This window comes from Musa acuminata, chromosome BXJ3-10 (assembly GCF_036884655.1).
Source record: "Musa acuminata AAA Group cultivar baxijiao chromosome BXJ3-10, Cavendish_Baxijiao_AAA, whole genome shotgun sequence".
Lineage (NCBI taxonomy): Eukaryota > Viridiplantae > Streptophyta > Magnoliopsida > Zingiberales > Musaceae > Musa > Musa acuminata.
The window spans coordinates 24,426,402-24,542,408 of NC_088358.1; the positions used below are offsets into that span (position 1 = coordinate 24,426,402).

Sequence of the window (116,007 nt, forward strand, 5' to 3'; positions counted from 1 at the left end):
GAGGAGAACTTCTCGGATTGTTGTGGAATCAAAGTGTAGGTAACTAAGCTATTCAAATTATCTCCGAGTAAATAGGAGGTATAGATGATGCTCACAAATATATTAAAAAATAATTCGTATTCATTTTTCAAAATTTAAATTATAAAAAATAATTTCGATAAACTTTTAAATTATTATTGTTAGTACTAATTCAGGAAAATTCATTCCAAAATATGTTTAAAAGCATCTTAAATGTTTTATATGAATGAATTACCAACAAAAGAAAAATCTCGAATGGTGCCAATTATTTTACTTGCAAAAGACACTACGAAGTATTGCCCGTCTCTAATATGACCAATTCCATAGTCCATTATATTACGACTGAACTAATAGAATATTTTAGGGGTCTTTCTACCTGCCAAAACCATATTAGGCTCTTAATTAAAGAACGAAATAAACATTGCATTTATGTCTTTTAAATTACTAATCTAACCCATCTACAAAATCAATATTTTATAGGCATTTGAGGGAGAAAATATAGTCCCCAAAGGACTTGATTGAATTGATTGGCAAAGACCAGTTCTTGCATGATTGGAACTCAGACCTGACCTTCATTTTTTTTTTTGAGAAAAAAATCATTCAATAGAGCTGCAAAGGAAAGCTAATTAGGATTTTTATTCAATCAATCTTCAAACATATTTCATGAAATTTCTTATCAATGCGCGCAACTATTCGTCTCTCTTACGATATGAATCATTTACAAAATAATGTCTTTTTAGTGCAGGATTTCTAAAGTAAGTAAACTTTAGAAATTATTTCTAAAGTTGAGCTAATTACATATTATTTTTTATACTTAGATTTTATTAATATTATAATCTTTATACTTAAAAAAATTATATTGAGATCTTTATTATTCTGAAAGTGAAACCGAAAATATAACTCATTACACCACATGTTAGATGGACGCAAAAGTGACAAACAAAAAGATAATTTCAACATCTCTTATATTTTCAACATGTGAGATGTTAAAATTATTTTTTTATCAATAAACTTATTAGAAATAAATAAAAAATATTAAAATTATATTTTTATCATCATTTTCACGTCGATCAAATACGTGTTATATTTTTCATTACCGGAGCTAATTGTGTTAGGAATTAAGATTATTTATTTTATTTTTAAAATTATAGAGATATCAATATAAAATTTTAAAATGATATAAGTATGAAAAAATATAAGTACAAAATGATAAAAAATATATATATATATAAGTACAAAATGATTTTAATATGATATAAGTATAATATATATATATATATATAATCCTAGTCAGTCTTCCCTCCCTCGTAGTTGTTGGGGATGTTAACAATATGAAAAGCATCGGACGTCAAGAAACCCTTAGCAATAATGAGGATTTATTATACCCTCATGAATAGCGATGAGTTTATTATACCAGAATAGGTCTTGTCTCTCCTTCGTTGCCGTAGTCAATGGGGTGGGGTGATGCTGAGTTCGGCCGTAGTGAAGAGGTCACGCAACAACGTCGTATTTGACTGATGGATTCACTTGTTGAATTCAGCAACACTATTTCAATTATGTAGAGCTCATGTTTTATTATTGCAATCAAACGAGGAAAGGTTCTTCAACCTCGCTGTTTAATACGATTAATTAGTATAAATAACATTATATGGATATTATTGTGTAATATACGATATCCAATTATTTAATATTCGATAAAGTGAAATTAGCAGAAAAAAATTAAAGAAGGGAGAGAGAGAGAGAGAGAGAGAGAGAGAGAGAGACGTGAGAACTGAGTCGAGGAGCTTTCGTCGTTCGACCGGTCGACATACCGCCCTCGAGTCTAAGTCTTCTCTTCCACTCTTCTCGACGACGCCAACGATGACCGTTCCGTCCATTTAAACGCCATCCTCACCCTCGCTCTCCTCGTCCCCCCACATTGCCTTCCTCTCGCCCTCGATTCTCGCTCTCCCTTGATTCATTGCCGGATTGGTAGCCGAACACCCGCCGCGAAACGATGGTGAGGTTGCCGTACCTGACCGCGCTCACCACGCTCTTCAGCTATGGTCTCCTCTTCGCCTTCGGGCAGATGAGGGATTTCTTTCGGAGGCTCATCGATTGGTCCAAATCCAAGTCCAAGGACCTCAAGGTCCATCCCCAACCTATTTCTTTGGGCATACGTTGAATTATTTGGGTTCTGATCGAGGATTCAATTTCGTATTTTATTTTCGACAGGGCTATGCGCCTATCTGCTTGGGGCTAGAAGATTTCTACACCCGCCGGCTTTATCTCAGGATTCAGGTTTGTCCTTTCCTTCATTCTGTACCCGGCTTTCCTTTCAAATTTCTGTATCGTCTTGATCTGATTGGTCTTGCCTCTCTGAATCACTGATATGAGACATTCCGACGCTAAATGATTCGTTGGATGTCCCGATAAAATAGATTTGTTCACTTGATTTCATCATAATATAAAACTGGGAGAGGGAAACATTCACAGTATGAATATCTCAACACAAGTGTTTTCCATTCAAGAAATGCTGATAGAAAGGGTCTGCACTTGTAAAAATATTGCAATGAGCTGCACTCGTAATGAAATTGGCGTTGTAAACTTAATGCTAATGATTGTTTCACTATTGATTTTTTAATTTAATTATAGGACAGAAAGAGAACACCTGATGTAGTTTACTTGTTTTCTAAACTAGATTTAATACGATAAGATATATGTTTAACTTAATTACGTTGTTTGTGAAGGAAATAACTCTATGTAGTTGGCTACAATAAAGCCTATCTTGTCTAACAACTTTTAAAATGTTGATTTATTGTATCTAATCTTTTAAAGTAACTATTGTTTTCATCAATCGATCTCATTACAAATTTTCAAGACCAAGGTGCGAGTATTATCCTGCACCAACTGCTTGGTGCAGGATAATACTCTCACCAAGTAGGTCTGCTGCAGATGAAATGGTCATGCACATCCTTTAATCAGTAGGTCTTACCAATGGATTCTGTTGTTAAGCTGCTCGTTTTGAACAATGTATTGATAGCATTCTAATTTGGCAGGACTGTTTTAGCCGACCAATTGCGAGTGCACCAGATGCTTGGTTTGATGTAGTTGACCGTTACTCTAATGACAATAACAAGACACTGCAGTAAGTATTTTTAATAGGGACTTTCTGTCAGAATATGAGTTTTTGTTATATAGAAAGTAAAGGTGTACAAGGCATCTTATCTGAAATATGTGGCATTTATTCTCTCCCAAGGATTTGGGAACTGTAAATCCTTCTCGAGAAAAATATAGATGAGCAAACTTTCAAATCATTCCTATTTTATAGTCTCTGGAATATATTTTGTGATTGCAATTGGAATGTGTTGAGGTTTATTTGTTCCTGTTACTTAATGCAGCCGGACCTCAAATACTACAAAGTGCCTGAATCTGGGATCATACAACTACCTTGGATTTGCAGCAGCTGATGAATACTGTACACCTCATGTTATTGATTCTCTGAAGAAATATTCACCCAGTACATGCAGTGTTCGTGTTGATGGTGGTATGAATCTTTTGCATGCCATGTCAATTAGAAAAGTAGATATTGATGAGTTTGGATTAATGTGATTATGCTTTGTCTTGTATCAGGGACTACAAACCTGCACACTGAGCTGGAGGAACTGGTTGCAAGGTTTGTCGGAAAACCAGCTGCTCTACTTTTTGGCATGGGTTATGTGACAAACTCTGCAATTATCCCTGCTCTAATTGGGAAGGTATGTTTAAGTTCTTAAAGGCACTAGACCTTAAAAGCTTTGCGCTTGCAATCATGAGATTCATGCAGCTTTTGTTGATGGACTAACGCTAATCATGGTCATTTTCAGGGAGGATTGATCATTAGTGATTCTTTGAACCATAACTCTATTGTCAATGGTGCCCGAGGATCTGGTGCAGCAGTACGTGTTTTCCAGCACAACAGTAAGTTTTAAGCTGTCAGATGCTGTATTGTCCACATTCTTCCTTGCTTTTAACTTACATTTTGATGTTGTCTAGGCCCCTCGCATTTGGAAGAGGTTCTGAGAGAGCAGATAGCTGAGGGACAACCTCGGACGCATAGACCTTGGAAAAAGATAATTGTCATTGTTGAGGGTATCTACAGCATGGAAGGAGAACTTTGCAAGCTTCCTGAAATCATAGCAGTCTGCAAAAAGTATAAGGTTTGATGAGTTACATTTCAAATCTTAATTTCTGATCTTTAATTCACATGCATCCGGGAGAATCAGATATGAGAAAGATGCTTCTTGATGGATAATAATTAAAATAATAATAATCTGCACTTCTTTTTATATGAAAACAGGCCTACACATATTTGGATGAAGCCCACAGCATCGGCGCTGTTGGAAAATCAGGCAGAGGGGTCTGTGAGCTCCTAGGAGTAGATACAGCTGATGTGGACATCATGATGGGAACATTTACAAAATCATTTGGATCTTGTGGAGGCTACATTGCAGCATCAAAGGTCCTATTCTTGTTGTACCAAATTTCACAAAATCACTTATGAAGTAGGGCCAATTTAGGATATACTTCCTAAACCTTCTTATGTCTTATTCAGGAAATCATCCAATTTCTTAAGTACACTTGTCCTGCACATCTGTATGCCACATCCATGTCACCACCTGCTGTGCAACAAGTTATCTCTGCAATTAAGGTTATCCTTGGGGAAGATGGTTCGAATAGAGGTACTTAATGGAACATTTGTGATGCAACTAACAATTTTTAGTTAGTTAAAGATGTCTTCTTTGATGTATATCGAAGTACAGAAGTTTTTATTTGTGATTGGTATGGTTGTACCAGGGGCTCAGAAACTTGCACGCATCCGTGAAAATAGCAACTTCTTCAGGTCAGAACTTCAGAAAATGGGATTTGAGGTTCTTGGTGATAATGATTCTCCAGTTATGCCAATAATGCTCTACAACCCAGCAAAAATCCCAGCCTTCTCAAGGGAATGTCTTAGACAGAATGTAAGTGTCATGCCATTTGTCGACAATTTTACTATTATGATTGATATTATATATACAACTTTTTGAAGTCCAGGATATGCTTTTGTCTTCATCGAGTTGTAGACGTGTTGTGCTTGTATTCTTGCATTATTTTTCATGCTATATTTTCAGCAATGATATGAGAACACATGGAGTTCTTCAGAGTAGATACATCGGTTGATTACACAAATAGATGTTCATATGAACACCTAGGTGGTTTTGTTAGAAAAAACTGCAATTTTAATGTTTAGTGCCCATTATTTTCTACGAGGAATTATCCTATAGACACTTGTGTGTTCTTTACAAATGAGATAGCACTTTGATGTGTGTACACATTTGTCTTCAATTTTCTTTTGGACCATGTTCATCCATATTCTGACTTTGTTGCCCGTTCTCATGGCATCAGTTATAAGAAGCCTTTCTTTTCCTTTCAACTGGTGAATACCAAAAAATGACAATTATTGCTGCCAACACTGTAGGTTGCGGTTGTGACTGTTGCATTTCCTGCAACACCACTGCTTCTTGCAAGAGCTCGCATCTGCATATCTGCTTCACACTCCAGAGAAGACCTGGTAAAAGGTTTGGAGGTAAGTTAATTCCATACATTCTGTTTTGCTTCAGATGATCCAATTTCTTTGATCTTCTCTCATTCCTTATTATACAACTCCAGGTAATCAGCAAAGTTGGTGACCTTGTGGGCATCAAGTACTTCCCTGCAGAATCACCTAAACTTGCAGAACGGAAGAAAAACCTGTAGTAAAAGGCTCAGTTGTTGATTCACCGGAAATCATGATACGAGGGACATCATGGGCTGCATCAACCTTATCTTGTCCTATGTATGCTCTTTGAAGTGGATCTACTTAGGCTGTTATTGGGAAAAAAATATTTCTCAACGATTTGATTCTCTAATATGTCGTGTACAGTGAGTGTAGCAAGTTCCAAGCATTGCTTTTGTTTGATGCAGTCACTATCATGTTAATTCTTTATGTGATGTTGTAGTAATATTAGCTATAGATTCGCTTCAATGTACTGTAAGGAAGTTGGTGGAATTCAAAGATGGATTACAGTCGACAGATCTCCAAAACTCTTATGTACAAGAAATGCCACTGGATTTTGCCTTCATGTGCTTTCATTCATTGAAGACACAAGAAAACTTTTAGTCGAAGGCTCAGTCTGTCTGATTCTGGGCATCATGATAAATGAGTTAATTATGTTTGAGAAAAATTTGATGTTGCTTGTCACATCAGTGGTATTTGATATATCAGAGTTGATTTTTTGCCCTCCATGATGTGCAGCAGATTAGCATATCCAGTCTCATAAAAGAATCCAAATATCTATAGATCCTTCCTATTAAAGTATCTGTATTTGGATAACTGGGGAATTCTAGCAACGCAAAAACAAGTGGTGATTGAATACATGAAGGAAGCTTAGGTAAGTGTTGTGTCAGCATGCAACTATAGAGCATATTTGATCTAGCTAAGCACTTTCATTTGCAAGTATAAGACACTGTTTTGGACATTGTTTTTTATGAATAGCTCAGATTAATATTTAGCATTACATATCAAATTAGCACATTATTTGTCTTCCATTATGTAGGAATTCAGATTGAAAATAAAACACCTACAAGACAAGTCAAGTAAGAGTTTTGGTCACAATCCAGCCAAGCCAAGGGTCAACAGTTATCAACTTGGTCTTAGAAAATTGCCTGTCATGGGCATCAGTCTCTCTCGAGTGTCAATAATGGGCCATCCTCCTCCCTCCACCCACCACCCGTTTGCCTTTATAAGGACTCAATGCTCACATCTCTCTCTCTCTCTCTCTCTCTCTCTCTCTCTCTCTCGCATAGATCCACCTTGCTTCATTCTGTTTCCTTCTTCTTCTTCTTCTTCTTCTTCTTCTTCTAATCCATATATTGATATCATTCCACAGCTCTACCAAACTAATGGCATTCTCATACTTTGAGCATCACCCATCCCTTATCGATTGTGCCTATCTTCCATGCATGCCCACTGAGAACTCCTTCCTCCCACAGCAAGTGGGAGACGTGACCGATGCTTCCTCTTGCTTCCTCCACTGCTACTCATCTGACGACAACCCACAGCTCCCAGGAGCTGACGCTAGAAACTTGGATAGCAGCGACTCTGTTGACATTGCTGTCTTACCGCCCCCTTCTGTTGTCGACCAAATTAGCCACACGCCAATGGTGGCCGAACCCAATGATGAGAAAGCCCCAAAACAACAAGTCTCTGGTGAAAAGAAGAGAAAGATTGCTAAAGATCAGACTAGCTTCATCGCTGGTCGACCCAAGGTAGTACCATCATCAAATCATCCATTATAAGCTTCCATTAATGGGCTTTTGCTCCCACAAATTGTGTCCTGAGCTGGGTTTTCTTTGTATTTTGACGTACAAAGGAAGGCAACATCAGCAAACACAGGCGTCCTCACGGTGGACTGAGGGAATCAAACGACAAGAATCTTAAACCCGACGACGACATGAAGACTCCTCCAAAGCCCCGTGAGGAGATTCCTGAAGGGTGTATTCATGTCAGAGCAAGGAGAGGTGAAGCGACAGATAGCCACAGTCTTGCGGAAAGAGTACGCACGCAACTCCAAAAGCATCCTTTCTTCCTCTTGCAATCGTCATGATCTCTTCACCTGTGGCGTGTGGTTTTCAGGTCAGAAGGGAGAAGATCAGTGAGAGGATGAAGGTGCTGCAGAGCCTCGTTCCTGGCTGTGAGAAGGTGTGAATTATGAAGCTCCATCTCTCTTTTCTCCCATTTCATGGAACCACACTGTTCTCTGATCTGCTGATGGTTCTACCGAGTAGGTTACCGGAAAGGCACTGATGCTGGATGAGATAATTAACTATGTTCAATCCTTGCAAAACCAAGTTGAGGTACGCAAAAGGCAATGAGTTGATATCTTCTTTGTACAACGCGCTCTGACCCAGTCTGATCACCTGTCTCCAGTTTCTCTCCATGAAGCTTGCTTCTCTCAGCCCCATGCTATATTTTGATGCTAACTCCGATGATTACATGAACGAAGCAGAGGTAGGCTAAGGATCAACTCTGTCTATACACTCATTATCTATACACTCTATCTATACACTCGAATTTTCAGAGAGTAATGAGAAGCACCCCACTGCAAGTGTCATATGTTGGCCAAACCAATCACCTTCGATCCGTAGCTTTGGAGGATGGTACGAGTAATTACCATATGATGGGGCACTCTGCTCATCTCTTCCTGCAGGGCCAAGGGACCACTTCCTTTCCTGAGGTTTGATCTTTCCATCACAAAGCTCATTCATGGTTTCCAACAACAGATGAAAACAGAACTCTTGTCCCCGTTTACTAACTCAAGAACATCCTTTTCAGAATGGTAACAGTTTTATGATGCATGTGGGCGAGCAAAGGCGAGGGTTCCTCAGCCAAGCAGAGGATGTCAACACTTGTTCCTCCTTCCAGTAGAGGAAGAAGAAACCCGTGATACTATTTGCAAAACCAGTACACCTCTGTCATAATTCTGATATGTTATGTCGATCGGGTTGTAATCCACCTCTAAGCGCGTTCATGTATTACCTCAGCATGTACATAGATGAGGCTGAAATGTTATGTCCATAGCGTTCTTGTCTTCTCACTTCTGTCGCGCATTACCAGTGGGTGCACAGATGATAGATAGAGACTGCATGCTGTGGCCAATGGCTGCTTCTTCGTTGCTGCATCGGAAGAAAGGGTTAAGGTAGGGAGACAAAGAAGGAGCGACAAAAATAAAGACCATATCTCCAATGAATCCTTACTGCTGGCCTTTCATGTTGGTAGCAAAATAGTAGGAACTGTGTTTTGCAGCAGTCTGCAATTTGACAGTGTCGCGCAGGGCGAGAGAGGGAGAGAGAGAGAGAGAGATGACTAGCTGCATGAATCTTTCACCATTGTAAATATGCTCCTTTTACTCGAATTAGTAGCTTTTGCGGCAATCTTGGTTGGACTGTCAATATCCATGTGAATTCTCTCACCAAACAACTAAAAGCATCTTCAGGTGAAATCTTTGGAAACAGAAAAGATAGCATCATAAACACTACTCAGACTGACTTGAGATTTATACGCCACAAATTAGTGCTTTATATCCCGACAGAATCTGTGTTGTAATTTCCTGCGACTGATTTGAGGGTACGACATGTATTTTTTGAAGGAAAAGAAGAAATCTTTCTACTGTTCTAAGGTCTGAGCCAACTGCACGCTCTACAAAGATGGAGCAGTTTGAGATCAATGGAACTATGCGGTGGCCTCTCTTACGCTGCACATGACCTGCTTTCGTGGTCGGAGCCATCAATGGAGGGACTTTTCGTCCTTTGTGTCATGCTGCAGAGTGAAGCCTGCGAAGGAGGCTATACTAGAGAAAAATCCAAATCATCGCCGAAGAAATTTTCTTTCCCATCTCCAGCTGAAAGACTACTTTAATGGAACGCTGCAAGGATCCTTTGACCAATCAAACAGTAGTACAGGGCTTACTACTTGGCCCGAAGAACCAACCTCAATGACCATGGAACTTTGTCGCGGCATGGTTATCTCCTGCTGCTGGAGCATGATTTGTTTCACTGTCAGAGAACTTTGTATGATTCATCCATCAAAATCAAAGATCTCAGAATAGGAAGTGCCTCTTTCTTTCGAATCCATCAACTTATCCGCATTGCCTGCACTAATAACTCCGTGAGTAATAATTCTCCCATCTCTCTGGGGTGTAGAACACTTGACGAATTCAATGGTTCTGCTGTTCCTGGAGACCGACGGATAAGCCAGTGGGAGTTGGTCATCTCCGCGGCTTGGGCCCGGCCGAAACGGGGCGGTGCCTGACCGGGGTTCGGCAGCGCTCGATGGGTCCGGAAAACCAAACGGCCGAGGTGGAGCAAAGCGGCATGGTGGGGAGTGTGGCGCTGTCTGGAGGAGGAAGATGACAATTGCATTAAATGTTCGATGATGTCTTCGCGCGGGCATGTGTGGTCCAGTGGACCGCATGGGCCACCCATCCCCCACATGTCCATGTTCTTGATTTGTCCTTCCATCTGTGCGCTGTGTGTGCTTGTGAGTCCAATATTTGCCTGCGATGCAGAGTTGGGACTTCTGCCATCATATGAAATGACGGTGAATCCATAGGTTGACGATGTACAATCACAGTGACGCTAAATAATGCATATAGAAGAAGACGTGTTCTAACCATGGAATAATGCACTCGTGCATGTCGTCTGCTGGCCGAGAGTCTGGCAATTGCCCATCCCCACTGCTGAAAGCTTCTGTGACCAAAAGAGACAGGCCTTAAATGCCTTCACACTCCGGAACAGTACCAGGAGCCGAAGACCACTCAGCAGAGAGGTTAAGATGTCAAATCGTACGTCCGTCTGAGGATGGGTTTGGAGTGATGAGGAGTCGGGACTGCTCATGAGACATTGAACGATTCCACTATTTAGATTCGAGCGTTGAATGGTCGGCAAAGTGCATTATAGATGAACAATCCGCAGTTTGTCTGTCCCAAACTGATTGAATTCTGCAGGTCACTTCAAGTCTTCAACTGCCGACCTATAGTTGGATGTGACGAAGGGAAGGCTGTCGCTGTACATGGTCTCTCTGCGGAACATAGCTGCACCGGCCACCTGCACAGCAGCGCTGCCAGTGGTCCAAACTCTGATCGCTGCTGTTGCTGTCGACAAGGAAGGAAGGAACGACCGAATCCGTGAACAGGATATCAGAAATGTGCGTTCATGGAGGAGCAAGTAAGCCGGAGCACCATCCTTGTTCTTATACGCATTGAGACAAGCAGTTCATGTGCGTTGATGGTAACATCTTGAGATTGCTCGAGTGAGAAGTCGATCGTACATGACACGGCACTCCAAATAGGAGAAGACATGAGAAGCTAAAATCCCCTGACGACTTGCATGGCCCGAAAGGGTTTGATCCGAACTGGAACGGGACCTGTAAACCGATGGGCCTGTGGATTGGGCTTCCGGGTTATGCCACCGGGCTTGGAGCAGGCCACCGTGCGTCGCCGCAAGACCACGGCCGATCCATCACGGTACCTCGGAAACCCATGTACGTGGCTGTATCACTCACAGCCACGATAAAATCACATCGATCAGCTGCTGGTCATCGTTAACGCATTGCAAACTCGTCACGTTAGCTGTAAGTTTATATGGAATATGCTAGGAAGAAATATGTGGGGATCGAGAAGAAATGATTAATTAAATTTTTATTGATAATTAAGTATGAATTTATATATACAAAAAATAATAATATTATTATTATTAAATATAAAGTATCCTTTAAATTATTTTATAGCATAGAAAATTATGTTGAGATCATGATTAATCATGATAATTTATTATTATAATTTTTATGATTTAAAATCATGATGATATATAATTAAAATACTAATAGAATCATTATAATCTTATTATAATTTATTTTTAATAATATATTTTCTAATATGCTCTCGTAAGATGGTGCTTCCATCGAAGATATCGATCTTAGACCGAAGTAGAAGGAATTGTTGGCGAGACGAAGATTTGGTAAGAGCATCAGAAGATAAGACATGAGAGATATGTAGCTCACCATTTTAAACTTTGCCATGAACAAAATGAAATTTGATAGCTATGTGCTTTATTTGAGAGTGAAATACAGGATTAGCACATTGATATATTGTCCCGATATTATCATAATATATAGATAGAGGATCATATATTCTGACAAATAGTTCATATAGCAATAATTGAATCCAACAACATCTAGTAGTTGTAGAAACATTCACTCGATATTCAGTCTCCTTAAAAAATCTTACAACAAAGTATTGTTTCTTGGAACTCCAAAAGATTGCATTGTGATCCAGAAATATAATATAAGTACTAGTAGATATCCCGTCATCCTTATTGCATGCCTAATCGATATTTAAAAATACATGAATCAATAGAGAAGTATACTTTCGGAGAAATAAGTCATGATCTGCCCTTTAAATCCTAAAGAAGATATTTAACAATTGTTCAATGATTGAAAATAGACTTGTACATAAATTGAGATAATTTATTCATAGCATATGCAATGTTCAAACGAGTAAATGTCAAAACAATAGACCGCCAACAATTAGACGATAATCAGTAGCTTCGTTGAGTTAAGCATTATCAAATAGGATAAGAGAAACACCGGTAAAGATTGGCTTAGCAAAAAGTATTGACTTTAAGCATTTTGGTGCTATCAAGAAAGTCATAAATATACTTATGTTGAGAATGAAATAGATCATTTGTCATATGGATTACTTGAACGCCAACAAAAATAATTGAGTGACCTAAAATCTTCGATAGAAAACTTATTTTCAAGCTATTGAATAAACTAATTATTTATTATTGGTTTATTATAGTAATAATTAAGTCATCCACATAAACTAGAAAAAAATGATTATGTCTAATTGAGAATAAATGAATAACGAATTATCAAATTAAGAATTATGAAATCTAACTTAGATTAAATGTATTCGAAGTTGATGATACCAAGATTACTTGAGACCATAAAGAGCTATACATAACTTATAAATATATTGAGGAATATTATAATCAATAAGACCTAGAGATGGCCACATAAATATATTATAAAAAATATGACTATAAAAAAATGTATTATTCACTATTAACTTTCGAAGTATCTCCTTGTTAGACAAAGCAAGACATAAAATAATATGAATTGTTGTTGGTATCATAACTAGACTAAATATATCATGGTACTTAAAGTTTAGACGTTGATGGAATCCCTTTATAATAATTTACTTTATACTTATTAATGGATCCATCATGATTTTGTTTGATGCGAAAAACCCAGTTGCACCCTATAAGGTTTTAACGCGGATGGGATGAGACTTAATCCCATGTACCATTCCATAATAAATTATTATATTATTCATATATTGTTGCTCATTATTCGAAAATTTTTAAAGCTTGGTTAATAGTAGAAGGCTCAAAAATAAAATTTTAAGATTATTTTATAAAAATAATAAATATTTATTTAGTTTAAATGCTAGTCATAGGTACTCTGCAAGCCAATCACATGAGTGATGACACATATGACACGTTATGTAATTTTTTTACTTATTATTATTGGTATTTTCTCATTTTATGTCACATGTTGTATATTTTATGATGTCTATAGATTTATACAATATGAATCAGATCGTGAGATCATAATAATAAGACTAATTCACTTTTAAACATAAATTCTAAATAATTTTAATTGTATATTACTTGAGATGGATATTGAAATAACCGAATAGATTTGTATGTTATATACCCTTGTGGGCATAGGTTCCAGATAGGCTATCTACGATAGTGGGTTTCAAAACATTAATGCAGCGTAATAGTTCATATATTACTAGCTATTGGTTATCTCCGTGCTGCTCATAATTCACTGAGCATCTTAAAACTCTTCTATTTTATGGTTATTAAAATTTTCTACTGTGCTCTGATACCACTAACTAAAATTTTATTGATAATGAGTATGAATATATATATATATATATATATATATATATATATATATATATATATATATATATGTTAAGATTATGATCTTCATTATCGATAGAATTATGATAATATATTATCATAATTTTTATGATTTAGAATCATGATAACATAGTATCAAAATATTGAAAAGATCATACTAATCTTATCCTAATTTATTTTTTTCAATAATATTTTTTTAATATGATTCTTTTTTTATTCTTGTAGTGCATTAATCACAACTATCTTGACATATGAAGGCTCTTTTTCAGCCAAAAAAGAACACTTCGTTCTTTTTCTTATATCTCATAAAGATATTTAACTTTTTCATTCTTCCACGATTGAGGTTATTATCTTTTAAACTACAAAAATAATAATGCATGCCAAAGAGGGTTTTCATCTCGTCCTCCTTCAATAAAAAAAAAACTTCTTCTCTCTTAAAATGACAGTAACTATCATTAAAGAGAATAAACATGAAAAATTTTTATCTATATTTTATTATTTATCTTATAGGTAAAATTCTAAACCCGATTATGAGAGCGAGACGAGGCAATAGGGCGTGATCAAATTCATTCATTCATTTGACATTCTATAGTCGGATTGTTCGAGTGTCGAGATGAATCTAATTGATTCTATCCATTACCACATGGATACATGATAAATTGTAATAGTTGTCATTAGTAGATGATTTCTAGTAATAATCCTATACCCTAAAGTTATGTTTAAGATCTCTGTTTTTCATAAGTTAGCATGTGAACTATAATATTTCTAATTTTATATTTAAAATTAGTTATGAGAAAAAAAATAAAAAGTAAGTAGAAAAAAAAGATAAAAACAACTGTCCAGTTTACACAAGCACTAAAAGAAAGATTGTTTGGTAAGACAAATTTAGAGCATATTTTATCTATAAATATAAACCATAATTTATTTGATTAGATTTGATATAAATGCATAGTGTTTCTTAATTATTATTTTGCTCTTAGTACTTGATAAAGGACTAGAAGATTATGATGAAACATCAATTTAGTTTTTCTTCCTTATGGATGAGTGATGGGTTTTCTTTTATAATATGACTCCATAATTCTCAGATATGCAGATTTGTTATAGATTAATCGATAATCTTCATATTAACATCTCATTTCTTTATTGTTATCTTAAAAAAAATATCATTTTATCAAGAGCTCCAATCTTGTGTTCCTAGTTAAAATCAATAAACATGTGTTTTATCTATTTATAATTGTAACACTTCTTATTTTTTAAAAATTCTGTAAGGATCTATTTATAATGTAGGGACCTAAATATAAATATTAAAAATATGATATGATTTGTGAAAGGTTCATATTAGATTTTAACAAAAAAAAAAAAAAAAAAGACATGTATCACTAGGTTTCTAAGGAGGGTGTTACTTTGTATATTAGTTGTCACATTGAAATTCTTATATTAGTTGAATCAAATGCTTTTAAATGAGAAACTTAATACTACAATATAAGTTTGAGAAGAGAAAGAAAAATTAAAGTAGCGGAAGAAAAAACTTTGTCATAACTAATATTATAGATTGGGGGAGAAAATTTTGATAGTCACTTTGTATAATAAAACATAAATGATATATATTTTTTTTCCGATAGTATAATTTTCTATTTTATTTTTCATCAGCCACGCCGCCACTGGCCGTTGAGTGCGTAAGCAATAAAATCCATCTCTGATCTCAAACAGAATTCGTCTTCAAATAAAATAAAATTTAATTTTAAAAATATTTTTTCTTCGGAGAACGTGTCTTCGGTTAGCCGCCTGTCGGACCCACCGAGCGGGCCAGTCTTCCTGACGAGGTAAGTAGACGGGTGACGCACTGGCGGGTGGAAAAACAATCTCGTTAATAATAGTCAAAGAGAAGGAGAGGTCCACGAGGAAACCAACGCGGCGTGGAGAGGTGTGGTGAGCCGTGACGTGTACGGTTCAGATTGAAATATGTCGGTTTTAAAATTAGATCGCCTCCGCTCGCGTCCTTTCGTCGTTTCCCTAATCTTCCCTTTCCGCCGACGGGTCGCAGCTCCCGCTTCTCTGCCTCCCCTCGCGAGCTCTATCGCCGCGGTCTTCTCGCGGATCTCACCCGAAGGGCCGAAATATCCGTGGATCGATCGCCCTCTTGATCGATTATCCTCTCCGAGCGCTTCAGAACGAGCTCGGATCCGCCTGAAACGGCGGCCTCGCACCGCGGAATCGAAACCTAGAAAACATCGGTCGAGAATTTTAACCCTAGGAGCAGTGCGATCGACGGATCCGTAGTCCAGAGGAACTCCCGTGACGCCGTGGGAGTCCAGGGCCGCCTGCCTTATGCGCGTCTCCGGTACCAATCGATTCTTCTTGAACCCAAGCGAGAAGGAAACCCTAGCGCGAATGGCGACGGATTGCCCCCGCGGAGGTCGTGCCGCGGATGGGGAGACGTCCGACGGCGACTCGTCGCAGTCGCTGGAGGAGATCTCGGCCGAGGATTTCAAGCAGGAAGCCAGGGCCGGAAGATCCAGTGTCTTCATGGGTTACCCCATGTCCAAGAACTATGGCCCCAGTCTCTATAGCTTTGCGTGGGCTCAGGCCGTGCGGAACAAGCCTCTGGGTCTGGATTTAACGCTGACGAGAGCCGGTGATCTCGCCGTGAAGAATGACTCCGGAGTTAAGCCAGAAAAGGAGGAAGCTTGTGATGTGATTATAGAGGATAGCAGTCAGGAAGATGACAGTGCAATGGAGAAGGAGGAAGGGGAATTGGAGGAAGGGGAGGTCGACTTTGGGTCAGAACCGATGATGGTTGATGAAGCGACTGATGTTTCTTCAGATAAACATGAGAACGAGCCAGAAAAGAAGGAATCAGATGGGGAAGAGTCCCAAGGCTTCGATGATTTTGATCGGCGTGTGAGCTTAATTCTGGAAGAGCTAGAGATGATAACCATGGAAGAGGCTGAGGCGTAAGTTCGAGAATTTGAAGAACCTTCAAGAAGAAAGAACTATAATGTGACACCAGTGAAATAAATTTTGCAGTAAAAAGCATCAGAAATTAAAAACAAAACTTAAAATTTGCATCTAAAAGATGGATGCAACATTGTGTTGCATACGTATCAGTGAATCTTTTAAGCTTTTGGGTGATGGGAAAACCCATTTTGATGTTAATTTTGTCTCATGTAGATCCTTTGAAGGTGTATGTGCACGTCTGCGTAAATCTTTTGAAGACTTGAAGCCGATGTTTACAGGGATAGAGAGTTCAGATACCGTGCTGCATGCTGTTGTTCAACAGGCTGTCATGGGGATCCAAACAACTTATTCTGTAAGAAAAACAAAAAAAACTTTGTTTTCAATTCTTGAGTAGTTGTTATAATTCTAGTTGTTGAAATATAACCTGATACTGGTATTTCTGTGGCAGGCGCTTGATTCTTTTGCAATACAGAAGGAGCAGAATAAGCAATTGCTGTTGAGGTTAGATCTCTTATAAGTTCTCCTGTCAATTGTGACCACTGGATGTCATTAACTAAATTTAACTCTGTCGAATCTGGTGTAGGTTGCTGATTCACATAAAGAACCAGTATTATACCCTGTTAACTCCTGAACAAGTGAGAGAGGTCTGTAAATAATTCCATATATTTTAGTTAAAGTCATTGTTGATGGAGTTCAGTTAAATCTTGAGTCATTCTTCTGCTTCAACAGATCGACACCCTGGTGAACTCATTAGTGTTTCAGGAGGATCATGATAAAGAGAAAGAACAGCATGGTGATGGTTTGGTTTGTTTGGAGATGCCATGTAGGGCTTCAAAAACAGTTAATTTGCCCAATTTGGAGTTCCCCACACCCTCTAGAAATAGAGTGGAGTTTAGTCCATTGTTGGATCTTCATGCTGATTATGATGCAGACAGTCTTCCTTCACCTACTCGAGAGAACTTGCCACAATTTTCTATCCCAAAGCCCATTGGTCTTGGAATGCTGCCAGTTGTATCTTCTCAGCCAAGAACTGCCAAAAATGAAGAAGCTGAAGAGGCCACATTACATCCATATGTAACTGATGCCCTCAAGGCTGTCTCATGCTACCAACAGAGATATGGCAGTACTTCCTTTCTGTCAATTAATCGACTTCCAAGCCCAACTCCCTCAGAGGAGGGTGACAAAGATGATGATTCCCATGAAGAAGCATCCAGTTCTTCTGTTGTTAGTAATGCCGAAACTGCTTGCACGATTCAAAATCAGGCCGTAAAGTCTAGTAGCACTGCAGCCTGTTCAAATAGCTCGGCTGGAGATCAACCATATCCTGTCAAGCTGGTTGGACAGGTTGGCTCTGGATCAAAATCATCTGCAAAACCTGCATTGAAGCGCAGAGATCCAAGGCTTAAGCTCATGAATAATGAAGTCAGAGGCCCTTCAGTGGGAGATAAGGGTATCGACTCTAATGCCCTTGATAACCGGCTTGTGGGAGGATCTATGAATACAAGGAAGCACAAATCAGTCGATGAGCCTGTAACTGGGGACCATAAAATGAAAAGGCAGAAAAATGGTTTTACGGGCTCCAGAGATATGCAGATGACATCAGGGAGAGGTGGGTGGCTAGAAGACAGCAGTATCCCCCAACCAAGTGACAGGAATCAAATAAATGAAAATTTTCAGGTCGAGGTTAGAAAACCGGGAAGTGGAGAAGTTGGTTCTGGTAAAAAATCTGATTCTAATATGAATTTCAGCATGTTGAATGGACTTATACCGAATCCTTCGGGTAATCTTCCAAATACTCTTTCTTTGCCTCCCTTGCTGAAGGCTGTAAATCCAACAATATTTGTGCAGCTACTTCAAATGGAACAACACAGATTAGCAGCAGAGAATCATCAGATAGTTACTGCTTCAACAAGTGATGTGACAAATGTTTCAAAAGTTAATGGATTACCTGGAGCAGTTTCTTCAGTAAATTCTACTCCACTTAAGTCCCAAGAAGTTGGACAGAATCATCTAGGAATGTCTCAGATTCCTTCTCAGTCAGCTTCCGTGGTGAGGCTTAGGATTTAATCATCTGTTCTGTCACATGCTCCAGACTTTTGTTAATAGTTGCTATATTTGATCGACCTTTTCCCTTTTACTGTCTTTTAATCTGTTCCTACTGATAGCCACTCTGAAGTCTTGACATGCTGCATGCAGTAGTTTCCCAAGGACTCTCATTATACAACTTAATTGATCTAAGGACTGAGAATCTTGATTTCTGCCATGTGATAGAATATTTTGGATACCTTGGTAGTCTATTGAATATTGATAATGTCTAAAGCTTCATGCCTTCTTAGATTTTGCTTGCTTTGTCTTTTTCATGCAATTGTGGTTTCATCCTTTGATTTTGCTTTCTGAATAACCATCCATGATTACTTTTTTGTATATGTTTACAGAGCTCTCAAAACGATGTTGGAAGGATTCGCATGAAACCTCGTGATCCTCGCCGTGCTCTCCATAACAATATGGTTCAGATGAAAAACGTCATTGTATCTGAACAGAACAAAATAAATGAGGCTATCCCTGGTCCTCAGAGCAGCATGGGACATTCAACTGCCAGAGAACCAGGAGAGCAGGCACAGGCCAGTGTTTTGGCTACTCAATTTGTTCCCCAACCCAATATGTCTCGGCAGTTAACCAAGAATCTTGGTAATATTGTGTCTAGTTCCCAATTGGCTGCCACTTCCCAAGCAGTTCCTCAATATATTCCAAGTAAAGCTAATCAGGTGAATGTAAGGCCTGCGTCAGCAGAGTTGAATGATTCAAAGACTCTGGTTTCTGAAGCAACTGCAAAAGGTGTTTCTCAATCAGTTAACGCTTGGGGAGATGTAGATCATTTCCTTGATGGGTATAATGACGAACAAAGAGCAGCTATCCAAAAAGAGAGAGCGAGAAGGATTGCAGAACAGAATAAAATGTTTGCCGCTAGGAAGCTTTGTCTTGTTCTTGATTTGGACCACACTCTGCTTAATTCAGCTAAGGTAAAATATAAAATTTCAAATCTTGGTTTCTGCACAAACTGACTAGGTGCATATACATAGTGGCTTGCTGAAATGGACACCATCTCTTTAGTTTGTAGAAGTAGATCCAGTTCATGAAGAGATTTTGAGAAGAAAAGAAGAGCAAGACATGGAGAAGCCACAACGACATCTTTTCTGCTTCCATCACATGGGAATGTGGACAAAATTGAGGCCAGGCATCTGGAATTTTTTGGATAAGGTTTACTTTTAATGAAAAGAAATTTGCTACTAATGTTCCCTAGATTTTAGCAGTGGTTTCAACTGTTTATATTTTGAAGTAAATTCATTGGATTCTTGTAGGCTAGCAAGCTCTACGAACTACATCTATATACCATGGGAAACAAGTTGTATGCTACTGAGATGGCAAAAGTTCTTGATCCAACTGGGACTTTGTTTTCTGGGCGTGTCATCTCAAGGGGTGATGATGCTGATACTGTTGATGGCGATGAAAGGGTTCCCAAAAGCAAGGATCTAGATGGGGTTCTGGGTATGGAATCTGCTGTGGTGATTATTGATGACTCTCTGAGGGTCTGGCCGCTTAACAAACTCAACTTGATTGTCGTCGAGAGGTATTGACAGTCCTCTTTATTAACTTATTAGCATGTTAAGGTTAAAAATTGAACCTGATGTTAATGTCGTAATTTCATATTTTCATTGCAGATATACTTACTTCCCCAGTAGTAGACGCCAATTTGGACTTCTTGGGCCTTCACTTCTCGAAATTGATCACGATGAGAGGCCAGAGGATGGGACTCTGGCTTCTTCATTGGCAGTAAGCATTTCCCAGCATTTGAGTGTTGAAAGATTTAGTTCTCTCGGTTTCCTCATTATAATACCTTGCTTTCTTTTTTGACCAGGTCATCGAACGAATTCACCAAAATTTCTTCTCACATCACTCCCTAAAAGATGTTGATGTTAGAAATATACTTGCAGCCGAGCAACGGAAGATTCTTGCTGGCTGTCGTATAGTTTTCAGCCGGGTCTTCCCAGTTGGGGAAGCAAATCCACATCTGCACCCACTGTGGCAGACAGCTGAGCAGTTTGGTGCAATCTGCACTAACCAGATTGATGAACAGGTTACTCATGTCGTTGCCAATTCTCTTGGAACCGACAAGGTATCTAATTTCTCTAACCTCTTTCCCGCGCTCAGGAACTTTGCCTGTCTAACCCAAGATATAATGACATGAGAAAGAGATTGTGTTTTAGATGTTACATCCAGTTTCTCATTGGTTTATGGATCTCAGGTGAATTGGGCTCTATCCACCGGAAGATTTGTTGTTCATCCTGGCTGGTGAGAAATGCCTCTTTCAGAAATTTCATTTTAACACATGCTTCCGGTAACCTGGCAACATTGAGCAACCAGAGTTGACTTGTGCCCTATTGCAAGCTCTCGTAGCTATTATGATCGTTTTCTTCTCAAAGTAGTTTGTGGACTAATACAAATGTCTGTTGAACAGGGTAGAAGCCTCAGCTCTTCTCTATCGGCGGGCGAACGAGCACGACTTCGCGGTTAAAACCATGACATGATCCACTCATCATACCAACTCAGAAACCCCACCCTTGACCCATGTTAACCGGCAACTTCTGAATTGAGGCAGTTAACTAATGACGAAGAAAGTCATCGCAAAGCACACATCTAATTAACCTTGGCCCCCAATGATGATGCAGGAACACCATGAATCCATCAGACGAAACTTTGGTAGGGAATGTGAGGCAGAATGAGAAAGGTGTGTCCGAAGCTGGTTAGGTTGTTAATTCATGTCTGGAAGAAGGGTTAAGATGGTTCTTATAATCGGCAACTCATCACACGATAAGTGGTTAAATCCCCAGACCAGCTTTACCGTCAGTCTGTGAAGTCAAATCTCATATGGAAACCAAACATTCTTAGTTGGAAGGAGCAGTTTTGGAAGGCACGGAGACTCTGTGATTGCTTAACTGGGCCCGGTGTCGTTAATTTTTGGGTAGGCTTTAAGCACCGGAAAACCCTAAATTTACCCCTCTGAGGACCATCCGATAAGGTTACGGATCCATACCCGCATAAACAAGAAGTAAGCATATGCCTTGTTGACTGTTCCACTTGACGTCGATGTTAAAACAAATATCTAGATTTTGTTCGGAAAGCAAAGATGTTTGACCGTATGACCTTTGTTTCCCTTACAGAAATTAAATTCCAATTGGGTTTTTATGAATGTTTTACATACAGTAAATTATAGATTACGATACACCCACTTGTGAATTGATACGACCTCCCCTTGTTTCTGGTTCAAACAAAACATAATATGGTTAATTGTGATAAATAAATAAAGAAAAAAACCCCTTCACTGTTCGAATTTTAATGAATAATGGTTAATTTTCGCATTAATAGCAATATTTATAACTCAGGTCCTACATTTCCCATGTAGGCGTTAGGTAACTCTATTTATGTCGCATGGCACTGGACTGTGGATGCACGTGGCCTAAACGTGCCCTATGTGCTAAGTTGGCGTATGCTAACGCGGCGTTGGTGTCACGTTAGTATTATGGGAAGGGAAGAGTTGACCCATGTTGGTCAAAACGCTCCTTAAAGTAATTAAGGTTGATATAGTTGTAACATAATCTGGTTGAGAATTACAACTAACTATTTAGATGAATTTTGTCATATAGATGCATGGAATCGTGACCAAAGTTATAAAGCCATTAGGTTGGCTATTCAAGGACTATAATGACATATATATATGATATGATGATCAAAATCATAAACCTTTTAGATGGAAACGTTCTTTTTCTCGAATACTACAAACCGTCATTTCTTTTCTTCCTTATGTATAGCAAACTTGAGTGACTGGCTTATAAGTCAAAGGTTGATCCTTTTGTCATTCCCCTTCGAATCTCTATGAACTTAAATTATGGTTGAAAAGGTAAATATCTTATCTACTTTAGAAAGAATAACATTACTTGAAATAAGAGGGGTTTAGCTTAATTGATAAAAAGTCTTGGCCTTCGATGTGCATCGAATCCCATCTTTATATTATATATTGCCTAAATTGTATTAACTTGTCACAAAATAAAGGTGCATTCATTTTCCTCAATGCACCATAACAAAATGGTCTTGGAGTCGTTTATTGGCAATTACACAGCAAGAAACCACTCTGCTTTCAATAATCTTTCCATGTACTTTTGTGTTCTCTCGTTTCATGTATCGTTAGAGACATTGATGAAGCTAGACAATGCATCTTCCATCACATCATTCTTTAATTACTCATATAAACCTCGAACTGTGTGCAATGATTGATGCTAATTCTGTTCCATGTGTAACCAAAAGCTTGTTTTGTGCATGAAAGCACGCTAGGTATTGGGTCGTCTCAGCAGATGAAGGCACAAAAGAACGAGACATGAACAAGCTTCCTTGTCAGCGAAAGAACCTAAGACAAGCCAACGTCAAACATGGCGCTGACAGTGTCTCCGACAAAAGGCATTCTAGTTTATCGAGGACCGTCGGATCGCGATCGTGCGGCTCGACCAGGCTGTAATCATGCATGGCAAAAGTAATGATCGATGGCAACGCGCACTAGTTAACAAAGCCACCATTACGTCTAAAACAACAAGTGACGCCAGCTGGGAGAAGCCAAAGCTGTCCCGGTGTTGTCTCCCCACCCTGACGAAGAAGGCAACCTGGGAACTGCATCCATGATTTCATGGTGCACCACACAAACCTACATGAGGGGATAAAAGAAAGATGAAGTTGATGGGGGCTGTTCTTTGGATATATGTGGCGGCATAACTCTGGCGATGCTCTGCTTCATCCACTGCAGGGGTCAAAAGCACAGCCTCCTCATCCACTGCCAACAAATACAGTGGGTTGTTTGAGCCCTTTGAGACATACATATTTCCTGCATTTAGCTGACGCCAAACCAAACCCAATGCAGCTTTTCTCTTGCTCCTTTGAAGAAGGTAAGCCACCTGTGGCTATCATGCCAGCTTCCTGCCTGTATCATGTTCTCTGTGTACTCTTATGACTTTGATTAAGCAAACGAAGGTGACTCGTAACTAGAATGTTGTCACGCTTGTTGTCTTTTAGTAGCCCAAGATGTGATGCTTCACCTGATTTCGGACTTACTTTTCTACGTCTGCTGCAAATAATTCACCCAATGCTCTGCTAATAAAATGATGCCCTCGTATTGTTTGGTGCGATAACTATTACACCATTAGACAGAAAGGATATGATGCTGAGAACCTTTCTTTTGTTTAGAGAATTTACATGTAAAGACATCATCTCTAACCTACGTATATGTATCCCAAAAGAATTCCAATCCTACATATTTGACAGAATGTTTGATGAAATGTATACGAACGCTTCTTTCATGTGGATGACTCACACTGCAACCTTCGCAGGCAGGCTGGAGGAAGAAGAAGATAAACTCCGCGACGGGCGCCAACACGGATATCAAAGCAAGCCGTGAGCTGCTGCCGACACGCGGTCCACCATACAGCCACACGCAGCTCCAACGTACGGCCAGACACCTGAGGTGGGACACGCGTCAAGGAAGCAGTGGTTGACTGTACTCTCTCTCACAGGGTGCGTCGCAGGCTTCGCCTGTTCTCCCGTGCGATGTTAGTGTGGGGAGTCACAGGCTTCGCTTCCTTTTTTTCCTTGTTTGTGTCACGCTTTCCCCTTCAAATTCCACCAACTTTGTCCATACTATATCGGCCTTTTCTGATCCAAACAGAGATATACTAGTAATACAGATTTATATGGGAAAACGGGTTGCATGGGAAGCGAGCGCGTCGTCGTTATATAGTCGTGGAAGAAAGAGAGCAGCCCCAACGGACAAGAGAAGGCCATCGAGATATTGAGAGACCATCCGCTCTTCTTCTCCGCGCCCAGGATGCTCCGCCTTGTCTCCCGGTACGTCCTCCGCCTTTGTCCTCTCAAACTTGTGGAGACTGAGTCTTTAAGCTGACGATGGTGTCTATTCTTCTCGATTTGTGATTACACTGGCTAGGAAATTAAGCAGGAGAGTGGCCGTGGCCGGAACGAAGGAGAGTTCATGGCGAAAACAGGTCAAGTTCTCGTCGGCGAGGCAGAGCGGCAGGTGAGTCTGCTATGCGTTGAGCTGGCAAACTCGTTCCTGTCGTCTACAGTTAACTGATATGGCAATGATTGATAGGTTAACTTATTGCATCTAAAGTATGAGCTTCTTGATGTCTCGTCGGTAAATCTCTATGGATGAGCGTCTGTTTCCCTCTGCGAAATGCATGGTTGCAGGTTGGAGGGGAAGGTGGCTCTGATCACCGGAGGAGCAGGTGGGCTGGGCAAGGCCGCGGCACGTGAGTTCATCGAAGAGGGCGCCACCGTCGTCCTCGCTGACGTCGACGCGTTACTGGGCGAGCAAGCCGCCCAACAGCTCGGCCCGCACGCCCAGTTCGTGGAGTGCGACGTGACCGTCGAGCAACAAGTGGCCGAAGCTGTCGACTTCGCCGTGGCCCGCCACGGCCGCCTGCACATCATGCACAACAGCGCCGGCATCGCTGGCCCGCCGATGGCCCCCGACGTCGCCCGCCTCGACCTGGCTGACTTCGACCACGTCATGGGCGTCAACGTCCGCGGAACCCTGGCCGGAATCAAGCACGCGGCCCGCGTCATGGCCCCAACCGGCTCGGGCTCCATCATCTGTATCTCAAGCGTCAGCGGGCTCATGGGAGGGCTCGGCACGCACCCATACACCATCTCCAAGTTTGCGGTGACCGGGATCGTGAAGTCGGTCGCCGGCGAACTGTGCCGCCGCGGGGTCCGAGTCAACTGCATATCGCCATTCGTGATCCCGACGCGGCTGGTGGTGGATCAGTTGGCTCAGATATACGGCGACGTGGGAAGGCAAAAGATAATGGACATAGTGGATGGTTTGAGCGAGTTGAACGGAGCGAAGTGTGAGGAGATCGACGTCGCCAAGGCAGCCGTTTACCTGGCGTCGGACGATTCCAAGTACATCGCAGGTCATAACCTGGTGCTCGACGGGGGATTCACAAGCTACAAGCAGCTAAATCTGCCGACGCCCGACAGGCTCGAGCTATAGTTGTCTTTGTTTCCTGCTCCTTTGGCGCAAAGTACATGTCAGGATATAGTTTGCTGCAACCTGTGTTTTGCTTGTTTTCTGTGCATCCTAACTACAGCGGACAGTTCAACTCTAGAAGATCATGCCGAGGCCGGAAGAGGAAGAGAGCAACCATTTCCTCCATGACTAACATAAGCTTCATCTACCTGGCTTGGATAGGAACTGCGCAACCGGCGGTCTGCCTGCATTGCCATCAGTGGCATCTGGAATTAGTGCTTATTGATGACAGCCATGTGAGATGTTGGTCCTCGAATCACAATGTTTCTACCTTTGCCCACCATGCTTCCATCAATAGAACTGGATCACATTACCAACACATTTTTGCAATTAATCCAGTGAGTGTGTATATATATATATATGTATATATATATATATATATATATATATATATATATATATATATATATATATATATATATATATATATATATATAAAGGAAAATAAGCATAAAACCACTACCTAATGAATAGACCAAGTTATTAGAGCCCAAGAGCCCAGAATTGGGTTAAGTAGATGGCTATAAGAATGAATAGGCCCAAGATGAAGTGGCCCAAGACAAATCTGGGCTCTGATAACTTGGTCCAATGATGGGGTTGGGTGGTTTTATGCTTATTTTTCTTAAAATCAAAATTTAAATATATATATATATATATATATATATAATATTATATTTTATCGGATAATTAATTTTTAATTGAAAGAGATATATATGCTAATTGTGTAGATAACATTTTGAGAAGCTCTTCTTCTCTTGTTGGTTTTAGATTTTGAGATTATTAGAGTCGCACATCTTTAATTCAGCAGGTGATGCATCATAAATCCTTCTTCTCACTCTCCGTCTTGTCTCTCTGTCTTTTGCTGCAGTGGTGCTAATTTTCTTGGTCAAAGAACACACGCGATGAACTGTTTGGGTTGCAGTCTGTGGACAACGACAAACCAGGTTTGGCAGTAACCATCAGTGCGAGATGCATGAAAGCTGAGGAAACCCATCCGAGTTGAATAGAAGCAATCACGAGATACTTGGCTTCCCCTCCCATCCTCTTCTCTCTCCACTTTATTCCCACCTTGCATCTCTCTCTCTCGTATCCCTGTTTGTCTCCTCTACCATAAATAACGCTGTGCTTGGGACCTCTTCCGGCCGTTAAAGCACAGCCCCACCTCTCCGTCTACCTCAGTTGGTGATTGCCCAATTTACCAGGGAATACTGCAGACCTGCATCTCTTTCTCGAGTTATTACCACTTCCCTTGGAAGAATAACAGATGTGGTCCTTAGAGATGCATTCATCATGACATTACTGTCCTTCAATACCTTAAAAGAAAGCCTCTCCTTCTCCCTACTCATTTTTTTTACCTTCCTTTTCTACAGCTGCAATCAGCATCATGTTCTGCTGTAGTTTGGACAATGATGCATGAGATAAGATATGGAATGCATGGTGTTTCTACATGAGGTTGCAGGCTACAATATCCCTTACCTGCTGTATCATTCTACCTCACAACAAAAGAGCATCTGTTCTGCTTCTCGAAGTGTTGGCATCAAGAGGTTACTGGACTAAGCTCCCTCGGCACTGTCGAAAAGGACTTCCCCATGTCTGTGTTCCCTTCTCGCTCCATCATCCAACACAAAACAAAGCTTTATGTCCTTCACATGGATATGGCTGGCCTCATTTGTTGACTACCGATACCACTTGGACCACTCATCGATCTGTAGATGAGTAATGTTTTGTTCCACACACAACTAAAGTTACTGCAGCAAATGACAAGGTTTGTAGTAGATGAAAAGTTAGCAGATCACAGCAGCTTCCAACAGCAAACAATGCTGGAATTCTTGGCCAAACTGATGTGAATTGTACTGTGAGACCTACAGAGATTAATTGTATGAAGACATTAGCATTGTTCACCGCCTGTCAATGGTCTGTGGACTCTGCAAGTGATGATGAGCAGAGCCTTTGCTCGTGGGCATATTGGGGATTCCGACATGGCAATAATAGGAAGTGACCGGAAAGGAACGGAAGGCCACCACGCCATACGTCTGCTGCTCTCCCTTCGTTAAACGCAATGGCTTGAATGCATCCCCTCGCAGGCGGAGTGCTGCGAGCTCTGAAACGGTAGAGAAAAGGTTAAAAGGCCTTAATACCCAACCCCACACCGTCTTCTGTCTTCTTCTGTAACGCGGAGAGAGGACAGGAGCGGCCATGCTCTCGGGGATCAATGGCGGGGTGTGGACGGAAGGAGGAGGCGACGAGGACGACGCCCCGTCGTGGACGAGAGCGAACGCGTCCAACGCCAGTAGCGGGGTGATGGGAGGGCGCAGGGACGAGCTCGGCCTCCTCAGCTTCAAGTCCATGCTGGACGACGACGACGACAACGACTGGTACCTGGGCAGCGCCGCCGCCTCCAACCCCGTGCCGCCTGCCGCCTCCCACCATTCCTTTCAGGCGTTCCAGACACATCAGGAGCTCACGGACGTGGCCTTTCCCTCGAATGTTTCGCCGCACGAGGCCCTGATGCTCCCACCCGTCGTCAACCTCGATCAAAACCCGCCATTTTTCACTGCAAAATCAGCCCTTTCCTCTCTCTTCGTCTCGGTTAGCTCCAACCCCTTCGACACCGGGTTTGGTGTCGGCTGCGACGCCCCGGGGTTTCTCCAGGCTTCCCAAGTGTCCAATTTCCCGGTCATGATGAACAGAGGTTGTGGCGGGGGAGGAGTCCTTGGTTTTGCAGGAATGGGGGCGGGCGAGCAGCTTGGTTGTCCCGATCTGAGCTCCGGAGCCGAATTCTCTGGTGACCATCTGCTGCCCTCGTCCGGGCACTGTTCTGGTTCCAGCTCCGGTGCCGCCTTCGGCCCCATGGGCTTCGACGGCTTCGAGAGTTCTCCGTTTCTCAACCGGCCCAAGGTGTTGAGGCCTCTGGAGATCTTCCCGCCCGTGGGTGCGCAGCCCACTCTGTTCCAGAAGCGGGCGGCCGCCGCTCTTCGGCAGAATTCATCAGTTTCCGGCGAAAAAGGTGGTCTCTTGGGGCTTTGGGAGTGGGAAGGGGTGGTGCCGGGGAACCGTGGGAAGACTGAGTTGGAAGAAGAGAGCAACAAGAGGAGGAAGGGGAATGAGGAGGATGAGATGGACGACGGGAGCATCGACGCATCGGGATTGAATTATGACACGGATGATGCTGCAGCGGAGAATGTCATAGGTGAGGAGAACGCAAATGGCGGCGGCGGTTGTGGAGGTAGCAACTCTTATGCCAACAGCACGGTGACCGGAGGTGGAGACCAGAAAGGGAAGAAGAAGGGCCTGCCTGCGAAGAACTTGATGGCCGAGAGGAGGAGAAGGAAGAAGCTCAATGACCGGCTTTACATGCTTAGGTCTGTTGTTCCCAAGATCAGCAAGGTAAAGACTTGTATCCTCCACTTCTTCTTTACAGTGTAAAATTGTAGGATTCAACATAGATTGTAATCTGCACACGTAAAATTTATACAACAACGCATAGATTCCATTTGGTTTTTAGCTGCAAGATTTCTAGTGACTTACTATCTCTAGCTATTGGAGAGTTCTGCATTGCTATGATTAAATGGACTCGAGTCCTTTGCAAATAACAACTTATCAGTAATCCTATTTACGCATTGTTTAGTAATAATTTATTGATAGTGCTCCTATGCTGCATCGAACGAAACATACAACTTGTTTTATCTACTATTTGAATGTGAATTTGGATATCCTCACACACACATTGTTATCTGCACATTTTAGATCTTCATTGAACACAAATCATTACATTTTCATAGGACATATTCCAGGAAGATCTTATCATTTTATTTGTGTTCTTTCTGAGCTCAGCATCAAAGGTGATTTTGGATATCCTCACTCACACACACATTGTTGTCTGCACATGTTAGATATTTATTATACAGAAATCGTTACATTTTTTACGGGGACATTTTCCTGATTCAGTCAATGAAGATCCTATCTTTTTATTTGTGTTTTTTCCGAGTTCGGTACAACTAATCATTATGGTCTTGTTAGATGGACAGAGCATCCATTCTTGGCGATGCAATTGAGTACCTGAAAGAGCTTTTGCGAAGGATCAACGACCTTCACAATGAACTCGAATCGACACCTTCCAGTTCTTCGGTGCCTGTTACAAGTGCAACAAGCTTTCACCCGTTGACGCCAACACTACCCACTCTATCATGCCGTGTGAAGGAGGAGCTCTGCCCAAGTTCTGTACCAAGCCCAAATGGTCAGCCAGCAAGAGTGAGTATCTATGCATGAGCCTCATGTTTTTTTCATTTACTGCCAATATAAAATATTGCCATCTCTTATGCTAATTTCCAGGAGTAGCAACTTAACTGAATGAACTCTTCCTTTTCTAAAATGTAGTGAGCACTGAAAGATGCAGCTTTTGTTGATCAAGTAGACTTCGTTATGTTTTTTGTAAATTTGATAACTGGTCAATCTGATGTAATCCTCACAAACTACAATTGCTAATCGATGCAAATGTATGCTAGCCATTTGTCGCAAGACATAAAGGCCCAAATGCCATATACAAATATTTACCTTATTACTTGAACCTCACAACCGCGGAACAATCTTTTGATTTTTCATATATTCATCTAAATTATTGTCCTCAGAAAATTAGATGGCTGCTTGCATTCACTTTGTTTGATCTTAAACTTCTTGACAAACAATCCTTGTCATCCCAGGAACGTAAGCTCAGAATAGACTATAAAAAGCATGGTTGCCAATTTTACTGGACTGGGTCTTCAAGGTTTGTACTTTTTTGCTGCTATGTGACAAACTGATCTACACTGCTTATTTTATAGGTTGAGGTCAGGGTAAGAGAAGGCCGAGCAGTTAACATTCATATGTTTTGTGCCCGAAGACCTGGCCTATTGCTCTCCACTATGAGGGCGCTCGATGGCCTTGGAATTGACATCCAGCAGGCTGTCATCAGCTGTTTCAATGGGTTTGCCATGGATGTTTTCCGAGCTGAGGTAAGCTTTGGTCTCATCGTATCCTTATATTAACAAAATTCATTACATCCTCTTATCTTTTAGCTGGGTTTGCCTCATTGTTTATTTGCCAAGGATGGTAATCTTTTTTCTTGTTCCCTTATCAGCAATCCAAGGAAGGTCCTGGTGTTCTGCCAGAAGATATCAAGGCGGTGCTCTTAAACTCTGCCGGCTTCGATAATACAGTGTCATGAGAAATCAAGGAGAATCAGAAATTGCATTGATTTTAATGGTGCTCAGAGGGTGCTTCTAAGTTCGAGCCATTTTATATATCGTTTTAAAAGCAGTAATGAAGAGGTCATGTGAGCATTTCAGCAATTTCTTAGCATTTTGTGTTTCATATCTTAAGGAAGGTGTCGATGTCACACATCACTAAGCTAGTTCTGTAGCCAATGAACAGTTTGTCACTCTTTCATCATGGAATAAGAGTTTACCGTGGAATATTTGTATCATCCGACATGACTAATTTGTTCGACTTCAGTTTCGCATGGTATCATGGTGAATTGGATTAGTGGAAGCCTGTCTTGCTCTTCTACGACCTCTTTCGGATGTAATTTCATGTTGAATGTGTGCTAGCGCTCAGTAACTTTTCCCTTCTCCCTTGTAGTTAAACTTCCCTTTGAGAAACTAATTAAACCCAAGTATTTGCTTTTTGTTTACTAACAATGGCATGCAATTGACATGAACAACAAGCTTTATCTGATGAGGTTGAAATCTGATCTGTCCAGTTATTCTGAAACCAATGGAAAGGACTGCTGAGTAATTGCATGGAACAAGGTTGAAGTGCTGAAAGAGTTGCAAGTCTCTGCGGCTGATCTGTTCTTTCATGTTCTTTAATTGCTACCCGTCATGGCTTCTCATCCGTGTTCTGAAGAGAGATGCCATCGGATGATGTGGATTGAATCTGTGTGGCCTGACAGGTCTGGACCTCATCTCCCTTATCTTTGTTCCAGCAAATGGATGCACCCTCATTAAATTCATTCATTTATATCGTGTTGGTGCCATCGTCCTCTCAGCTTCCACTGCACATCACCAGCTCACTGGCCAGTGTCATCACTGACAAGATCCTCGACCGTCACCAGCTCACTGACCTCTTTGTTGTTACTGTTGTTTCTGTCACATTCTCGGGTCATTCATCCCCCATACTGCCATCAAGACAAACCATAGCTGGAGCCATTACCCTGGAGATAAAAGAGTGGCAACCTTGTTCAGAAATGAACTGTTTTCTGGGTCTGCACAGTATCGATTTCTCAGTCATTTTGTGTCATCAGGTTGCGGCGCATCTTCGCATTGCTATCAAATCTCTGGTGTGATCCCCATGACTCGAACTGCAAGCAGATGATGACACTGTCAAGTTTCTGCTGCCACATGGATGTTCCCAAAAGCTTTCAGAAGTCCTCAGAGGCAACAGTGACAACTAAAAGGCTGCTTGATTGGCTTCTTCTGCTTGGAAGTATTCAAACCAGAAGCTAGACCGGTGAACAGTGAAACGAGCTTTATCATGGGTTGGTTCCTCCAAAGCAGCAGCATCGAGATACTTTGACAGGTACTAGGAACCGAGATCCATGGTATTTATCCATCATGAAGAAGAATGGCATCTAGATCAGCCGGTACACATGCATCAGTCCTTCACACAGTATTTGGTCATCTAAAATGCTCACAATGATAAATGTAGGACTCTCTTTGTTGGAACTTTTTCGGGGCCTTGTCTCTCTCGAAGAATTGCGTGTGTACTTGTTTGAATGGATGATGACACTTGATAAGGGGTGTCTCATTTGAACTGGCAACAGCCCCTCGGTGGGATCTGAAAAGCTGAAGCTAATTCCTATTTTGTTATTCTGCCTTTAGCAAATCGTATGCTTTAGAGTTTCGATAGGCAACAGCTAAAAGTTTGGGTGAATATGGTGAAGAGGTTTGTATGGCAAAGCTGACAAACATAATCGAAGAGATTAAGCGAAGGGAACGTTTCTATGTCTCAGGATCTCAGCCAGCGGTTGCATATCGATGATGAAGTGGATATAGATAGTCAACGTACGTCGGTGCCCGAAAACACTAGCCGACTCGCATGGCTTGTCGTATGAGCCAGTTGTGGATTAACATAGCCCTGTTTTTGCAGTGTCCTCTAAGGTATATTTGGATAAGATGTCGATTCATAGTGGGCTTCAAAGATGAGAGAGAGAGAGAGAGAGAGAGAGAGAGAGAGAGAGAGAGAATGGACCGCGAATCTGTGTTCCATCTGGCCATTCTCTACATTATATAGCCAATCCCAAGTGGTTGCAATGTTTCCTGGAAGTCACCAGCATTAACGGCAATAGTAGCGTATTACGCCCACAAAATGGTGGCAGCAGCATCCGTAGGCTTGCAGAATCCTGTCGAGCAAAGCACAAGGAAAAGGAGCGATCACAATCACCATGTCCGCGTTTTCTCTGCCCGTCGTTATAGCATGGCCTTGAAACAGAGATGCTCTGCTTCTTGGTGCAGTTCCTTTTGGAGGAGTTATTGCTATCTTCCTCCCTTCAGACCATGCAAGTCCCATGGTCTAGAGAAGCCGTTTTGTGCTGTCTCTGTAGGATGCGATCACCAACCACCTATGCCAACTATGGGGAAAAGGTGAACACATGTCCGATCGCTAGCATTTCTCCGAAAAAGGCTCCTCAAATAAAACTCAAGAATAATATGCGTTGGTTACAGACTGGATTCCAGACGAAACAAAGCTGATAACCACGGGCTCATCACGCTAACAAAATTTGAATGTGATCCAAAATTTGAATGTCGACAAGCGTGCGCCATGTTTGAGCTGTAGGGGGCAGTCGACTTCACAGCTACCACCACAAGTTCGAGATGATACAGAGGCCAGCCAGCCAGCCAGCCCTGTGGCGATGCTACCTGCCCACTAACCAAATGTCTCTTTCGTGGAACCAAATTCTGGAAATTAGATGTGCTCAACAAACCCATGTCCCTTTCACAGAGCCAGAAAGAAGCAGAAAAGATGGGATCATGATTCCGCTCTAACGTTATCCACAACACAAACACATTTGAGCTGCATCCAAGGTTGGTTCAACTTGTTACAGGGAAAGCCTGTATATTGTCAGCTGGTGTCGGATCAAGCATCAACCAAGTAGCTCCAAAGACACTGTCGATATTAGGCTTTTTTAACTTCTTGCGGAACCAGTGGGGCAATAAGCACACAGAATTTAGAGTTCACACAGAGAAAGAAGTGAAGATAAAATCTACAATAGCTATTTCATTAGACGTATAATTTGATCAAACCAAAGCCTATAAACAAGCTCTAAGGTTCATTCCAAGAAAATGTATCATGACACACGAGTGACAAAAACGATAGGGAATGTGAGTTATAAATATATAATAGACGGATAAGCTATTTACATGGTAGGTGCAAAGGATTAAGACCTACCTTACCTATCCGGTATATATATACCAAAAGGGGCCTTGTAAGCAAAATTACAATACCACCAAAACTGCAGGAAATAAGAAAGGTTCCATGCCCCAGCCTAGGGCCAGCAGCAGGCATACGGAGGACAAGATGGGGCTTACCAGCAAGCACAAAGTATCTCAAAAGTTAGACCCACCACAAAAAAGCTACTTTCCACATTGTTTTTTTCTTTTCTCGACATCTTTAAAAAGCCTGCACAAGGCAACAGACAGACAAGAAAGATGAGTCCTTTTCAGTTTTGATCATCTGAAAACAAAAAAGGATGCTCCAAATTGGAGCACAAGTTTTTCTACGAGTATATTTTGATAATTGGTCTATGGGCCGGTCATTTTGGTATAAAAATAAAAGCTCAAGGGGCATAAAAAACTCCTCTGCACCTTTGATGTAACTGTGTAAATATTTAATGGCACTAAATTAATAGCATGAACAAACAAAAGGTAGGCATAGACATATGGTTTGCACAAAAGACACATTCATTAAGTAACATGCTTTTCCATAACACTAAGCTCAGCAAAATCTGCATACCGCGTCAACACCTGGACAGCCCTCGGAATTGTCAGGGTCAGGAGTAGGCACAGGGCCATTTGTTTCTTTGCCAGCTATTTTTTCATCTGAAGCAGCTGGACTCTCTTCAACTCTAGAATTTAGAGTTCCTGGGTTCATCCGGTGGACCTCCTCTCGAGTGTAGATGTATATCTTATGAACCATGTTACAGAATTCACTGCAATCAGCAGCAGGTCAGCCTAAATAGTAACTACCAAAATGATGGAGTAGAAAAAAGGACCTAAAGCAAGCACTTACTTCCAGGGATCATCTCCAACAAGCATCATATCACCTTCATTGTCAGTGTACACAACCAACCAATTTTTGTTGGGAGCCACCAGCGCACCCTCAAATTCAAACATTTGATCTAGTTCAGCAATCAGTTCATCATAACCATTGAACTTGGTAAGGTCAACAGATCTACCAAGAGCAATACCTTGCTTATGCACCTGAAATGTGTACACTCAGGTCAGAGGCTAAATCAAAGTAATGGATAATGATCGCTCCATATACTCTACCATATTCTCACAATATAAATGGCTAGCCACAAATCTGCAAATTACTCTATAGCAAGAAGCAATTGAGCTTTCAATATTTACAAATAGAAACTTTTTTATGTAAGTTTGGTCACAGTTGGCATTCATCCAGCTATGGACCTTCTCATTAAAGCATGAATTCAACAGGACTCCTACTGTGGATTTTCACAAGCAACCCCAGAGAAGTTTTGTATGTTATATAAGAAACCAAATTATTTTGGCTGTTTATTACTTAAACCAAATTTATAAGTTCTCCTTCAAGCTTCTCTATTGTACATCGAATGGGGAAAACCTAAATTGACATCTATGATTAACTGATACCTGCATAAAACATGACATAGAAAACATATTTCAGAACCCAGCCACTTAAATCTGTAATCTAGTAAATAATTACATTGCAAGACAGAACTCACCTTAGCAATTGTACCATATGATGCCAAACTCAGATTTGTTAGAAGCATGTCCAACAACGATACAAGAAGTAAAAATTGAAACAGAGGTTACCTTTGTGCAACTCCTAATTGGACCACCTTGCAGCTTGCTCTGGCCTTCTTTAGGTGCCTGTGGACAAGCCTGAATAAGTTTTTCTGCATCACCATTTGTTGGTGTTGTACCAACTAATTTTGCAACTATGGACGACTCAGAATGTTTGTCAGCCTCCAAGCCATGTGGTTGAGGCAATGTTGAAGTTTGACAGCTATGTGATATCAAAATATCCGCTGAGTTGCTCTGCGGCACAGCTGATTCAGAGATCATCGGGCTGCTATTTATATGAAACCCAAATAGCTTATAACCACTACTTGCTTTTGGCTTTGCCACATCAATTTGGGATGGCACCAGCGGCTGGGGTTTGATGACCTTTGGTTGTGGCTGGTTATCTTTTCGAGACTCTGGCATCATATGCTCTAACCAATTCAGTGAAGTTTGATCACCTCCTAAACCCTGAAACTCAGAAAGACCACCCTGCATGCCACATCTATATCTTTCAGCTTTTAGATGAGAAATCTCACCAACTTGCGAGGATGTCTTCAAGTTGCATTCACCCATGCTAAAATCTGAATGTGGAGGCATCAGCGACCATGAGCCAGGAGAATAGTTATGTCTGAACTCTTGATCTTGGAGGTGAGGCTTTGAAAGGCTTTTGTCACCTGAATTATGCTCAAGGAGTGGTGAGCGAAACCCACTAGAATCAGGAGCCCGGAATCCTGACAATATCTCAGCACAGGTTTGCTCATGCCTCTTTGTGTGCATCCAGCTATCTGATCCAAATCGTCTCTGAGAAGAAACATCATTTTTCTCTTCAGCATTTGTCGACCACATGATCGATTTTTTAGCAGCACCTGACTCATTACTATCAGCAAAAGCACTTCTCAAGGTCATGATTTCTTGACCTTGCAAGACCCTAGGGCTTCCATGTGATTGGGAAGGGTCTGCAATGACTTTCGGAGCAGCTGAGTAGCATGTCACAATGGTCAATTTTATCTTTAAAATGCATCACGACAAGTGCAATATTAGGGCCGTGCAAATGATACTTTACCTTCTTTTCTTAGAATAGATGAGTCGGGGGAATAAGAAAATGCAGCTGTTCGAGGCTTTTTTGGCCTAGGCATCAAAAGGGGATTGAGAGGAGGAGGTGTCAGAGCAGGCTCAATTTTCCATGGTGAAACCCTGTCCGGACGAGGAATTGAAGATGTCTCATCCCACCGTACCTAAAAGTCAAAACATAGTGCTACTCAATTTAATTCAAGGAATATTATCAACAAATCAGGATAAGTTACCTTGAGACATTTCCATTTTGATCCAGGCCACCTGCTAGAGTCAGAATCTCCTATGCCAACAATGGTTCCGGTGAACCTTTAAGCATAAATAGTTTTGTAGTCAGAAAAGATTCTACCGAACTTGAAGTGCTGCTAAAGTGACCTGATGCATAGAGTGAAGTGAAATAAAAAAAGCTTGTACCTCTGTTCTGGGGCCTCTTCGCCTTCAAATCTCATTTTGAACCTCATCCCTACAGAATGGTTCCTCTTGATAGACTCCACATACTGATCAAAAGGCACAATGAACTCTGATGGGCTAGTCCTGTCGGAACAACCAAACAGACAAAGGTAGATGAATGATGTGTAAGATCGGTTTGTATAACAACCACCAGCAGTGGCTTGGAAAGTAATGAGAACATTCTAGTCTTTGTAAAATTTCTCTTGACCATTAATTAAAATCAATGACGAAATACCATTTGCCTTATTAGGTGTGTTATGATGCATGGAATTCAAAGCAAAGCCCGCATACCGTGGTTTGTAGTAAACTGTAAACATGGTTCCAGTGTTGACAGCATGCCATGCTGTGGCAAGGACACCCAGGTGCATACTATGACTGGATATAACCGAAGATGGAACATTATTCTGCTGTCTCATTGCACGTCTCACTCCAACACGGAGTTCGCCATTCTCCCCTCTGCCAGCCGTGTAGCAACCACTTAGAATATAATACTAAAACTTATGTATGTCAGGTGAGCATGGACATTAACAGACCTTAGAAATATAAAGGCATCGCCGGCAACCAGCCTCTTAGAACTAACAAAGACACTCCAACCGCTTTGAAGTAGGTGTCTTCGTGGTTGACCTAGTTTAAAGACAACAGAGCAAATAATAAGGCCCACAACTACAATAGCTTTAGATCAGGTGGACAAAGTCAAAAGCACAGTACATATCTAACTAGATTTCAGTTTAAGCATATGAAGGTTAACAATAGAATTATGTCATTATGATCACAACTTTAACCTGCAAAGTACAATAGTCAGAGATACTAAACTACTTGTCTACAAAAGATGAATGAAAAAGAAAACAATGTATTATGACAAGCCAACTTCGAGATGCCAACTTTATAGTCTGCACATTATCAAAGATATGGGCATATGTTTCTCACATAAAGACCACGATCATTTGGTAAAAAAGAGACAGGTAGTGCCATTCTTATGACTATTTACCAAATCTTAGAGGATCCAAAGCCCACAATCAGACCACACCTAGGACAAATGGTATAGGCAATAAACTTATAATACCCCGAAAGATGTGGCGGAAGCGCCATTCTACTCCGTGCAAATCCTTAGCCACCAGTTCTTGACTTGGCGGCTGCCTGCTCATATCCTGATCACCAACCAAATAATCAACAAAAAGCAAAATCTTACACAGAGAATCCACCAGGCGAGAGAAAAACAGATTTGAATTCTATACCAGCGGAGGAAGGCACTCATCAGCGTGCCGTCTTAGCACCGAGAATCCACCATGTGTGCTTGTATCAGATGCAGTCAGTGTCTTGCAGAAAGAATACACATGAGGCCGTGGTGGTGGAGGCGGAAGCATCTCCTTCTCCACTGTGTTCTCATCTTGCTGGACTAACAGCAACTTCGTTAAAATCCAAAAGAAAACTCTTTTAACTTCTCTTCATAGCTCAACAAAAAGTTCATAGTAAACAACCCAAAAGTATACAAAATGATTAGGTTTTGAAGAGATACCTTCGAATCAGGGATCAAAGTCACCTGGGCAAATACCTCATCAGTGTCCGGCTCAGCCTATCAACAAACGAATCATTTTTTAATGATAAAACCGAAAAAATGAGGAGAATTCCTTATTTCTAGGGGTTTCATGACAGCACCTTCAGTCGGACATCCATAACGCGACAAGGGATCTTCCATGGAATGTTGTAAACCGGCATCTGCTGGTCCGCCACCTGATTAGTGGACGCTTCAACCTAAAACAACCAGCAATAGTTGGGAGGTAAGGAGAAGGCGAACAAACATAGAGAAGTCCTAAGAATGGTAAGTGAAACCCCATGAATCCGAAACTTTGGAGGTAATTCAAGCGAAAATTGGATTTTATGAGAATTCCCATGTCGCACCTGCTCTATATGCCCCTGTGGGAAGTAGAAGACCCTCTCCCCAAATCTGGGAATTGTCACCAGAGGACCAGCGCAAGCCAGCCAGAGCTCCGTGTACAACGCATCCTCGGAATCTGAAACAAAAGCCACGCCAAAAATCAAAATCAAAACCTTGCATCGACAGCAACAGCTACACACACCACCACCACCGGAGATCGGGGATGAAACCCACCTTTCCCGCTGACAGCGCCGCCGGAGTACTCCATGCTTCCCTCGGCATCGCCCCCCCTCACCGGCGCGCCCTCGTGCGGCTCGCTGCACCCCGACGACAAGCTCTGCCCTCGCCCTACGCTGCTCCCCTTCACCGACACCTCCGATGACGCCATCAACTTCCTTTCCAAGGCCACCAAAATCCACCTCGAAACCTCAATTTCCACATCCACCACCGATTCAACCAAAAGAACCCATCATAAACCCTAAATTGAAGCTCCCAAACACCTCCCGGTACCTCAAAGCGATCGAGATCCAACGCAGGAGTCGAAATCAACAAGCAAGAAAAGGCCTCTGCATATGCCCAGTAGACCCTACACAATCGCCCGTCTCCGCTACCCCCTCCTCCTATCGCTTCTCCCCAATCTAGTCGGCTCTGTCTCTCTACATCTTCCCTTCTTTTCTTTTCAGCAAAGAGAAGAAAGAGCACAGAAGAAAGGAGAGAGACTTCGTACTGTCCTCGACCATGGCATACCCGGATCCTATCCAAAACATACAGTACAATCAACGGTCCTTCTCAGTTTGACGAACGCACTTAGGGTGAGACCTACGAGAACGAAGGGCCACGAGCAGAATTGGAAAATGTTCAAAGGAAGGTAAGCTCCGTGCGGGATCATCAAGGGACGCTTAACTCGGGTCAAAATCCCGGGACAATCATTTCAACCACGGTCGATCCCCCAACCAGGCCCGGGGTCAACCGAACTCCGTCAAGGTGCCGTTACATGACCCCTCCAAGGCAACGGAAACGACTTGACGGCGTCCGCGCCTGCCCGTTTCGTCCCCGGAGAGCGCCCATGTCGTGCTATTAACGGACAGTCTCCCGATATTAATAAAATATATCACCTTTCCCTCCCTTGCTGGTTATGTATATATACATGTATATTAAATTTGATATATTTACGTCTCTTTTTAGTCGCTGGATGTGCTCCCGTGGTCCCCGCATCGGAGGAGGACACGTTTCGAGAAACTACCGGGCGATGGTGGAGCCGCGAAGGGTCTCATAATTGAGGGGTGTCGGCACCGGGGAGGTGACCGTAACACCTCCAGCGACCTCATGATGTGCCGTAACGCCTCCTCCGCCACGTTTCAATGCCTTACTCGTCCGAGGTATCCCCCCTCCCTCCCCCGGGCCGGGGCTTTGGCTGTCTCGAACCGGCGAGCAACCGACCAAACTAATCACATGTCGCGTTTTGGTTGCCCACAACCAAGCGTAACAGCTCGTTGCGATCGCTGATTGCTGCTATGTTGATGCAGCTGATCGATAATTAGCTCCGAGGGCGGATGCGTGGAGGAGTAGGTCGCGGCGACGGGCTACACGGGCTGTAGCATGTGACGCGTGGCTTACGACACGTCACGAGGACTGGTCGCGTGGGAATACTTTTGGCGAGGGAAGAAAAAACGGGTGGGTTGGCGTGGGTGCGGGGCCCAAAGGGATCCGTGGCGGGAGGAACATCAGACCAAGGAGGGTGGGTCCCGACCGTGCCCGTGCCTGAGCCGACAAGCTCTTGCGCGCTTGGCCTGGCAAAGCGGGACCCGCTGCCCTTACCTCAACCGTCCAATTGGAGTAGGCGGTGTGATGAAGTATACATTCTTTGTTCGCAAGCCAATGTAGATTTATTTTCTTTGGGTGTGTCGCGAGGTGTACAAAAAGAAAAAATCTCGGAGAGGTTGATTCATGTGGCCACATCAGCGTCATGTATCTTGGGCGGATTATTTTAATGGTGTGTGTAAGACACGAGTGCATGATTTGACCGACTTATTATAAATAAACACACGTCCTTAAAACGACGCGATGGTCGTACGACTGGTCAAACCGTAATAATTGTGATTGCGCGATTATGAGTCCGGCTTTTGGTTGGATGGGCTGGAGAAAAAGGACGACGGTGTCACGTGCACGCGAATGGCGCACAGAGAAGCCACATCGAGGACGGGCACGCATCACGATGATGCGGCAGCTTCTCGGGGCCACGCGCTGAACCAACGTGGATCCGGTTTCGGCCGTTTGCTACGTGCCGTATGCGTACATGGCAGCCTTCTTGTGCGAATCTAGTAGTACTATTTGGCATGATCAATCGATACATCGTGTGTCTGTCGTCATAGTGCTGTACCACGACAACTAGTGTTGCATACACCCGTCGATACGTACATACGAAGAAAACCTGTGCATGAGAGTAGATGATTAGTCAAAATAGATGGATGAGAAAATTAGTCAACAAGGCCGGCTGGTCGAAGTCTAGAGCGGGTGAGAGTAGACCGGTGAGCAGGCCTTCTTTCCCGGTTGGTAGCTGGAAATATTCGCACGGATATGCCCGGACCGTGGTTGACCCCCTTGGTTCGGGTAATTCACACTTATCCCAGCGGGACATGATTTGACCAATGTGGTGGCGAGGGGGGGGGGATTTGGTGGTTGTGAGACAACCACGTCCCCGGGGGAGGAGGAAGTGACTGAGGGTTGCTTGGTGGCGAGACAAGACAGTGGGTGATGGCGAGGAGGACGGAGGTGAGCTTGGGCGGGTACGCCAAGAGGACGATAAGGATGAGGAAGACCCAAGTGGGGGTTGCTGGCGTGAGTGGAGGACCACCAACAGCCGCACCTGGTTGGATTCAAGTGCCGGGCCCCGCTGGCCACACCGGACGCTGCTCCTCCTCATCCTCTTCCCTCTTCCACCTCCTGCTGCCGCTGCCGCCTCTGCTGCTGTGGGTGACGAGCCCACGTTGCGGGGGGCAGACGCCGCAGGTGCCCCTGCGATGGCGCTGCTTCCCCGTACATGGATCATTCAACCCTCTGCCGAGACCACCATTGTGAGCTCCTCAGAGCACTGATGAAACCACCGGCCCCTCGCTCTCTCTCTCTCTCTCTCTCTCTCTCTCTCTATATGTATATAATGTTGTTTCTTCCTCCAACATCTATGGTTCCTCTGAAAAGGAAATTAGACGAACAGGTCAAGCATGAGCTGATGCCTGAGTTCTTGTCAGCCAGTGGATCATCGCCTTCAAGGAGGATAAGGAAACGATGCCTTGCTTCTCTTTCCCAAAACAAAAGTATGCAATCCTGATGGCATATGGTGCCGTTGATGGATGATGCATGATGGAGACATAAAAGATCTGGAGATGGTAGTTGGCACACAGATCGTGATCAAACATCCATAGGAAGTCGGACACACATGCAGTGCATTCGCATCTAATCGGCTCCAACAAAAACAAAGGAACGATGGAAACGGCTGAGTGGGTCCGAGGAGCACGAGAAATCCAGCACTACCCGCTTTACGATTCGGGCAAGTCACTAGATTCGTGCTCGCCCACGATGACCGAGGCGCCGTGACAACGGGACAGGTGGAGCAGCTGTTACGGATCTCGTGACTTGCTTCGGTGTGGAGCACAAGGTTGATACAGACAAATCGACTTTGGAATTCGTGCGAGCCGCCGACGAGGCTGGTGGTCGAACTCGATTACGGCTCCAAGATACGCTCCTAATGATCGATCCAGCTAAGGTTACCGTACGACGCGTCAAATCGCAGTCCGTGCCTAAGTCGTGCTGTAGGTACTTGACAAGATAGGGGGCCCATGAAATAGCCCAACCAGAGCTCGACAAGATCCACAGCGGATTCCTGGTTCCACGTGGAACCCAAGATCTATATCTCATGTTAGATCTCATCGTCAAAAGATTAAAAATCATTTTTTTTTTTACTGACCCTTATTAAAATCATATTTCTATTAATGAGTTGACATCTTTCTATGTATTAATTAGGAAATGAAAACATGAGAAAAACTAGAAAAGATTAATAATGCCGAATTGCGTATGTGAAATATCTTCCTATATATTAGGAATGATAATAAAATACGGTCTCCACAGCATGAGGGGTGCCTATTCTTGTGGAATCAAATCCTTCCTCTTCGTAGTGGACATAAAGCAAGTCATCAAGGAAAGCAACAAGACACGGAGAAACTATTATGGCTATCATCCTACCTTTTGGAGTTCAACTATTATCGATTGGCTCATGAAAGGAACACATGAGAATGGTGTCTGTATCCTCTGCGTTGTTCCATCAACGCATGTATGATCGATGACGCATCTAATGTTCATTGAACCAAGCAAACGATTGTGGAGACGTGCATGCGAGTGGTGGTGGCCGAGCACGATGCATGCATGTAAGCCAATTTGCTTTGGGTGAGTTGATGGTAAGATCATGATCTTGTTTCTTCGAGGAAGCTTCGGTTCAATGCATGTTTCCAAGAGATAATAAGAATCGGCTCGGAGTGAATGATTCCGAGAGACTTACTTTGTCTTCTACCAAAAACATGTTATCATGCTTTGGCTTTCTATCTCGTGGAAAGAGACTGCTTGGAGTTTGCAGAGAATCCCCGAACGGTACATTGAATTTAGTGGAATATGAATTCAAATGTCGGAATGCATTTAGATTGGAACGTGAGATCCAACCGGAAGCCTTTCCTCGTTTCGATGTTGTCATTAATAAGCTAAGGCTATTATGTTATCCTAACCTAATGTATTCTTAGACAATAGGGTCTTATTCACATTCATGAATAAATAGTATCATTGGATTGACGGACTCCCATATCATAGGGTAAACCATAACCTCTCGAGTCCCCCCGATTAACTCTATATAAAGGTTAATGAACATACGTTTGGAAGAGTCATAACTATTATTACTTTGAACAAATAATCTTATTCCAACTATACAATGAAATAGCTTATTAAGAATATAGAATCAATGAATCTATATTTTATAGCTCATTTCAATCGTACGATCAAATTAGATGGGTCAAAATTTTGTTAGCATGGATAAATTTTATGAAACCTATTAAGAATATAAAATCAACGGAATTATCTATCTTTTCACGAACATAAGCTTTTATATACAGCATAGGAAAATATCCTCATATCCTACTTGTATGAATTTTTGTTTAAAATAATGTTAGTGACGGGATCGGACGAAGTTTACTTGTATTGGAAATACATAGAGTAAAGTGAATTGAAATGGAAAAAAAAAAATGAACATATCCTCAAATAACTATTATTACTTAGATAGATAATAGACTTATTAGAATGGATGAATTTTATGAAGCTTGTTAAGAATATAGAATCAATGAATCTATATTATTCTAAAAATATAATATATTTCATAGCTCATTTTAATCATACGATCAAATGAGATGGGTCATAAATTTGTTAGAATGGATAAATTTTATGAAACCTATTAAGAATATAAAATCAACTGAACTATCTTTCTATGAACATAAGCTTTTATATATAACATAGGAAAAAATCCTCGTATGATTTTTTGTTTAAAACAATGTTACGAAGGGGATCGAGTTGGACGAAGTTTACTTGTATTGGAAATATATAGAATAAAACGAATTGAAATGGAAAAAAAAAGAAGAAAATTTAACACATAGGCGTATTAATATCATGTCATTATCAGCTCAACATCTACTATAGTTGGAACAACTCTTCATATTTAATCAATGGATAATAATCCTATAAAATCATTCCTATGGGTTAGCTCTCTCATCTAATTCTCAATGTATTCTACAAAAAGGCTGTCTATATATTAACTCGCTCAGAGCTCCTTGAATCACTCAAGTCCTATATTACCACTAACATAAATAGACCAATTTAAGTTTATTATGATATAGTTGAACCCATTTATCTCTGGAGATCAAACTCATGAAAGACTCGAACTTGGATGGAGGTTGGACTCGTGACTCGACACGTTAAACAACTAAAATCTATTTTAAGAATTATATTTGTAATACATGAATATCTCTGATATTTGCATTTTTATGGGTAAGTACTAAAACAATTTTTATTTTATTGTTATATTCAACAAAAATTCATTTTCCATTATCGAACAAAAAGAAGGTTGAATTCTTTTTCTTTGACTAAAAAGCATTCCTTTATTGGCCCATGGGCTATGATTCATGTCGTCGATAGCCCACAATTAGTTTGAATCCAAGATATTGAAAGTTTAATTGTTGACTGATATGTTATATTGGGTGCCACATAGATGATTAAGAAAGGAGAAATCTACATGTTCGCTTAATCGTCAATGGCAACGAATGTATTCGATCCCTTGCAGAATTATACTTCAAAATATTTATTTGACATAAAAGAGAAGAATGAAAGTCAACTTGGAATTCCATCAAGAGCTCAAGAAAAATCTAAACAATCTACTAGCAAAAACAATAGTTGTCTTACATAAATACTTGCAGAAAAATCCTACCAAAAAATAAAATTAATCCATACATCTTTTTATTCATCCAACCGGGTTAGTATAGTGATGTCTATTTAGATTTGAGTCGACAGGAGGATGCGATTATATGTGCCCGTTGTTTATTCATCTTCGATGATAATCTATCACCCTCGGATACCCAAGTGACACTTGAAAAAAAAAATCCATCTTCATCTCTATTTTTAGTAATTCTCATGATTAATAAATAAAAAAATTCATCACATTGACGGAAGGGAAAAAAAAATTATTATTATTATTATTCATATAAGCTAAATCGTATTATTTGCTTTGGTCTCAAAAATAAATATGCACAATGACGATGGCAATCAGGTAAATTAGTAACATGATGGTAAAGTGCGTCGATATAGAACAACAATAGCATTCATGACGACGTAACTATTATTGTTGTCCCATAAAGACACATACCAATTTGGGTATTTTAAATATTTATTTTTTTATAAAAAAAAATAACGAAGACAAAAGCATGTGATAAGGACACGATCTTCGCAACACTTCCACTTGGCACGTGCATGTGGAAAGACCATAAATACATCCCCTCTCTCTCTCTCTCTCTCTCTCTCTCTCTCTCTCTCTCTATTTATCTATTTCTCCTTTAAAATTTTATGCTCATAATAATATATATATTTTTTAGAGAGAGAAAACTTGCACATGTAATCACATGGATGGACGACAGTCGAGCAGGAGGAATCTATGTATATTTCATTGCATCCGAGGAGGGCATCTTTGCAGGGAGATCCCAATGCCAATCCCTACCTACCCACTCAACCTCACTGCAAAACCAAGTCTGTGGGCGTACTGCCCTCCTGCCTTTGTGGTGTGTGTGTGTTGTTGTTGTTTAGTAGGAGGAGGCCGATACAGTAATAGTAATGCTTCACACGTTTGGGGGATCATCCATCAATCCTTATGTATGCGAACGACTTTATCCCCTATCCAGTGAGTATGTAATAATTGTTGGAACGATTTAATTGTTTTAAAATAAATCCATGCATATACTTTTATTTTATTTTTATATAAAATAATAATCATTTGATTTAATATATGATCAAACTGATTCGATCTTCTTTACATTTTTTTTTTCTTCTTTCACACCTTTATCTTTGTCGTCACTCGTCGGGCTTCAAGAAAGCTTTTCGGATTGGGTCGCAATAGTAATTCCGAAATCGTTCGAGAAAGTACGGATGATTTCAGCGCGCGCTTCTCGTCATTCTTATAAAATAAGGAGAGAAACGAGAATCATTATAGTAAATTAGTTTAATAAATTAAAAATAATAATACAATAAAAATGTTTTAATCCAAAGGAAAATGTTTGTCCATTTAAAAAAGTTTTGTAATCTTTGAAGAAAATAAAAGGCATCCAATTCTTATGGGTATAGCTCTCTCGTCTAATTCTTATGCAAACAACTTTATCCTCGTGAGTATGTAATAATTGTTGGAACGATTTAATTGTTTTAAAATAAATCCATGCATATAGTTTTATTTTATTTTTATATAAAATAATAATCATTTGATTTATTATATGATCAAACTGATTCGATCTTCTTCACATTTTTTTTTCCTTCTTTCACTCCTTTATCTTTGTCGTTACTCGTGGGGCTCCGATAGAGTTTTTCGGACTTGGATCACAATAAAAATTTCAAAAACGTTCGAGAAAGTACGATGATTTCAACGCGTGCTTGTTGTCACTCTTATAATATGAAGAGAGAAACGAGAATCATTTTAGTAAATTAGTTTAATAAATAAAATAATAATAATACAATAAAAGTGTTTTAATCCAAAGGAAAATGTTTGTTCATTTAAAAAAGTTTTGTAATCTTTGAAGAAAATAAAAGGCCTCCAAATTGTTGGAGGTCGAAATGATTTCAATATTATACTTAAAAATTACAATAATTATATCATTTTCAATTATGTGTTTAACTTCTATTTTAAAAATATGTACTTAATTTGAACTTCGATTCGTGCTTAAATGAATTAAAATAAAGAAAATTTTTAGTTACACGAAACATTCTAATCATATCTGAAAATTTTGGCTTTCAACTAATACTTGTTTCAAAAAAAAAAAAACGAGTGTATGTATTTCTTTCGTATACCCAATCCATTTAAATCGAATTAAGAAAACAATTAATTTGATTTGGGATGAGCACGATTAAAATAATAAACACCTTTTCAATATAGTTAATGTCATTTTAAATTGACCATCAGCTGTTTCTCAGAGGACGAAAGTGAAAAGGACTCTATCTAAATGAAAGTAGGAGACAGTGCTCGACATGTTCTGTAAGCCGCAATATTTAGAAGAAGACTATGCCATTGAGTGACAGCTGTTTCCAATTTGAACCCCAATATTTCTTCCTAGAACAGGATATTTCTTCTTTCTTTTTTCCTCAACTGATGCAATTAGCAATAGGATAATTTAGAAGTAATCCCAGATGAAATTAGAATAGTAAGTTAAAATTTATGATTTAAGAGTATTAATGTTATTTTCAATTGTCTGCCTGTGCTCGATAAAATGAATTCAATCATATCCCATTGTATAGCATACTACAACTAGTTCTAATACGAAGAAATAGAGGAATTATATACGAGTACAATCCTTTTTCAAATAATAATAACAAATAATTACTAGCCCAAGATGATATAGTTATAAATTTTAAATGATTTTAGACTTTAACCATATAGAGTTGAATATTTGAGGCTTGAATATATATATATATATATATATATATATATATATATATATATATATATATATATATATATATAAGTTTTTAATCTCTATAATTCTATTTAATCTTATTCAAAAGATAAGACATAAATTTGAGATATTTCAAAATATATTTTAATTTTTAAACTAATAATTCCTTATCCTTGTAACTCTATCTAATCTTATTTAAAAGGTAAGATATTAATTTATAATATTTTAAAATATACTTTAACTCCTTAGCACCTCCTTAAAGTATACTTTTAGAAATAAGTCACATGATTCAAAGATATTCAAATAGTCATTTGGAAAAATATACTATATTGTCTTTACATTTCATCTTCATGACTTCAAAGACTTATTAACGTATTTTTTTGGATAAAATATTGTTCAATTTCATTATGCTTGATTCTTGCATGATAAATTAGATTTTAAGCTAATTTTAAGGTACTTCGATTATCACCCCTGTAAAATAATTGATTTGTGAATCTGATAGCACAAAATAATTTATAGATGTAAAATACAAGAGTCCTTAATATCTATAACTTCATTTAATTTTATTTAAAAGGTAAGACATATTTTAGATCTTTCAAAATATGTTATAATTTTTAAACTATAATTATAATAAATCTTATTAAAAAATAAAATATATTAATTTATAATATTTTAAAATATATTTTAACTTCTTAACATTAGTGTCTAGAAAAAAAAATGTATGAGCTTGAGCTATAAAATTAACAAAGGATTATTCTTGATGAAAACCCTTTCAACTCACAAATTAACTTTTATTGATGAATCATTCAACTAAAATATATAATTATCTACCAAAAAAATTCAAAAATTCTAATTCACGGAGGAATATGCTTAGTCATAAATAAATAATGAAATAAATCATTCATGAAATTGGGGATCATGATATCATGTGGTACAATAACCTAATATGAATATAGACATGTATCGACATAATCCTCAATATCATTGATGAAGACGATCGAAGATCATGATGAGTCGATAATAGAGTTATCGAAAACATGACATGAATATCGATATTCATGTGGTGTCGATATTGATATGTGCGAGACCAAAATAAATATGAACTAAAAAAAATAATTCTAAATTATTAGAAAAATAAAGTGGCACATAATGGATTTGATGTATAATTAAACAGCTTAACCTTATAAGTTATATTGATATCAAATGCCATTTACATTAGTCCAACAAATTTCATTAAAACACAACCAAAATACCATTCATAAATATTATTCATTCATATGAGAGAAAGCAAAGCCGCCACCTTCGGACTGCGGTTTTGCGCCCCCTGTTCCTTCTTTCCCTAATCCCTCCTCTCCCTCCTCTTCTCCTCTGTCGTTTTCTCCCAGATCTGAGCGGCCTCAGCTGCTATTTAAAGCCTCTCTGATCTCTCTCTACCTACCCATATCTCGCTGTTTCTCCAACCCCTTCGCCCCTTCCCGATCACAGGTAATCCTGCATTTGAACTCTGATTTCTTGAGTTCTTTTTCTCTGCAACGCCCTCGTCTTTGTTCAGTTAATCTCAAGTTCTTGACAATGATCTGAATCTCTGATTATTCTACAAAGATCCCAAGGTTTTTGGGCTAAAGGTCGAATCTTGCTTCAGTTTGTAGTTTTGGGCGCCATGGATCTTGCGGAGCACAAGCTCTTCGCCGCGGGGCTGCTCTTGGCGGCGACCCTGGTCCTGGCGAAGCTCGTCGCCTCTGTCCTGGCGCCCAGGTCTGGGAAGCGCCTGCCGCCGACGGTCTCGGCTCCGCCGGTCGTCGGCGGGCTGCTGCGGTTCATGAGGGGCCCGATCCCCATGATCCGGGAGGAGTACGCGAAGCTTGGCGGCGTGTTCACGCTCAACATCCTCAATCGCAAGATCAGCTTCTTCATCGGGCCCGAGGTGTCCGGGCACTTCTTCAAGGCGCCGGAGGCACAGCTCAGCCAGCAGGAGGTGTACCAGTTCAACGTGCCCACCTTCGGCCCCGGCGTGGTCTTCGACGTGGACTACTCGGTGCGGCAGGAGCAGTTCCGGTTCTTCACGGAGGCGCTCCGGGTGACCAAGCTGCGCAGCTATGTGGACCAGATGGTCGTCGAGGCCGAGGTAATCCTTTTGTCTCTCATGGTCGATTCGATCGACACTCACATTTTGATCTGATCGAAAGAACAAGATTTTGCTGGAGTCCAGATCGTTGTTATTAGCATGAACTATGTGATCGGTAATGCTTGGTGGTGCTCTCTGCAGGGCTACTTCTCCAAATGGGGAGACAGCGGCACGGTGGACTTGAAGTACGAGCTCGAGCATCTCATCATACTGACGGCAAGCCGGTGCCTGTTGGGGAGGGAGGTCAGGGACAAGCTCTTCGATGATGTCTCTGCCCTCTTCCACGACCTCGACAATGGCATGCGCCCCATCAGCGTCATCTTCCCCTACCTCCCTATCCCCGCCCACCGCAGACGCGATCGTGCCCGCGCCAGGATCGCCGAGATCTTCTCCACCATCATCAGGTCACGCAAGAGCTCCGGCAAATCAGAGGACGACATGTTGCAGTGCTTCATCGACTCAAAGTACAAGGACGGCCGCTCCACCACGGAAGGCGAGATCACAGGGCTGCTCATTGCCGCACTCTTCGCGGGGCAGCACACCAGCTCCATCACTTCCACCTGGACCGGGGCTTACATGCTCCGGCACAAGCAGTACTTCTCGGCCGCCATCGAGGAGCAGAAGGAGATCATGGCGAGGCACGGGAATAAGTTGGACCATGACATCCTGTCCGAGATGGACGTCCTCTACCGCTGCATCAAGGAAGCTCTGAGGCTTCATCCTCCGTTGATAATGCTGCTGCGCTACTCCCACGATGACTTCACCGTCACGACGAAAGAAGGGAAAGAGTACGACATCCCCAAGGGCCACATCGTAGCGACATCCCCAGCTTTCGCCAACCGGCTTCCCCACATCTACAAGGACCCGGATACGTACGATCCTGACAGGTTTGCGGCCGGGAGGGAGGAAGACAAGGCTGCGGGAGCCTTCTCCTACATTTCCTTTGGGGGCGGGCGACATGGATGCCTGGGGGAGCCTTTTGCTTACTTGCAGATCAAGGCGATATGGAGCCACCTGCTGAGGAACTTCGAGTTCGAGTTGATATCTCCCTTCCCCGAGAACAACTGGAAGGCCATGGTCGTCGGGGTCAAAGGGGAAGTGATGGTGCGATACAAGCGGCGGAAGCTGTCCGTCGACAACTGACGGCCGCCCGCAGTGTACCTCGTTTGGATTTGTCCTGGTTTTTATTCGCGGGTATCTCTGCTGTAGTTCTTTCTTCGTTCTAAGAAAACGTATGCATCGTTTGTGGTCTTAATGTTCTACTGATCTGATTTCAAGTGTTTGGCACGTCTCCCATTCTGGTATGCTCCCATTGTCTTCTACTGACCCTTTAGATTGGCTGAAGCAGGCCTGCGTTCCATCCTGGTTCCACCCAAGATCGCGCAGTTCTGAAGTGTGCTTCCAAACTCCGCTGTCCACTTTAAGAAGACGCCATCTTCCGTTCCAGCATCACTGACTGGATTTCAACTCCAAAGGAAGAACTTTGCCACAAAATCAACATGGTGAATAAGTGCAAAGGAGGAATTACCTTAACAAGCACAGCTACGCTTACCAAGAATTATCTCAAATTCGCCTTATCCTCGGAAGCTCTGACGCTTCACCAAAATCCAATCTTTGGCCGGAAAACCACTGCCGCAAAGATCCAAAACAGAGGGTAACTGCATACTAGTACCACCGGGTGTCCGACAAACCCAATTACCGCACCCTTCTACGACTGTCATGAGGAGTTTATAGTGGGCAAGAAAGTGAGTGCATTGGTTAGTCTTCTATTCTTAAAAGCTTGGACTGATGGAAGCAGACTCGTTAAAAAGGTAGCACAAAAGATTGAGTTACAGTACAACAATGCAGACGTGATGAATGTGGTAAGAGAACTGTTCCTGCTCAGAACCCAATCCCAGGAATCAGGGAACTCTACCGCCACTGTACCCAAATTGAAGGACAGCCATTATTATGCAGCGAAGCAGTTCCAGTCCTACCACAAGAATATTACATCCTCATGACCAGCCCAATCATCATCACGGCGGCAGCTCTCCAACACCTTTGGTCGAGAGTCGAGAGTCGAGAGTCGAGAGTCTCATCAAACTTCGATTATTGGGCAACTCGAACTGAAAGCAAAAGAACAGTCTCATCACTGCACCATACACATGGACCACCCAGAGTGAACACAGCAGAGTGTAGGAACCAGGAGTGGCGGTCACTGTCCTCTTTTCTGGACTTGCACTTGAGAAAAGAGAGCGCAAAACCCGAAAAGCATGGGGCGGGGGAAACATTGCGTCGAGCAGCTGAAGGCCACGACCGCCGATGGCGCTTCTGCGGCCGGCTTTACCTCCCCATCTCCGCGTCCTCTTCGTCCGCCGCCTCTTCTCCTCTTTCTCTCAAGCCCCTTCCTCTCTCTCCTTCTCCCCCTTCGCTCCCGCCCTAACCTGCTCTTTTACCCCGAGGTCGTCCCTTCTCCTTCTCCGTCCGTTTCATTCTCGTTCTTGGGGGGTTCCGATCAAGAACCGGTTCTTTTTTTCTTTCTTGGTCGGACGTTGTTTGTCTAAGCTCCGAGGATCGAGCTGGGGGTGAGGACTTTCGAGTCGTCCCTTCCTTCTCCTTTTTTGGCTCAGTTATGCGAGTGGGTTTGAGGGTTGCAAATGGTGCTTTATTGCAAAGGTAATGCAGAAACAGGTCTGATGCCAATCACCTAATGATATATATTTTTTGAGCCTCATGGATCAATCAAACATGCAAGTCAAAGTATAATCTCTTCCTACAAGTCCCAACCTGCAACACCACCCGAACAACTCCACCACCAACTCCCTCAAGATTACACTCTCTATCCACACCCCTACCCTCGCCACCTCCCACACCTCCTCCACGGACTCCGCCATCGTCCGGCTTGTTCTCCTCCTCCTCCTCTTCCAGCACTGTTGCCGAACGCCTTCGACCATCGTCATGATCTCTCGTCCCGTCGGCTCGACCACCAACGGCATCGCTTCGATCAACTTGGCAGCGTTCGGTGCATTATTGTAACTCTCTCCTGCACATTCGTTCGGTGCATTATTGGCTTTTGCCGTCTTTGGATTTGCTCACCCACGAAGAGAAAGCCCATACGTGATGGCTTCACGATCCTGGATCCGACGGCTGTAGTATCCTTGGTCTCTGCATCGAGATGCGTGCCATGTAACGTAACGCACGTTTCTGTAGCCGGTAAAAAGGTTGGGTTGATGCTTACCAATTGGGCATCTTTTTGACCGATACCGAGGCGACGATATCGCGTCGAGGACCGAGACGGGGGGGGCTTGGCTGCTCGCCGTCGCACTCCTTCCATGCATCCATGCCGTCCGATTTGATCGGCCTTCCCGATCCGACGGAGGAGGAGACCGCCTTAGCGTGGATCTCCCCCAAGCGGACGGCCTCGATGATCCGCCTCAGGGCCCTGAGGTCCTCGTCGCACTTCTCCAGAGCCCGCTGCAGCTCCCGCCGCTTCCGGTGTCACAGCAACCGTGAGGGCCGACAGGTCCTCGAGCCCCATCAGCCTCGGCACCAACGCCGGCCGGCCGGGGGGGTTTCGGGGGACGCGGCGACGACGGCTTCCGCGCCCGGTTGTCGAATCTCCTGCGGGATCACGGGGCTCCGCGAGGGCCCTGTCTGCTTGCCGCCATCTTCGACTGGAGGAGGCGGAGGAGGTGCCGTCGGTCCTGACGGTGATGTGACGGTAGGATTCTCCTTCGTCTTTCCTGAACCGTATCGGGGAGTATATGTATGTCCTACTAATGATTAAGCCAAAAAAAAGGGTTAGAAATTAAGCTCAGTCGTTCTGTACATTTCTATGATGATATTTCCATCCTTAGTCATTTAGAAGGCAATTATCCAGTCAATTTAGTATTAAGTATATGTGTGTCCATATACCCGTAATGCACTCACTAAGTGACAACAAAAAACATATCAGAAATATTTAAATTCTTAAATCAACTAAGATGCATCTCAGTCTCTATCTTACATTGAAAACAAATTTATCAATTGATATAGCGAATATTCATCAACAATCAAAACTTGACAAACAGAACATGATCAAAAGTGCATGAATCTTGTCACAATAACATGAATTCTAACACGAAATAATTTAAAAATATTTTTTTGATTGCTTATTATTAAGGTCGTCGGGTTGTTTCTTCGAAAATCTTCTTCGACTTTTTCAATCTTTTCATTCTCATCTTCAACTTCTATCAACTTAAATATTAAAAGAAACTTGATATATACCTTCACACAACATAATTTTGACATAACATTTCAATTCAGAGTCTCTAACCTTAAGCTTACATCATAACATTTCATTAAGGTGTCTATCAGATAATAAATAGGAAAGTGTTGACAACCATGCAAGTGTCATGATTCCCAATTCATCATATTTCATTGGATACAAAAACACACTAGCTTGTGGATAGGATCAAAATAGAACATGAGAAAAATCACAGAATGATTGAATCAGTTAGCTTCAGGTAACAATTCAAAGTGGGATGTGTTCTCCAGCAAGCATCACATGAAGATTTACTTTCTTTTATTATCTTTTGAAAAGAAAGAAACATTCTATTAATTTCCTAACTTTAAGTTAACTACAATTTCCAGTCAAAAAAAAAAAAGTTGAATTCAGCTCCAAATGATCATCATACTCTTGACTATGTTGCACCACCAGAAGTAGCACATGAAATGGGTAGATTTACCTGTAAATATGAAGAACATTGTGGCTGTCATGAATATGAGCTTTGCCATTCTGTGAACAGTGTTCTTTTAACTGAGTATAGAAGCTTTGGGGTACAGCAGGTAAACCTAGTTCATCCTCGGTCTGCATCAGAACAAACGAAAAGTTTCAGCATGCCACAAATCCATGATGGATGGAATGCTCATTAACAGATTCTATGCATCAGAACGACGCAATTAATGCAAACCAAAATCATCTTTCCAGGATAACATCAACAGATTTCTTGGAGACTATAAAATTAACAGATTTATCTGGTATTCAATGTCATGTAAATTGTTAAAAGGTAAGTAATTTTCCACATGTTCCTGGCAGAAATCATCTTTGTCCAATGCTCATGTATTTTGTTCCATGATTTCACTATCAGTAAGTGATGGATATACCTGCTGCCTCGCTCTGTTGGGCATTGCCGCAGCATTGCTTGTTGGAGCTGCAGGTAAGTTGAGTATTGCATCCAGATCCGTTTCCGTATCTGGTTGAAGATAGGATGGAATTGCATCAGATTCCATCTTTGCACCCATGTCTGATTCCAGCGCATCTAGCTCTGCATTGATTATCCAAACCAACAAATAAAACTGGATACACTGAATTTCACAAATATCATGCTTATCCAAACCAACAAATAAAACTGGATACAATGAATTACACAAATATCATGCTGAAATAAACTCTAGCCTATGCAAAATGACACAACGCATCAACGCCTAATAAAAAAGACAAACCTAGACAAGTAATGTAACATTATCATGGTACCATGCCTCCCATTAGTTCTTCCTCATCAATGTCATCGGCAACATTGTAGCTTCTTCCCAAAGATTCTTGGATTTCTGTACTCAAATTCATCATCTTGTCTTGCATACTCTGTGTATTCCAAAAATGAATTCAGACACCAATTGTAGTACCAAATACTGCATTTTCATAGTCTTGGACAAAACTTTGTTCAAACTAGAAATGGCATAAAATCTTTTAGCACATACTAGCATACCATACGAAAATATAACCTACATACATCTATGTCTTAGGTATTCACAATTTTCATCATCCCTTTCAACTCCTTGTTAGCAGACTTCAGTGCTGACATCTGTAGAAGTCAATGGTATGTTGGTGTATCAGCAAAGGGAACACTCTTCAGACAATAAAATTGTGGTAAAAGCTTGTAAAACAGACAGTCTGTACAGCATCCTTAATTCCCTCTGTGGCAAAGGCAACTTGATCGAGGTTGAATGTCTGGTTATGCAGCATGCCAGGCTATCCCTCATACCTAGGAAAAAGGAAGTGAAATTTGCAGTCAGTGAATATATTTGTGCATATTCATGCAACAGATCAAAAGATAGTGAAGAACAGAAATATCACCAGCATATATTTTGTACTTTGTAAGATAATGCAAATTATTTAACTCATTCTATCTCAACAGTGCAAAGCAGGAGCTACAAAAAAAGCTCAAACCCAGCAGAGCCCTCGAAGGAAACCTTAAATATAAGGAGGCCAAGTTCCCACGATAAAGCCCTTTCTTTGCCTCCAGTCAAGACCATGCTACATCAACAATCAAATTATAATTTCCAAATTAATCTATTAAATATGCAATTACATGTTATCTATATACCTAGAACTCATATAGGATTGACAATTAAGTACATCCCATGAATGTGCTTTGGGGATAGAACCATCCACAATTATGAACATGAACAATATTATCAGAATATTACAACTGCAAGCAGACAACTCGGTCAAACAAGCTACCTATTTATGTGAAAACTAAGAAGGCAGAGGTAACCTACATTCTCCTTCGCTTAAGGACCCTCATCGCTCGAGCTTTAACAGCTTCTTGAGCTGGATCAGGTCGAGTCTTCTTAATCTGCTCCTTGTATCTAGCTAATTCAGCATCAAGTTTCTTGATTTTCTCATCCACTGTGACACCCCTTCTATTAATCAGAAAACAAAAACAACCTTATTATTAGTGAATCATACAATGAAGCACAAGAAACAACATGTCCCAAGTCTCCATTCAGCATGAACTAGATATACAGCAGGCTACAGTTGATTAAGTTCATATTCAAGGACTTCCAGAACGAAAAGTAAGATTTAGTACTAACTATAATGCTGGATTATGAAGGATGTGTAAAATAAGTATAAAAAGAACAAGTAGTTACATGTTACCATTCAAATTATCACACCTGCGACACCTTTGTTTCCGATTGTGATGATTGGGTGGGGGCAACATGGAAGAGGGGACGAATCGAAATGGGTATGCATCAAACAGAAGAACATCGACTTACGATCATGAAGGTCACGGAATTTAGCAGAAGACCTTATAATATCACAAGGGGCATCACAAAGAAATCGGTAAAGCAGAGTTCTTTCAAGAGCCGGAAGAAGAGGAAGGGTTAAAAAGAGGTCGGACCTTGTCGGTCGCGTCCTGGATCGTCGGCGGCGGCTCCTTATTCTTCTTGGCGCCGAAGACCCGTTTCATCTCTAAGCGATCCCGACCTACGGGAGAGCCGTGTGCCGTTGCAGCGACGGCAATTCGGGTGAGGGCTTTGATGTTTCGGATCCTCTCCAATTCATGCGGATCCGGTCACTCCTTCAACCGTCATAACTCCGTCCTTCATTCCCCTGTTCTCACATCTCGGCCGTTCGTTTTCGTGATCAAATCCATCGGTTTGGAGGTTGGAGAGGATCCGAATCCGTACCGATCGATGCCTCAACGCGGAAGCTTACGAGACACAATACATACAGTATATAATTTGGTTTAGCTATTAAGCAGAACTGATCTGAATTCAAAGCAACAATTAATACCCAAAATATAGGAGAAATCATTGATTGCCGAAATAATAAACTGCTCTAACTGTTTTATCTGTCATCTCGCTACAATTTCAACTTCCACTAAGTTTATACAAGAACTTGAAGAAATCAATTTGACACAGCCTCTGTTCCTGTCGACAGCAGTTTCCGATCACAAGACAGCAATCGCAGAGCTGCCAAAATTCTCATTTCTCTGTAAGTAATCACCCTATCGACCCTATCACTTCCAAAGAAAGAGGAGCAGAGCTTTACATTCCCGGAGCCAATTCACAAGCTGGTTTTTCTGAGACACCAACTAGACGCATTCTCAACCCACCTCCATCAAGATCGACAGAGTTTCCTCCGATGATCTTGGGACGGAGATTTGCTACAACTTGTCAGCTATTCTGCCGAGAGCGTCTGCGAGTTTGCCGAGAACGGCGAGCAAGCCATTAGCTTGGTCCTTCCTCTGGTCTCTGTCCAATTGGCAGTTCATGTTTTGAGCTTCTAGTTGGGCCGTCAGCATTCTGCTGTTCCTCTCTAAGACTTCAATCAGTTTACTTTGTAGATCGCTGTCTTCAGCTTCATCTGGTGATGTTCGTCTTCTCTTCTGTCCTCCTCGCGATGGAGAGCTCTTCCCGGGGTTCTCAGCTTGTGGTTTATCTTTTGCCGTAGCTGCACGATTAAAGCCAATCAAGTAAATTCCAAAACCCATAACATAACACTCCGAGCCAATTCTTAAACATGATGATCGATTGAAAAGCTTAGTGCTCATTGGAAACTTGAGTGATTGATTAATGAGGCCCATCCAAAATTGTTAGACTTGGTTTATATTTTCTCCTTGAAGATCCGATGTACAACGGAGATTACCTAAATATTATAAGCTAAGAATAGAACATTTGAAATCCATCTAAGCAGGAAGCTTAGAGGGAAACCACTCTAACAATTAGTTTACAGATGTATTTATGTATGAGCAAAGCATTCATTTCCCATCTCATCTCGAGTACAGATTCTTGGCCACAGCAAGCTTTTGATATCTCATGAAATTACTATGATAGATCTAACTTTATCTTGCATGGAAATTGATAGACAAAGTGAATAATCATGACAACACTAAAAGAACACATATATGTTGAACATTTTTCATAAAAGAAACAAATCTTGAATTGTAATGTCAGGACAGAGTATAACAGAGTGTTCAATGGTTCTTCTAACACCTATCTCTTCCCATCAAAAATTGGAGTTCTTTACTATGAATCTATGGTAGTTTTTCTGCCAAAACAATTGCAGAGGTTCACAATCTTAATTCTTTCTTTGGTTACCCTTCTGCACTCTGTTTGCCTGATAGTTTTCCTATGGTGCTTAGGAAACAAGAGAAAAGCACATACAAACCGAGCAAAATAGTATACTACTTTACTGAGACAAAGCTGACAGATAGAACTCTAAATTGTTCCATCGAATACATTTCACAGAGCATGAAATGTGCAATAACATAAAGAATTAGCATTCGAGTATCTACAAATGATTGAGAGGAGTGACAAAAGCTTGTAGAACTGCACAGGAAAAGAGAGAGCAACAGCCATTACCTTCATCAGACCTCCAATGTTGAGATGATTCGTACTTCTTTTCTGCATGAGGAACAGCGCAATGAAAAGAAAAGCTTAAATCTTTGTCGATTAAACAACAAGGTTAGGCTGAACAATACTAATCCATCTAAAGAACCATTACCCGATATCGGCACGGCCGCCACCGGCTGTGGTGGCGGCGCCGTATCCTCGTCCTCGTCCTCCGCCTCCTTCTCCTCCTCGAAGTCCGAGAACAGTCCATCCTCCGCTGCAGTCCGCCCGCTATCAAAGACCGCCTCTTCCTCCTCGCCCCCCGCCGCCGCTGTCCGCCCAAACCCCTTCTTCCCCTCCTCCTCTTCCTCCGCGGCGGGCTCCGCCTCCACTTCCGCGACCGCTACACCGTCGAGGATGTCGTACACCTCCCGGTCAAAGAACCCCGGCAGCCTCCTCTCCCTCCTGAGATCATTCCTCATCGTCCAAAACGACTCCTTTCCCTTCGCCTCCCACTCCTTTATCTTCTTAAAGTCGCCGGCGAGGTTGCTCCACCGCTTCCGGCACTGTACCGGCCCCCGGTCGACCCCATGCCGGCGGCAGTACGACGACACCGACGCCCACTTGGGTTCCACCGGCGACGCCGCCGCCACCAACGCCCCCGCCCCCATCTCCCCGCTTCCGCCGCCGCCCCGCCCGGCTCCACGCCCTCTGCCCCGGCTCTCCACCACCCTCTTCCCCTGTATCAGCACCAGTATCTCCTGCCTCGTCCACCGCGGCAGACGGGGAGGCCGCGCCCCTCCTCCTCCTCCTCCTCCTCCTGCGCCGTCGTCGCCGTTGGAACCCGCCGTGTCGACGGCGTTGGCCATTAAGAATGGCCAAAAGCCGCAGAGATCACAACGTCGTCGTAAAACCCACGTAAATGTTTAACGGAGAGTTAACGGAATTGGGAGGGCGCCGTTATGGAGGCTCCTTTAGGCGTCCATGGCATGTATACCCTTAAGAAGGGGAGGAAGGGAGGGCGTCGAAGGAGAGAGAGGAAACAAAAAGGAAAGGAGTGGAATAGGGAGAAGGGAGGAGGGGAGGACTTGATTAGGTCCTAATTAAACGTGGCCCCTCATAATCCCTATCTATATCTATATCTAGGTGCCATTAAATTAATGAATGATATTATAATATCATTGCGGGTGTGTGTAAATAAATCCACACCGTAAAGTGATATCTTTGCCACTAAAATAGGATAGTCAAGATATTGTGGGGATAGTCCATACACGATTAAATACATGAAAGCTAAGGGGATATCTTTTTCCCTGTTTGGACGTTGATAAGGCACTATCACCACCCTCTTGTGTTTCCTTCTCGTAACGTGACCGTCTCCTTTATTCGAATTGTTTTGTAGGGGAGGTTTTGGTGTGTAGTCATACTTAATGTATTCGTCTTTTACGCTACAATGAGTTTAGTTGTGTATCTTAAGATTATGTCCTTTTCTTCTTTTTTCTTTTTTCTTTATTGATCTATAAGCTTGAGAGTTATAGTAAAATAAAAATTATAATTACCATAAAAAGTTTAGAAAATAATAAGAAATTATTAATTATTTTTTTTTTAAGTATATGTGAGTTAGCCTATTATTAAGGAAGGAAAAAATACATGATAATTCTTAATAAATTAAATTTATTGGGCGAACGATTTTTAATTAAAATTTTCATTGATTTTGCCTCGCTCAAATATAATTCATCATTTTTAGGATTTCGATAGAAGATCATAGTCGATCAACAATTACAATTCTTGTTTGTCGTTTTTTTTTTTTTTTTTTTACCCGTTGGCTTATATGCTTTTAGGTAAATTAATTCGTCTAAATGGATAGGAAAGATCGGTTTAGAAGAAGAAGAAGAAAAAAAAAAAAAGAGTGATCGCACACTCAACTTGAGCTGTTGACTTTTTCTGAAGCTATACGGTGAACTTTGTTTGCTGAATTAATTATCGATGCTAATTCCGAGAAAATGTCAAGGATAAGCATTGCGGAAACGTCTAAGATAGGCCACAAACAAGAGCATATATTTGCCTATGATTAGCTTTGTTGACGAGGGCGATGATGAACAACAACAACATCTCTTTCGATTGTGCACGCCTCTCGTCCCTAGGAAATGGCTACACTGAACTCATTAGAAGAATGCACTTGCTTGGTGAGGCCATTGGCTTTGGAATCATTAGGGTAGACATGGTCTCCTTGTCATGGGAGGGGGGACCGAGAGATGCCCTCCGGCCGAACGACACTTCCGGCCGACACGTGGCGACACGCACCATTCCATTGACGTCGGAATCGACCCCAATTACTTTTTATCATTAAATGTTGTTTTCATGTCCGTTTCTCTAATGACACCCTTTCTCTCTCTCTCTCTCTCTCTCTCTCTCTCTCCATCGGCTCGATGGAGGTGGTGACCCTTTCGGCCACCGGAAGGTAAGATGGAGCCTTAATGGATGTCGATGGCATCTTGGGTCTTCCACAACGCCTTCGATTGTGGGGATGGAAAGAAGTCATCCCCTTCATGGGACCGCCTTTCCGATTCATAAGTGTCAGCAAATTGCTTGTGATTTCCTACCCACCACCGAGTTATACGACGTGAGGCGGAAGAGCATGCATGACTTGATGATGGCTCGACCCGAACACATCGTTGATGATAAGTGAGTCTAGGCAATAGTTTATTTGAGGTTCTGACCAATTGCAGGGTTACTGATGACCCACTTGCATCTTGTGATGGCCAAAAGGGCCATCCATGTCAGATCAACTCAGTGTCACTAATGGCAGTCTTTTCTTGTTTTTATGGGAAAGGAATATGATAAAGATGCTGAGATACGCAATAATGATGCAGCCCAATTGCTTGAATTCTCAAAAGCACTGTAAAGCTCAATCCATACATGGTTTGACTGACCGAAGAAAGACTGATAGGGGTTGACCTTTGGATATCCACACAGCAATTACCCTATGATATGATGCTATGTTTGAAGGCAGTTCAGTCGTAAGATATGATTCCCTACTCATTTGATGCCAAATACCCCTTCCCCCCTACTGTGATCTCGGTGGCCATGCTTGATTACTCTACTCCACTAAACTACATCTATTGCCTGAGGAATTGGAAACATGGATCCCAGGAAGGCCAATCACAATGGCCGATGAAATAAGATATATATTTCTGATGCAGAGAGAAGCATATCATCCACTTGAAATATTCAAATTGGATGACAATGTCCTTTTTCTTGCATGAGTGCAAGATTTACTTTCATGGATTTGATGATGGTACGAATATAATGTTATTAGATAATGGGAGACAAAGGATGACACCACCTCAAGTGTAAAGGTTTAGAATCTTGTTGAAATCGATCGAAGCCTCACCCAATCCGAACCCGATTTAGAATCTTATTGCAATCGATCGAAGCCTCACCCAACCCGAACCCGTTCACAGATCGGTAGCCGCGACACCGGTCTTCGTGGCCTTCGATCAAGAAAAAATCTCGACCGTCCAATAAATAGGAATAAATTCGCCCACTAATAGTAACATGTGATCCCCAAAATCTCCCGCGCCAAACGGAGGCCGCTATCGGACGAGCGAGCAAGATGGTCGCCGGAGAGGACGGAGGAGCACCTCTTCCGCCTCTCCGCGGTCTCTCTCTCCGACGCCGAGGGCTTGGTCCTTCCTCCGCTGCCCTTTCTTCTCTACGAATCGGTGCTAAGCCCTAACTTGTTTCCAATTTTGCATCGGTCATATGGATAAGAAATTTTCTTTTCTGAACTCAATTTGATTGCTCGATGCTTGAGTCGAAATGAGTAGATCAAGGATGATCAAAATTCCATTTTGGTAACTTGAGATTGAAATGGGTAAGACTGAGATCACAAATTTTGCTTAAGAGATTACTTTAATTGGCTAGAAAGCTGTGGATCGAGACTCAGGGGTACTGCGCACTATGTAAGACGAAAGATTTATTTCTAATCACTATCTGTCTTACCTGTAGATTGCCATGCTTTCAGATCTTTCCTGAAGAGATAATCTAACTTGATCCATCTTGGAGGGAGTAGAGTCGTCTTCCTGTCGTGGATCATGTTTAACTTCAACGATAACTATATCATGGAACGCATACTGTGAAGCATCAAAAACCTTGCTAATCTGCAATATAATTTACCTTCTGCGTTATTCCAAATCCCAATTGGTATTGGTGGAGGGCCGACGGATGTTCTCGATTGATAATATGAGTGTTAACAATGTTGTGCGGGGCAGTCCCCTGAAGCCTGCATCTGTTGGGCTCCAGGATTTTAGCCTCTCCTTGAACTCTTTGCAGGCAACTTGACTGAAGTCCACTCCTCCAACCTCACAAGCTTTGACATGTTTACGCATACATGAGTTATCCTCGAACTTGATTCTTTCAGAGGATCGTCTTCTTCATTTTAGTGCCTTTTTTTTACTATGGGTTCTTGTAATCTGTCCTAAACTTTTGCCTGCTTGGACACGCAACCAAACACTTGTCGACCATTCATTTAGCCCATACTGTGATCTCAACCACATTCCGAATTGGCTTTTGGATTTGAAATGGCATGTTCGTGACTTGAGTTCAACAGCTTGAATGAATCATTGCTGCTTGCATCGGCCTATGCATCATAGATCTCAATGACAACTCACTTTCTAACATGTTTGTCAGTTGAACTGCTGAATTGTCGAAGCTTCCTTCTCTCCAATCTTTGCATTTGAACAGCAATTTGCTTTCTTGGAAAGCACCCTCCTTCTCATCATTGAGACTTCATTTAAGGTTGAACTTACTGTCTGCAAAATGCCTGCAGATATGGGGAAGCTTACATCTCTTCAGGTGCTGGACCTTGTGGACTACTCTGACATCTTACAAGGATGGCTCTGTTTCACTGTAAGGATCCAAGAAGGCATTGATTCCTTGGGACAGAGTCTCCTGACCTTTCAATGAGCAATCCTTCAGGTGCTCCTGCATGTCCAAGATGAGATCATTGAGCCTCATGAACTTGTCCGTGACAACTTATCAGGGAGAATTATATAAGGTAGGCAGTCTAATACCTTCAGTTGCCAATCAGGACTTTTGTGGATGGCCATTGCAGCAGCTTGATGGTGCAGCCGAGGAGCGTGGAAATAGAGATGCATAAAATCCTGTGAAGTTCTGGGCTTTGCATCCCATTAGGATCTGTGATGGGCTTCTTTGATGCAGTAATGGCTTCTGATGACAAGAATAGTCTCTACGAGCATTCGCAGTGAGCTGCAGTGAAGCAAAAAAGGTCCCTCAGTGAGCAAAGACCACTACTCATTAGGTAATTTCCATTACTGCTTTAGGATTTGGGATTTTTTTTTTCTATGTTAAAATTATAGTTAATTTCCGCTGCAAAAGATGGGAGACTGGACCTCTAATCCTCTCTAAAACATCACATTGGATGGGGCTCTCACTCTCTCTTTCCTTCAGCATAGGACGGGATGCTGTCAAGAACTGGATGTGGCACACAAAACCGAGTACGGTACAAGTGATGTGACAGACAAGAGAAGGAAATCTTGCAACGAGAAAGGTGTGGCACTCATCGAGAACTCGGAATGGTGGTTGGTGCCTGTTGTCGTTTGTCCTCTTCTCAGCCCAAATCTTTGACACCCAAAACTGGACCTTTCTCTTTTCTGAACACCCAAGTCCTGCAGCCACCAGTGCATCATTCCCTTGCTTGACCTTTCCATCACTCCAATGGATTCTTGCCGGATCTAGGCAGATGAGCACCACATAACCACAGATATTTTGTTCTTGATGCTTACCTCCAATTGAATGTTTTTTTTGGCCTTCAAAAAGTTATTCATACTCTTGAAGTATTTCTCCAAATCTATTGGCCCTTCCAACTTAGTTTTTCACTACAAGTATTCTTATAAAAGTGAACATTTTACAGATTAATTATTGTTTATTATAATGATATTGAGATTCCAATTGTTGGGTTAAAGCTTCGACCCTCTTTTGTGATATGATTTGATTAGTTCTGAGTTTCAAATTATTTTTAATATTTGATGTAATTATCAAAATAATTAATATTATTCAAAGATCGTCCAAAATTAATATTTGTGATAGTCCTATTTTTATCCAAGAAATTTATATTGGCAATCCAATTTTATTATTTATAACCTCATTTGAAGAACTTTTAATATTTGTAAGATATTCTTTTGATCGTAAAACTCTTAACTTATCATTTAATTCTAATACTTTTTCTGCTCTATTCCAAACAGTTCTTTCTCTTTACCTTCTTTTCATTTCTTCTTATCCTTCTTCTGATTGTCAAACATGATCGTATGTAATGCAATCATGATTTTGATGCTATCATTCAAGGGGATGATCGATCGACATATGAAATGGTTTATATGAAATAAGGATAATTAAGAGATTGTAGAAAATAAAGGTATGATTGGTAATTGAGGGATTGTGTTCAGTAAAATTATATTTTACTATTATTTTAAGATGATTATATGAAATAAAAAAAATTATCAATAGCAAAGTTGGGGTTACAACTAGTTTTTTTTTAATCTAAGGATATTTATAAAAGAAAGGTTTTAAAAGTTGATACTCAGCTATTAGATTATCCACAATATGGGTTTGTTCTGATCATTTGATACATCATTACCACAGCAACCATTCATTCAATCTTTGATTGTGATTAGGTGGAGCATTATTTCACGACAGTGACTGCATCACAGAAGGTATGACACCTGCAACCCCAGACATGTCACAATAGTATTGTGCCAAACAATGCAAGTCTCTTTATTTGTTTTCTTTTGACACAGTCAACTCTCACACAGCATAATAGAATTCGCATCCATGTCTTTATAGAGATACCAAGTTCAAATCGTTGTCGATGTTTTTTTCTTGCACTATGGCACATTGAGATGCGAACAAACAGCTTAATTATGGCTTTTATTTTATAGGGAGATTCCTGTTATCATGACAAAGTCACACCACCAATATGTTTTATTTATCTGCACCCAATCAATGATTGTTTTGGGACTAAACAAATGATGTCAGTGGATGCTTTAAGCTCTGAGCTGGTGATGAAACCAGAAAGGAACATGAATTCACGGGGCTCAGAGCAGTTCATGCTTTCTTGTTGAGTGGTGTCCACAGTAGTTGTTACTAGTTTAAGCTGCCTGCATTCATTATAGGTTGAGGCATCTAAAGAAGAAAAGGAGGGGCTGAGTCCAGCTGTGTGGAGGAGGGGAGGGGAATATAACATTCGCCACTCTTCTCCATCATTAAGAGCCAAAAGAAGAAGGTGTTTTTAGGCTGGTCCTCACCCCAACTTTCTAACAAGCTACTTTGTTTCAACTTGTTCTTCCCCCCTGTAGAAATGATCCAATGAAGAGTTCAGAAAAGAAGTTAAATGAGAAGAAAGGGAATGATCTCTGATTCAAACTTATTTCTGAAAGGGTGGTCAAACCCAAGTAGTGGTTTAAGATGTTATCCTACTTTTCTTCCTTCACATCAAATCCTTGATATAGCAAGTGGACAGTTGAAAGAATAATATGAAGAATTGTTATTCTATCCATGAACTTTCAGAGGGTGTTAAATTTGCCATAACTCATGTTCATGAATTGGTGGATCAACTTCACCAAGATAATAAGCAGAACTGGTGCACAAGCAGGAACTGCTTTGGAGTATTTCTTTTCTCTTGTGAATGGTTCCACTGAAACACAGGACTCAGAGCAATGCATTCATCATTTGATTTGATTGGTGTTGGGTCATTTCTTGAGGTGGCTAGGGAGGGTTGGGGAGACCAAATTTATCTCTTTTCCTTTGTTTTGTTACCATCACATCCTGAAGTGGACCCCACCTTGTGAGGAAATGCTTGCTTTCAGGGTCACATGATCCATCAGTCTCACTGAAACCACCAATTCTCTTTCTTCCAAGTTGGGGTGGTTGATGGCAATTAATGTTTGAAACTACAGGCCAAACTAGTTTCTGTGGCAGTATGAGATGAGTATTACTTCTCATTGGTGTATTCTTCTTTGGTCCTAAAAAACCTCCAAGTTAGTATTGATTGGAATTATCATTTCATGTACAGCACTTTAATGCAGGGGAGCAGAAGGAGAATAATGTTCAAGTTGTGAACCAAAAGCCAAGTTAGTTTCTTTGGCAGTATGACATGAGCATTCCTTTTCATTGGTATACTGTTCTCACTTCCAAGTTAACACTGACTGGAATAATTGTTTTATGTACAGCACCTTGATGGAGGGGAGGAGAAAGAGAGAGAACAATATCCATTCAAGTTGTAAACGAAAAGCCAAATTAGTCTTGTTTTTTTTGGCAGTATGCCATGAATATTCCTCTTCACTGGTCTTGTGTATCAATCTTGAAGAGAACTTCCAAGCTATAACCTTGGCTGCAAACATTGATAATTGGACAGTAGCTTTGGTACAGGAGAGTAGAAAGAGAAGCAAAAGGGTAAACTGTACAATAGTTGAGCATCAGAAGAAATTGCAGCAGAAGCATCCAAATCAGTGGTGATTTCAGTACAAAATGGAACAGAAACTAAGGTCCTGCTGGGGTTCTGCTCCTCTCATTTCAAATCACCATGTCATCGACCAGTCCAAACCCTGACATGATGAACACCACCCGCCAGTGAAGTTGCCCAACACTCACTGCACCCTGAGCTGGATGGCATTTGACTCCAACAGGGCCTCCGGAGCCATGATTTAGCAGTGCAGCATATGCCAAGTGCATTTTTGATCCTGAAGAATCACAGTGGTTAGAATCCTAAACCCATGTTGCTAACGCAGAGAATGTCAGGAATGAACTGTGGTGTCTGTGGTTCGGAATGGAAGAGGTTTCAGGGATCAGTGACCGTGGAGTGGAGTAGTGTTGAACAGCCACTGTTCCTGAAGAGGGTAAGGCTTACATGGGACAAGAAATGGGTGTGCCCACCAACACTGGACCAGTCAGTGGCAGATAGATGATCCAGAATTCTTTATTGGAACAAAATTCTACATGTCCATTGGGGGCCAGTCCGTCACTCTCATCCCAACCTTTTTCTGCATCATTGATTGCCAGAACAGCTCCATCTCATCCTGTTGCAAGTTCTGCTGACCTGAGTGGATTGGTGGGTTGCCTTGTGAAGTTTCCTATGGGTTTCAAGATTCATGATGCCTTTGCCCCTTTATCAGCTACAAGACCCACCAGTAGATTGTTGTCCCATCCTTGTTAGTTTTATCTGCATCTCCTCCTCCATTCTCATAGCTTCCCTACCAGTGATGATGGAGTGAGTAGCTGGGGCAGGTACTCTGTGGTTGTGGGTTCTTGGTTTCAAGTGAAGGGAAAAAACAGAAATATGTTGTTGGCTAGTTTTGGGTGCCATAAATGATTGCTTCAAGTGTGGCTGTGATGGCAAGGGAATCTTGTCTCTGCCCACCAAATTTACTCATAAAACATGCGAGAGAGAGAGAGAGAGAGAGAGAGAGAGAGAGAGATTTGTGATGGAAGAGTTCACCAAAATACTTGTCTTATGGTTCCCAAAATCAAGTGTATGTTAAAACTTTAGCCTTTGGAGAAAAAGGTTTTGCAAGTGCATTTGGCAGGGACGAGACCTGCAAGAATCTTTCTAATGGTGATAGATTAATAACATACCCACTTTGTGGTCCAAGAAATAATAAACGCAAGATCTCATGAACATGATCGAGTGATCAAATTGGTGTTGACATGATGTGGTGAAGCTGAAGAATTTGCTGCGATATATAACTAAGCAGATAAGCCTTACTGGCTTGTCAAAGAGTCAACTGAGCGTGTGGAATTTGGATAAGCTTGACATCTGAATTGTTTGCGTTTATTGGAAGACGCGGACACGTTTCATGGTAAGGTTGCGTGTGGGTATGCAAACTTGGACTAAGAAACGTTTGTGATCTCCCATCAATGTAAGTTTCCAGGCAAAAGAAGCTACGTCGAACACAGATTTGACTTCGTCCATCCTAACTTGGTTGACTCGTAAATTGACGAATCGACTCGGTCAACCGACGTTATCCACACAAACACCGGCAACATTTATGACGGTGGAAGACATTGCTTTCAATTTTGAAGCGTATGTGGCGATATTTATATACACATATTAAAAAAAGGAAAAAAGGTATTTAACACGTCAGCGCGCATCCAAATCCACCACCATCACGAAACGGGGGCGGGCCGACATCAAGCAACAGCTCGTAGCCGTTGAAAGAAGGCGATCAAATAAAAATAAGACCGTGACTACAGTCACCGCCCACCGTGGTTACCCCCCAGCAACAGAGTGAGCACCGGTATATCGAAGCCGATGGACGCAAAGAGGTCACGTCGGCCGTCCCCTCGCCGTCACCTAACGGGAAGCGGCCATTTAGCCGTTACGGGGCAGGTCGGGGCCCACTTCGGGTGGTCGGCCGTGCCCCCTCGTTGTCCATACTCACGGGTTGCGGCCGCGAAGTACATTGAAGGATCCATTAATTTGAGGCGTCCGGTGGACGGACACGATGGTGGCATGAACAAAATCGTACGATTTCCGAGGTGCGTATTTTTTAATTTTTCTTTTGTATTTTTATTTTATTTTATTTTATTTAAACCTTGGAGTTACCTAACTATGCCCGGTGCTGGAGATGGTGGCTGGGTCCCAGTGAGGCGGTGGGGTGGTATTAGTTGACGATGGTGCGGTGAGAAGTGACTGGGCCCCAATCAACCAAGTGGCGGAGAACAATTTGGTTTGTCATCCAACCAAGGATCAGAGCACATGGTAAAGCGGTCTCGAATCGAACTCTATCTAAACTGTCATGCGGGATCCGGTGGGCGCCTGAGCCAATGGGACGAGCGCTGCGAGTGGGGTCCCACGCCGAGACCACGAGGACTACGCACGAGTTGGGATCCGGGCGCCTATAGATCGGTAGGCATTCATTACAAGTGAAGCCAACGGTTTTCATGAAATAAAAAAATAATTAATTCTTCGTGTATATATATATATATATATATTCTTTAAAAAAAATTAAGTTTTTAAATTTCTCAAATAACATCTTAAGTTTGAAAAATTTTCACTGTCCCTTTTTATTTTTATCAAAATGATCTTCGTAACCTTTAGTCATCATCGTCTCGCTAATCACTTTCCACCGTCAAACTTATATAATAATTAAAACGTATCAATCTTTACTAAATCTTATTGGATCAATGATTGGACAATCCTTGCCACCCTCACGTAAGTAAATACAGGTGATGCTACACAACACCTCTATGGTTAACGATGACTCTCGTCATCCTTATGGAAGTAAGGGCAAAGGCAATCCTTGCCACCCTCACACAAGTAAGAGCGTAATCGACGTTATATAATGCCTTTTAGATTAGTGATGACAATGAGAGTTGAGGGTTCAATTAAATTTGATGGGAGACCATACAATCTCTTTGTACCCCTTTCTTATCACATAGTCTTTTTGTGTCTTATCATCGTCGTCAATCATGGGCGAAGAAGGAGACGATGACTTACCGTTAGGGAATGAGAGAGGACTTATAGGTAAAGATGCCATACAAAGGGCGAAAGCAGGTTGTTGATAGGGTGGAAGCACAATTTAGAACGGGGTAGAAAATTTTCAAGATGACAATTGTAAAATTTTCTTTTTAGCTGATCAAAGACACTATATTTATATGTGTGTGTGTGGCGTTAGAAATCTCCAACTCATTCAACGGAATAAAAGCTGACGACGCTATTTCGTGAAGAGAGAGAAAGAGAGGAGAGCTTAGAGAGAGTGGCACTGTTGAGCTGAGAGTAAAAGCTTTGGTCGGAGGGAGGAGAAGCAGCGAGGCTTCACCGTCCTGTGCCCACAAACAGTATATGGATTTATGCTTAACCCATCATTTTACTCTCCGGTTTTGATACTATGAGAGAGAGAGAGAGAGAGAGAGAGAGAGAGAGAGTTCATCGATAGGTGATCTTCTTCAACACCTTTTGGATATAGTTTCTTGTAGTATTTTGATCGAGGCACGAGAAGAGAAAGAGAGAGAAAGGCGCAGGGAAAAAAAAAACGAACAGACAAAGGTTAAAGTCACCAATCAATTGATCCATGATGGTTCTTATTGTGGCCATCAGATCAAGAAGGATAACATGTTCATTTATGTGCTCTTTTAACAGATATTACATTAAGTAGATGGCTTCTATAATTTGATTTTATTTCAGGCAAGCAATTATATAACAAAAAACAAATATGAATCATGTATGTGGTAGGTTTTGTTAGCTTGCAGCTCAATATACTGACTTGATTAAAATTTTTTTATCCTGAAAGATAAAAGGGTTCTATAATTTTATCATTTGAACTACAATTAGACTGATCAAATTGATATCATTAAAAATTAATAACCCGAAGACTATAAAAGATTATGCTCTCATCTCATATTACCGTCTTATCTATATATGAAACGAATAAAGTTACTGATGATCTATCAACTATCGATTTTGAGATTTAATCACCCTAGTGAGAATGCATGCTTAGTTTTTGGATTTGAGATAGTTACAAATATAAATATGGATACTCGAGTCGAATCCATGATATTATTAGCATCGAATTTGATTGTTATTTTGATATGTTATAATTAATTTAAATTTATTTATTTTTTAAGTCTCATTGTACTTAAAATTATATTTATAATGATGATATAATATAAAAACTCTAACTTGGCATATTGTAAATTTTAGATGAATCGAGTATTGGCATGTTAACTAGTTTAGTCGACAAAGAACCTAATAGATTATCATAAGATCTTAGACTCAAATATCATCTTTAACATCTCTTATTTACATACAAATAAAAAAAGCTCAATGATCACCTAAAACACTCTGAAACCTGATTGAATAAATGCTTAAAAGTTATTTTTTAAAATAGAAATGATCTAAAATTAAAAGAGTGAGAAGCTAATATTAGAAAATACCACTTTTACAGTTAGAGATATCATTGATTATGATTAAAGACTTTTTTTAATCATAAATAAGTTAAAAATATTTTCTAAGATTTATAGTCACATGGAACTCAACAGTCTATCATATTCATGAAATAAAATATCTATTAATGAGGGAAAAATAAATAAACATCTCGTTAGGTTTGAGATGAGCTTGTATATTAAAGTTTGGGCCGGCTATGGTGACATTAATGAGCCATCCATGCACATGCACATGCACATGCACATGCACATGCTGATGGCTGGTCCCCCAAAACCAAGGTACTCACCGTGCGTCAGCCCATCTTCCATCAATCCCGTTCCATCTGGTCCCTCCAATCCCAATCAGAAGGTCCATAGAAATTGCAGGCTGGTCCTCATTTCTCTCTCTCTCTTTCTTTTTTTTCTATTTACCAAATCAATTATCTCTCTCTTCGAAATGCCTTCCGTCTCCTCTGCCTTATCCTCCGGCTTGCGTCATCGTCATGCCATAATAAAAGATCGTAGTGCATCACACACACACACACACACACACACACACACATCTGAATCCGTGTATAGCACGCACACGCTACCCCCGCTGGATCCCGTCGTTGGCCTCAGGCACGAAACAGCAGCTCGACTGGTGGACCCCACCTGATTCAACTTCGCGATAATCCAATCGAATTAATGTCGCGTATAACAGAGGATTTGGGTTAATTTATGACGTGTAATTTTTAGAAAACAGGTGGTATTATTACGGCATCTTTTTTTCGGATACCTCGGAATATCTCCGATATCTTACCCGTGAACAGTAGTAAATAGCCATCACGTTTGCTTTCTTTAACCAACAACGCGTTCGCTACCCGCCTGACTTGCCTTCTTGTGATTGGAGGTGGGCCCCTATTCCCGGACGTGATTGCGTCCGGTTACAAAACAGGTAGACGAGACTAAGGGGTGTCGGGAAACAATCTTTTGGTCGTGTTTATCCGTGGCGGGATTTGATGTCTTCGAATCACCGCATCGGAGACAGCCACGTGGCGGAAGGTGCACGCAAGCTTGCGGGCGCGAAGCCTCGCCTTTCCGCAAGCTTAACGTGACATCACCTAAATGACTATAATGCCCTGTGGGATTGGGGTAAGTACCGGGGTTTCCGGGGAGTAGGGTGGGGACACCTCCCTGTTGCGGGCGACTGCCATCATGGCGATTGCATGAAAATAGAGGGGGAGTACTAGGGCGGTTTGGTCAATAAGTAATAGCAACGCTGTCCTGTGATAGGTAATCTTGAGCGTCCGTTGTACACGTGATCGTTCAGTGGACGGTCCTGATGGTTCGTTCGATGGAGGCGTCCATGGGACGCCGAAAGAATCGGTGGGACACCGTGGCATATCTTCCGTGTGAGACGATAACGGCGCAGCATCGCCGTCTCGTCTCCGTCTGTCTCTGTCTCTCATTTTTTCTTATCCCCACCCACCAACTCCAAATTCCGCCGAACCCCTCGCCACCGCGGTCCGGTCCTCCGCCCTCTCTCCCTACCGCCTCAATCTCCGCCTCGCCCTGCTCTGTCTCGTTAACCCTACATTAGCGAAGCCTTTCCTCGTGTTATTTTTTGTTCTCCTCTTCCTCGGGTTTCTCTTCGACGCCTCCTTCCTCCGTCGCCGGCGGAGGCAGCGGCGGATCGCCGCCGACACCGGCGCCTGCTTCCGGAAACCGCCGAGAGCTCGGCGTGCTCGGTATCGGCGAGCCAAATTCTTAACAAGGCGACACAGAGGAGAAGGAGAGGGGAGGGAGGGAGTGAGCCTGGGGTAAAATAATATTCGAATGCGGCGGTGGTGAGACGGAGCTCTCGTTTTGCTTGCATTGGAGGGGAAAGGGTGGAGGTTGGGGAAAGGTAGGGGCATCCATGGGTGGGGGTTGGACGCTCGCGCACGGCACGGATTCCGAGGGGATCCCTTCGCGGAATTCTCTTCCTTCTTCGATGGCCACCTCCTCCTCCTCCTCCTTCTTGCCTTATGGCGTAATCCATTCCTCCGCGGGTTGCTTCTTTTAAATTACGGCTCGCTCCAGCTCATCTTGTGCCTTCTCCGCAGGCTGTCGGTGAACGGGAGGGGGAAAGGACGTCGATCCGGTGAGGTTTCCTTGACTTAGCCATGTATTTTCGTACCTTCTTCTGGGTTTTGGTCGGAATTCTGGTGTTAATCTACGATTTGGTTGTGATCGCTGTGGAAACGTTGGATGTTGAGGTCAGGGATGGGATCCAGGCTTGATTTCGGTCTACTTGAATTCGACCGGATCTTTCTTAATTACCGATGATCTCCTATTCTTTTTGACGTTTCGGGCTTAGTTCTTACAGTTTGGTTTCTCAGTGATCTCGTGACCGAATATATTATTTTGAATTTTATCACTACTATTATCGTCTTCTTTTTTGCTTTCAGATCTTTTCAGCGCCGAAAACTTAAAAAAACAAAGTTTGACCCTTCTTTCTTCGATTCTCGAGTACAACTTTTATTTCTTAAAAATGTCTGCAGAAATAGTAGAAGAATTTGAGTCATGATAATTTCCCCTTTTTGTTTTCCTCTCTTCTTTACATTTGGTTTCTCTTTAAAGCCTTCATTACCCAATGGTCGCTTGATCTTGTTTTGTCTTTGCGCAGCGGAGGAGAGTTTCCTTTGACTGAGGGTAGCTAGCGTCATTGGAAGTTTGTTGCTGGAGTAAAGTTTAGTCTTTGTTCGGGTGCTGCAAGATGCCGACCAGAATAATGGATCAGAGTCGCCTGTCCCCATTCGTCCGGAATTCGGAGGCCTCTTCCTTCTTCTCCGAGGAGCTACGCTTTCCTACGGAGGTAAGATTTTTAGCTTTCCAGGGTGTCAATGGACCTCGCTCTTTGAGAAAAGAAGTTCGTTTTTTATCAGTCACTGTACTCTCTTATTCTCTATTTTGTTAAATTCTTGGTTCTTGTTGTCAATAAGCTCTTTTTGGAAGTGATGCTGATGGCACCTCCTACCTTTTGCTCTCAGTATTTTTCATCTGAAAGAACATTATTCTCAGGCGAAACCAAAATAATATCTAATGCATGTCTTTTTGCTAATCTTTTCTTGATTACAGAGGCAAGTTGGATTTTGGAAACCTGAGTCAGTTCCTGATCACGATGGTGAGCATAACATTTTGGTGGAGCCTGGGATTTTTTTGTTTGATATTACTACCATTCTTTGCTTTTGTCAAACTTGGAGTTTTTATGTGACCCTATGCAACGAACCTCCAAACATTCTTAATTTGTTGGGCTCAATGTACATTTTGGAAAGTTGTTATTACATTTCTACAAAGATAATTCTTAAAGTGAGCAGGGACTTATTTATGTTGATGGAGAATGTATCCACCTGTAAGAAGCTAAATCCTGCATAGTTCATTGATCGCCAATGGTTTTACTCGGCTTTTGCTCCTTTTCTTCAGTTAAACAAAAGTTCAACTGTGAGCTACTAATGGGAATTTGACCTGTTGGGTCCGTTTAGACTGGGTATTCTACTCATCTGGGTTGGTTAGAATTAGATGATAAACCATAATTGTCACTTAGTAAGCTTTCATAATAGAAGAACTTTATTGAAAGGCATTTGCATGAAATCAGCAGGCTGAGCTGGTAATTCATAAGTTCAAGAACATTGTCTGTGTGTTGCTAGGTTGTTCCTGAATTCTGTTCAATCTTAATGGAGGAATATATTTGCTCCCCTTTGTCATCTTGGGCAGTCAAGGGCTTTAGTGTGTTGGTGTTTATCCTCTGCAGGAGCGCAGGAATTGACGTTGGTGTCAAGAAATCAGTCAGTTTCTTCTTCTCCACTTAATAAGTTTCATATGCCAGGAGCAGACTCTGCGGAAGGTCCGGGACAGTGGGAGTCCCACATGGTCAAGGAGCAGAAAGATAAGTTTAATCTTGAACATCAGCTGGAGCCAGAGACGATAACTGGCATGTCAACAACTTTGTGGAAGGCCGATGACCATGATTCTACTTTCCGATCTGATCTGTTAAGTCAATCTGCTTCTTCAATTATGGAATCAAAAGATCAAAGTGGATGCCTTTATGAGAATGGTCTTTTCTCAAGCTCTTTATCAGATATATTTGCAAAAAAATGTATGTTTTCTTCTTTCACTCTTATGTTTCATAAACTATTCTTTTCTAAGAGGACTAATTTCTCATAGATTCTTGACATTGCACTTCACATATGACTGTTTGCTCTTACAGAATTTTTGCTTGCTTATCGTACTAAAAAAGTTAACTTTCTTATCATTTTGATGGGGCAGTGAGATTGTCATCAAGTAATGTTGCTTTCTGTACGTCTGTCGATGAAAATCACTTTAACTTAGGGGAAGATGAGCCTTTTGAATCAATGGAGGAAATTGAAGCTCAGACAATTGGAAATCTTCTCCCTGATGATGATGACTTGCTATCTGGTGTTATTGATGATCTTGGATTTGTTGCTCGACCAAATAGTGGAGATGAAATTGATGATGACATATTCTACAGTGGGGGAGGTATGGAACTGGAGCCCGATGATGATACTAATGTGAGCAAAGGTCTAGAATTTGTTGGTGGAGGAGCATCTAATGGTCAGCAAGTGGGACCGAATGGCACAATTGCCGGTGAACACCCTTTTGGTGAACATCCTTCAAGAACGCTTTTTGTTAGAAACATTAATAGCAATGTTGAGGATGCTGAGTTAAGGGTCCTTTTTGAGGTACTTAAACCTTATGATTTTTATTTTGATGTTGACAATTGTTTTATTTTTGTTGGGCAAAACCTTTAAGCAGTTCTAAGTATTTGATGAATATGTGCAGTCATGAATCTAGCAAGTCCTGATTGTATTCTTCTGGAAATGTGCAGCAATATGGTGACATAAGGACAATTTATACTGCCTGCAAACATCGAGGTTTTGTTATGATATCTTACTATGACATAAGAGCGGCACGAAATGCAATGAAAGCACTTCAAAACAAGCCATTGAGGCGCCGGAAGCTGGATATCCACTTTTCAATTCCAAAGGTAATCATGCACTATTTAGTTTGTTATTGTTGTAGCGGAAGCAGTATTGATTGAGAGTAATATAAATAAAGCAATTGTTTTGTTGCTTGTTTAAGCAAATTGTCTCTTGAGTAATATAAATTGGATACCTCTTAGGCGGATTCAATTTAACTATCGGAAGAAACTTTTTCTGAATACTTGGAAGTAATGGGGATGTGTCACAAGGCACGCAAGTAGGTGGTGTCAATTTCAACGTGTTTTAGAAGCAATATAGAAATTAGAAAAGAATGTTACAGAATGATAGTTGCTCCACCACAATCTTCTTCAAGCCCAGTTGATTATAAGTTCTGACATATCCGGAAAGAATTAGGAGAACCCTGAATATACTGTGGCCAACAATATTGGTAGCAGATGATGACAATGACAGTTTTGATATCTGCTGCTTTCAAATTGGTAAAATTTGAGCTTAACTTTATGCATTTATTTGTTAATTTAATAATCGACTTTGATGGATGCTTACCATATGACTGTTCATGAAGAATATATGCATACCTGTTCTTAATATGAGCATTTTCTTTTCTGGCTTACATGGACAAATGCACAATGCATTTATTTGGATACTTACATGTTCATCTTCTATTCTTCGAAAGTTGTTACAGAAGCAGTGACGTGACTATCCTATCTTACTGAAGCTTTGTTCCATATTTGTTAGAACAATTATTCATTCATATCAACTGTCTACAACATGTCTATGGACTTCATATTCTTGTTTATTTGTTCACAATTCTGTTTATTAGGACAATCCATCAGAGAAAGACATAAACCAGGGGACACTTGTGGTATTCAACCTTGATTTGTCTGTTTCAAATGATGATCTTCGTCAGATTTTTGGCCCTTATGGTGAAATCAAAGAGGTGACAGTTTTATGCTTCTTTCATGTATTTTTAATGTTATACTGAAATATATTGATGCTAAACATGAGTTTTAACTCCCAGATACGTGAGACTCCTCATAGGCGCCATCATAAATTTATTGAGTTCTATGATGTTAGAGCTGCCGAAGCTGCTCTTCGTGCTTTAAACAGGAGCGATATTGCAGGCAAGAAAATTAAGCTTGAGCCTAGCCGTCCTGGAGGTGCAAGACGGTGGGTACTATCCAAGCAAACTCATTTTTCTAATCTTTTCATATACAATCCTCTAGCAGCTTAAAGCAATAGTCTCATCAAGTTCTGTGACAAATATATTTATAATGTGGTATATATATTTTCTTCTTGAGCTTAAAGCTATATCTGTTTAGTTTGTGTGAGTTTTGTGTGCGGAATAAACAAAATTGGTTTGTAAGAGAGCCTAACATCCGGAAAACAAAAAAAATAATTGTCACATTGGGTCCATATAACTACTAGCCGAATCAGATTTACTGTAGATATGTTATCATTAGAAGATACTGATAAGAATTTTGATTGTATACTGTCATTTATTTGCTACACCAAATGCAAATAATAAAAAAATGAAGGCCTTGGTCTTTATATTTCAGTTGGTACTATACCCTTTTTAACAAATGAAGTAATATTCATGGTTTCATGTTTGGATTTTAGCTAAGGTTTTGACACCATGCCATCAACTTCTTTAACTTTGATATTCTTTGTGTGATTGAAAAAAAAGGATAAATCTGCATGGTTTTGGTACTACGTTGCAGCTTAACGGAATTAATTTTCCAAGCTGTTAGATGAGTTATCTACTTATATGATCATGGATGAGAAGCCTGAGATGGAAAAAGATGCAAATGTCCAGAGTCATCATCTGCTTCAGGATTTCCATGCAGACTGTTATCATCAGTGGTAACTCTGCTTCATGGGCTTTTCTTTGGTTTAGCTTGTGTGGTTATGGCAGCTCTGCAAGCCATATATCAGGGCTTAGCATATAATATATTTGGTTATTAAAGAAAATAATTGTCTCATTGCAATGAAATCACAACTTCAGTAATCCGTAACAAATCATCCCTGATTTTGAATTCTTAGAACTCAAATTTCTTTTTGAACTTGAGTTCCACACAAGTTTCTGTTCACCTGGAAGTCAAGTTCCCGGAACTTAAGATCCCTAGTTAGTTCTTGTGGCATAAGTTGTGGTGGACCTTGGCATGATTTAATTTGATGAGTTCAGTGTTTGAATTTATCTTGTTGAAGTTGAGTTGATCATATTGATCAGAATAGGTGTATCCAATATACTCAGTCAAGACGGATCATGCAAGAATTTAGTTTTAGTTGGTCTTCATTGTGCTAGATGAATTTAACTGAAAGTAAATTGGGTTGGTCCAACAAACCGCATCAGTACATTAGGTTTTTTGGCAAAAAACTAAGAACACATCCCTAATGCTTGTTTATATGCATAAATATGTTTAAGTCATATGTGTTTTCCTTTTATGCTTCTGTATTGGTTGTCTTTCATCTTTTATTAGTTCTTTTTATGTTTACCTAGGTAAATTTTGTTTTCCTTTGTGGATTATCCATGGGTGACATATTTCGTGAACCAGCAGCTTGATGCAGCAGTTTTCTCCCGAGTTGGAGCTGGAAGAATCAAATGGATGGAAGCACAGCCCCAGTCACTCTCCATCTGGATGTTTTGGTACTCTTCTTTGTGCCTTTTCTTATTTCAGATAACCATGATATTTTCTTTGCATTTCTCGGGTCATCTTATACCTATGGCTTGCATTGCCTGAACAAGTGTCTTCTTTTTTCCCCTTTTTTTTAAGGATCTGCCTCTCTTGGAGCAATTACCCCCAATGGCCTTGAAAATGGAGGAATCCAGAGCCTACATGCAGCTGTCTGTACAACAAATAACCCATTTATGGAGACCACACACCATGGAATCTCTTCCAGTGTGCCTCAGAATTTATCATCTGCTGTGAGAGTTGCATCGGTAGGAAGTCACAGTAATCAAGCTGCCCATGCTGATCTTAGCCATTCTCTAAACCAGATGAATTTTGGATTCCAAGGCATGCCTAGTTTCCATCCTCACTCACTTCCAGATTTTCAAAATGGAGTCACGAGTGGCCTTCCTTACAAATCATCAAACCCAGTATCAGCTATGGGTACCAAAATCAACTCCAGACCTGCTGAAGGAACAGATAACAGGCATCTTCACAAAGTAGGCTCTGGTAGCTTTAACAGCCATTATTTTGACAACAGCGAAGGTTGTAAGTGCGATAGAACAAATTTTTTTTTTCTTAATGCAGTTATTCTTTCTCAATTGCAAATGTGAATTTTGTATAGGAGTGCTGTTGGCTTTAGTTAGCAGTGATTTAGGTGTAAAATGACATTTAATCTGGTAGTGTTCTGATAGTAGCAAGCTATTAAATTGTTGAATTTTATGTTTGTGATTTCTTTCCTAAACTTAGGTTTTTCATGATCTATTTCCTTTTACCTTTTCCTTGGTCTTTCTAACACATGACCTGCTTACAGCTATTGGAGTTCCTGGAAATGGAAGCTGCCCTCTTCATGGACATTCATATATATGGAATAATTCAAATTCATTCCACCAGGAGCCTCCTAGCCACATGTTGTGGTCAAGTTTGTCGTCATTCATGAACAATATTCCTGCTCATGCTCCATCTCAGATGAATGGACTTTCAAGAGCACCATCTCATATGCTGAATACAGTTCTACCTCTACACCATGTTGGTTCAGCACCTCAAGTCAATCCATCACTTTGGGACAGGCGACATGGCTATGCTGGTGATTTTACAGATCCACATGCTTTTCATCCAGGATCTGTTGGAAGCATGAGCTTTTCCGACAGCCCTCAGTTGCACCCACTAGAACTTGCTTCTCGTGGCATCTTCCCTCGTGCTAGTGGAAACTGTATAGGCCCTTCTGTTTCTCCTGCACATGTTGGGATTCCTTCACCTCAGCAAAGGTGCCAGATATTCAATGGTAGGAACCCTATTATTACCATGCCTGGTGCACTCGATGGTCCTAATGATCGGATGAAGAGCCGAAGAAATGATGCAAATTCTGGTCAGGCTGATAACAAAAAGCTGTATGAACTTGATATTGAACGCATTATACGTGGGGAAGACTCTCGTACAACACTTATGATTAAAAACATCCCTAACAAGTAAGTTTGTTAGACCTAAAGACTTATAATTCCTACCAAAGCAGTCCTCATTACCAATATGAATACAAAGTGAACAAATTTAACCTGGTTTACAGGTACACGTCAAAGATGCTGCTGGCTGCAATTGATGAAAATCATCGAGGAACTTATGATTTCATCTATTTGCCCATTGATTTTAAGGTAATCGCACGACCCCTTGTAAATTGTCACTCTTGTGGATTTTCACTCCTCTTATTGGTTCACTTAATTGGATGTGTTCTTCTTCTCTTTTCTCAGAACAAGTGTAATGTCGGCTATGCATTTATAAACATGACCAAACCTCAGCATATCATTCCATTCTATCAGGTTGGTCGATCACCTCAGATAAATTTTAATGTAGAGAACTATTTGTTGAATCTCATGTTTCTGGTGCTTCCTATTGGATACCAGTGCATTCTTGACATATATTTTTTATTTGCATGATATTTATTGTTTACTGATGTCAGTGTTAGTTTAGATTTATTGTAACACTATCAATTCAGTTTCTTTTTATTCCATGATAAAGATGCTAAAGAAAGGAAGTGTGATTCTCTGCAGTCATTTAATGGCAAGAAATGGGAGAAATTTAACAGTGAAAAAGTTGCTTCGCTTGCATATGCTAGAATCCAAGGGAAAGCTGCTCTTATCGCACATTTCCAGAATTCTAGTCTGATGAATGAAGATAAACGCTGCCGTCCTATCCTTTTCCATTCAGATGGACCGAATGCAGGGGATCAGGTACCATGAGATCAAGTCTTTTATTTTCCTTTTCATTAAGTTCAGTTTTTCATGGTGATTTATCATGTATGTTTCCAAGAAAGCTTCAAGTTTGGTATAGTTGCCTTGAGCTTCAAAGTATCCTGAAATTTTTTTCGTTATTCATATTTCTGCAAAATTTTGTTTCTCACCTAGCTCAAGTGCTATCATGATTGATGTTCTTCCGACTTTAGTTGATAATGCATGTGGATCATCAGTATTCAGTACAACCACTTGACCATGTTGCTTACAGCAAGTGATCTTCAGTTTATATGGTCATCTAAGAATTGCATGTTATACTTGTTTGAATTAACCATTGATTGCAAAGTGCTCAACTTGGTTCACAAGCCATGAAAGACCAAGTGGGTTCTCTGTGGCTACCTAGTAAATCATACTATAAACATGTACCAACCAGCCTAGCCACAGTAACAAGTAAATTCTTGTTCCATGTTTTGTATATCAGGGTTTCATCCAAATGTAATGATTCAAGATTCTTTACTTGATATAGTCATGACATTTATGGATTGTTTCTTCACTATTGCATCATTGGATCTCTATACTGATCATTCTGGTTTCTGCATTATTGTGAACTAGAATCGTTTGCTGGGTCATTTTCTTGGGACAGGATTTTTGTTTGAGTACTTAACATATTTACTGGATCTTCTTCGACAGGAGCCCTTTCCTATGGGGGTTAACATCAGGTCCAGGTCTGGCAGATCAAGGATTGTGAGTGGCAGCGAAGAGAACCACCAAGGAAGTCCATCCACTTCTGCAAATGTAGAAGCTTCTCGCGATGCAGCTGGCTCTCCTCCAGGTTCTATAAAGGACTTGGAGTGACCCATACTACTTATCCTGGTGCACTAACTATGAGGAGCAGACACATAACACAACCTCATCTTCTGCTCCCCTTCCTTACTTTTCTTCATACTGCTGATAAATAGAGAGTCTGCAACCATTACTTTGATTTCCAGCCCTTAGTTTTGCGTCTGTGTCACTGAGTGAGGGTGCTTCTTAGTTTTCCTGGATCATGTAAGCAGTAACTGAAGTCGCAAAGGTCAACTGCGCAGGGAGAACTTTAAGATTTTGGATGGCCGCGAGAGGAGCAAACAATGTACAGAAGCTCCAGAGTGACAGGATAACATGACTTTGTGTGATGCGGTTCGAGAAGGTCTTCTCTGCGTTTCATCTCCTGGCCTTTTTTCTTCCTCTGGTTTTCTTGTGCTTGTCCGAGTTTGGAGACACCCTCTTTTGGTTTGGGTTTTGTTCTGTTATTTTTGAAGCTGGGCTGGTCGAATGATTCACGGGAGCTCTGCCTGTCATGATATCGAGTCTGTATGCCTGCTATAAACAACCGTGTGGCATGAATTTTGAAGTGATCTGATCTTTGTTGTCTATTACAATTGCTTCTGAGACTCCGTTTTCTTTTGAGCATTTGTTTATAATGCTTGTGGTTGATGAACTTAGACGTAATGATTTCTTCGCATTGATTTGAGATGAACATATAACCTTCTGTAAAGATCTCCAGGGTTACTGTGAAAGAGATCGTAGTATAAAACTATAAATTAGGTCCAAACATTGAATATATGACTTGCAGAAACATCTTTACGAGTACCGTAATTGAGAGCATATTCTTTAATATAACACAAGATGTCACAATATTCTTCAATATTTTCATTTCAGATGTCCCGTGCCCTAATTAGGAAACACCGACTATATCAACGGAACAAGAAAATATCACCGATATGGTCTCTGCAGCCGAATGCTTTGCAGCTCCAAATGGAGGCCGAAAAAAATTTTCAGAAGCTGTTGTCACAAAAAGCTTCAATAGAAAGATCATGCTCAAGATCGTTAAATGCGACGGTGAATCATCAGATTCAGCATACTTAATTCCCCTGGCAGACGGTTGCCCGGATGACCAAATGGGCTAGAAATCCTGAGACATCTATAAACGATTAATAGGTTGGTCATCGCCTCCATTTTTATTCGATGTAGCTAGCAACATGGGGTTGCATTTGGGGAATAATAGCTTTAGGCGAAAAGCATCAACGCCATTCAAATAGTATCTGAACAGTCTTTTCGCCCTGATAAACCCTAGGCGGCCATATAATGCAAGAGCTCCCTTGTTTGTCACTTCAGCTTCCAGTGTTACCTGCACATGATCGTACATTATTCACATGTCAGCCTGATGATGCTCCCCGGTGCAGAAAACACAGCTGAGTATAAAGATTAATTCATCCACTTCCGCCAGAAGTAGAAATACATCAGAATGTTGAACTTTACACAACAAGAATTGAAAAGATTAAAAGTCATAAACTAGAGCAGAAAGTACATTAAAGCAAGTTTTGGGCCATAATAACAATAACAGCATACCTTATTCGATCTATTACTTTACAGAGAATAGCTTCTAGAAGCAAATATCTGAAAATTGTGCTGCAGCTGATGTGCAGCATTCATCTATTTAAACAATTTTACATGAATAATAACAGTATTTTCAACAAGCTTACTTGAAGATGCAAATAAAAGAGTCCCGAATTTGGTTGACAATTAGACAAGGGCAGAACCTATGCTTCCTAGTAAAGTGAGCCACGCAAAAATGAATTCTAGCTTTAGTGCTGGATCGCACAACCTCTTACAGTATAAAATGTGGTTGATCAATGCAGGCTTACTTACAATCTTCTAAGCATTCAACAGTCTTGTCACCAAAGAAATTACTCCAACACAAAGAGTCATTAAAACATCAGGTGTATTACTTAAAACCCAAGAAAAAGATCTTGAGAACAAAAGTGTAAGCACATAAATATTTTGCAGCATGAAATCAAGTGGCGCAGAACTATCACACATAATATATGGTAGTCAAAACACATTCCAATTTTTTTATAGAATTTCATAACATACTGTTTCTATCATGGTTAAAGCAATTTACCTCTTGACATCCGGATTCCATCATCACCCGGATAGATCTAGTAACAAGTTCTGTTGCTGCGGTGTCAAAATTTGTATAATAAGTTGCAGCATAACATATTCACCAAAAGATGGTAACGTAGACAACAAAAACAAACAGAAAATATCGTTAAGTAAGCAAGACTAGTGTCAGTTTCAAAGAATGAAGGATAACATCATCTGGTCATTCAACTTTACAAGATCCAAAGGAGAAAATCATCTGATTCCTCAAAGGTCAAATCATATGCATGCTTTATAGAACTTAAGATGAAATAGGAAACTGTATATTCAAGACACATTGGCTCCTAGGGTGACTAGCATGCTCCTACGATGCTTTTGGTATAACCCTATCACCATCTTCTTCCACAAGCACCTCTAAACATTCCAAGTCAACATTAGCTAGTATGATCCATATGGGCACCAGCCACAGCCAACAACATTATCTGATGCTAACTAACAGGCTGCCGCACCAATAAGCTTAGTGTAGTTACCAACAGGAACAGCAGGAAATATGCATGTCAAGCACCACAACAAAATGTCAGCACAGCAAACAGGCAGGCTAATGATGAATTTCTCTGAGGTTTAGCAGTGGTGACCCTGACAAATTGGCTTTTCGGAGCCGATCAGTTCTTCAATCGCATGACGATACCAAGGAACCAAAACTGCACTACCAGATTTCTAACTAAATGACCAAGCATGCCAGTGATGCACTCGGGGAATGCACTTAACCAAAATTTTCGATGGTGGAGATTATGTGGTTCGGTCCTTCAAGGATGATGAGGTACATGGCAACTCTTTAGGAGTAGTCCAAATTGCAGCGGGATGGGTCAAAATGTCAATCATATTAGATATGAGTTCCTTGTTTGATCTAGGGGAAAGTGGCAGGCTCATATCTAGGCATCCTAGCTTTAGGAGAAGCCAAACAGGCTGAAAACTCTTGGGTGTTCGGCCAGGGAAAAAATTGGGTTGACAGTAACATTATTTCAGGACCATTTGGTCTTATCAGACTACAGTGATGATATTTAGGCAATAGAAGTCTATATAAAAGGGATTCTAAGACTACTAAATAACATCTTTAGAACTTGTCCTATATTTTCCAACAAATTATTTCAGCAATAAATCCTAAGTTAGATTAATCTCGAGATGGCTTCTTCTCTTCCTCAAACCAGAGAAGTGCAGTTTAGGATGTCTTAGGCTCTTAATTTCATCAATGATGCCTTCAAGCACTCTGATGCCATATCATAACATGAGAGTGCGTCCCCTTTCCATCACCAACCAAGAAAAATATCAAAGTTTCTTAAAATCAATGTCTACGATTGGTTTTCGCTATACAGTAGCAGACACCAAATGAACAACCTAAATATATTCACCAGAGTTTGCACCTTTTTCATCTAAATCAGGCCATAATCAATAGCAAAACGTTACTAAACATCTGAAAAGTGTCAGTTTATGGTTGTTTTACCGATGCCCCTGCCCCTGTAGGGCTCGATGACGACCAGCATCCCGATGTATCCCCGTGAGATGTTCCGATGATGCCCCATCTTGCACACCACCGTCCCGACGCACTTCTCCCCGTGGAACGCCTGCATTTCGCCGTAAAACCAAAAATAAAAATCATCCCTAATTCGTCGCAAAAAACGGCGGAGAAACCCTAACGACAAGCAAAAGAAAGACAGATTTTCGCAAGTACGAGGAAGGTGAGGTTGGGCCAGAGGTAGACGAAGTAGCGGTAGGTGAAGATGGAGTAGGGCTCGCTGAGCTCGCGGTCGACGAGTCCCATGATGAGCGGCAGGTGGTGCTCACCACCATATCTCACGTACTCGATCTCCGACGGCGATAACTCCGTCATCGCCTCGTTTCCAAATATTCCTCTAATCTAATCGACCGTACTATATCGACCAATGATGAAGCAGACCAAGTCCAAACCGGCCCGCTCGCCGACTCGGCCGCACTTAGCTCGAACCGGTTCGGATCAGATGAACCGGGATTGGACAAAGACGGCATGAACTCGTAAAGAAGCACAACTTCTTATTCTACAGTTAAACGTATTGTGTATAAGTCGCACATCAGAAATATTCAACGAGAAAATGTTTACAGCTAATACAACAACTTGGCTCTATTTTGCAGCATATCAATGTCGTCTTGCTTAACGTCTTGTCTTCGACGTTTTTGATGTGATTTATGGGTTCACCGTCACCCGTTCTCTTTGCCTGTGGTGTTATAATAACTAAGAATATTGAACACAAAGTCACCGACCACTTCCTTCAAGTATGCCTTAATAAGGGGCATGCATGTATGTCGACATATTGCATGCGTCAAGTGCGGGTCTCAATTAAGAAAAGACATTCTAACCATGTTATCATGTACAGTGCTGAACTGTGGAGTTGCAGAGGATATCTATCGACTTGTCCACAAGCAAAGATTAAGTAACTGTAGTTGAAACAAGACCCATGCCAACTTTCACAGTGCGAAGACGAGTCACGAGAGAGAGAGAGAGAGAAGCCAACAGTGTGACAGCATGCAAAGGGCCATCCCAAGGTGGGAGGAACAGGAAGGTGCATAGGAGTCCAATGGATGTGATCCTTCCATCTCCAGCGCATGGTTCCAAAGACCAGTGATAAGGTCAGACGTATGGACCATCATAATTCAAGCTGCGTGCCCATGCTTCATGCATCTGTCATGTGTCCCGAGAGTCAAGAATCTGGTCAAAGTTTCTGAAACAAGACATGAAGCATGGCATAGCTGTTGATTTCGGGTGAATGATGTCATCTTGAAAACCATCTTGGAATAGATCATGCCAAACTTAGGCAAAGACAAAAAATAGCTCAACATTTGACTACAGAAAAGGAACACAAGCTATTTATCTCACTTTCCCGAGCAACACATAGTCGAAACTTGTACGAGTCCAAAGATATCTTTGCTTGAAAAGATGTTCAATATCCAAGAAGTTACTTCCAAGAGGAGTTCGGCTGGGATGGAACTCTTTTTTGTCTCACAGGGAGGAAGCCAAAAACCCATGCATGGGACTTGGTTTAGGTTACGTGTCTTCTGGGAAGAAGGAAAAGTGGAAGCATTGGATTCATATCAAACGTTTATAGTAGCCAAGAAATCAAGCGATGGAACCTCCGACACAGCAAGAGGAAGAGAAGAGAGTGGGAAAAGACCAAATCAATGGTATAGTTTTGTGGCGGAAAGCATTCTCCAGACGCAAAGGAAACCCAACAAAAGCCGAAAGAAACAAAGACAGACACGGCACGAGGCAAGTTTGGCATTCAAAGCCAAACATATATAATGCATACATGTATATACTTTGGATAAAAGCAAAGTTGGTAAGGTGCCACAAGCATCCAAGTTTGTCATTTCCCTCTTCTTTTAGATTTGATCCAAAGCTTTTTAGTTTACCCAGTCAAATGCCTGATGGAGATTTCTTGGGATGATTTATTCAAGCTGACATGTTAGAAACAAATGACACTTCCCAAACTTCTCTTCTTTGGATTTGATCTGATCCTGGTGAGCTTGGCCATCTTAGTGTTCTTCTACCTAAACATTAATCACCTGCGATCATGGCATGCATTTGACTGCTTTTTTCAGTCTCTCTCAAAGGTTAAATCTACCTGTAAACTCTGTGATTCTATCTATACGTAGTCAAAGGCCTAAGAGATGTTAGTATAATACATAACAAGCCGAAATAGGACAACAGATATAAAGCCCTTACCCAATAGCAGAGGAACCTTACAAAGTAGGCTGTTCTTATCGCAATCTCCACCCATCCTTTCTTTGCTTCTCCTGCTTCTTCCTACTTCTTGTTATCGTCACCAGCATCACCACAACATATATCGTGAGATCTTTTGTTGTCCACTGGAATTTGTATGCGAGAGAGCGAAGGAAGAGAAAAGGAGGGTTAAGGGACCTTTAAGGTGGATCGACGGCATGGGAAAAGGCCCCTTCCTCCTGATGAGCCGGAGGAGAAGGAAGGAGATCAGCACGTGTGGTCGCAGTACACCTCAGTGCGCGCCGACCAGGATGCGTCGGCCATGGTCTCTGCTCTCTCTCGCGTGATCAGCTCGAGCTCGTCGGTCATCGACGCCTCAGCCGGGGAGCCGACGGTGAACCAACAAGGGATTAAACTGGAGGGCGCTGATCCTGGGGAGAAACAAGCCATCCAGATCTCAGAAGAGCAAGGTATGAGCTTAGCATCCTGCACCAATTCCTCTCGATATTTATAGCCTTTCTAGGAGACTTTTGGTAATCAAAATTTAGGCGACTATCAAGATTCTTGGTTGTATCACGAGATCTCTCACAAATAGATTGAACGGAACACAAGATTTTAGTTGCAACACTTGTAATATCTAGAACAGAATAGAGTCATGTCTGTATATATGATGGATAGATATATCATGTAGGTTTTAATTACTAATATAACTGGTAATTTTTTGTCACTTCTTGAGAATTCCGTGGCATCCTCCATGGAGTCATTGTGATCTATGTTGGGCACTTACGCAGCTTTGGGTATATATAAGAATCTTCATCTTATATCTTTTTCTTTTGCATGGGGATCGATGATTCTGATGCTCCATATTGACCTCCATGCTTCATACGCGGTATAATGAAGGGAATGTGAGAAGACACTACAGGGGGGTGAGGCAAAGGCCATGGGGCAAATGGGCAGCAGAAATAAGGGATCCCAAGAAGGCTGCACGTGTGTGGCTGGGGACCTTCGACACCGCCGAGGACGCGGCCGTCGCTTACGATGAGGCAGCATTGAGGTTCAAAGGCAGCAAGGCCAAGCTCAACTTCCCCCAGCGAGTCCAAGGCCGGGCGGAGCTCAGCTTCCTCGCCAGCCCGGGGATCCCCAGAAGGCAACCACAGCCACCGACGCGGCCGCCGGCGTCTTCATATCCAGACTTGTTTCGATACGCTCAGCTCCTCCAGAGTGGAGACGACAACCTGCAGAGCGTAGCCTCGGGCCTCTACGTCGGAAGCGCCTTCACGTCGGCGCCCTCTCAGGCCCCGCCATCTTCTACGTCGGGATCTCTACCGCAGTTCTTGGGCTTCTCGTCTCACTCGCCTTACAGTTCTTCTTCTTCTTCTTCTGGTTCATGGGTTTATGGAGATCACAAGGATAAAGACAGCAGTCGACCTCCCTGACAATGACCAATCTTGTGTTTGAGGGATGGGACTTACTTGGAAATGCTGGTCTGTTTCATAGAAAGATAATACCTGTATTCATTGCTGATCCTTCTCTGATAACATATGGTGTGATACAAGTGGGAATGAAAGGGAGTTCGACCACAGTGTTTATGTTGGTTCGATTGGATCCTTTCACCATTTCTTTGTTATGCATAATACAGTGGATTATATCTGTTCAGAAATCAAAATGTTCATCACGTCATCCAACTTGTGGAGGACCAAAAAAGACTTCGGTAAAATTATCACATAAAGCTAAAGCTAGATTTAATTTATCTTAACTATAAAGAATTCAATGTAAAATAAAAGAAACGCCGTCTGTGGGAATCGAACCCACGACCACATGGTTAAAAGCCATGCGCTCTACCGGCTGAGCTAAGACGGCTTCATTAATAACTTGTGGCAATTAATAATTATTATGATATAATTTATTGCCGGATAATAGGGGCCATACATCACAAGGGAAGAAACGTCTCTCTCCTCTGTCAACGCTCGGTCTCTCAGCCGTCGACTCCTAGAGCATATTTCTGGAGCAAAAGCCCACACTCTGGTAGGGGCGCCGCGTTGAGGAAGCCAAGGGAGTTGGCGTAGCGGACGCTGGTAGTCAGGCCGCTCTCGGCGCTGATGAGGACGCGAGCGCGATCCCTGCCGGTCATGATCTCGGAGCAGCCTGGGCGTGGGCTCTCCACCAGCACCACCTCGCAGATCTCCTCCTCGTGGTTGTCCTCCACCTCGAGCGTGTAGGTGCCGCTGGCGTCCGTCACGGCCGTGGCGGTCTGCTCCACAACACCAGTGTCGTATTGCCTGCACTCCAGTTTTACCTTGGCACCTGCACGTCAAGGCCATCATCTAATTACTACTCCCTTCAAATCCTTGGCGTCAGGAAGCGAACATAACAATAACAGTAGCCCAGGCATGTATAGTTTCATAGCATTCTCGTTGTATATGGGAGGCTACCTTCAATGTAGTCGGTGGCGCTGGTTTCGAAGCCGGCACGGCATTTGTCGCAGTAAACACGGCCTTGAATTCTGAAGGTTGGAGTAGCAAGGGCGACGCCGGCGAGGGCGAAGCAGAGAGCGGCAACGACAGGTAGAAGCTGGAGCTTGGCCATTGGTCTTTCCCCTCGCTCTCAACCAATGCGTGTAGAAACTTTACAGAGCCTGAAAGCAACGAGGAGAAAGAGCAAGGCAATGGATGCAGGAGAGTGGCCTGGCCTTTGATGATGCATCCTGCGACCTATTTAAGGAGTAAGCTAGGCGTGATGGAGATTAGGAATGAAGAGGTTTAGTTGACCAAGTTTCGTGGTGTGCAACTGTTTCCTTGTTTCTTGTCCTGCCTCTGAAATATTAAGAAGACCGAGTCCTGAGGACAAGTGATGGATGAGTCGAGTCTTTGACCTTTCTTGGAGATTTCTGAGGAATCGGATCTTATTAGAAGCCGTCTGTTGTTCGATGGAGAGCTATGGAATTCAAATCCACGTCCCATATAATGGGATTAAAAGCAGTCTCATCTCAATCTTGAATGGGTGTCTCAATCCAACAATAACTCGCTGCTAAATCTAAGAACCAGTTGCTGCTATGAATGAAAGTGATAGTATATGTGGAGATCAAATACTTCGGAGATGAACAGAACAACAACGTCGTAACTGCTGACACTGATGCAAGATCTTCAGATTTCATTGAGCTCATATTCACATCTCAAGAATAACTTCTCATTCTTATGCAGATAATTACGCTACAAAATTGATATTGGAAACAAAGGAACATCTCTTTCTTCCTCGGTTTTGTGATTTTTACATATTGAAGAACAGTTCCGATCTCTATCTCTCAAAGATGCCTTTGACATAAACCATTCCTTTCTCGCTTAGACGGAGATCTTTCCTCATCTGCTCCACTTGCTGGTCGTCTCCACGAACAACGATCTCCGAAATGCTTCCGTTATCACCAACTATCATCTTCACCTTGATCTCTTCCTTACGCGATGCCCGTTTCCAGTAATACAATCCCCTAAAACATCATTGCAACAGATTGTATCATTTTACATGTATTGCCCGCAAATACTATGGAACATTTGTTCACAAACTTACGCCAGTGGGCTTAGAATTGTTAGCCAAAACCAGTTATTGCCTCCTTCTGGAACTGCGATCGACAGGACAAGGCCAACGCTTGCTAGACTAATGCAGGTGCAGAAGGTCAGTAGTGCTGCTTGCCCTCTGCTTGGAACCATCATGCCTTCAAATCTTTTGAACAGTGCACTCGTTAGTTTTATAGATCAGCATCGCTCTATGGTATCAAAAGAACATAAATGCCACAAAACATCAGACAAAGAAAAGGAATTTACGATAGTTGGATTCCAAGCAAGACATATAATGTGGGTGATTCGACACCATCTTGATGGCTCTATGCCTAATTATCAACTAAATCTCTAATGTGCAAAGTAGAGAGAACATCAAAAAGCCTCTTGTCATATGAAAATTTGCAGAAAATCCAAAGAAATCCAAGGAAGAAAAAAAAACTTAATTGTGCCATGTCACAGTTTCACCTTCTCTTTCTTTTCATTTATAAAAAGAGAAAAACAAGGTTTTGGTCATTAAAGCTCCTAATTAAGGCCCAAATTATCTACAAATTGCAGAGAGAATTGAACCTAACCAAAAGTTTATGGTTGCAGACAACAGAAACATGGAACAACCGATTTAAGCCGTATAATTTGTAGCCTCCCAAGATTGTCATCATCGAATCCTTTTCATTTCAAAAAGAAGAACAAAGATCTAAAAAAAGAGTCTCGGTCGCTACATAATAATAATGCTCTGCAATGTTTAAAAATTGCACACACCAACCCAAGTCACTCTAAAAGGTCACATAATTGCAAACCAACATAAAAATATCTGCAGTCCACATTGTTGTATCCGAAAACTATGGTTCCAAATTTCCAATCACTAACTACAAATTTGACATTGATCCGACGTAGCTTCTTCATTAAGCATTTGAAGTACTTTGTTAGCTTCGACATCATTGTCAACAACAAGATGAATATCCAAAAAACTAACTGAACTTCAGAGAGTATATAGCTTAAATAACCTGTCTGAATAATAGCTTACCAATTGACATCAAATCTTGAAACTGTTTTCCCTTACCAATTCAATTTTCTATATTAGCTTCATCATTTCTCACAATGACAAGATGAACATATGCTGTGGAGAATGTAATTGAGCTTCCGAGAGTAAATAGCTCGAATTTGTTTATCCTGACTACTAATCACCAATTTGATAGCAGCTTTCTATAGTCACAGCCTGACTGTGTTGGATTCTGTGCTAGCTTGCTGATTTCTCACAATAGATGAATGTTCAATGTTCAAGACATAATCAAGCTTCAAAGGTACAAAATTTCCCAAAACAAAGAAGCGAGGTGGCTTTACGTGATGGTTTCGCCGCGGTCGGAGACGGCGAAGTTGTTGCGAGTGAAGAAGGATAAGATCTCTCCAGCCACCTGGTTCGGGGTCACCGCCGCTCCCTCTTCCCTTACAAACGTCTTCTGCACTATCTGTTCTTGCAAATTCCCAAAAGCACCTTTAGGCCAAAATTTCCTTGAATTATGAAACTAATTCCAAGATCTACCATGGAAAAAATCCAGACTTTGAGTCAAAAGTTCAAGGATGATCGACGAAAATCCAAGAATGAGGCGTTAGTCGAGGGAAGAAGGGACCTTGGACTTGACGGAGCGTTTGATGAGGGACCAGAGACCAGGAACCGAGATCACGAACAGCCCCAGCGACGTGTAGTAGCTCGCCTGGGAGTACCCCAAGTCGCCCGCCGCCGACGAGACGTCGAGGAGGAACAGCGGGTCAGGGAGGAGCGATAGGCGAGCCACCGCCGCCAAGGCCCCCCGCCCCTGCCGCCGCGGCCGGAGGGGTCCCACCGGAACGCCCAGACATCTACATCGGCGCGGCTCGGGCCGGCGAGGAGGGGCCGGGAGAAGAGACGAAGGGAGGAAAGGCTTGGCTGCTGCCATTGCCACCGCTGCCAGTACTGCCAATGGATAGAGAAATTGATAGCGGTAAAATAGAGGAATAATGGAGGTTCTTTCAATTAAGTCCCTCGTTCGGAATTCTTATTTCATAAGCGTCCTTCACGCACGAGCATATGAACTGGAGAAGGGCACGTCGCAGAGGACTTCTCCTGTAGAAATATTTTGCGTATTACACCTTAATATGTCGAGAAATTAATAGGCCTTTTTAGACCTATGTGTGGGTGAAGTCTGGCTCGGTCGAAATCGAGTTCGGGTCGAGTCAAAGGCTGAAACCCGAGCATGTAATAGAGACTAACATGGCAGCCAAGCTTCCACGTTTCCTTATTGCTGGACGCAGGTCGTCCCCGAAAAGAGAGAGTCGCCAATGGCAAGTTGACAACGATGCCAATGACCCACACCAACCTTTTCGCTCCTCTCTTATCTCTTCGCCTCTTCTAACGAGAGACCGAGAACGGAAGCGGAGCAGATAGCGAAGAGGGAAAGAGAGAAGGATATGGCGCTTCAAGCACCGGCGGGACTGAGCTCCACCGTCGCGCCCTCTCGGACGAGCATTCCACCGCCACTGTTGTCGTCACCTCCCAGCCACGCAGGCCTGCGCGGCCCTTCAGACCGCTACGCCCTCCGCTCCGCATTCTTCTCTCCCTCCTTACAACTCCTGCTGTCGGCGCCGAGCCGAGGCCCCGCCGCGGCGCCGCGGTTCTCCATGCGCGTGGTGTCCAAGCAGGCCTACATCTGCCGCGACTGCGGGTTTCTCTTTCTTCTCCATGATTCCCTGCTGTGACTCGACCCTCATCGACCCCGCTCACTGTGTTTTCCTTGATACTGTACTTGCAGCTATATCTACAACGATAGGACTCCATTTGAGAAGCTGCCTGACAAGTATTTCTGCCCCGGTGAGGTCAATCTCCTTGAGCTCGAATCTAATAACAACTCTCTGTTCCTTCGAAGTTTATTTGGACATGAAAAGGCTGATTCAAGGAAATTTCTATTCCTTGCAGTTTGTGGTGCTCCTAAAAGGAGATTCAGGGCTTACGAACCAGCAGTAGCCAAGAACGCTAATGACGCCGACGTCCGTAAGGCAAGGAAGGCACAGATCAAAAAAGATGAAGCCATCGGGTAACTCCTACGATCGTAAACTGATCCTACTGAACATAATTAGATGGGTGAGATTGGTTGCTCAGATGCATTCATGTGTTCTGCAGGCGAGCATTACCTGTCGCTATAGCGCTCGGAGTTGCAGGGTTGGCTGGCCTTTATTTCTACCTCAACAATGTCTACTAGTCTGTTCAAACACAAGCATGGCTCGGGCAAGAAGCAATACACTGCATAACTTTCAAGGCTCTTTTTCTTGGTTCAATCGAAGGTTCCTATGTTTCTGTAACTATAAGAATTCTGCTTCCAGTGTCAGATTTTGTTTGTCAAACAGTGAGATAAGTAAACGCCAGTTCTCAAAACCATTCAGATACAACCATAAACGAGCACATTATCGCATCAAATTAGAAGGTAGCCACAACTTTATTTCGACAATTTTCAGACTACTTGCATTCTGGAAACAATGATATGATGCCACATTATTTGATGATGTGGTAAGGAGCTCTCCAACATTTTGGTTCCATCCAGTGATATAGCAAAAAAGATGCCTTCCCCTGGAATTATAGATGGGCATCATACTTCATCGTTTTGAACATGAAATGGTAGATACATGTAGAGGTCACTGTAGTTAAAAAGAAGCTCGATATTAGATGTAACATCAAGATTCAACAGCAACATGCTGTAAAAAGACAGAAGCTCTGAGATAAACAGACATAACTTGTTTTAACCTGAAAAAGAGCCACTTAAAACTTGCTTACGAGCATAAAAATTGTGGAAATGAGCTGAATCAAACAGATGGTAACAAGGACCAAAAGAACTTTTGTTCCACTCCTTACTAGTTCAGTAGCATAAATGTACAATGCACGAAGAAGCTACTTGAGTTCATGAGTTCAACTTCAACCAGTTTGGAATAAGGCAGATCCATCCCCATTTAGATTGGTACAAAAATAATGGAGATGCATGATTATATACATCCTTGCTTTAGAAGAATAGTGACCACATAAGCTGGAGATGGATCAAAAATCAACACTGTAACAACAGCAAGATGAAGTATGATTGTGTATATGTATCTATGTATGTCTAAGACAGATTAGAAATCAGTTTATGTCTGCAAAATTTCAGTTGCCATCTAATCCTTGCACAAAAATGTTGCAAGTGACAGAAAGATTTCCTAGCAGCTTTTTGGGTGTCTAAGGGAAGGAAATTGCAGAGAGAAATGCTCAAAGATCCTTATCCCTTCAGTTCACAGTTGATGGACATATCCTTGAACATTAGGAACATATAGTTGAAGAAAAATTAACATTGCTTACATAATGCAAATAAATGATGTCATCTAATCGGCTGATCTATTTGTTTCAACTTCATGGATCGATCTTCATACTCCTCATGTGTAGTGACTTTTGATATGCAGAGGAATATCGAGTACAGATGCAAATACCACAATTGTATTCTAATACTTCTATATCATCACTGAGGAAAGACTTGTTTCCATAAACATTGTTCCAGTTGATGTTTCTTATCATTTCTATCCAAAAACTACAGAGTATGAATGTATTTATGTTTCTTAACATCTTCATTCAAATTTGCAGCATAAAAGGGTTCAGGGAAACTAAAGAGGCAGCATTATGAGTCTGTCGTGCATTGCATATATATCACAAACAATAGCAAGGCAAATGAGAGAGAGGCAGTCATCTTATTGAAATGGATCTTTCCTTGAGGTAGGACTAAAGTTACTGACTTACTAGCACATAGCATCGTTACATATCATACTGGGATAGTCCTTTCAGCGATCTTGCAAGCATTTGGCTCAGACCAGATTGGTACTCTAGGTCTTCTTCCTCGTCTTTGTCAAAGCAGTAAGCAGGGGCTTGCCATTTTGCATCCTCGAGTGCTGCTCCCACTTCAAATGTCATCACATGAGCAGATCTCCCTGCAGCTCATCACACAATAATATACATCAAAATACTTGCAATAAAACAGTATATTTACGCAGAGACTCAAAGACCATGACTCCAAAAGCAATTAAAAATTAGGAAATAGCAAAATCGTAAGTACTTAAACATACATCTAAGAATTCAGAAAAAAGAGACTCTTACACGAATACGAATTCCAAAGCATCCAATCAACTTCACAGAGGCATTCAAGGGGAAAGAAAAAGAAAGATTTTGTATGAAAAAAATTGTATCAGAGATCAGAAAATCCACGAAATCAAAATTTTCGGCGCCTCCAAAGATACGATTTTGGATATCGTGTGACAAAAGTACTGGATTTTTTCAGTTTCCGAAGCACGAATCCAGTGGTTGAGGATTTTCATCGAACAGGTAATGCACACTCATCGAACCGACCGGTGTAGAACAGCCAATGCACAGGCCGCCTGGTTTCGACGTCCTCATAATACCAAATGAACTGAGCCTTTTCCCACACATCACAGATAAAGCCGTCAACGGCCTCCCTGCCGAGGTAGGTAGCGCCGTCGAGCCAGTCCGGGCGGAGTATCCCGACGTCGAAGTGGACGGTGCGGCAGCGGCGATTGCCGTCGAGGGTGTAGTAGAAGGAGGTGCCATTTCCCCACTCGAGGTCGTACAGCAGCTCGCCCAGCTGGTGCTGGATGATGTTGAAGTTGCGGGAGTTGGGCCAGTCGTACCAGAGGTCGACGAACGAGAGGGCGCCGCTATAATTGGTGTAGAGGAGGGAGTGGAACTGCGGCGGCCATGGCGTCGGGGTAGGAGACGCGCCCTCTCCGCTCCTTCCTGCTGCTGGTATTGTCGTGGTCGGTGGCGAAGAACCAGTGGAGGAGATGGCAAATAACAGGATGAAGGAAGCAATGAGTAGCACGTGAGAGTCGGGAGGTGCCATCGAGCGCTGCTCCCAACAATTGCTGCCAACAAAACAACATATATTGATATCCGTCTCCCCGGACACGTGTCAATAGCAACAGCTTCTTGATATTCTATTATTTCAATATTAAATCTTTATATAGTGTATTATTTATGTTCAACAAATTGGATCGAATCGTACCCGAAGAAGCAATAATTAATGCGAGTATTAAGTTAGGCATAATTGTTATAGGTTAATCAAAACTAAACAGATAATTAATAATCATATAACACTATATATATTTCATAATTTCATAACTATTTTTATAATTGATTCCATATATATAATAAGTTGTCATACGCGTAACCAATCTTCACATACTAGTCATCATATTTGTTAATAAATTTTTACGTCATGACCGAGGTGTCGGTATGACTCAGTCCAATCCCGAATGCGCAAGATTGTTCACTCGAAAGTTTGGGTGGTCGAAGCTGAGTGTTGAGTCGGGTTGAGTTTGAGACTCCTCTCTTGAATGTGATCTTTTTTCTTGACGAGTGGTCTGCTTCTTCGTCATTAGGCTTCTATACACATGCCAAGGTCGGGAGAGAGATTTCTCGACTCAACTCCTCTGAAGTTTAAGTTAGTATTATGTGAAAAAAAGGAGTTAAATGTTCGAAGTATCTCTCTTGATGCTGGTTAGGAGATAGACTTTTATACTTGTGAACGAATATCAGTTGTGCGTGATCGGTTAATAGCGACCGATTTATCGGGTGGTCGACTTGTACCTCCCATGCAAGCGTCGTCCAACCAGCATGGATCTACATTGCGTGGTGTCGTTCCAAACTTTCCAAAGTGATTTTGTGCTAGACGATATCGTCTCATACAACTTTGGACAGTTCAAGGTGTTACGTCAACGTGATGCGCTATAGGCTCCATGTTATTCTGTCATTTCCTTGTGATCAGATAGAATTAATGCCTTACAAAATCCTTGGTTGAGCCATTGCTGCTAATTAGCTAGTTGGCCGATGGTCCGGTGGTTTTCTCTCATATTAGGAAGTTAGGTGGCCACACATGCAACATTCGAGACGCCCAAATACTCTTTTCTCCTTCAGTTTATTTATTTTTTTCATATTAATTTTAGGATGATTTATCTGAAAATTTTATTTTTGAGCTTTTCTGGATAATATTTTTATTTTTTCTATTTGATGGATCTATTTTTATCTAATATCCTAAACGTTTATTGGCACCTCTCTTTCTCTTCTGATATGTTTGTGAGACGAAGATGGTCATGATGAGATGAAAACGATGAGATTTTATCGTGATTTATGATAATTCTTTTTTTCATATGAATTTTATTGATGAAGTCGATGCTTGTGATTAGTCTCATGTAACGAAGTCGTTGAAGAGTTGACTATATAGCGAAGAAGCATTTTTCCTCGTCCTATTAATGGGAGCACGTGCATGCTATCTCACCTTATCGTCCTCCGACTCGAGTCGTAGTGGTTGTAATGGGCGTGCATTAAATCTATTTTATTTCACGGCGCAATTTACTTGGCCAGAATACGACTTACGTAAACGTCTCTCCCACCGCCGTAACGGCGTCCACCGTTAATTTTGAGTGCAAACTTTACGTGAAAGTTATACGGAAAATATATATTTGGTTCAAATACACGTACCGAGGTTACGCCACCCAGAGACTTCCTCGTCCTTCGTGGGTCTCTTGTCGGCTTGAACTATGGGACCCACATAGAAATGTACACTGAGGAAGTAGGAGAACAACGTGTCTGAGGAAACGGAGTTTATTAAGCACCATAGAACATAACACTAGATAACGTTTTCTCCGACGCCTTCAGCACGATAAATACGAGGGTTTGATGGAGGAGTTACAGACAACTTCATAGCCAAATAAATCCACACCGACGGATATCAATAGCAGTAGCCACACAACCAGTTACAGGGAGATTCACGTGATGGAAGGAAAAGCTTGCGTCAGTGAGCAGCGATGGGGATGCTGTGCAAGACCACGGTCTCCACCGTGAGGCCGGGACCGAACCCGAAGAGGACGCCCCACTCAAGCCCCTCGCCGGTGGTCGCCTTCCCGTCCTCGGCCGACCGCTTCCTCATCTCGTCCAGGATGAACAGCACGCAGGCGCTCGACATGTTCCCGTACTCTTTCAGCACCTCCCGCGTTGCCTTCATCTTTTCCTTCTCCAAGCCGAGCTTGGCCTCCACCTGGTCGAGGATCGCCGGCCCGCCGGGGTGCGCGATCCAGAATATGGAGTTCCAGTCGCTGATCCCCAGCGGCTTGAACGCCTCCGCCAGGCTCCGCTCGATGTTCTTGGAGATGAGGCCCGGCACGTCCTTGAGCAGATGGAAGGTGAGGCCGACTTCCCGCAGGTGGCCGTCGATGGCGCCCTCGGAGTCGGGGAGGATGGTCTGGCTGGCGGAGACGAGCTGGAAAATCGGCTGCTCTGTGGCGGGGTCGGGGTCAGCGCCGACGATGATGGCCGCGGCGCCGTCGCCGAACAGGGCCTGCCCGACAAGGCTGTCGAGGTGGGACTCCGAGGGCCCGCGGAAGGTGACAGCGGTGATCTCGGAACAGACCACGAGCACCCGGGCGCCGCGGTTATTCTCGGCCAGGTCCTTGGCCATGCGGAGCACCGTGCCGCCCGCGAAGCAGCCCTGCTGGTACATCATGAACCGGTTGACGGAGGGTCGGAGGCCAAGCAGTTTGGTAAGCTGGTAGTCGGCGCCAGGCATGTCGACGCCGCTGGTGGTGCAGAAGACGAGATGGGTGATCTTGGACTTGGGCTGCCCCCATTCCTTGATGGCCTTGACAGCCGCCTCCTTGCCTAGCTTCGGCACCTCCACCACCACGATATCCTGCCGAGCGTCCAGCGACGGCGCCATGTACGCGCAGACGTTAGGGTTCTCCTTCAGGATCTCCTCGTTGATGTGCATGTAACGTTTGCGGATCATCGACTTGTCACCTGAACAAGCATGCAGTACAGGGATCACAACTGCACAACTAAGACTTCATCTTTGGATCACACACTTGTCCCTTGAACCAGCATGTAGTGCAAAGATCACGATTACACAACTACAACATCGTCTTTTTTATTAACTATGTCATGTGAATTCACGTATCATGTTCATGTTTTATACTTTTTATTTATTGAACAGTTGTGATCATCGCAGGAACAACTAAACCAGTCAGAGGAGACCTTTTCTTTTTCGTCTCTCTGCTAACATAGATAAAGGCGGAGGTCCCATTTATTTGTTAGAGAAGAAGGAACCTAAAGAAATGAATGACACTTTAGATTAAAGAAACGGCACGTACACATTCTCTTGAACTTTTCCTTGAGTTCAGTGAGGTGCTCGCTCTTGGTGATGCGGAAGTAGTAGTCTGGGTAGTCGGCCTGGTACAAGACGTTGACAGGGGTGGCGGTGCCGATGGCGAGCACCGTCGCCGAACCCTCTGCCCTCTGCGATTGCCTGATCTCCGCCAACTTGGCCATGAGCTAGAAGTGGGAGTAGGACCAAGTACTAGGTCGATCGAAGAGTTGGTGGTTCGGTCCGGAGATGAGGAGGCAGAGGGGGTGGAGGCGGGAGATATATAACGGTGGCTGGTTAGGTTGAACGGACGGACAGATGTGAAGCCACGAGGAGCAGAGAAGGTTTGGTGGGAGGCTAGGCACAGTGAACGCCACGCGGGTCACCAGCTTCCTCCTTCCGTAAGCTAAAAACTTAACCTGTAAACTCCGAATCCATGCATTTATTCATCTCTCATCTGCCGCGCGCACACCTCGTGGCCTTCTGGTTGTCGCAGACCAAAAGGCGATCGAGCGTCCCGTCAACGGGTAGAGGAAGAGCCCCGCTTTGTCTGATCTTGGAAGATGCACTTCGCCGTGAAGGGTCGGATCGAGACTCGAGAAGCAGTGACACCGCGCAAGGGGAAGGCACTTCGCCTCCCGTCCACCGGTGTGCGTCGCGTCCGTCGTTCGTACGTAAAATCGCTGCTTAAGTGGGCCCTGAAATAAATCCTCCTCATCTACTTTGTCAAATGACTACTTGGTTCGTCCGCCATGGACACCAAAAGACCCATGAATGCCCAAGGCCACAGAATCCATGACGTTGGACGTGTCAGGTGGTTGCCACGTGCTTCTGTTGATGTATACGAGAGACTCGACAGGGGCCACAACTTTAGCTACAACCAACGAGAAACGTGGGCAACTACCTAATTAACGATAACAACTGGTCCTCCGTAGCTAATTTTTTGCTACCTACCTTTTATTTCATCACAAATTGGTGTCGCATTCGTTCATAAATAATAATATAATTTGGATTACTGTTCAGCCACTGTTTGTGTACTGAATTTTTGTTTTAATTTCAAGATATTTGGTTGGAACCATTTTAATTGTTTGTGTGAAAAGTATTGTTTTTTGTCGAACATTATACATCATTGAATTTTTTGAGATGAGAAAAAAAATAAATAAAAATTGCAACGTGATACAATCATCGTAATTTAAACATAAAACATATATTTTTTTGAAATTACTAGTATTTTTCATTGAACTTTAAAAGACATTACAAAATTGAGATGAATTTTGCTTTAGAGCAAAGAAGATGCTTTTAATATATGTAACCTTCACAACGAGCCGACACAGGCTGGAGTGCCCCGGCCCAACCTAATACCCCAAAGCACGTCACAGGCCGCTGGCTCGTGCAGAGCACGTGTCAAGCTGCGCTGCGATCCTACGGTTGATGTTTTCCATACTGTTGATGAGGTCCGATTAACGTGTGTGATCGCTCGTAGCCCGATCCTACGGTTGAAATGCGTTTATGTTCCCTATAAATTCCTTTCAATTTCGGGGTTTCGAAATCCGTCTCTCGTTGCCGCGGGTAACCCCGCGATACGGTGCGAAGCCATATCTAGGGTTTCCATCGCCGCCGAAGGCTTAGACGAGATGGTAAGCTCGCCGACTTCGATATATCCCTCGCGAACATGCTGTGTCCAGTTATTGATCTCCGGTGGTGTTTTGGATGATTAGGTTCTACCGAATGATATTGATCTCCTCAATCCCCCAGCGGAGCTTGAGAAGAGAAGGCACAAACTCAAGCGTCTCGTTCAATCTCCCAACTCCTTCACGGTGATCCCCGATTCGTTTCATCAAGTTCTTTAGTTTTCCTCTCTCGCGCGTAATTTTCGGTTCTGATTCATGTTTCTTTCTTCTGTTCTATGTTGTTGAAGGATGTGAAATGTCAAGGATGCTTCAACATGTAAGTTCTGCTGTTGATAACTGCATTTAATGATGATCGCGTGTTCTTAACAATTTTGGATAGTTCTTGAAGCTATCATTGCTTGGATTCCGCAGAACTACGGTGTTTAGCCACTCGCAGACTGTTGTGGTTTGCGGAAACTGCCAGACCGTTCTGTGCCAGCCGACTGGCGGGCGTGCAAGGCTCACCGAGGGCTGCTCTTTCCAACGAAAAGGCGATTGAGCTTATCTGTGCGCTTTTCTTCCTTTCTCTTGATAAATCTTTGAGAAGCTTGGAATCAAATTTATATGCGAGTTTTAACACGATGCTGTTTTAATTGTCAGTAACGAGAAGACGTAACACATATTATGCTTTTTACTGGGGTTGGCAGTTCATGTATAATTCGTAATGAAATTTCTACCTGCCCATTACTATAATAGAAGATGCACAAAAATGTGATATGATATACTAGCGGATAAGATAACAATAACCATCAGTCTCAGTTGATGATGTATATGGTAAAACAATATGCATTTCTCAAGAATAATTAGTTGAACCTGAATGTTCTATGTTAATACTTCTAGGACATGTTTGTACGTGCACATATTAGTATATACATAAGGTAATAATTTCTAATTCATTTGTTTGATGGAACATGCTTGTGGGTGATTTTGTTGGGGAGTTCCTTGTTGTTCCTTTTGTTGGGCTGACAGTCCACAAATTCAGCCTATAGTGGGTTTGGACAGCCCACAGCTCACCCCCTCTTAACCTAATCCTAATTTACATTAGGGGGTATGGTGGGTTTGGACAACGCAGAGAGGTTGTTCTCAATCATTTAGCAGTGTTCTCATCTCAAGTTAAATCAAATCTACAGTAGACTCTTGCTGTGATTACTTGAGGAGGTTTTAGATATTGTAGGTAGTGATGTGATCCTTGTATCTCGGTTATTCTCTTGTGATTGTTGCTAGGGTTTAGGGCAAGAGATTAAGATTTGTATATTCATTATTCTCATAGTGGATTATCTCTAGTTTGCCCCGTGATTTTTATCATTCACATTGAAGGGGTTTTCCACGTATATTTTGGTGTTCTAGTATTTGTTCATATATAAAGGTTATTCTTATTTATATCCCTATCACCTTTTACCTCTTTTTCTTTTAGTGTTATACTTGTTTAGCATAATGGATTTTGCTACACTGAGCTGAGTGCATTGTGTTAGTAGGAATAAAAAATTTACATTCGATTGCAACAAAAATATTTACAAGTGTGAGATGAATTAATTAAGTAAACTTTCAAAAATTATAATTTTCAAAAATATATAAATTTATAGTTCATAACATTTGAAATATATACAGATTTACAGTTCATTTTATTGTTCTGGATTGTTGCTTCCTGTGTTCAACGTCGCAAAATAGCTAAAGTTCTTGTTTTCTTCATTCTCTTTTTTTTTTCTTTTGCACTCAAAGTGCTTGTTGAATTGTTAGTAAAGCTTCTATGTTTGAGACGTCGGGACTTATCCGTTGCTTGTTTTCAATCTAATAAATTTTCTGTTTTATAGATTTTTCAAGACCTATACGAGACTGCAACTAGGTTGACCCTTTGCATATGCATATGTTGCAAGGGTGTCTTATGACTTAGTCAAGACTTTACCGGATGAGTACCTCATGACTTAGTCAAGAAGCATTATGTGGCATTTTGGAGGTTGCCAACTCGGTATCTGCCCAATTCAATCATGCAAAGACAGTTCAATTAGCGAAATAAATTGCCTGGGCCGACGCGACATATGGGGCCCATGGAGCTGATTAGTTGGCAGATCAAAGAAAGGAGACGTTGGACGAAGGTAACAAAGAATAGACTAATCACTGCTTCTATTTGAGCGAACGATTAACCACATAAGAGACGTTGGAGATCGTCTCTTTGCAGCGCGTCTTTCGTTTGTTTTTATGGTTCGACGTGGCAGCGTCATTTTATTTTTCATTTGGATACATCTCGATACAGACAGAGCACGACGGCACAAACGTGGCGACTCCCGTCGGGCTCACCACGCTCTCATCCTGACACTCCCTATATTTGGCCGCAACGGCAACGATCGCCGCAACGGGACCCGCGTGCTCACGAACTGCAATTTTGTTTCTTGCCGCTCGACGACAAATGGGTTGTGGGAGATCGAACGCAACAGGGGGCCCGCAAGCTTTCACGTGGTTGGACTCCCGGACCCGGTACACGTCAGTATTTCAAAGGCGAGACAAAGACGGTGATGTAAACGTTTATTACTGTGTACGTGAATAGGACGAGGCACCTGCTCCTCCAAAGCTTCCATAAGCCCCTACGATGACGGCCCTTCATTAGACGACGAGAAACACCGATCCCTAAGCCCCTACGATGACGACTCTTCATTAGGCGACAAGAAGTGAAACGACAAAACGATGGTGATGCAGACAAGGAACGGCATTAAAGGAGACGTCTCTGTGAGTTGAAGGATACAGTTTGCTATGGCTCCTCTCTCATGCATGCTAAAACTCCACAAAAGCGGGGGTAGTGGACTCAACCGTCGATGGATGGGTGGACGGAGATTGGTCGAGAACACTCCAAGACCATCCGACGGTGACAGATCAGCCACGCGTCGGAACGAGTGCTCGAGATCATCTTTGATTCTAAATCACAATCATCCGAGTTATTTTTTTAATTAAATAAGAAAATGACATGATAGGTACAATTATCCTCTAATATATAATGCTCGAGAAACATAGTTGGCACACCGTGGATATAAAACAATATAATAAGGCTCATTTGTCTCCTCGGTTTGGCTAGATCTAACCTCAAGATGCCACCTAAGTTATGGTAATTTCAATCAGCAATCATTTAGAAATGCTCAATTATCCTAATCCACGATGTATCGGATGGCGGTCGCGGCAATATTATTATTATTATTATTATTATCCTGGAAATAGCAGCAAAATTAGATTAGTCGGACCTATCGTCAAACCGGCCGATTTCCCGGTCCGCTGCCGAAATCATCGCATCAAGTGGCTGGCGGATTGCTGAGGCAGCCTTCCCTCACCGCATTGCAACCCTGCCATGCCTCCCCATGTTCGACAGGTAACATGGCATCATGGCGGTGCGATCCTTCCATACCAATAAAAACAACAAGAAGAAATGTTGGGTAAGCGTCGCCACCATATCCCTCCCTCATCTAACCAACCATGTGTCCCTAATCATTCATCAAACGCTTTTTATTAACCCTCTCGTAAAAATGTCAGATTTGTATTAACTCTTCTTGCTATCTTCTCAGCCTTTTTTACTCAATTATATTGATAAAGATAACATCGAAAATTTCCCAACCTTGAAAACACATCTCACGACACTATCAACTCCACCGTGTAGTATAGATATGGACCAAGTTGTGATGCAATTTAAAAGGGCCCCTCGCATCGCCTACGTCGGCACACAAAAGGTGGGGTGCCACCACGACCGGCCAATAGGTTTAGTTGCATGTAACAGCGCCCAATGAACGGGAATTATAAATCTCCAACCATTCGATGTTTCATCATCACAACCCTTTTTATTAATACAAAATTGTCACCGTCGGTAGGACTTTTCATGGTAAATGTTTCATACAAATCACTAATTAATTCTTCCAAATAAAATAAATAAATACAAAGGGACAAATGTGACATCACGTGGCATTGAGAAAGACTTTGAAGACCATGGTTATCCATTTTCTCACGTCATCGATAGCGGCATCTTTTGCGGCGCTGCTGCTGCATGTTGACGTTGAGGAGAAGCCCATCGCTAATTAATATCAACTTGTGGTTCGTGTGGTTGTTCGAGTAAGCTAAGCGACCGTCTTAAAGTAAATGAGCGGCTTAATTGTCTGCTTATGATGATTAGTTGGAGCGTTAAAGCTTATACCATTGTCAGGTCTTTCAAAAGCGATTCAATTAATTATTCGTATGATTGTTTCCATGTAAAACACAAATTTGCCTCCACCAACGAGCAAGAGAAGATGAACACGAATTTGCCTAGTAACAATTAGACAGATATATTTTTATCCCTAAATCTATCGCTCATGGTGTTGTGAAGAACAAAAAGAAATGAGAAATTGAGTCTAGTTCTCTTTTATGTTTATGACTGTTATTTCTTGGTATTTGAGCATATGGAGCCCATATGCTCCGTTGAGAAGACAACATCGCCTCAGAAACGGGTTTGGCTTGTTTACGACCTTTCTCCCCGAGGAAGACAGCAGTGGTCAGTCGAGTCACAAATCCACTCAAATAATCCACATGAAAGAATGTTTCGCACGGTGAAGTCTAATCGCGCAAACGAACAAACTAATCCCCGTGGGTGCAACTTTTCCCCAGCCTTGTCGTATCTCAGCGGAACCAAAGACACAATTTGGTGCTTCGTAATGTTCGTAGATTCGCCCGCCATATGCGTGCGTGCATGCATGCATGCATGACTACTAATTGCACTCCCAATTCCCAGTGGTTCGGTGGATGCAGCTCGAGAGGACTCGATATAAGCCAATTAATCTTCGACACATTCCGCGAACCTCACAAATATGACGAGGATGATTTCAAGGGGAGCCTCTCCCAGAAAGAACCTCGTTCACAGGAAGAGTACCCTTTTCTTTCTTGTATTTGAAGACAAGTACACAACAAGATTGATGAGATGTACATAAAAACATTAAAATATTAGAAGAAAACAGTTCATCTATTTCCCAAAGAAACAACACGTAGAAAGCAAGCATCTCTGTGTCCTGTTTCTATCAACAGCAGCGTCAAGACACAACGTGAAAACATCACGCACTAGTCCAATAATTGCAGTAGAAGAAAGAACATCATCAGCTGATCTCTCTCTCTTCGTACCTTCCTATCGTTTGTTGTTGAATCCAACAATAAAAAAGCTACTTTTATAGATCACTATCTACGACTGCAGTTGATTTGGTCGCGCCGGAAATTTCCCTCGAATCTTAGGTCTCTGAATCACAGCTTCGGTGCAGGGGGTGCGCTGCTTCGCTGAAGGATCCCAACCTCTCCGCTTTCTGGTAGTGGCTGCGATCGTAGATGGTTAACAAAGTCCTCGTTTCTGGGCGCGCGGGCTCTGCTCCCGTAGTATTATCCCCTCGTCGGTGTTGCGCTCGAGGGTTTGCAGGACTTAATTAAAGCTGCGTTTTTTAAGGCGTAAATTAGTCGAGGCTTGGGCGGTTGGGTTGACCCCAGAGGCATTATATTCGGCGGCGGGAATAGGAGGCAGCAGCACCTCCTCGCCTCCATACGACTGTCGTTTCTCTGTTCCCCGTCTCCCTAGCTTTTGAATACGGCGTTGGGCTTCGAGAACCTCGAATGCGGCGGCGAGGAAGGTTGGGAGAGCAAGCGTGCAGGTTTAGGATAAGAAAGGTGTGATCTTTCCGGGGAAAAGACGCAGTTGGGAGAGGGTTATGAGGGTGGTGTCCTGCTCGCCGATTGAGAGAGTCGGTGGTTGTCTCAGGTGAGATGGAAGGCGTAGCATGTTGCTTCGGGCTAATTTCTCCCAACAAGTTCGTGTCTTGTAGCCTTTACTGATCTCCTGTGATCTGTCTGGTCCTGTTTTGTTGGTTAAAGTTAGGAGCTCCTTCTTTTGTCGTGGAAGTATGTCGTCTCCTCTGCTCGCTCGCAAGGGCCGCCACCAACAACGGTATGACAACCAGCTCCGGCTTGTCGCAGGGTACTTCCAAAGCTCACAGTTTTAGATCTCACTTTTAACTTATATTACATGTTGTTTTGGATTGGATGACTTCAAAGTTACTGTAGCAATGCTCCAATGAGAAAGAAGAATCATTTCTCTCAACCGCTCTTAGCTGGTTGTGTTATGGTATTCTTTAAAGCAAAAAAGCAGATGAAGCTGGAAAATAAGGCATCCATAGTGCACAAAGTTGACAGTGGAAGCCATAATGCTTGTGCTAGAATCTAATTCCATGAAGTTAAAAAGTAAAATTGTTGTTTGATTGAGAGTGACAATGTCTGAAGTAGTTGTGGCAATATGGATGCTCCAGACCCATCAGATATTGCATTTATGTGATGTTCTGGTATGGATTCTGCTTCATCTAAAATATTTGCCAAGGTTGTGTGCCAAAAGTATAGTTGATCTATGTGTTTTCGAAACCAAAATAGCATAAATTATCAACCAGCATAGTGGATTAGTGCTTGATTTCTCGTGTGTGTTCCTTTTGGGGCAGATGTATACCCTACAAGGTAAAAGCAGATGACGGTAACCGATCTGGTGATCTGCTCGGCAGAGTGGAAGTCCTTATGATCACTTCTCCAGGTCGACTTGATCTTGTCTTCCCGAAGGTGAGAAATAGAATTCCTTGTTCTTTTGGATTTAGCCGAGCAAGAAGCTATTTTTGGCTTGAAATATGTGTTTGATTCATCTGCTGCGACAGGGTGGATGGGAGATCGATGAGACTGCAGGCGAAGCGGCATGCCGCGAAGCTATGGAAGAAGCAGGAGTGAAGGGAATTTTGAATGTAAGCATTTCAAACTTTTTGTTTGATGAGATGAAGCTTGTCTGATGAACATACCTACTGTTCTATTCATCTAACATCTTTTTCATGAGAAAATTCGTCGAAACTCCGAAATCATGAGTGATTTACGACTAGAGAAGAACAAGAGTTCTCCTTTAAGTCTACTTTCAGTAGAGGATTATGCTTTCATTCAAAACACCAATAAATTTACCATTCTTGTGGGCCTTGCAATTCCATTTCTCATATCTGATACATGTTACATCATGGAAAATATTTTACTCCTGTAATCTTTCTGGACCCTCACATCAATTGGATTCTAGTAAGATTAAAGTTCTGCTCTGTCCAACTAACACGCATGTGATGTGTTTCTTGTCTGCCTAACTCCTGCTGTTCCGATAAGTTGGTGATGAGAATCTTAACCACTTAAACAAGTAATTTTCCTTCTTTTTTTTTTCTAGTGGGACAGTAGAATGGTTTTTAGTCTTATATTAAATATAATCACTTCCTGGATAACATAATTACATTGGAGTTATATAGCATATGTACTAAATACCAATTGGGTCAAGTTTACGACCGTCTGCAATTTTTTGATAGCATTGTTAAGGGAGTTTATGTATGCCAATGTACATGAAGGTAGCATTTTTTTAAAGTTGAATTTCTACAGAATTAAATTAGGAGAGAAGAGAGAGATCATTTACCATGTTTTTTCTTTTGTGAACTAGAAATTCGTGATTTCTCCATTTTATAGTCGAAACAAATGAAGACCTAACTTTCGAGATAGCTATATCATGAATTTTCGAGTGAAGGTCTTTTTTTGCATTAATCTTATTTAAATTACATAAAATTATCTTGTTAAACACTTTTTTTCGACCCCCGGAAGTGTGTCCTTGGTCTTCATGGTTATTGCTTCATGATCATTATGCAATCATCATTGGTGTTTTTCTTTGTTTCGTCTTTCCAGGATACAGACTTAGGTGTTTGGGAATTTAGAAGCAAGAGCAGCCAGAACAGTTGTACCATGGAAGGAACTTGCAAAGGTTACATGTTTGCCTTGGAGGTCACCGAGGAGTTAGACTGCTATCCGGAGAAGGATAACCGCGATAGGAAATGGGTTAGTGTATAATCTACTCCACATTAATAAAGATGCGTATCGACTTCATCATTTGAGAAACTATATACGTTTTTGTTCTTGCTTTCACCGAAATAGGTGCCTTTGGGAGAAGCCTATGAACTTTGTCGATACGATTGGATGCGTGAAGCTCTTGATTCGTTCAAAAACCTTCTGACAGAAAAACTTGTATCTACTGTTCCCGACTTATCGGTGTCGTCAAGCTTCTGCATCGTAAAGCCTACTGCAGCTGATCATGCCATAGCACTCTGCTGATGGTTCCTCGTCCATTCAAGCTAAATCAGCGGCCGGTAGGATTTGAATAACACATGTAATTTTGTGAAGTACTTACTGTGGCAGTCTCAATCACAGGCATATCTTGAAGTTGCTATTGCTAAGACCTTCCAGGTGAGTCCGGGCATGTAAGCTATAAGTCTGCCCCTGACAAAACTTGGAACAACCAATGGCTGTGATTGAGAATCCAAGCCAATTTTTAGGTAAGTTTGGTCACTCAGTTATCCATGTTACTGATTGCATTGTGACTCTGTTGTTCCTGAAATGGATGTCAAGTTATCCATGTTACTTATATGTATGCTGCAAGGTGCATCATATTCAATGGTGTTTCATTCTTGGCTTTAGTAGGGCAAGTAAATTATGCAGAGCACAAAGAGAAATAATGACATGACTTCATAGGTGCCTTTGGGAGAAGCCTATCCAAGTTCAGATCGGATCTTCTCTCTTCTTGAAACAGGGGAGGGTTTGGGTGGGCTTCTTTGTTCAGGAAACGTTGACCCAAAAAAAACAAATAAGTAAACTTTCAGCCATTACGATTTAAAACTATATATATATATATATATATATATATATATATAGTCAAAGAGAGCTGCATCTAAATCTGCACTACAACCTTAACACACCTTTCAACAGTTCCATGAGCTCTCCCACAAATAGAGCAGATTCTAACAAGAAATTTCAGAAACATTACATCAGGCAATTTTCAGAAATACTTGAAATACTTTGGGGAGCAGTCCACCACTACGAATAGCAGTGGATCGCAATTCTAAGTAAATTCTTATACTTGTGTTCCAGCAGCCTAAAAATACCATAGAAATCATTAAATAAAACACTAGGTGATATTGATGAAAATATAATCTGGGTCTCTAAGAGCCTCATTGTAAGGAAACAGATTATGGTACTCTACTCATCTCTTCCAGACACGTCTCTTCCTCGATAAGCAGGAGCTCCTCCTTGATAATTGCTTCCACTTTGTTGATAGTTTGGATTGCCACCTTGGTAAGTAGAGCTGCCTGGCTGATAACCAGAGAAGCCACCTTGAGAAGGTGGATTACCTCCGTGATGACCAGGGCTACTTCCTTGATATGCAGAGCCACCTCCATGGTAACCTGCGTCACTGCCTTGATAACCAACTCGACCTGGCATATTACCCCCAGGACTGCCACCCTGGTATCCTTGATAGCCTTGAACACCTCCTTGATGGCTAGTACCAGCATTTGGCACATAACCTGGCATATTACCCCCAGGACTGCCACCCTGGTGTCCTTGATAGCCTTGAACACCTCCTTGATGGCTAGGACCAGCATTTGGCACATAACCTGGCATATTACCCCCAGGACTGCCACCCTGGTATCCTTGATAGCCTTGAACACTTCCTTGATGGCTAGGACCAGCATTTGGCACATAGGTGTTCTGCGGGTTAGGCGTTTGATTCTGGTAGTTCATCATACCACCTGCGGTAGGTGGTGTAGCATTGTAATCATGATTAGGCATCGGAGGAGCATCTCTAGGAGGCATAGGATTCTGCGCATTTGGTGGCATGGCGTTCTGTGCATTATGATTCTGAGAATCCTGGTTTGCCATTGGTGGAGGCCTATTCTGGAAGTTTTGCATGTTTTCCCTTCTCCTCTCAAAGTTCCTTGACCGATCAAAGTTGCGAGGCCTGTCATTCCGCCTCGATCTCTCCTGTGCACGTGCATTATTTCTGACCCATTCCTCGTGGTATTTAGGGTCATAAGGAACAGCTTTACCATCTATGAATGGTTCTCCTGTTATTTTCACCGAAAAAAAAGTGTCAAAGTTACTAGCCTTAAATAGTAATGCATTTCCAGGATTTGCATGTAAAAGGATCAGCTAAAGCAAAACATTGACAATAAAAATCTAAACAAGTCATCGTTCTCTGCTTTTACTCTAAGAAACAATGTCCATCATTCAGAAAAAGAACTAATGCAGAACAAGATGAACAATTAAGATCACCAAGAACCTAGCGTCTTGTTGTTATCTTTGATTGAAATTGGCAAACCTGAAAACCTTAGATTGTAGAGGCATAAGAGCTTTTCACTTCGTTTTGTGAAAAGAATTATGGGCTCAAGACTATATCTGGTAAAAATCCAAATATTCTGAAGCAAGCAAATACAATTCGTGCTCATTTCTCTGCTAATTTTATCCTTTAAATTTGAATCATATAATTTCTTTTACAAAAACCTATTCATCCCTACAAAAGCTTACAAAACCCACTGAATTGGACCAAATATGACTAACAGTTAGCTAACTCCAACAGACTGGCAATGCTTCTAACCAAATTGTTAAGTTCAAAGCAAACTCGACCAAATTAAATAATGTCAACTCATCCCATTCTTCCTCACCATTCCTGGGCCAAACCCTGATCAGTTCTCATCCAATGATCTAATTAGACCAACCCATATCAGCCCCCGAGTTTGTCATTAACGAGGTTAGGGTCCAATGTGACATTACATAAAAATGTTAACCGTGGCTTTCATTAACCACATTACCTTATTCCTATCAGTTCTATTGCATGCCCATCTACGCTTAAATGTCATACTGAACAGATTGAGGGAATGCAATGCAAGAGCACAGATGTCCAGAAAAGATACTAGCCAAAAAGGAAAGTTAAAAACCATGTCCCACACTCCAGAATAAACAAATGGAGAATTGAGATACAATATCCAATCATATCATAGTCACAAGCTGAGAGACTGCATGTTAATCTACTATGAGAGACCGCATGTTAATATACACTTTATAACTTTAGGTTCTTCAAAGAAAAGAGAGGGAAGAAGGGAGAGGTGAAAGAAAAGGGCAAAGAGTGAAACAGGTTCTTTTGGCCCTTACCACCATAATCTTTGTTCTTTACATCCAAATATGAATCAGGGAGAACCCAGCGCACCTTTGGCAAAGCTGCATTATGTGCAGAAATAAGTGGAACGAATAAATATTTAAATACACATATATAAGAACAACCAAATAGATCGGACATACGCTTGATCTTGTACGAGATCTCTTCAGAAACCTTACACCCAAAAGCGAAGTAGTGCTTTGTTGACACTGAATATATTGACATCCTTGCTTCCTCTTCACTGTAACACGATGCCAATTATCGGACCAGCAGAAGAGCCAAGAAACCAACAAATAAAACAGTGATTCAAATGCTATAGATATACTTAATCCAACTAAAAAGTGATTTATGCAAGTATTGTCCAGAGAAAAACATAGACCTTAACCGCACAATTCATTAACAAAAGTGACTTATGCAAGTCATTAAGAACTCAATCCGCACAATTAAGAGAAGCTGAAGTTGAAGCTAAACTTAGACCTTTCAAACTGTTGACATAAATCCAATATTATTGCCCTTAACCACTTTTATCTATTATCCCCACATTAATCTGAAAGATAAAAGAGCAAAAACCTCAAACTAACGCCAAGAATTGATCTTTACAGTACTAATAGAAAGAGTAATAGGAACTAAAGCGGAAAAGAAAGGGAAAAAAAAAGGGGGGGGAGACAGCTTACCTTCCGAGAACCTCGGCCAGGGTCTTGATGTAACTGTCGATGATCTCATCCCGGGTAAGGGAAGGATCCGGAGGCTCCACGACGACGAGCCAGTGCTCGAAGTCGCAGCCGTCGAGGAGGATGGTCTCCTTAGGGGGGCGGTTGCTCCAGTTCGGCGACGGATCATTAAGGGACGATGTGGTGGGCCTGGTGGAGAAGCATCGGGTCCCGAGGCCTGATGCGCTGAGGCGGAGCGGGTAACTGGCGGCGGCGAGGAGGGGGCGGAGGCGGAGCAAAGGGGAAGAGCGGGCGGGGGGGAGCGCGAGAGCTCGAGAGGAGAGTAGAGGGGAAAGGGACATGGAGTGAAGCCTCAAGATGAACGTTCGCCCCGACATCACCGGAAAACCTAGAAATCTCAGCTGGAGAATGGAGTGGACTTGGCGAGGTGGGCTTGGACGAGGGTTTTATCGCCGAGACAAGGGGGTGACGGTCACGTGCCATAAGCATGACGACCGGATTGAGTCGGAAACAGGCCGGGCTTAGGTTGAGTTGAACCGGAGGGCTAAATTCACATGATCCGCATGGCCCAATAGACCATCTGTAGGTTTCGGATGCGCACACTTCATGTGTTGCTCTGCAAAGCCACTAAACCCCCATGGAGGAGACCCCGCGAGGTGTGCTCGAATGGGTAAACTTGGAGTTCCACGACGGCGCCGATGATAGAGAAAGTTGCAATGTGAGTCACAGTGACCTTTCTGATTCCACCGAGCCAGTGGCTAGTGGAAGAGAACGAGTGGGGGAGAATTAGCTTCATGCGGGGGAATTTTGGCCTGGGAAAGTGATGACTGGGACGAAGCAAGGAGGGTTGAGGGAGCTCAATTTGCAGGGGCACAAAGCAGAAGAGAAGCGTGGGACGTTCTGGGAATATGGTCCTGAT

The 116,007-nt window shown here is 41.9% G+C and overlaps 20 protein-coding genes, 1 long non-coding RNA gene and 1 other non-coding gene across 42 annotated transcripts; 12 read left to right on the top strand and 10 right to left on the bottom strand.

The window, feature by feature from the left end:
• Positions 1-1,800: 1,800 nt before the first annotated feature.
• LOC104000665 (long chain base biosynthesis protein 2a) lies at positions 1,801-6,119 on the top strand. The gene is made up of 12 exons (XM_009422765.3): positions 1,801-2,146; positions 2,233-2,298; positions 3,057-3,145; positions 3,399-3,544; positions 3,631-3,755; positions 3,864-3,957; positions 4,033-4,196; positions 4,337-4,498; positions 4,592-4,718; positions 4,834-5,000; positions 5,498-5,605; positions 5,689-6,119. Exons 1-12 carry the CDS (start codon positions 2,015-2,017, stop codon positions 5,773-5,775), a joined length of 1,467 nt encoding a protein of 488 aa, XP_009421040.2. The 5' UTR covers positions 1,801-2,014; the 3' UTR covers positions 5,776-6,119.
• A 540-nt stretch (positions 6,120-6,659) lies between these two features.
• Positions 6,660-9,043, top strand: LOC135650397 (transcription factor BC1-like). The gene is made up of 7 exons (XM_065169675.1): positions 6,660-7,326; positions 7,431-7,613; positions 7,694-7,759; positions 7,846-7,914; positions 7,988-8,068; positions 8,139-8,294; positions 8,393-9,043. The coding sequence occupies exons 1-7, from the start codon at positions 6,961-6,963 to the stop codon at positions 8,483-8,485; spliced, it is 1,014 nt and encodes a 337-aa protein (XP_065025747.1). The 5' UTR covers positions 6,660-6,960; the 3' UTR covers positions 8,486-9,043.
• Positions 9,044-15,568: 6,525 nt separating this feature from the next.
• On the top strand, positions 15,569-21,707 carry LOC135651771 (RNA polymerase II C-terminal domain phosphatase-like 3). Its single transcript, XM_065172184.1, has 12 exons — positions 15,569-16,505; positions 16,723-16,861; positions 16,958-17,010; positions 17,093-17,153; positions 17,239-18,558; positions 18,945-19,529; positions 19,621-19,767; positions 19,869-20,137; positions 20,229-20,340; positions 20,426-20,683; positions 20,813-20,859; positions 21,026-21,707. The coding sequence occupies exons 1-12, from the start codon at positions 15,880-15,882 to the stop codon at positions 21,093-21,095; spliced, it is 3,687 nt and encodes a 1,228-aa protein (XP_065028256.1). The 5' UTR covers positions 15,569-15,879; the 3' UTR covers positions 21,096-21,707.
• A 2,379-nt stretch (positions 21,708-24,086) lies between these two features.
• LOC135583034 (zerumbone synthase-like) lies at positions 24,087-25,976 on the top strand. 2 transcript variants are annotated; one of them, XM_065172064.1, is made up of 4 exons: positions 24,087-24,123; positions 24,275-24,453; positions 24,551-24,640; positions 24,814-25,976. In XM_065172064.1, the coding sequence occupies exons 2-4, from the start codon at positions 24,434-24,436 to the stop codon at positions 25,619-25,621; spliced, it is 918 nt and encodes a 305-aa protein (XP_065028136.1). In that variant the 5' UTR covers positions 24,087-24,123; positions 24,275-24,433; the 3' UTR covers positions 25,622-25,976. The 2 variants fall into 2 exon arrangements, with proteins under 2 accessions (XP_065028136.1, XP_065028137.1); XM_065172065.1 differs by lacking the exon at positions 24,087-24,123 and having other exon boundaries at positions 24,392-24,453; positions 24,551-24,715.
• A 1,734-nt stretch (positions 25,977-27,710) lies between these two features.
• Positions 27,711-31,118, top strand: LOC135651708 (transcription factor ICE1-like). Its single transcript, XM_065172063.1, has 4 exons — positions 27,711-29,044; positions 29,678-29,908; positions 30,478-30,648; positions 30,774-31,118. The coding sequence occupies exons 1-4, from the start codon at positions 27,854-27,856 to the stop codon at positions 30,858-30,860; spliced, it is 1,680 nt and encodes a 559-aa protein (XP_065028135.1). The 5' UTR covers positions 27,711-27,853; the 3' UTR covers positions 30,861-31,118.
• Positions 31,119-33,884: 2,766 nt separating this feature from the next.
• Positions 33,885-39,773, bottom strand: LOC104000660 (auxin response factor 24). 2 transcript variants are annotated; one of them, XM_009422757.3, is made up of 15 exons: positions 39,305-39,773; positions 39,094-39,206; positions 38,851-38,946; positions 38,711-38,767; positions 38,430-38,585; positions 38,258-38,342; positions 37,728-37,818; positions 37,486-37,650; positions 37,159-37,278; positions 36,978-37,053; positions 36,737-36,908; positions 35,704-36,650; positions 34,922-35,112; positions 34,646-34,841; positions 33,885-34,312 (listed from the first exon to the last, which is right to left on the bottom strand). In XM_009422757.3, exons 1-15 carry the CDS (start codon positions 39,456-39,458, stop codon positions 34,304-34,306), a joined length of 2,628 nt encoding a protein of 875 aa, XP_009421032.2. In that variant the 5' UTR covers positions 39,459-39,773; the 3' UTR covers positions 33,885-34,303. The 2 variants fall into 2 exon arrangements, with proteins under 2 accessions (XP_009421032.2, XP_009421031.2); XM_009422756.3 differs by having other exon boundaries at positions 38,430-38,600.
• Positions 39,774-49,622: 9,849 nt separating this feature from the next.
• Positions 49,623-51,690, top strand: LOC104000659 (obtusifoliol 14-alpha demethylase). The gene is made up of 3 exons (XM_009422755.3): positions 49,623-49,788; positions 49,946-50,428; positions 50,570-51,690. The coding sequence occupies exons 2-3, from the start codon at positions 49,964-49,966 to the stop codon at positions 51,569-51,571; spliced, it is 1,467 nt and encodes a 488-aa protein (XP_009421030.1). The 5' UTR covers positions 49,623-49,788; positions 49,946-49,963; the 3' UTR covers positions 51,572-51,690.
• A 1,203-nt stretch (positions 51,691-52,893) lies between these two features.
• On the bottom strand, positions 52,894-57,712 carry LOC104000775 (uncharacterized). 6 transcript variants are annotated; one of them, XM_065172126.1, is made up of 10 exons: positions 57,571-57,692; positions 57,344-57,477; positions 56,948-57,091; positions 56,346-56,430; positions 56,179-56,250; positions 55,892-56,030; positions 55,553-55,713; positions 55,135-55,256; positions 53,646-54,183; positions 52,894-53,572 (listed from the first exon to the last, which is right to left on the bottom strand). In XM_065172126.1, exons 7-9 carry the CDS (start codon positions 55,688-55,690, stop codon positions 53,799-53,801), a joined length of 645 nt encoding a protein of 214 aa, XP_065028198.1. In that variant the 5' UTR covers positions 55,691-55,713; positions 55,892-56,030; positions 56,179-56,250; positions 56,346-56,430; positions 56,948-57,091; positions 57,344-57,477; positions 57,571-57,692; the 3' UTR covers positions 52,894-53,572; positions 53,646-53,798. The 6 variants fall into 6 exon arrangements, with proteins under 6 accessions (XP_065028198.1, XP_065028199.1, XP_065028201.1 ...); XM_065172127.1 differs by lacking the exon at positions 57,344-57,477 and having other exon boundaries at positions 55,923-56,030; positions 57,571-57,712; XM_065172129.1 differs by lacking the exon at positions 57,344-57,477 and having other exon boundaries at positions 53,646-54,180; positions 57,571-57,712.
• Positions 57,713-57,958: 246 nt separating this feature from the next.
• LOC104000658 (trihelix transcription factor ASR3) lies at positions 57,959-60,588 on the bottom strand. The gene is made up of 3 exons (XM_009422753.3): positions 59,679-60,588; positions 59,537-59,578; positions 57,959-58,625 (listed from the first exon to the last, which is right to left on the bottom strand). Exons 1-3 carry the CDS (start codon positions 60,373-60,375, stop codon positions 58,339-58,341), a joined length of 1,026 nt encoding a protein of 341 aa, XP_009421028.2. The 5' UTR covers positions 60,376-60,588; the 3' UTR covers positions 57,959-58,338.
• Positions 60,589-63,052: 2,464 nt separating this feature from the next.
• Positions 63,053-65,504, top strand: LOC108951493 (uncharacterized). The gene is made up of 3 exons (XR_001975922.2): positions 63,053-63,228; positions 64,335-64,826; positions 64,976-65,504. It is a non-coding gene; the product is annotated as an uncharacterized LOC108951493 (long non-coding RNA).
• An 8,376-nt stretch (positions 65,505-73,880) lies between these two features.
• LOC104000656 (protein MEI2-like 4) lies at positions 73,881-83,764 on the top strand. 8 transcript variants are annotated; one of them, XM_065172344.1, is made up of 15 exons: positions 73,881-74,567; positions 75,093-75,281; positions 75,545-75,590; positions 76,194-76,562; positions 76,733-77,166; positions 77,313-77,471; positions 78,248-78,364; positions 78,446-78,594; positions 79,980-80,071; positions 80,199-80,642; positions 80,908-81,562; positions 81,658-81,742; positions 81,839-81,907; positions 82,139-82,318; positions 83,009-83,764. In XM_065172344.1, exons 2-15 carry the CDS (start codon positions 75,183-75,185, stop codon positions 83,171-83,173), a joined length of 3,063 nt encoding a protein of 1,020 aa, XP_065028416.1. In that variant the 5' UTR covers positions 73,881-74,567; positions 75,093-75,182; the 3' UTR covers positions 83,174-83,764. The 8 variants fall into 8 exon arrangements, with proteins under 8 accessions (XP_065028416.1, XP_065028418.1, XP_065028417.1 ...); XM_065172346.1 differs by having other exon boundaries at positions 73,882-74,567; positions 80,199-80,639; XM_065172345.1 differs by having other exon boundaries at positions 73,882-74,567; positions 79,983-80,071.
• Positions 83,765-83,945: 181 nt separating this feature from the next.
• LOC135651842 (N-alpha-acetyltransferase MAK3-like) lies at positions 83,946-87,158 on the bottom strand. 2 transcript variants are annotated; one of them, XM_065172350.1, is made up of 4 exons: positions 86,967-87,156; positions 86,739-86,859; positions 85,260-85,315; positions 83,946-84,485 (listed from the first exon to the last, which is right to left on the bottom strand). In XM_065172350.1, exons 1-4 carry the CDS (start codon positions 87,123-87,125, stop codon positions 84,279-84,281), a joined length of 543 nt encoding a protein of 180 aa, XP_065028422.1. In that variant the 5' UTR covers positions 87,126-87,156; the 3' UTR covers positions 83,946-84,278. The 2 variants fall into 2 exon arrangements, with proteins under 2 accessions (XP_065028422.1, XP_065028423.1); XM_065172351.1 differs by lacking the exon at positions 85,260-85,315 and having other exon boundaries at positions 84,346-84,485; positions 86,967-87,158.
• A 1,831-nt stretch (positions 87,159-88,989) lies between these two features.
• LOC104000654 (ethylene-responsive transcription factor ERF113) lies at positions 88,990-90,568 on the top strand. Its single transcript, XM_009422747.3, has 2 exons — positions 88,990-89,458; positions 89,889-90,568. The coding sequence occupies exons 1-2, from the start codon at positions 89,311-89,313 to the stop codon at positions 90,422-90,424; spliced, it is 684 nt and encodes a 227-aa protein (XP_009421022.2). The 5' UTR covers positions 88,990-89,310; the 3' UTR covers positions 90,425-90,568.
• Positions 90,569-90,775: 207 nt separating this feature from the next.
• TRNAK-UUU (transfer RNA lysine (anticodon UUU)) lies at positions 90,776-90,848 on the bottom strand. Its single transcript has one exon. It is a non-coding gene; the product is annotated as a tRNA-Lys (tRNA).
• A 70-nt stretch (positions 90,849-90,918) lies between these two features.
• LOC135651037 (pollen-specific protein C13-like) lies at positions 90,919-91,673 on the bottom strand. The gene is made up of 2 exons (XM_065170817.1): positions 91,421-91,673; positions 90,919-91,292 (listed from the first exon to the last, which is right to left on the bottom strand). The coding sequence occupies exons 1-2, from the start codon at positions 91,572-91,574 to the stop codon at positions 90,964-90,966; spliced, it is 483 nt and encodes a 160-aa protein (XP_065026889.1). The 5' UTR covers positions 91,575-91,673; the 3' UTR covers positions 90,919-90,963.
• A 479-nt stretch (positions 91,674-92,152) lies between these two features.
• LOC135651624 (protein COFACTOR ASSEMBLY OF COMPLEX C SUBUNIT B CCB1, chloroplastic-like) lies at positions 92,153-94,502 on the bottom strand. The gene is made up of 4 exons (XM_065171844.1): positions 94,165-94,502; positions 93,878-94,002; positions 92,550-92,702; positions 92,153-92,469 (listed from the first exon to the last, which is right to left on the bottom strand). The coding sequence occupies exons 1-4, from the start codon at positions 94,468-94,470 to the stop codon at positions 92,283-92,285; spliced, it is 771 nt and encodes a 256-aa protein (XP_065027916.1). The 5' UTR covers positions 94,471-94,502; the 3' UTR covers positions 92,153-92,282.
• Positions 94,503-94,876: 374 nt separating this feature from the next.
• Positions 94,877-95,956, top strand: LOC104000650 (uncharacterized). The gene is made up of 4 exons (XM_009422744.3): positions 94,877-95,235; positions 95,323-95,381; positions 95,487-95,604; positions 95,691-95,956. Exons 1-4 carry the CDS (start codon positions 94,982-94,984, stop codon positions 95,767-95,769), a joined length of 510 nt encoding a protein of 169 aa, XP_009421019.2. The 5' UTR covers positions 94,877-94,981; the 3' UTR covers positions 95,770-95,956.
• On the bottom strand, positions 95,952-98,444 carry LOC104000651 (uncharacterized protein At4g14100). The gene is made up of 3 exons (XM_009422745.3): positions 97,926-98,444; positions 97,323-97,510; positions 95,952-96,202 (listed from the first exon to the last, which is right to left on the bottom strand). The coding sequence occupies exons 1-2, from the start codon at positions 98,434-98,436 to the stop codon at positions 97,338-97,340; spliced, it is 684 nt and encodes a 227-aa protein (XP_009421020.2). The 5' UTR covers positions 98,437-98,444; the 3' UTR covers positions 95,952-96,202; positions 97,323-97,337.
• A 1,738-nt stretch (positions 98,445-100,182) lies between these two features.
• LOC135650851 (chalcone synthase 2-like) lies at positions 100,183-101,994 on the bottom strand. Its single transcript, XM_065170483.1, has 2 exons — positions 101,738-101,994; positions 100,183-101,387 (listed from the first exon to the last, which is right to left on the bottom strand). The coding sequence occupies exons 1-2, from the start codon at positions 101,913-101,915 to the stop codon at positions 100,387-100,389; spliced, it is 1,179 nt and encodes a 392-aa protein (XP_065026555.1). The 5' UTR covers positions 101,916-101,994; the 3' UTR covers positions 100,183-100,386.
• A 1,292-nt stretch (positions 101,995-103,286) lies between these two features.
• LOC104000648 (small ribosomal subunit protein eS27y-like) lies at positions 103,287-106,406 on the top strand. Of its 3 annotated transcripts, XR_010501837.1 has the most exons (6): positions 103,287-103,367; positions 103,449-103,547; positions 103,649-103,677; positions 103,773-103,907; positions 105,212-105,493; positions 105,652-106,404. XR_010501837.1 is itself a non-coding variant. In XM_065171320.1 (5 exons), exons 1-4 carry the CDS (start codon positions 103,365-103,367, stop codon positions 103,897-103,899), a joined length of 258 nt encoding a protein of 85 aa, XP_065027392.1. In that variant the 5' UTR covers positions 103,287-103,364; the 3' UTR covers positions 103,900-103,907; positions 105,212-106,406. The 3 variants fall into 3 exon arrangements, 2 of the variants coding, with proteins under 2 accessions (XP_065027392.1, XP_065027393.1); XM_065171320.1 differs by having other exon boundaries at positions 105,212-106,406; XM_065171321.1 differs by lacking the exons at positions 105,212-105,493; positions 105,652-106,404 and having other exon boundaries at positions 103,773-104,032.
• Positions 106,407-108,515: 2,109 nt separating this feature from the next.
• On the top strand, positions 108,516-111,852 carry LOC104000647 (nudix hydrolase 13, mitochondrial). Of its 4 annotated transcripts, none has more exons than XM_065170469.1 (6): positions 108,516-109,143; positions 109,261-109,359; positions 109,871-109,985; positions 110,078-110,161; positions 111,120-111,269; positions 111,366-111,852. In XM_065170469.1, the coding sequence occupies exons 1-6, from the start codon at positions 109,094-109,096 to the stop codon at positions 111,540-111,542; spliced, it is 675 nt and encodes a 224-aa protein (XP_065026541.1). In that variant the 5' UTR covers positions 108,516-109,093; the 3' UTR covers positions 111,543-111,852. The 4 variants fall into 4 exon arrangements, with proteins under 4 accessions (XP_065026541.1, XP_009421016.2, XP_065026542.1 ...); XM_009422741.3 differs by having other exon boundaries at positions 108,520-109,143; positions 109,257-109,359; XM_065170470.1 differs by having other exon boundaries at positions 108,961-109,143; positions 109,261-109,329; positions 111,366-111,804.
• Positions 111,853-112,193: 341 nt separating this feature from the next.
• Positions 112,194-115,522, bottom strand: LOC104000645 (multiple organellar RNA editing factor 8, chloroplastic/mitochondrial). The gene is made up of 4 exons (XM_009422739.3): positions 115,092-115,522; positions 114,561-114,658; positions 114,414-114,479; positions 112,194-113,329 (listed from the first exon to the last, which is right to left on the bottom strand). The coding sequence occupies exons 1-4, from the start codon at positions 115,463-115,465 to the stop codon at positions 112,464-112,466; spliced, it is 1,404 nt and encodes a 467-aa protein (XP_009421014.2). The 5' UTR covers positions 115,466-115,522; the 3' UTR covers positions 112,194-112,463.
• Between the last annotated feature and the right edge of the window lie 485 nt (positions 115,523-116,007).

What these genes read in the sequence shown, in the direction of transcription:
- LOC104000665 (XM_009422765.3), top strand. Translation starts at nt 2,015, where the DNA reads ATGGTGAGGTTGCCGTACCTGACCGCGCTCACCACGCTCTTCAGCTAT. An exon ending in CAGTCTGCAAAAAGTATAAG is followed by an intron (nt 4,197 to 4,336) that starts GTTTGATGAGTT and finishes ATATGAAAACAG; the next exon opens with GCCTACACATATTTGGATGA. An exon ending in GGAAGATGGTTCGAATAGAG is followed by an intron (nt 4,719 to 4,833) that starts GTACTTAATGGA and finishes TGGTTGTACCAG; the next exon opens with GGGCTCAGAAACTTGCACGC.
- LOC135650397 (XM_065169675.1), top strand. Translation starts at nt 6,961, where the DNA reads ATGGCATTCTCATACTTTGAGCATCACCCATCCCTTATCGATTGTGCC. An exon ending in GCCACAGTCTTGCGGAAAGA is followed by an intron (nt 7,614 to 7,693) that starts GTACGCACGCAA and finishes TGTGGTTTTCAG; the next exon opens with GTCAGAAGGGAGAAGATCAG. An exon ending in ATTACATGAACGAAGCAGAG is followed by an intron (nt 8,069 to 8,138) that starts GTAGGCTAAGGA and finishes TCGAATTTTCAG; the next exon opens with AGAGTAATGAGAAGCACCCC.
- LOC135651771 (XM_065172184.1), top strand. Translation starts at nt 15,880, where the DNA reads ATGCGCGTCTCCGGTACCAATCGATTCTTCTTGAACCCAAGCGAGAAG. An exon ending in CTCTGCTTAATTCAGCTAAG is followed by an intron (nt 19,530 to 19,620) that starts GTAAAATATAAA and finishes CCATCTCTTTAG; the next exon opens with TTTGTAGAAGTAGATCCAGT. An exon ending in ATTCTCTTGGAACCGACAAG is followed by an intron (nt 20,684 to 20,812) that starts GTATCTAATTTC and finishes TATGGATCTCAG; the next exon opens with GTGAATTGGGCTCTATCCAC.
- LOC135583034 (XM_065172064.1), top strand. Translation starts at nt 24,434, where the DNA reads ATGCTCCGCCTTGTCTCCCG. An exon ending in ATGCTCCGCCTTGTCTCCCG is followed by an intron (nt 24,454 to 24,550) that starts GTACGTCCTCCG and finishes TACACTGGCTAG; the next exon opens with GAAATTAAGCAGGAGAGTGG. An exon ending in TCGGCGAGGCAGAGCGGCAG is followed by an intron (nt 24,641 to 24,813) that starts GTGAGTCTGCTA and finishes GCATGGTTGCAG; the next exon opens with GTTGGAGGGGAAGGTGGCTC.
- LOC135651708 (XM_065172063.1), top strand. Translation starts at nt 27,854, where the DNA reads ATGCTCTCGGGGATCAATGGCGGGGTGTGGACGGAAGGAGGAGGCGAC. An exon ending in CAAATGGTCAGCCAGCAAGA is followed by an intron (nt 29,909 to 30,477) that starts GTGAGTATCTAT and finishes CTTATTTTATAG; the next exon opens with GTTGAGGTCAGGGTAAGAGA. An exon ending in TGGATGTTTTCCGAGCTGAG is followed by an intron (nt 30,649 to 30,773) that starts GTAAGCTTTGGT and finishes TTCCCTTATCAG; the next exon opens with CAATCCAAGGAAGGTCCTGG.
- LOC104000660 (XM_009422756.3), bottom strand. Translation starts at nt 39,458, where the DNA reads ATGGCGTCATCGGAGGTGTCGGTGAAGGGGAGCAGCGTAGGGCGAGGG. An exon ending in ATGAGTGCCTTCCTCCGCTG is followed by an intron (nt 38,343 to 38,429) that starts GTATAGAATTCA and finishes GTTGGTGATCAG; the next exon opens with GATATGAGCAGGCAGCCGCC. An exon ending in GAAGAGGCCCCAGAACAGAG is followed by an intron (nt 37,054 to 37,158) that starts GTACAAGCTTTT and finishes TTATGCTTAAAG; the next exon opens with GTTCACCGGAACCATTGTTG.
- LOC104000659 (XM_009422755.3), top strand. Translation starts at nt 49,964, where the DNA reads ATGGATCTTGCGGAGCACAAGCTCTTCGCCGCGGGGCTGCTCTTGGCG. An exon ending in AGATGGTCGTCGAGGCCGAG is followed by an intron (nt 50,429 to 50,569) that starts GTAATCCTTTTG and finishes TGCTCTCTGCAG; the next exon opens with GGCTACTTCTCCAAATGGGG.
- LOC104000775 (XM_065172127.1), bottom strand. Translation starts at nt 55,690, where the DNA reads ATGGGTGCAAAGATGGAATCTGATGCAATTCCATCCTATCTTCAACCA. An exon ending in CCAACAGAGCGAGGCAGCAG is followed by an intron (nt 55,257 to 55,552) that starts GTATATCCATCA and finishes GTTCTGATGCAG; the next exon opens with ACCGAGGATGAACTAGGTTT. An exon ending in AATGTTCTTCATATTTACAG is followed by an intron (nt 54,184 to 55,134) that starts GTAAATCTACCC and finishes CTTAATCATTAG; the next exon opens with TAGGACATACATATACTCCC.
- LOC104000658 (XM_009422753.3), bottom strand. Translation starts at nt 60,375, where the DNA reads ATGGCCAACGCCGTCGACACGGCGGGTTCCAACGGCGACGACGGCGCA. An exon ending in GGCGGCCGTGCCGATATCGG is followed by an intron (nt 59,579 to 59,678) that starts GTAATGGTTCTT and finishes TTCCTCATGCAG; the next exon opens with AAAAGAAGTACGAATCATCT. An exon ending in ACATTGGAGGTCTGATGAAG is followed by an intron (nt 58,626 to 59,536) that starts GTAATGGCTGTT and finishes TTAATCGTGCAG; the next exon opens with CTACGGCAAAAGATAAACCA.
- LOC104000656 (XM_065172344.1), top strand. Translation starts at nt 75,183, where the DNA reads ATGCCGACCAGAATAATGGATCAGAGTCGCCTGTCCCCATTCGTCCGG. An exon ending in AGTTAAGGGTCCTTTTTGAG is followed by an intron (nt 77,167 to 77,312) that starts GTACTTAAACCT and finishes GGAAATGTGCAG; the next exon opens with CAATATGGTGACATAAGGAC. An exon ending in ATATCATTCCATTCTATCAG is followed by an intron (nt 81,908 to 82,138) that starts GTTGGTCGATCA and finishes GATTCTCTGCAG; the next exon opens with TCATTTAATGGCAAGAAATG.
- LOC135651842 (XM_065172350.1), bottom strand. Translation starts at nt 87,125, where the DNA reads ATGACGGAGTTATCGCCGTCGGAGATCGAGTACGTGAGATATGGTGGT. An exon ending in GGCCCAACCTCACCTTCCTC is followed by an intron (nt 86,860 to 86,966) that starts GTACTTGCGAAA and finishes GGCGAAATGCAG; the next exon opens with GCGTTCCACGGGGAGAAGTG. An exon ending in CTACAGGGGCAGGGGCATCG is followed by an intron (nt 85,316 to 86,738) that starts GTAAAACAACCA and finishes TTGACACCGCAG; the next exon opens with CAACAGAACTTGTTACTAGA.
- LOC104000654 (XM_009422747.3), top strand. Translation starts at nt 89,311, where the DNA reads ATGGTCTCTGCTCTCTCTCGCGTGATCAGCTCGAGCTCGTCGGTCATC. An exon ending in CCAGATCTCAGAAGAGCAAG is followed by an intron (nt 89,459 to 89,888) that starts GTATGAGCTTAG and finishes GGTATAATGAAG; the next exon opens with GGAATGTGAGAAGACACTAC.
- LOC135651037 (XM_065170817.1), bottom strand. Translation starts at nt 91,574, where the DNA reads ATGGCCAAGCTCCAGCTTCTACCTGTCGTTGCCGCTCTCTGCTTCGCC. An exon ending in CGCCACCGACTACATTGAAG is followed by an intron (nt 91,293 to 91,420) that starts GTAGCCTCCCAT and finishes CTTGACGTGCAG; the next exon opens with GTGCCAAGGTAAAACTGGAG.
- LOC135651624 (XM_065171844.1), bottom strand. Translation starts at nt 94,470, where the DNA reads ATGGCAGCAGCCAAGCCTTTCCTCCCTTCGTCTCTTCTCCCGGCCCCT. An exon ending in GACCGCGGCGAAACCATCAC is followed by an intron (nt 92,703 to 93,877) that starts GTAAAGCCACCT and finishes ACTGTTCAAAAG; the next exon opens with ATTTGAAGGCATGATGGTTC. An exon ending in ACAATTCTAAGCCCACTGGC is followed by an intron (nt 92,470 to 92,549) that starts GTAAGTTTGTGA and finishes ATGATGTTTTAG; the next exon opens with GGGATTGTATTACTGGAAAC.
- LOC104000650 (XM_009422744.3), top strand. Translation starts at nt 94,982, where the DNA reads ATGGCGCTTCAAGCACCGGCGGGACTGAGCTCCACCGTCGCGCCCTCT. An exon ending in TACATCTGCCGCGACTGCGG is followed by an intron (nt 95,236 to 95,322) that starts GTTTCTCTTTCT and finishes CTGTACTTGCAG; the next exon opens with CTATATCTACAACGATAGGA. An exon ending in TGACAAGTATTTCTGCCCCG is followed by an intron (nt 95,382 to 95,486) that starts GTGAGGTCAATC and finishes TATTCCTTGCAG; the next exon opens with TTTGTGGTGCTCCTAAAAGG.
- LOC104000651 (XM_009422745.3), bottom strand. Translation starts at nt 98,436, where the DNA reads ATGGCACCTCCCGACTCTCACGTGCTACTCATTGCTTCCTTCATCCTG. An exon ending in GCATTGGCTGTTCTACACCG is followed by an intron (nt 97,511 to 97,925) that starts GTCGGTTCGATG and finishes GATGAGCTGCAG; the next exon opens with GGAGATCTGCTCATGTGATG.
- LOC135650851 (XM_065170483.1), bottom strand. Translation starts at nt 101,915, where the DNA reads ATGGCCAAGTTGGCGGAGATCAGGCAATCGCAGAGGGCAGAGGGTTCG. An exon ending in GGAAAAGTTCAAGAGAATGT is followed by an intron (nt 101,388 to 101,737) that starts GTACGTGCCGTT and finishes ATGCTTGTTCAG; the next exon opens with GTGACAAGTCGATGATCCGC.
- LOC104000648 (XM_065171320.1), top strand. An exon ending in AATCTCCCAACTCCTTCACG is followed by an intron (nt 103,548 to 103,648) that starts GTGATCCCCGAT and finishes ATGTTGTTGAAG; the next exon opens with GATGTGAAATGTCAAGGATG. An exon ending in TGTCAAGGATGCTTCAACAT is followed by an intron (nt 103,678 to 103,772) that starts GTAAGTTCTGCT and finishes TGGATTCCGCAG; the next exon opens with AACTACGGTGTTTAGCCACT.
- LOC104000647 (XM_065170469.1), top strand. Translation starts at nt 109,094, where the DNA reads ATGAGGGTGGTGTCCTGCTCGCCGATTGAGAGAGTCGGTGGTTGTCTC. An exon ending in AGAGTCGGTGGTTGTCTCAG is followed by an intron (nt 109,144 to 109,260) that starts GTGAGATGGAAG and finishes GGTTAAAGTTAG; the next exon opens with GAGCTCCTTCTTTTGTCGTG. An exon ending in CAGCTCCGGCTTGTCGCAGG is followed by an intron (nt 109,360 to 109,870) that starts GTACTTCCAAAG and finishes CTTTTGGGGCAG; the next exon opens with ATGTATACCCTACAAGGTAA.
- LOC104000645 (XM_009422739.3), bottom strand. Translation starts at nt 115,465, where the DNA reads ATGTCGGGGCGAACGTTCATCTTGAGGCTTCACTCCATGTCCCTTTCC. An exon ending in CTGGCCGAGGTTCTCGGAAG is followed by an intron (nt 114,659 to 115,091) that starts GTAAGCTGTCTC and finishes ATCGTGTTACAG; the next exon opens with TGAAGAGGAAGCAAGGATGT. An exon ending in GATCTCGTACAAGATCAAGC is followed by an intron (nt 114,480 to 114,560) that starts GTATGTCCGATC and finishes CACATAATGCAG; the next exon opens with CTTTGCCAAAGGTGCGCTGG.